Below are 113,682 nucleotides of genomic sequence, written 5' to 3'. Positions count from 1 at the left end.
AAGGCCAGTCATCCACGAAACGTACCAAAGAAGCGCGGGTACACGCCGAGGAGGAAATTGGTCCGGCGAACCGTGCAGGAAATTCACTGCTGTCAGCTGATATTGCTATTTATATCCTATTCTTATGTAGGAGGTGTACTTTACCCGTGTCGTTTGGCCTCTGCAGACGTCAGCTTGCGTCGTTCGAGAGGCGACCGGACGAAATAACAAACGCAAACGACACCGAACCTAACGTGGGATCAATATGGGTACGTGTAATCAGCGTACCTCGGCGTACTTCTCGGTGAATGGTTTATCTGTGACATCAGGGCGCCGTCAAAGATCTGAGGATGCTGAAGTTTGCGAGGACAGAAGTTAAAAGAGAGTTCGAAAGAGCAAAGTTCAAATCCTGGTGTGTATGAGCCGTAATATGTGAAGCCTTATCTGTTCGTGTACAATTTGTTTGCCAGTAGGCGATGTTTTGCAAATTTGCAAATTGCCATTCGTAGACTACTAACTTTCACATCGCTTCCTATACTCAAACGATATTGGACATACCCCGGAAGTATGCTGGGGGATGGAGAGGTTTCACGTCGGTACGTGAATTTAATATTTCGGGGCCATCCATTAATTAGTTACTGGTTTGATCCCGGCAACGACCACAGTATTTAGAACGCCTTTGTTCGTCCCCTTAACTCTGTTTTCTGGTTTACCGTATCCACTAAGCAGAAATTAATGAAACGTGATGCAACTTTGTATCATGAAACGAAAAGTTTTGGGCAACGAATAACTTTTTACACCTGAAATTCCGTTCTCTCGGGGCTAATAAACGATCCCCAAAGAACTTTCAACGCCGCAGGAGTTACTTGCTGTGCAAAGTTGCTGTGCGTCGGTCAATATTTAAGATATTCAAATTATCACGTTGGATATGCGTATATTCTGTAATATTTTAACAGGGTTGCGTAAACCAACGGCAAAGACGTTTATTCAACACTAGAGGAACCTTCATCGTCCGCAATAAAATAGCTGCACGGGAAATCAATAACGGAATGAGTAGAAGGTCCTTTCGAATTCTAAGACGTGTATAACCGACCCAATGACAGACTACGCGTGCCCGGAGGTATACAATTTGAATTCAGATTCAGCGAGTCATCCAATTTCAAATTGGTTCTATTGCCTGCTGAGTTTTCATAGGCAACTAGGTGATAAGGTGACGAAAAAATTTATATGGAAGACTCCTATCCGATAGCAAGTGAACATTGACAATGCACCATTACCTCGCACTCGTTTCTTCCAGAAAATTTCTCCAGCGTCTTAAGAAACGTCAGATTCCAACCGCTTGCATTGATATGGATCAAAGCGAACAATGCATTGTGTCAGTTCTTGGAATGAATGCCAGGTTTCAATACCCATTCAGGTTGCGAGGGACGTTCAACATACATTCGTCCATACAGGTGCTTAACAATGGGTCGTCGACTGCGAAGCGTTTACCAACTTGATTCTATGGAGCACGTAGATTGTCTGCGACCTGCTCCAAGAGGACAATGATACTTAAGAAAGTGATATTTTACCTCTTCGAGGTAAATAACAACACACTGGATACACCGAAGCCATACCAATTGATCGCGTTTTAAATGAAAAAAGTTTTTCGTCAGTCCGAGATATCAGGGAAGGCGGAAAAGTTTCGGCGTTTGCGCTCAACCTTCATTACCGTAAATCAGGATGGAAATAAATCTGAACACGCTTTTGAAGTTACACAAAGTCCGCAGAGGTTACATGAGTGTTTCCCCCAAAGCTATGAGCACATTTTGCTAAAACGATGCAATATTATTTGAATCTCGTCGGGATGTTGCCTCGAAGTCTGACTCGGTTGATTTAGGCATAGTACACCTTCTCAATTAACGGCCGAGCTTGACTTGTTGAATTCCGTTTTAGCTGGAATTCAACAAGTCAAGCTCGACCGTTAATTGAGAAGGTGTACTATGCCTAAATCTGTCAGGCACCATGAAATTAAGACATTTTACTTGGAGCGTAGTCGTAATTTCAAACGATAAATTCAGTCTGCTGATGAGAGATCCGCAGCGCTTTCTTCCTTCCGTGAGGTGACACGAAACTTGAATGTTCAACAGATTCATCGACTGAATTGCCAGCAGTGTATATAACAGGTTTTACTTACCGTGCATGGCATGTGTATTACTCCTCTAAAGAGTCAACATTTTTTCCAGCGAGGCGCCCTCGTGCGTGCTCGGAACAGCAAGAATTCTCAGGCAATGCGTTCGCCGGAAGCTTCATTCAATATTCATAACGCACGACTACTATTCGGATTTCTTCAGACGTGATCCAGAAAGATTCGAGTAGGATAGAGCCAGGCAAGCTTCCGCCAGAAGGGATCTTTCCAAGATTTTCTTCTCGTAACGGACCAACTTCCTCCAGGTCTAATTCATGCAGGGATGCTTAGGATGCTATGTGCAATCCGGCTTTCATCGATCTTCACAGTCGAATTTTTAGAATTGCTAGATTTAGTATGTCTTCAGAATTGTTCAGCGTACACGTGTACAGATTGAAAACCATTGTCTATACCTTTGCGAATAGGAGCACGAGAGAAATTTTTGAACCTTACTACGATGAGTGGCCGGAAATGGGTCCTGCTTTCATAAACCTAGAGCAAGATAATTATACTGAAAGTTTTTTTTGCTCACAATCAGTCGAGACAAATTGTGGGTATGTATTTCACAAACCACCATTCACTGATTAGTCGCAGCTAGGCGTAGCTTCAATTTTCCAAAAATTTTAATTGAGTGCCACTTGCCTTAGAATATACATTTTCATCGACAATCCTCATGCTATCTGAGTCGCCCGTCATTCTGTTGGTAGTTTTATTCGAGGTTTGAACGTGCACTCCAGGTCGCCTGGCTGCCCTCAGATTGACCAGGGCTTTGGAGTAAAAGCATTTCAGGAAAAGAGCCGGATATCATCGGCTAGCAACAAAACCACAATTTTCAAGGTTTACGGTACTTGCAGGGTGTCAATTGCATGTGTCATGAAGACGTTTGTCAAAACGTAAAGGTCAGAATACAACCGAAACTTAAGATTTCTATAAATTTTATTTACTTGCATTATTCACGACGGTGAAATCGAAAGAAGCTCAAATCACGTCGTCGTCATTGAGAGTCTACAGTACTGACTGCTGGTGAAAAATCATCCTTCGTCAAACGTGATAAGAGGAAATTTGGTTGGTTGCGAACACTTGGTTGTAGATTCCCATTCTCGCAAGATTTTGTCATCCGAATTAGTCTAAAATTCAATTTGTCTTAATGCAGGCGCAGCTTAACGTTTGGAAAATTGTTTCTGAAGAGCGAGTTATTGTCATTGGTAACCACACCTACTCTATTCACTGCACACCTACCAATTATTTCTAAGATTCGATTTGCATTACACGTTTAATTGAGTTTTGATCTAGTTTAGATTACTTGCTGAGCTCTAATTCTGGCCAGCTTTGATTTGTGACGTGAATCGAATTACCTGCTCAGACTACGGATTTTCAAAGCTTCGTCTGCATTGATTACATCAACTCTTTGTACAGCAGAATACCTGTGGCTTACTCGAGTAATGAGTTCAAGATGTATAGGTAAAAGTTCAGCTAACATACAAAAATCAACTTATGAAAGGTGAGAGTACTTACAATTAGTTATAAGGAATTGAATAATAGAAACGTCAAATTAGATCCTTCTATCATCGGTACTTTGTTAGATTCATTGGACTTGGTAAATAAAGAATGATTTCTTGTTCGATAAGTCTCTGAAACTGGCGTGAACTTAAAATCGAGATATTTGAAACAATACCAGCCGTCGCTGTGTGCAAACTTACATAAGTATGAGAAATACTTTCATAAAGTCTTTGATATCACGTCGATAAGAACGATGAATTAGAGGAAGTTCCTTTCATCATTTCGAACAAGTGCAGAGTACAAGTACCAAGTAGGATGAAAGCTTGGGATCCCCTTTTAGTCACGATCTGCTCAAGCGCATTTCACTCGAAGAAGACTTTTATGCGGGTTGTATAATTGACATGAACCACAGTAAAGTTAAAACTGGATCTTTACCTCGAAAGCTTTTAATCCTAATCCAACGTTTTCCAGGCCAGTTTCGTTCGTTCTTCGTTACAAGAAGATTACCCGGTAGGTTTATCTGGTATCCTCAAACTGTATCCAGTCGGCCAGCTACGTCGGCGTGAAAACCAAGAGGCAACCTTGACAGTAGGACATTTACTTTTATAACCCCCCAGTCACCGCCCTCTATAAAGATACACTCTCAGGGCCATCGGTGCTTCTGTGTTAACCGTTTGCCACCCTTTCCCCGATCTCACGAACACCATGGTGACCGGAGGTTCAACGTCAAGCCATATTTCTTATCTTTGAAGACGCGTGGAAGTGTGGCTGAGAGGCAAAAGCGTTGCCCATCACCATTACACGGGTTTTTCGGGATATGGTCATTCTTTGGCAATCTTAATTTAGTCTTTTTGTTTTCAACCTTACTTTCCATTTTTCATAACAGGTTGTGAAATCTACCCAATGCGCGAAGGTGTCGGAAAAAGATGCCGCTATTTTTACCTCGGCTTTTTGTATTCTTTTCGGGGTCACTTTAACGGCCTGTTGTATAATGTGATTTTACGAACACTCTACGTATGCATAATATCGACCGATTATTCAAATCACTGGAGCATTTTCCTGAGCCCCCCCTCATGAGATGGTTGGATTCCGAAACGCTCTGCCATCGTAAATCACGTTATTAGAATTTAAACATATTCCGGGGACGTGCGATCGAACTCAATACACCGCAGATTCAATAACTCTAATTCGCGGTGGCTCTCCATGCTAGAATCTCACCATTATTCCTTCGCCCATGAAATATCTGTTACAAATTACTTTGCAGCACAGTTTTTCACACTATTCACAAATACGTAAAAGAAATTCGAAATTGGGAGAACCACTTTAAAAGTTAAATAATATGTCCACTTGCATGTATCACACATGGAATTATACAATAAACTTCAAAACTAAGTGATCAATATGTGAGACTGGTTATTGCATTATCTACGACAGTAATTAGTTGCACAGTAATATTTATTAATGCCTTAACCTTCCGGTTAACTTGTTTTCTTTCGAAATAAAATTCGTATAGAATCAAAAGAACAGATAAGAAGTTAACGGGAAAGTTGAGGCATTAGTGAATATTACTTGTACACTGTAAAATTAATTCATAATCAATTAATCAATTAAGTCACAGACGCCGAGTGTACAGTCTTCAATGTCGCATTATTACGATGCCTGAATATTTCTTTGATGGAATGAGTTAAATGGCGAACATGACGAGATGTTTTTTTACTCTTCATTAGGACAGAATTTCACGTATCTTCAGGCAGACAGCGGCGAGACATCTTTTTGTTCTCGTTAGCTGTGAATTGACGTAAGAGTGTTATTGGCATTCCATAGAATACTGTCTCCTGTAGCGGTAAGATCAATTTGACTCAATGTCATAATCTAACGCACCAAGTGCCGATGATACCGAACTTGAACTATAAACTTAGTTTGGTCGTAATGAATAAACTTTTTTCTGTATAGTTGAAGTTTTAATTTACCACCAGTTTATGGAGAACTCTGGTATACTAATTTGTTATTGCGCACAAAAAAAACTGTTACCATTGACGAAGAATTATTTTTTTACACTGTGTAATAAAATAAAATATTTAATAAAATATTAGATTACACAATGGAATACCCGAATATTTTTTACTTTATATTTATTTGGTACTATGTAGTATTATTCAAGTTTAATTTGAAAGTGTAACTTTTTTATTTTGTCGGTTTCAAAAATTGAATGTACAACTGTTACGTACTGGTTTATTACAATATCGTTGGTTTGTTATTTCATTCTCCGCTCGGTTCTACACAGAATTCACTTGGTGCAAACTTGGGCAGTTGTGGGCTTAATTGAATTTGAAGGGCAGTACGTACCCTGGAATATAATTAGTTTGTCGGGTTATGCAACCTTTGACGCGTTATTTTAATTGGAAGCGTATTGCCGGCAAATGTTTTAATTGAATGATTACTTGGTTTTATTTATTTTTCTTCAAATTGTCCTATCCACCCCTGTTGTCAGATCGAGCTCTCGAATAATTTTTCCGGAGAGAGCGAAAAACTTGTCAATAAATTGGTAAGACACTTGGTTTCCTCTCAGGATCAGCTGAATTGGTCCTCTGATTTTGAGTAAATGTGATCCAAATTATTTTGGCCGGTCGGTTCAAACACTTCTCTTCTTATTGCTCTTCTGCCGTTAAGTTTAAGTAATTTCTAAAAGCCACAGAAAATTGTTCAGGCTGGCGAAAGAGCTTCGCGAAGAAGGCTTCTTAGTTCGACAAGCTCTTTTTGGATGGGCTCAACCGCCGCTTCTCCAATTTCAGTATCCTTCTTGCGGAAATAACGTTGAACCAGCTGACTCATGATGATGGAAAAATCCTCACTGGTATCTTCTAAGAGACTTTCCTGAAATATTACGAAAACCGGAGGTTAAAGTGGAAGTACAAGTTTTTATTGAGAATTTAATTCTGAGCACACAGCGCGCTTGAATTAGTGAGTGACCTATACGCGAAATTTCTAGAATAACAGGAGGTACGCTCTTTGAAATTCGTGGCAACTCATATCGCGAAGCTTGCAACATTATGTCATGTACATATATTGCTGGGAGGGTAAGTCAATCGTGCATGAAAATGGCCTGAGGAATATGGTACAGAGATATACGAACCACATAGCAGCAATGCTTCAAGTTCCATCGAGCTTTTTTTTCTGGCGTCGGTTTGATCCACGCCTTGATGAACTCCGCTATGCCGTTGAAGGCTGAAGCTGTTGGAATCAAGTTGAACGGTGCCGGCAATGACGTTTGCGTCATGAAGTCGATGTATACCTTGTTGTTCGTGGACAAAAGGGTTATTAAAGAGGATGGAAAGTGGCAGCGCGCCCTTGGAAATTGCGTATTCGAGAGTTCGTTTTCACGTTTCTGCTTATTTTACTTTGTTTGAAAAGAACTTTTCGCCCAGTATTTTTTTTATTCTGTGAAAAATTCTGAATATAAGTCAACTCCAACGAACACTGAAACAATTTTCCATCCGACTCCGTACGTCGATATGCTTATACAAAATTAATGATTCGTCTCATGTTTTTAATATTCTTCGGCCTTCCGCATGGAACTTTCTATTTTGTCTTCTTACCTCAGTTCGACCAAACATCCATTCAACCGAAACATTGTCTGTTATCTTGGTAAAGGTGTTCGACATGCAAGCGATGAGCATGTTCAACACGACGATTACAGAGATGAACTCGAACACTGAAAATACAAATTATCTACTGCATAAGAAAAAGGAATTCATTCGAACGCTAGCGATAGTTTCAGTTACATACGATCATTGCGTAAATGAATAAAGTGGATACTGAGTAACTCACAGGCGAATGCAACGTAACCGACAGCTTGGGTGAATTTGTGATCGTTGATGATAGTTTTCGATTCTGCTTCACCGGGTAGGTTTTCAATCACGATATCTGCACTCTCAATGGGACTCATGCAGAAGATTGCCCAAAAAAGCGTCTTCAAAGTTGCTGAGAAATTGACGAACGAATTGACCTGCTGAGTTTTCAATTTCGTAACGTCGTCCACCTGCACCATCCCTTCGTAGTACTGATACAAGCGGACCAGCCCTGCACTTGAAAATCAGAAAGCAACAACTGTATTGTTGGCTACATGTAGTATAGACTAGTTACCAGCGTAATTTGGGAAAAGAATTTAATGGCCTTACCAGCTGTGAACGAGAAGATAATAATGGTGAATATTGCGATGAATTTTGTAACGTCGTTTATCATTTTAACAAGTGACATCTGTAAAGGGCCGAGAACATGATCCAATTGGCAGACGAATAGCAACTTGAAGAAAGCCATGATGGTTGCAATGCAGTACGTGCCTTCTGCAATCAACGTCGGATCGTACTGGTTCCAATACTTTCGTTCAAGATCCCTTTGTCCGTTTTGCTGAACGTCAAGCATCGCAGCACCCCAGAATAAAAAGGTGAGCGCAAATAGCACGAGCATTATGACCTCGTACCTGAAACATGAATGCCATGGATTACGAGGAGTAGGCTCGTTGTCACTTGAGTGATGAAGTGAGGATATTAAGGAAAAATTACCAGTTCCACGGGGTTCTGAAATATCGCTTTGGACCGTGAATCATGCATAATCTTAGGGCGCCCCAAATATAAGCCATGACGTATATCACCAGGATAACCTCGAACCCTGGACAGGACGAGGTTTCCGCATGAAAAAGTATGAGCGTCAGTTTTTTGAGGAGAAGAAAACAATCCAATCACGTACCGCTGTCTGGTGGTCCTCGCAATTGATTAGTTTTATCGATATTGGACACTACGTAGACAAAGAACAAAAAAACTGTATAGCTTGCGGCGAATGATAGAAACTTATTGACCGGAATCGACCAGTGCATCGCCCTAGGAGAGTTCGGGGCCAGTAGTGTCCAAAAGACGATTACTGGCAGCATCACGATTCTCGGAGCTATCGACAGTACCTTCAATGGAATAGATCGTAGCCTCCACTCGTACCAATCATCCTGCCATCTTGTTTCCATTAGCTGTTAAAATACGAACGTTAGTTAATTAGAGGTATAGGGTTTCATGTTTTGTAATCACCTGCTGTACGTTCGGATGAGCGACAAAGGGTTTGATCTTGAAATCCATCGCCAGAACTAGACGAGGGTATACGAATTTTGTGGACAAACTCAACCCCGCCGACTGCTTCAGTATCATCTCGATTTCTTCAGTGGTACGGGCACACCCAATTAATTCCGTTGCGAAGGTAACTACCTCCTTCATAAATGTAATTGAATAACGTAGCAGAATGCTATAATATATCTATACAATATCATACTGCTCCCACTTACTCTCAAAAGAACATCATGTATATCGTCAACGTGAATTGAACTTGGACGGAAAAAGAACATACTGCATCGTTTGTATCGCGTTAGAACCCGACGAGGAAATAAATAGGTAAACTAATCGTAAGTCGAAGATACGTTTCTTAACCGATCGAAATTTCTAGGTAGGTATTCGGTTACTTGAAGATGTACTCGTACACTGCTTCCATAAACTCGCACGGTTTCGATCGGAAGACAGTGATTTATAAACGTGTAACTTACGTGCGAGAGTTGTTGGTAAGGTATGTAAAATACACGGTCGTATTCTGCGGCTTCCTTCAGTTCTACAGCTAGTTCAAAAGCTATGAGAATCGGATCCTCGGAAGTCAGACAAATATACGATGGATTCGCCACAGCCGTGTAAAGAAAAAGGCGCATCTTGTCCATGGTCAACGTGTCTTCGCTCGCTCGCTGAGGTCTGCATAACGAAACGATAAAAAATGCACAACTTAAAAGAAGGTAAAGTAAGTCGACAAGTTGAATTTTCTTCGTGAATGTATAAAAAGTAGAAGAAGCAAAGATCAAAGGTTTTGTAGTGTCTATACATACCGTAAATTTTCCGTCTATTAGTCAGAGCATGGGGAAAAGTAGGCAGTATTAATTACTTGCAAACTTCATCGCAGTAGCAGCTGGGTCGATGCGGCCTGTTAAGGAAATGTCCTCGGTCCAGGAGGAGTCTTATGATTTCGTAGTGCCCGTAATGAGCTGCTACCGCTAAGGGTGTCGTTTCATCGAGAAAGTCCGAGCTGTGGGTGGTTCCTGCGAATTCCAGACTCGAAGCTACCGTCTGCATACGATCCAGGATCATGACGACCATTCGTTCTTCGTTTATCCGTACCGCGTGTAAGGCTGTGTCGCCGATGTCTATGTTTGGCAATGAGAGCAGGTACTCCAGCATTGGCAAATTTTTCGAATGGATCGCTATGTGCAGAGCGGAAAAACCCTGAAAATAATACAAGAAGACGTCAATGTTACTGGCATACAAAATGAAATTTCAACAATCTGATATTTCGACCACATACCATAATATAAAATGATATATAGTCAAGAACCTTGGAAAAGTTAAAGGTTTTTTATTTCATCTGGCCTCGCGATGCGTGACTGTGTTTTTGCGTTAGATCTGATCATTCTTTTCTCCCCGGTGAGAAACGCGCAGGGCTGTTTGCGGGATACCAATAACACAGTGCTGAATAGCAACGGGGTTACGAGTAGAATACCCATTTTATTTTCATGGCCGACGATTTATAGCTGCGCGCGGGTAAAAAAAAGTGAAAAATCAACCCGGCGAACGCAGAAGACAATATAATCGAAATGTAGATCGAGTTTCTAATAATAATGTAATTAAAGCCGCACCAAAGTTTCACAAACAAACTCACTGTTTACTTCCAATTTGCCTAAATAACGTGATTATGCGAATGCTATAATTAGACAGCGGCGCGCATTTCGATCGTTGGATGTCGCACATGTTTGCATTGATTCTTATTATTATTCAAACATCTTACACGAAAATTTAGGAGTTATTCCGGGTTGGTTTACGCTCCATGAACGCAAATTGGAACGACGTATTGACATTACAAACGTTTCACTCTGGATTTACGATCAGTGAAAGACTCGTATATCTATTGATGAAGTGAACTGAACCATGGGGATTACAGATCTGTGTTTTCATTATATATTACATCAGTGCTTCAACTTCGGCAAAAGCGTCGTCGATGTTAAGTTTATTAGAGAATAATACGTTCTACTGCGGGATTAGACTACCGGGTTTACTAATAGAGCAACTGTAATACGAAGTTGAGGCTTAACGATTCAGAGGAAAGGTGTAACAGCAGCTTCTACTAGCCGAGAGTTAATCTTTGGGCAATGGTGGTTCGAACAATCTGCTAGGTTGGTACCTCGACTCTATAGATTATAGAATAACTGGTATAGCAAATATTAGGTCTCCGAGGGCGGAATTATCCCTTTGTTGATCCGCTCAGAGCCCTAGCTTACAATTAGGGGCTGCGTAACGTCAATTCACCGTGGAGAAAACGGGTTTCTAGCTTACGTGCGAATAGAGACAAATGTGGTTATGGTTCTTTTTACGGGTAGGTACGTACTTGCTATTTTTCCCCAGGCGTGATACGTGGAAACAACGTTGAGAGAGCACTTTATCTTTGTTATTTTTTATTTCTCAGGCAGATCCTGGATTTTGATTCGTCCGCGCGGTGAGGTAATCTTTTGTAAGTATTTTATTTCACGTTTCGTCTTCGGGAATATATAGGTATTCGGTTCCAATACGGGCTGTGATGTAACCGGAACAAGTGAGCCGCATGAATAAGTGATAAAGTGAATCCGAACCGGGGTCGAGTATAACTTTAAACAGAATCAACAGAGAGGTCAATGTGACGTAAGAATTTGTCACGAATACCTTACCGGACGTGAGGGTGAACCGGGAAACTTGGGGTGGCGGGGGCTCCGAGCGTTTGGGTGCCGGATTAGGAAATATCTGACAACTGACGTCGAAAAGATGAAAAATTCCGTATGTTTTTAGGGAACAAAAGTTATGGGCTAATGGATTACACCCATGCCGGACGATAACCGTTGTGAAGTACGCTCACCTTTACAACGGCTTTGTATACCTTCTATTAAGAGAACATAATGTACGTGATAGAAACGTCATTGATCCAAATACAAAGTGCTCATCGCGCAAAGTGGCAATTTCAACGATGGTACATGGCTCAATGTTATTTACGGAACCCGCAGCTCCGACAGTTTAACCATTGCTAATGCAAGTCTGTTAGTCCCCGGTAGAAGGGCCTATTTTAAGAGAATCGGCACCCTGACTTAAGCCTTGCGAAATAGCTCCATATCACAGTCGTAATGAGCCCTTCGATAAATAGTATCGTTAAGAACGTTTAATGTGACAACGGATTAGATCCAGGGACGGCAACGGGGCCCTCTAAGCGGTAAGGCCCACCTACATGGAGGACCGTAGGAACGCATGTAGCCATTTGTCGGCGCGGCGAGAGTCGTATGTTCACCGAAGAGACACAATGCCGTCGCACGCTGAGCTGGACCCACGGGGCCTTGCCAGGCCCAGAGGACCCGACTGGCCCACGACAATCACGACGGGAGAACGACGGACGGACGCACGGACCGGCCGGCAAACGGAGGACGCCCGTGGTGGTTTATAGGCCACTTAAAGCTCAACCACACAATCAGACGGGCCGACACACATCCGGAGGTGTCCATGGTAGGAATGGGTCACATTCTGAGCGACAACTTCGAGCTTCTCCCGATCCTTAAGTCGGCCTGAACAAACCATTTGTGAATACATTGACTTCCATCTTCGATACTATGCAAATTCGGGTGTTTAGTGACTCTTCATCTTACTTCTGTACTTACCGATTTTAACCTTCAACTACGGAAAGTGAAAATTTCGGGGTGAATCGGTTTTGGCTACATCTACTTGTAAATCTACTCGTTTCCCTTCCACTTTTGGAGTGCAGATTTCTCGAGGCTTGTTAGCGGTTTACTTGTTCGTGAGCGAACGGGGGTCGCAGTCCTCGCTCGTTGACCCGTCAGGAGGCATTTTACGCCATTCTTGCCCAACTCTTTCATCCATCCCGTCGGGCCGTTGGCGTTGGCGTCAGCCAATGGTGTGATTCCGTGACGCCGGGCGTCGGGATGCATCTGCGGCACGCAACACAAACGCATTGTTCGCTGTTCCGACAATAAGCGCTCCATTGAAGGCCCCAGTCACAATATTTCGATGGCCCACCTCAATATTGACGGACCCACAATGGCCGCCAGCTGCCTATCGGTTTCTGGTGGCTGTGGGTTTTCTACAGTAAACGAGGCTTATACTAGTTGACACTGCATCCCGTGGAGCGAATGACGCATACTGAGAATTTGAGGGTATTAAAATTTTGTTTCTTCTTCACAGTTACGGAAGTATTCCTGGGGGGACGACCGTTTCAAACACGTTTCGAAGTATTTTTTTTAAAAGAAAATCCACAAGTTGTCTAATCACCATTCAATAAGTAACACTGTTTTTCCGGTAGCATTAAAAGGCTTATTGTCAGCTTCAATGATTTGAATAACGTTTAAGGTAGTTGTAACGTCAATTACAACGGAACGCTTTTCTTACAAAAGTGTAAAAGACCTTACAGTCGGCTGCAGATTTATTTAAGGGCCAACAATACCAGTCATTACAACAAGTATTCAAAAGAGTTCTCGATTACCGTCACCATCTACAGACAAACGAGGGAAAAGAAAAAAAACACCCAAGGAAAAAATCGTGTAAACGGTCCAACCGAACAGCTGGAAGTACGAGTACGAACAATATCTCTCATACGAAAATGTTCTTGAACTAGTTTCAGAACCTGAGAATCCCCGTGGCGAAGGGACCGCGCCTTCGTAAATCCTTGAGTGACGTTAACTTATGTCATCTGGTCTGGAATAATTCACCAGACTTTCTCGTCTCGATAGAGACTCATCCGAGCGGCGGGAAAGTTCGTTTTACGTTTCACATGAAGTTGCACAGCTGACGCATCGATACATCCACGTGAAAATAGACAAGTGAATAAATGCATGGTAAGATGAATATAGTTGAAATAAACTCTCGTGCGCCATGGAACGGTAAGCCCGACTTGACTGTTGATATCGGAACATAGGTGTATACTTATGTATAATGTACACGCGGTACAGACTCTGGGTCCAGAAGGCCCGAAGACTCGAAATAGGAGCATCGGGCAGCAGTGGCCCGGATTCCTCGTGGAATTTACAACGCCGTCATTTGAATAATTTTTATCGCCGCTGGTTGAAACCATTGTCTTGTAAACCGCGGGCTGAAATATAGCCGGAGATACTTCGGTCGAGGACACGAACGAGGGCGGCCTCACCGGGTCTCATTGGGTCTCTTTGCCGCACGGCGTCGAGTCAAAGGGGGTTGGGGGAGGGGGACATTCCACGGGGGGTACGTGTAAGGCCCGAGACCAGGGTGAGATCTGAGATAAGGAAGACCCACTTGGTCGTACGCGAGAATTCACCGGTGTGCTGCTCCGCTGCACCTCCACGTCGGTCGATTGTCTTTGAACCTGATCGTCTGCAGGGTCTCGGGGTCCCGGGGTCTCGGGATCTTGGCCTCCGAGGGTATATACGCCTCGTTTCGTTATCCAATAGCGAATCGCTCTCCTTCTATCCGGCGTCTTACCTCTTCCCGATCGGAAATGACCCTTCGACGTGTGTCCGATTCCAGCTACACTCTGCAGGCAACTTTCTCCAATCTTGTTTTAGTTCCTTTTTTTTTTTTAATTCCTTTTAGTGGTGTTCGTTTTTCTCATATCTTTACACCGTATTTCTACAGATTTTACGTCGTTTACCGTTCTGTCGATCCCATTGTTACGTTTCAAAGTCACCGAGCATGAAAGTGGAGCTCTCGAAACAGAGGATATGTATATCCAAATTACGGTGGTCGTGGTTGGTTAATTAATGGTTATTTACATTCGAATGCTTATAACGCAGTATAACGCAAGTCAGCTGCAGTGAACTCTTAGTTTCAGTTACGATAAATGTTTAACGAAACACCTTGCAGGGTGGAATTAAATAATTATTTCACATTGAAAAAAGGGGCGTTACTGAGATATCAGTTTGTTCATGATCTCACCTTTGATAAATGCTCAGATATTGACAATTCAGCTGGTAAAGCTGGTGCCGTATTCTAGGTATGACTGACTCTTAAACCACGCGGTAAATCTTTTCGGCAATAAGTCAGAACCAATACCGTGACCTGTTCTTTGAATATTTTCCTCGAAACCGATATTGTATTTTCTTGTCTCGGAACCGCCTATCCGTTTCGACCATTCTTTCCCCGGCGCCATTATTTTCGGTTTTTTCAAAACAGCCCGTAACTTTTTGGCAGAAGTCGTCGAGATGAAAGTCGGCTTAAGAAGTTTCCTAACGCATTTTCGCCGGAACGAAGAAAAGAATGAAAGAGGGAAAACGTTGTATACTCTACGAACTTACCTGAAAGTTCACACAATTGATGTTGAAGCACTCGTTTCCGGCCAAGAAATTTCTCACCTCTGCAACGCTTCCGCTGTTAACAATATCGAAGAATTGTTTCTCGCTTTCCTGAAGTTGCGGCAGCAGCACGCTTGGCCTCTACAAATAGACACAGCTATATGAGTTCTGGTAATAATGAACCGTTATTTCGATCACGTTTCTAATTTATAAGTTTTATTCAATCGGCGCCAATTACCGACGTCCCGTGGCGGCACCTTCCCTTTCATGTTTAATTGTAAAATTTTCTACCCTTAATTAGTGGAAGAAAGTGAAAAGCAGCAATACCCATCCCAAAATTCCAAGTATAATTTGGAATTAGTCTTCCAAGAGAGGTAACACATTCCCCGTCGAACAACGTTTCGATCTACGGTATAGGTATAGGTATATTATATCTACGTATGTAACATCGCGTCAAAAAACCAGAATGAAGCGTGTAAAATACACTGACATGAAAAGTTTCACTCCTAGAACCAGTTCAACCTTCCAACCTCCGTTCAACCGTCGTTATACGTATACATCTATACATATGTATATATACCTATATGTATATATAACACCGATCGAAATCACCTCCGACGAAATTGTTTCAGGCAACCCATGAGGTCAAATTGCTTCTATCCAACGCCAGACCACCGAACCAGCGCAAAGCTTATTCCATCCTCAGACCTTAACCTATAGAACTCACCCTCTCAAGTTCGTTCTCATCCGGAAAATCAGACTCAGGCTCAGGCTCTTCCATAAGTCGTAAGTACTTTCGCCTAATCGAAGACTTCCGAGCGGTGGAAAAGCGACTGATGCCGTATCAAATGTTAGCGAATGTATATAATAATATAATAAAAAAAGGTTGTACATCCAATATTCCATTGGCAGTTCACCGTAATTGTTTGAAAGGTCGCTTGCGAACAGTCGGATTGAAAAAATCGCAATAACGATCGAATCGTGTAGAACTTCACGGTCCTGGGACAAACATATCTGCGCAGAGTCGCACGTATGTCCATACATTGGAAAACAATAAATCATCGTGAATGGTGGTGTACATACCTACGGTATCGCTGTTGCATTTCGTGCGACGTAACCGCAGGCCGGATTGTCTGATGCACAGGCGTGAGCAGGCATTCTTGCAGCCTCACTGGTTGAATAAAATATTACACACCCAGGCATCATCGTACACCATCTACGAACGTGAACACGTGGCAATACTTGGAAGCCAGCTGTACTGTAGTGCAGCGAGGAGGCTGCAATTACATTATAGTGATGATGCATGCGTTGCATTGAATTACACGAAGGAGTTAATTGAACATGATTGAAAATGAGGAGAGCGATTCATTCATGTTCAATGATACGATCAATTTATCAATAATATATACATAATTTATATAATTTGTTCTTCCTACATACAAATAATGATAATAATAATAATAATAATAATATTACATTATTAAAAATAATAATAATAGTACTATTGAATAATATATAATATTTCATGATAACTTACTTTTTTATAAAATAATAATATTATATGATTAAAGTGTTATTAATATACGTGATGCCTTACGCAATACTATACAGCGATAATCGATTAACGGCTATACATATTATAATATATATGTAATTATATATGGTTCGGAAAAATTACTAAAAAATAGATGTTTATTATTCGTGATAAAAATAATGATAAAAATCATAATCATACAAAGAGACTAACGGTGGTAGTAATAATAATAATAATAATGATAGTGACAATTATAAGGCTAGTTACAAACTGAGAATGATAAATATGATAAGTATAAAGTAAAGCAGACGCGTGGAGCTGCTGTGAGCTCGAGATGAAGGATGCGAAAGGGAATTACATTTACAGGTTGGGCGGGGGCAATAAGATGGTGTATTTACAATAATTGTTTTAATCGCGATGCCACGAGGAATACTCAACGAGCAATGAATGTTTTAAAATAGAACCGGATAGAGGGTGACGTGAGTTACGCTTCTTGAGACGACGCAAAATTTTTTGCCTTCTCGTATTCGTTCGTATTGTGCCAAAAAGGATTTACGATAGAGAAATATTGAAAAATATAGAACGGACGATAAACAATACGTATTCAAGTGTATTGCATACGAGAAATACTTGAATATTCGTGGTTAATATTCAACTTTGATGTAAAATTTCATTAGGTATTCTAGTGTTTCTAAATTTGGTGAAAATTGAACGATTCTATTCAGAATTTAGGTTAACCGTACGTAAAATATTACAATTACATACCAATGAACACATTCGTGACAGTGTGAAAAAAGGAAAGGAAGGAAAACACTGTGAAACTGTTTGCATGCTGGACCTAATGAGGGGTTGGAGAACGTATCATAAACGTCATGGAAGCATCACTCTGGAACGTTTTTAACAAATAAATTTCACGTTGGTCGTTCTAGATTACATTAATTACGTCCAAGATTCATACGCTCGTTAATTAACGTCCGTTCACGCCTCACGCGTTGGTTGCGGGCAATGGCCACTCAGCCGCCCCCTCTCCCTCAATTTATAAATAGTTACTTCTAACTCGGCGTTATTAATATACGTTCGAATTTGAATAAATTTTTTTTTTAAATAACAATAATAATAATAATAATAATAATAATAATAACAATATGCATGTACGACAGATAAAATGGTAAAGTACATTATAATGTCGATACGATACGTATACATATTGTATAGGTAGTTACGATACGATATATTATAGAATATACACCGTCACTTTTCGCTTACGGTCTTTTCAGCTCAACCTTGAGTCTCGTTTTGACGAACGTTACTCAAGGTGCACCGCAGCCCAACAATTGCCAATTGATTGCGATGCGATCCGTACAAGTGCCAAGGACAATCGTCAAGACAACTGGTCTAGTTATTTTCTTTCTGTATGCGAATCTACGACGCTAAACTGAACGGATAGTCACTCAGATATCACTGCAATTGAACGGATTGGCAACCGGGGATTTCGAACCCATTTAAATCGATGGGGGTAAACATGGTTCGTCAGATTTGCACATCACACAGGGTAACTGGGGATCTGCAAACGGGGTCAGAGAGTGCAGATCCTATATTGGGCGGTCGAGTGTGTCAACGTCGGAAGTACGTACAAAAGGGGGCAGGAGATAGGGGAGGGGGGATCTCGACGAACCGTTTTCGCGTTAGAAATTTTTCAAAAATCGTTGAAATAAATTAGTACAGCATATCCGTGGGAAGTACGTAGAACGAAACTGTGTACAGCATCGAAGCGTACCAGTGAATGCCTCTCGGTTGAAATCTCATCGCGTTGATCGACGGTGTGTTTTCGGGATACTTGACTTCGTGATCCTCGCCAATTCCCGGCCGGAATTCGCTCCAGGCCGAGAGCGGGGCGACGAATATTCGCGCGATCCTGGCGACTCCCGATTTAATGTTCGTCCAGATCCTCATCGGCAGGAAGGCGGAGTGGGCGACGAATTGGCTGTCGACGACGGCGTAGCAGGACGCCACCACGTCGTCGACGAGGACCGTGCCCTCGGTTGTCAGCGGGGCGAAAATCCCCTTCTCGATAACGAGCCGCGTGCTCGCCACCCTGTCCCACCTGAGCGTTTCGACCCCTCGATCACTCTCGCGGACCAGAATCTGGTCGCCGACGCGAACCTTCGCGGCGAATTCCGTTGTGCTGCCGGACTCCAGGGACACGGGGACCAGGTGAGACGGCGTCAGGGTCAGGGCACGACCGGAGGTAGTCGTGATCCGCACGAACTGTCGCCTCTCCTCCGGAGACCGATCGAGGAAGGCGATCACCTCGCTGTAGACGATCTTACCCGCGGAATCGAGGGCGGCTATTCGTTCCCCGATTTCGAGCTGATCCAGACTTTTGTTGAACCCGTCCTCCGTCCTGACGATGCTCCTGCCTGGGAAACATCCCCCGGATTTGCCGGCTAACGAAGATTCTGCAATCATAAATTGTACGGTTTTCTTTAAGGTCAGGTGCAGGACGCGACCGACGCCGAGTAATACGAGCGCTCTTTCGGGAGCGCCGATTGGCGATCGATCGGCGCCGACCTTAGCTGAATCGTTTTTCTGGACAGCGGGGATCCGGAAGTTTACTCTGGGTAATTGGACGCGACAGGCGTCATCGAAACCGAACGAGTAGTGACGTCGCGAAATCTGACGAGGGAAATCGTTGCCTCAATTTAGATTACGCTGATGTAATTCTAGTTCGAGGCAATCCTCAGGCAGCGTTCAATGATTTTTCAATTTCCCAGCTCCGCTCGCTCGCCGCGATGGTAATTAGAGATGGAGTTTAATTCGCCGCACCGACATCAGCGGCCGACTTTTGTATCGGACCAACACCCGACCGCCTCCGTTCGCTGGTATTTATTTTGAAATCCGACACCACCGAGATTGCGAATATCTGAAGCAAGCACGCGATTCGAGCAGCTCTCCGCAGATTATGTGTTGCGGTTGAGTCTAAAATTATAACCGCCCAGGGCCATCGACGTCGCCCCTCAATTCTTATCAACATTTTGACACGAATTTAATTAAACTTTTCACCTCCAGCCATCGCTCAATGAGTATTTCAAATCACGCTCAATGGGTGAACGCTAAACTCGTAAGTACCTATTGAAAGGAGAATGGTTCGGGTTTGTTGAAAAAAAATTTCAGAACGCGACGCTATACAAAAGTTTAAATCCGTATTCTTTTTACACTATTTTTACTGGTCTCATTCCTGTTCTGTTGAGTATCAAAGCCGAGGGAATTGTTTTCCTTCAGAAAAATAAAAAGCTCTTATCGATCATTTGATCGGTGCGAATCAAGATATTTTTTTTCGTTCACCTCATGCTGTAGTTCGTAAAATACGTATTTGAATTGGCAAAGGTAACGACTTTTTGTATGCATTTCATAAGATCAGTTGTCAAAACGACGAAGCGGGTAGAACGCTGACAGAAACTGCTAGGTGTGTAGGAAAGGCGTATTCCAAGCCTGATCGTGAAGTAAAAAGTGTCAAGTATTCCGGGAGAGTGAAACACTTTATCCGGTGTCGAGACGAGAGACGCTCATCCGGACTTTTGAGGCTTCAGTGATTTCCTTTGAATAAACAGCGCTGATGTATTTCTAGTGTTTACGTTCCAAAGTGGTTCTATTGAAGGTGTTTGCCCCCCATTTCTCGTAGGGCCTTTTTACGCTATTGTCACCCTATATTTCAGTCGCTCCACGGTCTAGGCACCGGTCAAATTTATAATATTTTTTCACAGCGGTTTACAGTCTCTTCTCTTCCAGTGTTACAATGCTCGCGATAAATACAACCGATTACCATCTACGGCATTTACACGCCACTGTAGTTGTTTTACCATTTTTCTAATTCAAAACTGCCGACAATATCTACGAAGTCTTGACCCCGGGCTAACGGTGATTACAGAGCGTTGGTAAGGCAGGAAATAGCGAACCGGAGTCAACTGGTGGTGCCACGGCCGTGGGGCAGCTGAACCAAAGCTCGGCAGCTTTCAATTTCGGAAGTTGTACCGTAGACGCATGCTGGTAGGTGATACGTTGCGTTGCGACGTTGCGCTTCCGTCTGCGGTACAAACGCGAGATTCGGTAAATAAATGGTAAAGCTCCTTGGCCGAGTTCAAAGCGTGTTCCATGATGTAACACGCAGGGATCAACAACTATAATCTATAACTTATGTCAATAAGATTCCCAGGCGCATCATCGGTTTTCCGTTTGGGTATAAGCTTGGGTCAAATAAAATTCAACTAAACATAGATCGATCAGCGGGAAGCACACGCGGCTTGAAAAACATATGTATCGATCAATTTACGTCATTTTAGAGGCTACGCTATCGATAACCTCCAGATCCCGATCTAATAATACTATCATATTGAAACTTGAGAAGCCTTATACTTATTTGAATGTCTATAAGAAATATGATTGATGCGGTAATTACGAACGATCACGCCTGACTCTGTTACTTATAAGTATCTTTTTTTTCTTTATTCGTCAGCTGTCCCCAATCAATTGGCAATAAATTTTATAAAGCTGAAGATAGTAAAAAGTCAAGACTTCGATGGAAAAAAAAAGTAACTAATTTTCTCAGATTTCCCAAATTTTTGATATTTCTTTTTTTGCCTCGTAAGAATTCACAGGCGTGTTTAAAACAATCATCGACCCGGCAAGTTATGCGGGACAATTAAGTAAGGGCTCTTCTCGTTCCCACCCAAAATTCATCGGCTGCGGTGAACTCGAAAGAGCCAAGAGAAGGTGTCGGAAGTCTCAAATCACAAGTCAGCGTGAAAGGAACCAACGATTACGCCGTGATCGATCAACTTTGTCGGATAATTGAAAGGTGCAGTTTGTTTGGAAAGAGTGAAAACCCGATACGAATATACGTATGCGAGGGGCAGGTATATGCCTGTATAAACTCTGTAATTTCCAGTGTCTTTGAGATTGGGGCTGGCGGGAAGCGCCTTATAGCTGACGTATGCATGCACCTCTGCATCGTTGCAGCGACCGGTCTCAGCTGGAATGAATGGGACTTTAGCCAAAGAAGGTACGCCGTAAGGCCAGGGTCTGTTAACTCTCTGATTTAGTGGGCGGAAAACACTTTGACGGAAACGGGACGTAAATAAAGCCCCAGGCGTCAACATCGGAGATCCTATCGACGGAATAAATTCTAATTACATTTTGTTAATTCGTTAATAATTTAGCGATATAAATCTTTCAAAGCATTGTAACGACGTCATAGAATTCAAACTGTCGGGTGTAACTTGTTCCTACCAGTGGTTCTCAGCTTGTCGCTTATTATACCCTTTCTCTCGGTTATCCAGCGGTGGTGAAAAAATAGCTCCGAAGCCCGATACACTCTATAACCACATTCTCAACGCGGTAAACGTAAAGTGTAATTTATTTACTGAGGTATCACGTAACGGCCCGGGGTTTACCACGGTTTAAATTCGTTTACTCTTTCATGCGTTGAACGGTGTAACCATCGACGGGCTTTTATGACAGAGAGCGTTTCATACTTGTTTAATCTAAAAATTATATGCTAATGCGGCCCTAAATTTTGTTTTAAAATTCATAACGTAATACTATACGGTAAAATAAACGTGTGGCCTAGTTTCTACCAAAGCGCGGTACGATATAGCCAAACCCTTGATACGTCTACGTGTCAAAATTACTCCCGCGTATCGGAATGTATCATATTAACATTCTTTGGCGGATTAGATTGCAATTCTTTGTCATGTTGTTGACCTAAAAAACATCGAACATCAGACAATACCTTTATCGATAAAAATTGTTCTGATTATCTGAAAGTTCAACGTATCGATACGTGTTATCTTTGCTGTTCTATTGTAAACAATGTAGCAACGGTATCGGATGCAACTACACTAAACTGTAAATGACAATAATCCATCGCTTTGTCAAAGCAGTGTAAATTGAATTTTCACCATCAAGTAACTATAAGTTTACAATTTCCGTCAGTGGTCAAGGTTAAAGGTAACGAGTAAACTTCGCGGGGAGCCGCAGAGAGACTTCAAGCTGCACATTCAGTTTCTGCGAAGAGTGAAGTAGATTTGCACAAGGAATCAGTCAAGCACGATTACAGAGATGGCGAAGCCGCGGAGATAAGTGACTGTACGCATACGTGTGTAAAAATAAGTCTGTGTACCGCCAATGCAAAGGTGAGGCAGGTTCGTGAGCGGACAAGGATACTGACCAGACTTTACAGAACAGTGAATGTGTGATCGAGACTCGTAGTAGACCCAGTCGAAGCCAGCCTCGACCGCAAGGCGTGCAAGCATCCCGTACTTGGAACGATCTCTGTCACTGGTTGTCACATCCACAGCTCTTCCCTCGTAGTGAAGGGAGTCCGTCGCGTGTTTTCCCTCCTCGTCCCAGCCCTCCGTAACTCTCAACTTTACCCCAGGCCACTGGTTCATTACGGATATCGCCAGGGTGTTGAGTTTCTCCTTGCACCTCTGAAACAAGAAACGGTTAAACGTTAAATGCGTGCAATGATGGAATGAAGGTGGAAAGAGATTTTTCTACCGTCTATTTTATAGGAGTAGGTGGTAGCGAGCACGGTTGCTGGTGAGTAATGACGAATGATGCGAAGATTGATAGTTGTTTTGAAACTTTTAAAGAATGTTATGCTTTCATATACATATATATAAATTCGTGTTTGGACTGGAGTGACGGACGGACTTGGGTTGCCGTAGCGAATCAGGGGGACAAACGGAGGCGAAGAAGCGGAGATGAGACAGAACGGAACAAGACCGTCACGCCAATCGGCCGAATATTATCCTCTTTAGACACTCGGACTTTTCATCTCTCCCAGACCGAGTTACCTGCCCTGCGAGTTAACCTGGTCATAGAGATCCCGGTACACCTACACCATGGTTCCTTGTTATACGAGCCTTCGCCTCGGTAGACTTGTACCCACATTATACAAGCGTACAGTTTGACGAGTATATGTGTGTAGGTACGCGGAGGAAAAGGCAACCAGAGCTAATCAGCTCGGCTACGGGCTCCTTTAAGCCGGGGATGACGAGTAATCCGTAACGCATATCCGCCACTCCTGGGATAGCCAAGGCAAAAAGGGAGATTTGGTTGTTCGGAGAGCCAAGGCGGCCAACGGGCGAAAGGCGCGGGTTATTCTTGACTTTGGCATTGTCCGTCGTCGCTCATATTCCAATTCTTCAACAATATTTATATTTCCAAACAGGCGTATATAATCGTTCTCCGGACGTGCAGCTTTTCACTACCTTTTCTTGTGTCCTTTGCAACTGCCACGGGATTTGCAACTTTTCAAAGAACAGCTCTTTTCCCCTGCAGTCCCGTGGAGCCTGCAGGACCCATGGTGCATATACGAAGCCATCCCGTCCAAACCGAATCTCGGTTAGATGATTTCACACACAAATAAACATAAAAAAAATATGTAAACCCTTCGCACCCGTAAGGGTATTTCATTTATGGAAGTAAAAGACGAGATGAGTACATATGCGCTGTACTATATGGAACTACGAAAACCATTCACCTAACAACATGTTATACCTACTCGTTGAAAGGCTTACAAGAAAGTCTACAACTCTCCCAAGTGATGTTGGAAGACGACTACAACCGGCGTCACGCCTGGTCGACTCCTTTTTTTCTTAACACACAATGTCGGTTTGTCCCTGACTGGCATCAATTAGCCTCCATTGACTCGGCGGCGTCCCAAGGGAGCTGCTCAATCCTTTGGCTATAAGGGTGACCTGGGGGAACTCGGCGGAGAGATAGCTGCTAGCGAAATCCCTACGTTTGCGCCAACTGTCCGCTAATAGCGTTCTCATTGTGCCTCATTCACCGCCCTCTACACATCGCGACTCTTTCCTGATTGGCCGATCCGTTGGCACATAAATAAGGGTCATTACCGTTGCAGACACGCTGGCCCGTCGCGTTTCAATGGGTATTGAATGGGTCGCGTCAGCCGACACGCAGTACGGTTCTACGTCCGTGACTACCCAAGCTGCATCAACACCGTTCAAAGAACAGTCTCCACCAATACTACCATGAATCACTCCTCCTCGATAATCTAACCGATCCACAACGTAAACTGGCTAGTCCCACGAGTGTAATTCATTTTACCCAATTTATAGTACGCTTTGTTGAGATCAAAGGCCAGCTATGCATCTCTGGGGAGATTCGGTGCATAAATCTCTCGAAATGTTGTAGATCAAGGATTTTCCTGGACAACCACGTGCAGCCGAAAATTTCTTTTTTATCCACACCCGCAGTATTTGATATACTAAAAAAGTGCAGGCGTGTCTTATGGACATACGTAAAGTGCAACGAGCCATGGTACCTGCATTTTTTCGAATCCTATGGAAAAAATGTCACCGATAACTTTGAGTATCCGTGTATTCGACGATTTCGTCTGTTGAGCAGCACAATACTTGACGTTCACGTTGAACCAGACGTTTTCAGTCATATAGATAGGTACCAACTGAGAGTCAAGTATCTATACACGGAGTCGGTGGTGTTCGGAAGCTAGTACGTCGTTCACGGATTGTGGGTATTGGTTACATAACGGAAAAAATCGAAGATTCACTTGAGAATGTTGGAAGAGTCAGCCGCCTCCAGGCTCAAGCTTTGAGCAGCACCGCGTGCATCCGCGTTGGTGGTGGATGAATGTCGGATGGTCGTCGGCGTTTGTTGGTTCCTGTTGTGGGAACAGCAATGGACGTGAGGGAATAAAAGATAAAGGCACGAGTATAAAGTGCATGTATATAGAGGGGAAAGAATGGGCAGAGCGTCCGAATGGTCGGGCCACTGCGGGGTGTCGTGTCCTCGCCGCAGGGATTCCCAGGCCCCTCCCAAAGTTTACATCTATTTACAAACATTTGGCAGAGGCGAAAAAAGTTGGCCAACTCGAGGAATGCGTGTCGGAGCCAAATGAAAATCCATTTCGAATGAGAAATGGCCCGCTGGTAATCCATTAGGGAAAATAGACAGGCAGCCGGCAACGGCCACTTGGTGGTGAGCCTTGCAACGAGGCAACGAAAACTTTACGGACTTGCATCACGCGGCCGTTTAAACTTGAAAGAGCTCGCCGCAAACCATGCGCCATTATACCAACGAGGCCCTTATACCCGCGAGCGAGCCAAGACTTTTAATCCTCCAAACGTGTGAAGGCGATAAGAAACGACTCTTCGTCTTTGGATCCTCGCTGCAGCCGAAGCCCGCCTGCCTCTGCTTTTAACTGTGAAAATAACGTAACAAAAAGCAATCTCTGAGCGACTCTTCTTCACGTTCCGAACCATATTGAACAATATTAACAATAGCAATAATAGTCAAATAAAGAATTAAAAAACGACCGATTCAGTTACCAGTTACAATATCTCGTTGCAGTCATGCACATCTGCAGTGCTTCGACAAAGAATTTCATTCCTCATTCTCAGAGCTGCTAGTCTAAACCAGTCGTTTCGGAGTAATACTGACAGGTAAGAATTGCACCAGGTAACTTCGGTACATGAATGACAGGAGTCGAAAAGATCATCGTCTACTCGGATATGGAAGGGATTTCGTTTAATCCTTGGCTCTAGAGTCTGATAGAAATAGCTGTGCAGACAAGTACTATTTATTCAACCGAAAACGATATTGCGTTATTATTGCCGTTTATTTGCGATAACGCATGTTTTAAATGCAAAGCAGTGATCTGGCAAAATATGTTCGTTTACCTAAACGCCTACTGACGTCAAACTTTTCCATTTTCGAATCTCAAGTTAATCTTCATAATAAAGTGATTCCACTCCGACATCTTAACAACAGTACTTCTTATTTGACTTGATATTCTGACGACAGGTCCACAGTGTACCCAGAATCGAATGTGAATGCGGTAAACATTACGATGTCCTGAATGTGATACGGATAATAAGACTCGATGGAGTTGCGATTGTTTCGTTTTCCCTGTCTCACTTTGCGTTCCCTGGATTTCGTTGGAAAATACAGTCCCCTCAGTTTTCATCTCTGAAACGCGATGGGTGTAGGGCGGACCCGAAGTACACCATGTAAAAGAAACAGTTTCGTCGCCTTCAAAACGTACTTTTTCCGAGCCTAGAAAGACCTTCCTATGTTAATTGTAACTCGAAAATACAGCGGCGCAATGAAAGTTCACGTACCATGTAACGGGGACGGGTATTTTTTGCTTCCCTATTAAATGGGGGAACTATTTCACGGTACTACAGATTCGATGGTGGAATGAAGAGTGTGAAACATGGGCTACGGCGCGAAGGGGTTGGCTCTTTGGGTCGACAAGATTGACCGGATTGAGGAGATGAAGAAGGACGGAAAGAGAGATATGCCCGTCGGGCCGGCAGGTCCGTTGCGGCATTCGGAGATGGGGCTCCGCCCCCGCCGCCTTTCCTCCATTCCTACTCTTCCTTTTCCTCCATATTATTCTCTCTTGTTTCTTTCTCTCCTTCCTTTATCCATCTGCTTCTCTCCTCCTCCTTCCTCTTCATCTTTTTCCTCTTGGTACTCCTCTCCTTTCGTTCTTATTCGTCCTCACACAAGACCCGTGGCGACTGGCCCAGTGTATCGAGCATCGGACCGATCCCGGGACTGCCATGCGTGCGTTCCATTCACTCCGACTCGTTTTGAGCTGCCGATCGCATGATCGGCTAATCCCTGGCCATTGGCGCCGCCATTATGAATTCCAGCTATGTTTGCGCGTGTCGAATTATGTCCGCGATACAATAGTCACATAGAACGCCTCTTCGCGTCCTTTGACAAGGAGTAGGTATGGCACGGCGTCGTCTAAGGGATATAATTTTTGGTGCTCGGTAACGAGTCGTATTCAAAATATTACCGTTCGTGGTAAGAGGAAAAAGGAATTTACTGCACTCACCATATATACAAGCTTCGGTACGAAAGCTCACCTGTGGTCGTGCACCATGCGGCAAATATTGGTTCTGTACTCGCGCCAACGGAAGTTCTGAATTTAGCAATTAGTTGATTTATTGTGTTCACAAACGGATGATCAACGAAATATACCAAAAGTATAAGTCTGCCTGCCGGTCAAATATTTGACTACCATTACGACAAGATATATATTATGCGCATTTTTATCTGCCTATGCAGTATATCGAGAGGTGCCGCTGGCGCACGCGCGCATATTCCCGTTCCGTAATGCACCTCTTGGCGATCGGCTGACTTATGGTCGAAAAACAAAAAGGGTCTACTGAATCTACAACTAATTAAGTCGGATATGCTAGGCTGGAAATAGACTGTAAGCCGTACATATGGAAAGGAATTGCCACTTTGCGAAGGTACGCCACGCGAGGTTCGAGGCGCGGTACACTCGACACGAGCATGATGTAGCAACAAAGAAAGGATATGAGATGAGATGAGATGAGAACGAGGCGGAGAACAGAAGACCGCAAGAAAGAAGTCGAGTGTTTGTGGAGCTCTCTAGCAAAGTCAGCGACAGGCGTGTAAGGATTCCCTCTTCCCTCTGTCCTCCCGTTTATAGCCATATAGCCAGGTGAGCTATCTCACGCCTGGATTTCCCACTATTCCCACTTGAGAATTGAGAATAACCACGTGGAAACAACAACAATAATAATCAGAATTCATAACAAGTACCATGGGTCGCCCCCTACGCTGCCAGTATATAACTCGACTGAATTATACCACCGAGAACCTTCCCGGTTCCAACCGCGATCGATGGCTAATCACGAACAAAGGACCTTTGTGTGTCCTGACACGAGCTCTGGAGGCGCAGGAACCTTGAGCCTCCAGACGATTTACTTTGCGAGAAATCACGCCCACCCCTGAATCCGATCGAGGTCCAAAAATTGCTTCGCTTCTCAAGATCACTCGAAGGTCATCGATTGCGACAATCCGAACATGAACGACATAGTTATGTCGAGAGGTGCTTCGTTATGCAATGAACCAATAGTGTCAGCCGGCATGAAGGTCGTCTTAACCTCGGTCCATGCTTGCTCCGGAGATGGACGTAAGGATTCGAAGGTAACAGGAGACCGCCTGGTAATGTGCTCTGCTCATCCACGGACGTAGTACACGAAGGTGACGATGAAGCGAAGGAGCGGAGAGAGGAGTATTGCGATGCGATAGAAATGAAGGAGTAAAAAGGCGAAATCCGCGGTTCCCCCGCGAAATACTTGACTCGACCGATGCCTTGCACCTCGCCTCGTCTTCCTGGGCTCCAAGGGGTTCCTGGAAGTTGCCAGGTTGATCACAACTCTCGTCAAACCCATGTCCTCGTGTCCCAGCATCTCAAGTTACATCCTTATTATCGTCGAAACAACTGGACCCTGACGAAGATCCGAGGTGACGGGCTCTGAATTTCTTTTTGTCTGGGGGTATGGATTATGGTCAATGTTGCCAAGGGCCCGTCACTCCCATCAACGAGATTGTCCGTCAGCCCGGGTGACGACGCCAAGTCGTCTTTGGTCAGCGCACGGATCGTCGCGTCCTGACTGACCCCGTCTGGCTGTGCGGCCCGAGACATCAGTCGGCGGACTTTCTTTCGAAAGTGAACTGTGCCCACAAAATCCAGTTGGCTGACTCCTCGGTGTATCGTCGCTTACGTAATTGAGGTATCCCACACCTTTCGGTTCTATACATATATCTTCCCCCTCGCTGCGTCGAAGATTATGATACCACGAAGAAGACGTATTGCATCGAAGAAAATTACTCTTGAGGTACCGACGAACCTCGCGGTTTCCTCGCTCTGGTATTACTTGTATTGATTTTTCACTGATCCGAAGATTCTGAAATGACCACATTGAAATTGCGAATGTCACATGTTCGTTGGCGCAGTTCAAACGTTCTTGAAATTATGACGAAAAAGACATCTGTAATTGACTGACAGACATTTTGAACGGACTGATTTGAACTTCTGAATCACCCGACTAATTGAATCAATTTTATCATTTATCTTGAAATGATACGTACTTCAAGAACTAACGGTTCAACTCACTTCACTATTATTGTATATACCTATTTTGCATATCTGACAACTGTCGGCGCATGGATTATGCCATCACACTGCTAATAACTTTGCGTAACTGCTTGGATGATTTTTAGAACCACTATTCGAGACACTGCATTACTGATCAATGAGTTGATAGAGAAATTTGTATCGTACCGGCGATGTAGAAAGTCAATCCAATAATGGGAAACAGCTTCTGGCAGGAACAGGCATTGAACAGGATTGAATTTGAATCTTCAGACAGATAGGCTGATATAGATGGAACGTTCGAATGTCGGAGGTCAGCTTGACTTTCGACTATAATATATCCAATAATGTAAACAGCGATGAGACGAATGAGAAATTGGTTGGTTGTAAGATGTACAGCCACTGCATCCGAGCATCACCGAACGATGACAATTATTGATACCTTCGTTTGAATAAATGTAATGCGTCGATTAAATTATCGTTTGTACGGCTCCGCAGCGGCTCGACACATTCCAAAACAGCCCGAGATTTAAGTTCAGTAGACAGATAGGATCGGCTCCGTATATCTAATCTGGCCACTTTGGGATTTGGGCTTTGGGTAGCCGTGTTTTGCTCGGGGATCGTGTTAAGGGGATTTACATTCATTTCGATCCTCATAACCCGATCCTTGATCCTGGGTGATTTGGAACACGATATATCGAGCCTTCGTACCTTTTCCGAAACGATCTTCACCCGATCTTACGGCAAATCTGATGCGAACCCTTTTACGGAGGATTTAAAAATGTCTCGTATTCTGCTCTACGATTACTAGAGCATCCGATTTTCAATCCTCACCGTTCACGTTTTTTTTTTTTTACGGAAATTCAAATGTTTCGTCCAATCATTGACTTGGAATTTGATCATTGCTCCGTCGAGTAATGTCGTCAGATAGAAACTTACGAAAAGTTGTTACAACGACTTTGAATGGCAAGAATCTGTGAAACTCCCATCCAACTGAAATAGAAATAAAACAAAAACTCCGAAAGGACAAAAACTATTCCTACTTTTCTCGCTGCTCGACCATTGCGTTACAAACCAATTATATGCATTAGCTTGAGTCCGTGTCAGTTATTTGGTAATGAGAAGGTGGGTGCAGCCAGAACCGATGTACTTTTATATCGTTTACCTAACCAATTAGTTGGTATAGTAAACATTCCCCCCGTGACGATCAGCACTTGGCGTGATGATGACACACGTGTTGCCTTGATTCTCGCGGTTAATTCTTGCAGGTATAAATTACACCGCTTAACAAGTCATCGGATCAGCACTAATGCCTAATTTTTATTTTTTGCAACCGTACAAAGTCAAACGTGGGTACCAATTTATCTAAGAATCAGTGTAAAACTCTATCAACCTTAGCATTTCTCTTAATCCAAATGGTCTTAATCACAATAGAAATTGTAAATATCAGTACTACTCGGGGCATGATTGTAAAAATCCACGAATTTCACAAAGTCTACGTGTAAGTGATAAGCGAAAGCAATACCGGTGACACGTGGGTAGAGAGATCGTTAATTCAACTGATGGTGCAGTATATACTTTATGTTATAGGCACGCGGCACAGTCACTGCCGCAGGTGTTTGTTTATTGTTTTATCTTTACGACGTGTGAGAGAACTAGTTGCGCTGTAAACTGTTGTTAATTGTTAGTAATTGCCGGGTTGATTTACGGTATTCTTATTTAAACGTTTTAGCGGCATCGCAGAAGCTCCGCGCATCAACCGTAATTGAAACGATCCATCTGTTCCCCCCGTATTTGTGGAATTCCGCAAATTGTCGAGTGTAATTATTCCGCAGTCTTCTCTTCCTCGCTGCAGCGCTCTACCGTTTTTGTCGTTTCTGTTTCTCTCTACGGCCTTTGCAGTTTCTCCGATTCGAGTCTGGACACTTGAGAATCAAGTAGCTGCCGCACTGCGCCGTCGCACTACTATCTCGTCATTATTTTATTAGCCGTTAATTTTAAATAACCGCTGAGCAATCGCTCGAGTGCAAGAAGCACGTGCACGTAAGGGAATACCTCTTGTGCTGCCGGGTTGAAACACCTGCCCGCCGGCAGAGATATCGTACAAACTCCGTACGCGAGTACTCCGAGTGTAAACATACGACTACGAGATAACAGTTAATGCTCTTAATAATAATTTCCTAGCGCTAGGCAGTGCGCAGATAAGCCGAGGGTCAGTTTCCTAGTAAGCTATGGGTAGTTATACACAAAATTCTGTTTTTACATGGAATCTGTGATCGGTCACTGGTTCAAAAAACTGATGTGAAGTCGGGCGACACGAAAACACACTGAGAGCAACTGGCAGTGGCTCCTTTGGTTACTTCTGGTGTTGCTCGAAACGGGAAGCTTTCACAGTCAGAAATTGAGCGTTGAATGAAAATTATTGCCAAGCTCTTGGTGTGCCAGGAATTCTCGTTACGGAGCGGCGTTTAAATAATCAACGCTCACTCATTTTGCGTTTAAATAAGCTCAGCGCTGTACATATCGAAACGCATGAATAGTAAAGTTTACCGGCCACCGCAGACCGAAGAACAGCCATAAGTTATTGATAATTATTTTCCGTTTATATTTTAGTGCCATTAATTTCAAAGATAAATAATTTTCTGTGGTCGAGAGTTACGTAGGGTTACCTTTTAACATAGTTCGATTCAACACCCGGGGAATAAGAAGAAAGAAAAATTGATGATGATGTTTTTTCTCAAATCGTAGATTGCATCGGCGTTACATAGGAATGCGTTCTGTTCATATGGATTATGTTGAATCGATTTCCTAGCGCGAAGGTTAAATAATTATCTCGCAAATATTTTTCACCGAATAGTTTGCCTGGTACGCTGTGTAATGTCAACAAATAGATTTCAATCCACGCCGAGATTTTTTTACTCTTAGCTTAAGTGAAGAGTACTTTTAGTGGACTGACAATTTTTCATTCGAACGTGCAATGGGTTTACACATAATTTCTTAATGCGCGTTTATAGATATCTACAGATGTCTGTCTCGTATCGAGTGTGGATATAGCTGTGCTTTGACAGACTTACGTCAATGTCAATGGGCGAGTTAGTATTCCGATTGGCAAACTTTCAATCGTATGTATAATATATGCATACCTATTCGGCGATTTCATGATGATGAGTACCAGTCGACGAGGTTATTTTACTTGAACAAAGTATACACGACAGAGTAATTTCTGTCACCAAGAACGGCGGACTTAATCGCTTCTTTCATAAAAATCACGCAATCGAACGGAATACGAAAGAGTAGGTCTATAGAACGTAAATAACTTGAACGACGTTACGCAAACATTTCAAACGACCGAAATGTACATAAACGATTATAAAAACACTTCGGCATCGATCTACGCGACGACGTATTATAAATGTGTAAATGATTGCAAGCTAACACGATCAGCCGTAAAAGTTCGATAAGCGTACCAGTGACGTAAAAATAAAAGTTCCTGTAGGTTGAGGATGTGTAATCTTTCGTGATGACTGATACGGGTCGGGATATCAACGCTCAGAGAAATATTTTGCTCTTTTAACAAAATCAAGTTGTAGACGCGTCTTGTATTATAGAAATTTTTGACACAGGGACGAAATTTCACGTTGCAAATATCACAATTAAAATAATTGTGCTGACATTACAAAGAACATTTGTTCATTAAAATATAGCTAGGTACCTGTAAGTACGAGATCTTGATATTGACTTGGCAAACTTTGAAATGATTCTTGTTTCATGATCACATCAAATTAATGAATCAGCCTCTGGTACATTCAATTACACTGATTCGTTATAAAGTTTACTCGAACTTACTCAAATCTATCAATATCACTTACTCGTGTAAAAAGTCTCTAAATCTTCGGTGTAAGAAAGCCTTTTTCGTTAAAAAATTACTTCTAGAGTTTGTGACAGACGTAAGTCATATTCCTGAAAAAGGTAATTCTTTCATTTCGTTTAAACAAATATGCTCCTGCCTGAATATATGATTTTCGGTTTTTCAAAGTTCACCAATATTACATTAGTTGCCTGAACTTAGAAAGTTAGGTGAGTCTGATTTGCTTAATTTCGTCATGGAGTCACAATACATAGGGTGCACAATAGGTTGGGTAATCGTAGCTTCGGTTACAATTAGCAGCAATAATTATTGTGGTTTTTGCTGTCAGACGGAGATTGATTTAGTTGACAGACGAATAGAACCGGCGTGGTATACGACTCGGGGCAAAACGTCAAAAGAAAACTAACTTCGCGTTGCATCCACACACCGCGGTGTTCGAGTAATTGCAGTAAGGAAAGATAAATATATGCGACCCACGCTTGACACGACTGGCATTACATAAACGTTTTCTACCTCCAGCCTACGAGGCTTGTGATTTACTGCTGGATTAATGGCCGATTAATCTAAGCAATTAATTAAAATCTGGCATCAATTACTGCGAGCGCACCGTTGCACTCGCATCGTGTTTGCCGCGGATAAAACTGACAGTAATTGCTTGACCAACGTCTTAATTGCCGTATGACTTCTGTCTCGATTTTAACCTCATTACGATTCCTTACTTTTTCCTTTTTCATCGCGTCGTTTCCCGGCGGTAAATGCAGGCGAAGTACATAGGTATATGATTCTCCTTCCATTCGGTATTTTGTTGTATTATTTGTACAGAATAAAGCTGGTAACAACGCCAGATGTGAGCGCTACGCGTAACGCGGTTCTCTGCAAAGTGACCGAAACGTAAATAAGAAGGTAATAAGGAACCGGGGGGGCGATAATTGTACGGCTTATCTAGAAAAAAGAAGCTGCGCAGGAGGGAATTTCGACCAATATACCCAGCCGTACGTGATGGAATGCAAAACTCACCAAGCCGCCGAGCACCGGCAACCAAAAACAACCGTATAATGAACAACGCACATGCATATTCAGATCCGTACGCACGCAGAGAATGGTTCATTGATAAAACGAGCAACCGCGATCTGAAGATCTCTACTTGCTCAACGCACGTGTATAATATCACGTGCTTAGCTGTTCGCAACAGTGTATACCGTGGCCAGACGCTTTATGAATAGACGTCTAAGTTTAGATCGAAAGTCGAAGTCACCCTGTTTCGCACATCGTTTAGCATATATTACTCAACGATTGTTCGTATAGTAATTTAAAGTGATGCCTACCTAATTCAAAACGTTTTTCAGTCCTTACTTGGGAGTAAAATATCCGTACCTGATTGCTTGTAGCTTCAATTATTATTGCACTATATTATACACTTTTTCACAGACACCAAATTGGCGCTTTAGTGATATTCAAGATCACGATAACTATAGACAACAAGGACAAACAACGAAAAGCAGAGTATGATCCGAATCTTGAACGATACCGCGACTTCGTTACGCAAACACCACGCATCTGTGAATAAGAAATCTGTATAAATCTGCGTTTCATTTTTTCTCTCCACCTTTCTTAACTCGTACGTGTGAACTTGGACGTGTAAGAAGTCTGGCAGTACGCGACGTGCGTGAATCGATTCTTTTTTTAAAGTTCCGAAAAAGAGGATCCCTCTCGCGGTCCCGCCCTCGAGATCCCCGCTCGGACGGATCGGATTGGGCGTTACGGCGGCTGAAGGGAGCCGACGCGGTTGCCCAACTTTCTAGTCCTGAATTAGTTAATCTATGATCGTGTCGGTCTTCGCGTCACCTTCCATTACGTAAACACAAACAGACACTGAACGTACCCGGGACTCGGAGTTCGGGGTGGATTATAAGAATTGCTGGGTGTCCGTCGTCCGGCCCTCGGTCTTAAGCCGAGAAGAAAGGCCGCCCGGCGACTCTCTCGGAGTCTGGTGTAACGCATCGCAGGTAGATATATAGATATCTACTTACGTACACCTCGTGTACATGAGTGCATACACGCGTATTCGCCTTATGCATCACACGTAGTATTCTCTTAATGCACATTCATACACATGCATACTTGTATATATATATATGTGTGTGTGCGTGTGTGTTTGAACGCGTAACGTGAACCCAGTCCGCCATAATTAAGGTCTTCAATCACCGTTATCTGGGTCATCAGGGACGTCAGTTTTCGTCACCCGGCAGCTTCCCACGGACCGCGGCCACTGTGCCGACCAGATTTTAGATCTCTCAAATCTCCCAAGTTCTCATTTCATGTAATAACGTTGAATGAGAATGATTCATTTTTCTCCGCCCGTACGCCTTTCGCCGCTTATATTGTCCGATACTCGATGAAGCGATTCATGTTGTGCATCCTTCTTCGGACGAACGAGTTATAAAATGTCGCAATGAAAACATTCTGCAGGTAAAGTCGATCGAATTTTCAATTAATTTCTCCTCTTCCGTGCGAAAGGGAAATCAAGCGGAATCTAAAGTTCGTTGATCACGTATAAGGCCAACCTTGGCGAATGAGACTACTAGTAAATAAATGTGTATAATAAATAAACATCGTCGATCTTAGACGATCAATCAACTCGGGTAATTAGTCTTTGCTCAGTGTCACTCAACGGTTTTTTCGTCAGTCTAGAGGCGTGCAGTGGAACATAGGTAACCGATCTATCCGTACACCGTCGGCGATACACCGGCGATACATACGCAAAGTGAGCGAGATACAGAGTTGGATAGAGAAAGACAGAGGCGGGAAAGCAAGGCCGATCAGTCGAGGGAGACGAACGAACCGGATTCTTGCTCCGGGGGTAGAGAAGAGATGCTGGACAGCGATACCCGGCTACTTAACCCTTACGCGGTGGTAACCCGCACCTCTCGGGCACGCAGTTTAGGACGGAACGTGAGGTCCTCGTGCAGGCTCGCCAGGACTGCAGCAGGTCCCAGCTTCCCGGGGCCACACACCAACGGAAGACTAATAGTCGGACAGATAACACTCTTAAACACTTTGCCGGGCCGATCTTTCTCTACAACCCGTCCCGTGTCCTGAGCCCGGCTTGCTACCTCACCCGCCGATAAGACAATCCCTCGCCTAATCCTTGTTGGGGGCGTTTCTTGTTACTTCTGTACCGCCGCCCGAACGCGTAAATCGCGCGAACCGTCGTTTTTCACCCCAGAATGGATTATCCCGCTCCCGCAGGACTTGCGCGTTTCGCGGGCGAACGATACGCGCATCGTGCATTCTCGAAGGCCGAAGTGTACGAGGAGAGAAAATTTCACCACGGAAGCAAATAAAAATAAGAATGTGTAAGGTATTGCTTTGCGTCGAAGCTCGCGTGATGTAGATGACATTGATAGTTTCAGCCGGGGTGCGCTGCAAGCTCTCTATGAGCACTGCAATGTTCGAAAGGTGCGCTGTAAAACGGTAATAGCTCGTAACTTTGCGCGTGCGAGGGTCATTTCGCGACGGTCATTGTTGCTGAAATTATCACAGTTTTCACTCGGTTCACCTCGGAGGCTCACCGCGGTTCGGACCGGCCCTCTATCGGACCTCGTACACCTTCCGCCGCGTAACGTCGTCCTCGCCCTTTCACGCGTGGACCATCGCATCGCGGCCGAAGCTCTTGAAGGTTCTGAAGGTCGATGGCAGACAGCCTTGGTGGAATTTGTGGGGGCGACACCACGGTCCCATCATGAATAAAAATGAATACCTAAATGGTACAAGAGTGCACACCACCTGTCGCCTTTGTATATCTAATGCTACGGAGTTGCACAAGATGCATATCTTATATACGTGTGTAAGTTTAACTTCGTATGAGAGAGAGAGAGATATGAAAAAGGGTAGGTATCGGTTTGAGGTGAAGAATAGGCGGAGGTAGAAAGCGAGCGAGATCATCGACAGTATAATATGCGTCTTCCCACTTCCACCGAGACGTCCTACTTATTCATCAATTTTTCGGATTTTATGCACCACAATTGACTGATGATGTACTATTCTGCATGCCGTGCTAAGTCGCTGTCACGGTTATTTTCGAGAAGGCAGGGTCAGGCAACTCGTGACAACGACTCGTGACAATTGTATTTTTACTCGTCTTGTATGGTTTTGCCTCCCCTACTTTTCCACACGCTACCTACGATTCAGCTGTGGAATCAATTCTTTTCAAACTAAATTATTTTCAAACGTTTTAAAACACTCAACGTTTCATAAATTTCAAAATATCTTCTTCCGCAAATTGTGCTACACATACTTTGAATAGATACAGATTAATTTGATTGTTGATTTCTCTACATAAAATCGATGAATTCCTTGAAACGATCGTTTCAATAAAAAATGTTGTACAGGTATTTCAGTTCCCGAGTTTGAAGAGATACCTGTTTCACCGCTTTGAGGAATTTTGGTCCTTATGCAAAAATTAATCGGTTCGTATATCCGAACACAGTACTTCGCAATGAAACAGGAGAAGGAATTTAAATATATTTCTTTTCTACTAGATCGTAAAACAGGTTAACGTTTTATTTATTCCTCGTTAAACTGCTCAACGAGATGCTGAGATAACAGAGAGGATAAAAGTAATATAAGAAAAGAAACTTGTCCGTAGCTTCTTCAACGGTCCAATGTATCACGCTGGTAAATATACGTTACATACCAACGTATATGATTTTATTTCCTCTTTCTCCCGGTAAAAGAAAGCCAGCATCATAGTAGGCGTATGACGTGAATGACCGAAAAAGCCGAGACATCGAGTAAGGACGGTGGCCGGTTCAATTAACACGGAAATCCTCATATTATACCGTCTCCGAATCTTCTTAACGCGCGGATCTGCGGTGTACAGAGCGTATATGCGCGGGCTACTAAATCTCAGAGCGGGTCTCCATTACTCAAGACAAAAACCACTCGGTGAGTAGAAAATATTGACAATAATTTGAGATAAAAAATCTCACCGTACGTAATGAATCTTCGGCAACGTCATGAAAAGGGATAGAAATTTTCTAATTCTGTCCATTTCAAATTTAGATTAATCGAATTAGGCAATTGCCGCTTATACGTATGAAGCCGCCTGATCATTTGGACCTAAAGTTTCGCAGAGTGACAATTATAATTCCACAGGTATTTATTTCTTTCAACCAAGACTAATCGACGTACTCCACTGATTTCACGTATGAAGTTTCATAATTATTGCCAGATTTTCCCTACTCCGCTTATTCCGCAGATTGTTTTTCTTGTCGAATCAGCCGCGCACCGAATTTCTGTACGCACAGCCCTGTACCGAGATTCCGGCCTTTCGACTTGCACCGGAAACGACGCAGACCCGACCCACGGGGTTAAACTGACCAAAACAATTGACACCCGACTCGCTAATTACTCGGCCATACTGTACGGTAGTTGAGCGATCACCGCGCTCACTTCACAATCGCCTGCCTGCACCGGGCATAGTGGTCGACGACGCTACAGGTGGGTTCGGTGGGCTGAACGCAGGACGTGTAAATCCATGCCAAGCATGAGAGAGAGAGAGAGAGAGAGAGAGAGGCTCCCCGGGTTCCAATCCCGACTCCCGAATGTCCCCCGATTAATATTAAATAATATTAAGTCGCTGCCACTTGGTCGAGCACGCCCCGTAACAGGTTGGTATTATTATTATTGTTGCTGGTGTCGTTGTTGTTGTTGTTGTTGTTGTTGTTGTTATTATTATTAGGACCGAGTCACAAGGCCTATCCCTCTAAGCGTGATAAATTCCAGTAATGCGGCGGCTATCAATCTGCCGGAATTATACCCAGGCAGCAGGTATATCCACGCGCGGTGGCACCGTGCGGCCGCTAACCACGATGGTCATCCTCGTGCCCACCGAGATGGAGAAGAGAGCCCGCTTTGAGCTTTCGATGAAAATGACACGTCGACGAAGACGGGGGAGAAAGAAAGGGCGAGTGAAAATTCAACAACAAATCTACGCCGTTTTAGGGCGAACGGTGAACGGATGGCGTGTCCACGATTTATCGAGGAATGAGGACTGCGTCAGCGCCGGGACGTCAGCGTCGTCATTTGTCGTTCACGCTTGTAAGGCTCCTAACTCGTATTCGTGCCTAGCTGCTGCACCCGACGTAGTCACGATCGGCTAAATATTTGACCGAACCTTACACGCCCGATGGATATATATGTTTTGGAGTTTAGTCGAAAGGACGGATGTTAACATACGCGATGCGGCTAAAGTGTGCGTCTACATGGGTATATGTACACAGGCGTACGCGGAGTTCGGTGCTAACGGTATAAAGCCTGAGCTTCGAGCGCAAGCACGACGTACGGCTTGTGGCATGTGACGCGTTTCGATATTAGATGCGGCGTTGCTTAGGGTTGCGCAATTCGACTTCGTTTCGAACCCCGGCGTGGACGGGGTTCTTCCTTCTTTGCTCGGAGCTTTCCTAACCAGGCTGGATTTACACCGTGGCGCTAGATCTCCGAGAAATCCTTAGGCTGTGAACGATGATGATGAGACGAGGGTTTTTGCAGGACAGGCGTCGCGAGCTACCCGGCCGCATCGCTATAAACCTGCGAGGACGGTTATGGCCGCAGTAAAACCTTACTGCAGCGATTATAACGTAATCATTACGGATATAACACCATTTTATTATCTACAGTGCACTCTCTCAATAGGGCCCCAACAGCAAAAGAGGGGAAGCGATTTTCCAGGAATCGGAGACACCCACCAGTTAGCTTCGGGCGAGCGTCGCGTCACGGGAAAGTCGCAAACTCTCTCAGCCAGGCCATTCATTTTACTTTAGTCTGGAAAAATACTCGTGTGTCTCTGTTTTATTAACACATCCTTTTCTTCTATACATAATTATTTGCGTAAGCGTTTTACATAAAAAATTGTGCGTTTAAACGGGAATAAGTTTGTTTACGTGGCAATGGAAATGACAGAACTATTGCTTTCGCTGCGCAGCCCTGTTGAGAGAGTGCACCGTATTCTCTTACCATCTTTGAGGGAAACAACGATGGCGACGACCCGTGCAGACTAAGCTGGAAGCATTAACATCTCTCGGTCTACAGTGACCGTCGTGCTGCCAAATGTACTGTATGCGTACAGTAAAAGAATAAATAAACAACCCAGGACTAGAGACGCGGAGCTTTTGTTACCCGCCGATATCACGTCCGGCGAAAAGTACCTGAACTGTGCCGAAGACGTCGTCGTTGTCGTGGGTATCGGGGAAACAAAGAAAACGGAAGACCTGTCGATACGTCTCGAAGCTGCCGAGGCTTTCGGACAACCTTACACAGGAAATCTTCTTGTCCACTGTATGCCAACCGCGCGTATACACGCCATTCGGATGCAGCCGGCTATTCTTGTCGTAAATTACAGCCCAATGGTGTCTGTTTGCAGACAGCTTCAGAGGCCATTGTCCGCCTCACGGGGGTGTCCAGCACCTCGACTTCGGTATCCTTTCAGCTTCCGTTCAACCGCGCTTCACTTTACATCCCCTGTTATTTTTTCATTTCTACCCTTGTTTACCCCTTTCTTTGTTCACCGTTGAACAGTTTTTGTAAAAAAAAATTGAAGAAAAAAAAACAACTCCAGTAAATCATTCGGTGGCGATTGGCCACGGTAAAAACAATGACGACACTTCCGAGCACGTAACCGCGCTGAAAGCTCTCCCAGCTGCGCGCTGCGCTGCAGGGATTTTGGCCGAAGTCCAACTTGGCCCGAAACCGAGTCGAACTGACCTGGCCCAACTCCACCTGACCTCCAAACTCGCGGCATTCAACCTGGCTTCGGGCCTAGCAATCCCCGCGTGACGATTCGGATCCTTCACGCCTCTTTCGCGTTCGACATGGCGCCCCTGGAGCTCGCATCCCCTACGAAACACCGAGAAGACTTTTAAGAATGTCTCCGCACGCCGGGGGCTCGACTGAATAGCTTCGTACCACGGGGTCCATGCACGACTAATCGGCCCTCGCTAATATTTGGGCTGCATCTGTGCTCCGTACGTCACGGGATGCAGGAATCTTTGTCCAACTTGTTTGTAGGCCGGTGGTCAAGTTTGTCAGTGGTCGAATTGCAGGACGCTTACAGCTCGGGAGTGGGGATCACTGTTCTAAAGGGTTTCAACGAAGCGTATGGGAGGGTAAAGAGGAGCAGAAGAGTAGAAGAGGAATTCCTATTCTAAGGAGGAATATAATATCGTACCTGTATGACAAAATGAGGAATAATGTACAAGAGAAGCGAGCCGGCACACGAGCGAACACTTCTTCGCATTGTGTCATTGTACTCCAATTTCCGCCATATAATGGAGTGAGTGGCTCTTTGAGGCCTCTTTGCATTATTCCTGTAAAAGAGGAACGCGAGGAGATCGTGTGAGTTCGCGTGAAGCGTTAACGAGACGGGCAAACACCAGGACCACGAAACGATGGTGCTTTTCAAGGCGCGAGGTGTGAATTCTCTCTCACCACCGGTTTATTCGACGTCTCGTTTCAGCCCGCTCCTGGCTCGGCTAGTCTCTGGCTACACCCTTTTTTCCCCTCGTTCACACCGATTGCCGCACGTCTCTCACGCTTCTCTCTTATGCAGGTCCGCTCTCAGCCTTCGGGCACAGAATTTCGAAAAACGATCACCAGAATCCCAAGTCTCGATCCGTCGCGCGATCTCCAATTTCTCAATTTACGGGGGCAAGCATGAACAACCGCAATGCAGGCAAGGGTATAAAAGTTTCGATCCAATTGCACGAGGAAACAATGGTAGCGAAGTAAGAGGAAGAAACAAACCTGAGAGGCTACCGCGTCGATTGTAGTCAAAATAAATCGTACTTTAAAATCTGATCCGCCTTTGTGCTTACCCAAGTAGTAATAATGGAAGAACAAGAGATGCAGACCTGTACGTAAAAAGAACTTCCGGAGTTCTGCAACCCTCGACGGAGAAATATTGCAGTTTTAATTCAACTTCCTCAAATTATACATCATTATTATTGTTTCGTCTTACCGTCAGCCTGTATATACTATTGCTAGGCTCGTACAATACGCACATGTATAATAATGATAATTGTCACGATTGCAGCTATTGTTAAGCAAATTGAAACATAATCCGTCGACGGCCCCACGCAACGTGTTTAATACACGGTGTAAGGTTGTAGGTATATCGATTCACTCCGCGTGTTTAACGGGAAACCATTAGCTAAGTTGTTTAAACAATGAGTCGCATCGGGACGGTATAAAAAAGATCGTTCTACGCGTATGCGAACCTGTGTGCATACCCGAGTATAGGTATACACCTATATCCACCTATATTCATGCGTGCATCCCGGTGAATGTACTGACGGTACTCCAGTCACCACGGAAATCGAGGAAGCGAAGAAAGAAGAAAAGAGAAAAATAAAATATCCACGCTGTCTATTCTGTTGGAAATAAGCCGGAGGGAAGGTGATGTTTATGGAAGATCGTTGCACCGAAGTCGACTCGGCGCGATCAGACCGACCATGCAGCTTACCTGTATAATGGGCGCGGATAGCACTTGTCGATTTGTCGAGGCCGATAAAATCGTTCTTATCAAATTAGTGCGCACCGCGGAGGCGACAGCGGACGTCAAAGATACAAGAAAACCATTAGCAGCCGCCATCGCCGAGGCAAGAAGTTAAATTAATTACCGCATAGCCGGTCCTCGGAGATGCGCGGGAATTAAATGGGAGTGCAGAGTGCGTGCCGGGCAAATGCCGGGGCATGCAGCCGGTGACGTTTCAAATTAGGCTGACAAATAAAACAATATTGAAGAATCGCGATGTTCGAGATGATGGTTTTTCTCCATTACTTCTTTCGCCGGACCTCGACAGAGGAATTCCAATTCTTTCCTCGTACATCTTGACGTTCGACGGTTACACGTGTGTATATATAATGTATACGAACATGTATGTATATCTACGCATCTCCTCCGAGCTCGTACCACGAAAAATACGTCCGGTTTTTAGAAACCTTCCCAAAATCCGGTTCACGTCCACTCGTGTTCTGCGGGCTTTTACGCCAATTAGAGAACCGGTCATTGCACGTTCCCATAGTTCACACACGTTTTATTCCCGCCCCCGTTCGTCCTGCTCAACCGAAAAGCCCGCCGCTGGTTTATAGGTCCGGGATTCTGATCTTTGGATCAGAGTTTCGTTACTTCTCGAATTGCAAAATTGAGTTGAGAATCTCTGACCGCTGCAGGCTCACTTGCGTGCATCCTGAGATTCAGCCATCCTATGTGGGTATCCCGTACCTACTCGGGCGGGTTGCGGCAGAAGTTGCGCTGCTCGACTCATCCCTGCACCGAAGGAGAGAAGGGAGAGAAACAGACGCGAGGTAGAGGAGAGTGAATGAGAAAACGCGGGTCACGGCTTTGGAGCCAAGGAATTGTACAAACTCACACTCGCACCGCAGTCGACTGTGTTAATTATACTTAACGTTCAACGGATAAATGAGCCTCGGACAAAGCAATGAGATTAGGATGAACTCGTTACACGAGGGTAACGTGTTTCCTCCCGATCTTGAGGAGCTTTTAGCACCGCAGTTTGCCAAAGGCTAGGAATTCCTTATTAGGAGCGCGCTCGTAACTTCAGCGAATGATTTCGCTGGAAAAAGATGACAAAACGTATAATCAAATCCAATGAAAGGTTCGGAGCGCGCAAATCTACGAAAGTAAAATCTTCGGCTTTCCAATCCGTAGCCTCATGTCAGACGGTTTGCGTATAGAAGTTGAAAAACTTTTTAACGCGATTCCTTAGGACTTGCAACTACGAAGGAAAAAATTTTAATTCTTACCACTTTTGACGAGTGATGAAGTTTTGCGAGAAAAGTAAGAAGGGAAGGAGCCATATGTTCGGAACGCGTACGTTATAATTTATTGTAAACAAATGTTCAAATATTCCTACGATCCTTACGTCAATAACCGACATGACCACGGAGATGATGCCTAAGGCTGCTCAAGAAAAGATTATTTTCGTCTATTTTAAGCAAAACTTATTTACAAAATCAGAATAACCGATGAGCACCGCAGCAGCTACTAGCCGGAAAGAGAAATAAGTATTTCAAACACTTTTAGTGTTCACGCGTGACTGGCAATATATTGAAAAATATACAATCGTCGTACATACTCGCTTTTAACATCAGTCCGTACGGGACTTACATGACTTCCGGTTATTTCATCGCCACCGTATAACTTCGGCTCACGTCAATTGGATTCTTTTGCCAAACCCTGACGTCAGTAAGATAGACCAAAAATTTGTGTGTAATCAGATATAACGCGTTCGACATACTATAATCGTCCAGCAAAATTGTTACGCCATGTTGGAAGTAAGCTGAATTTATACAAAAATAAATCTGTTCAATTTCTCGGCCACAAGATGTATACTATACAATATGTATACATATACTTATAGGTATAGTATACTATAATTCCGCAGGTTGAAGAAAAAAATCTTTAGGGCGGGTTATAAAGTTTACGTGATATGAAACGAACCTCGTTTACGTTTCTTCTCACCACGCGTTATTACACAGGTATATCTAATATATCTGGACACGAGTGGAAAAATATGTGACAAACTGGAATCGCCCTGAGCCGCGGGGCGGTGCAGCGCACGAGGTGCACATCCGAAGTTGACACCGCCATTAGGGCGTAATTGATGTAATAAGTAATTAAGCTCGAGTCTTAACTCGTCAGAAGTTGTAATTGCTCGTCAATTCGGGGAATCGTTGAACCGCAGACGTGTTCACGGTGCTCGAGGAACCGGCTTATAGCGGGCGATCGGTGCCGGTGGACCCGTGAATGGTTTGGCGGGTGAAGGAGGGAACTCTGTTCGTACAGTTGTACCTATCGGTGGTTCTGGCGGGAACGGCGGTGGGGTTTGAATAGAGCGAGAGGAGCCTGATCTGGAACCTCGGGAAGGACGAGGAACGATGAAAACGGGACGAGGCGAAGGGGGGGTGGAGGGAGGCAGGCACCTAATTAACAGGGCGGCAACCAACCGCTTCCCTTGCGAACGTATCCATTCCCCCACCCCCGCCCGCGGCTCATTTCGTCCCTGTCTCTCTCTCCCTCTTTCTCTCCTTCTCTCCGCCTTCCGCGCTTCCTCTCTCTCTCTCTCTCTCTCTCTCTCTCGCTCTATTCACCACCATCTTTAATCCTCACATGTGTTTCGCCTCGCTCATATTCCTCGAGCCTCGTCCCGTGTCTTCTCCAGCTACACCTCGACTTCTCTCCTTTATCATCCACTTTGTTAAAACTCCTTCGAGCCTGATTCCAGTCCCCTCGTTAACCTCCGCCGAGGTTCGCGATTCGTTCTGCGCCCCGGACTTCAACCTCCGACGTTTTCAAATTGACACTCGAAATTCTCCGCAATGTCGGCTTCGGCTCAAAATCAGTGATAGCCTGCATCCTCGCGTCCTCGACCATCGTCTCGGATCTAGAGAGGTCAAGGGTCGGTTTGAGAACGTCAATTTCTTGACAATATCTCCTAATCGAGATCCGGAGAGGTAACTTTGGCGCAACTTAATCCATTTCGAACAAAGTTATCCCTTTACCTCACAGTCGATAAAACTTCGAGCATCGTCGAAAGTAGGTATTTCCTTGTGGGGTGGTAAAAGCAGTTGTATAGCGCTGTGTATTTCGATTTTTTTTTTATTCTTCTTTCTTTTCTATTCTACCAAAAACTCACTCGAGCCGCATCTCGGCGGAGCTTAACGCTTCCACTCCAACGAACCATACAACGGCTACCTCCACCTGCTCGTAGGAAAGTGAGCCTGCAAGGTCTCGACTTCGATGCAGAGGCCGAACACCTCGAGTCTCTAGCACGTCTCTATACCTCTCGACGGACAATTAACGAGCCGTAAACTCGGCCTTGATCGTCGCACTGCCGTAAGGATAACAAGTCCTTGACTGTGTGCCTGCATGGCGGACTGCGCACACCAGAGGCGTGATATCGCACTTGTAAGAGCAGCGGCTTGAACAGGAGAGGAAGCTCACCTGCGGTGAGACAGATAAACGTCGGGGCGAGGATCGGCTCCGTTTAAGCCCGGGTCGAATCCCGGTGAACCTTAAGTCCGACCTTAAAGTATATTAGAGGCATTAAAAACTTGAGCCACATTTTATTAGGTACAGAGGTGAAGGAGGCAATGGCATGCACACGTCTGAGGGTCCGTTCGGGCCTTTTGGAAATACCCGTGGGAACCGCGGGTCGCTTGTTTCGTCATTTCGATGAACGACCGACCCTGGCTAACCTCAGATTCGAATGGCGCCGGTGCTCGGATCTTCACTTATAAAGTACACGCATGCCCCACTAATTATAATCATTACACTGAATCGAAGATTTTATAGGGCTGGTTCTCTTCTGCAGCGTAAAAAAAAAAGAAGGATATTGGCGCCTTGAGGAATTATTATTCACACTAGGCAGGTCCGATTCGCCGGTCTACCGAAGACTTTGTAGATGCAAATTTATGATCCGTGTATGGAAATGTGCTCCGTGAAATCGAAATGTGGCGATTCTTGAATGCACTTTTTTATCGATACCTACTCTGACACGATATCATTTCAACCTAAAGTTTAATCTGCATGAAATGTAATGTTATTTTAAAAAATAAAACGACTATGTGAAATGAAATGTAATATTTTACTATTATAAACTAAGTTCCTTAAAATTATTAAGCTACGATAGAAATACCGTCACGGAACATCATCTTTGATGAATTAACGTGCAATTGGTAGGACTTTGCAACGATCACGCTTGCTTCGACCGCATCTATAAAAACATTTAAGGCAATAACCTCATGAATGAACATTGCAAATTTTTTTGAACTCGTAACATACAACTTGAATGCGATCAGTGACGTGAGCTCAAAATCGCAGACCCGTAAATCTTCGACTGAAATCCGAGATCCAGCGCAGATGTTGGAATTAGGTGACCGATACAGCAACGACACGAATGAATAAAATTTATAACATAGAGATGCGAAATTATTAATAAATTTTAATCAAAATGAAAGCGGGCCAATTTTGGTTTTCCGCGAATGCGCGACGAAAGTGCGATCGTTGCAGGCTAGAGGAACTTACTTCGCTGGTAGGGCCGAGGTTCGACTTGGGCTATGAATAAATAAAGAAGCCGTCGGATAACTTCTGCCAGCTCAAGTGGAAGCCGCACCATTTCGCAGTCGTAATACGCAGTCCTCATGCCTTACAGCCGCCAACCTACCTTCTGCAGAGTGAAGCGAAGGTATATAATATACGGGTATATAATGCGTTACAGAGAAAAGACAAGATCCCATATGCAGCCGGAGAGTGGAGCGGTTCTGCCGGGTCGGGAAAGGCTACGCCGATGCCCCGAGAGGCGTAGGTGGGTAGTAGGAACAACCGGAGAACACTGTGCTTATTCAAATAAATTCAATTAATTTCCATATCACAAACAATGGGTGGCTGTGTGCGTCAAGACCGCGGTTTCAGGCATTGCTTTCTTCTTCCGTCCGCCACACAGATGCACGTGCGGCATCCTAGGCTTCGCCTCAAGCCTTGACTGTGAGGATGCGCGGGGGTATTTCCAAGCTTTGCAAGCTTCGCGTGCAGCAGCAGCTATCGCGACGTCACGGAACTAAGGCGCCTGTAATCTCTGAGCCGAGCGGTTCCGAAATTCCCTGTCTCGCTTAACACGTGTCAAATTTATCTACGTTCTCGGGAAATATTTACACGAGTTCGGGCTGATCGTCGTATGCTTTGAAAATCAGGCGCTTGCATGTTTTCTTACACGCGTATGCGGTGAAGAGATGGATCGTAGAAGAGGAGTCGACTTTTCGCGAATGCTTACTTTGTAATATATTTGGCTCAGCTGATGCGTCCGAGGCATTGGGAACAGGGTTCGGGGCTGGAATCTGGTAACCTGCAGGTTACACTTACGCGCATACAGTGTCTGAGCTCTGAACGGTTGAATTGCGGCGTTTAATTATCTTTTACTACCCAGCTCGTCTCGGGGTATCGCGCAGTGCAATGGTGCAGGTTATATATCTGCGGCAAGCGGCTGCATTAACATACAGAAGACTGAATTACTCGCTTATACCGTCAGTTTTATTCTTCGTAAAGTACAGGTAAGTGTCTACGTATCTCGTCTCTTTAACGCGCTGAACCGAATAGCCTCCCTCCTACAATTAAAGACTCACATCCCCCGGGCGGAATATTTTCGTCATATGACACGCATATGCATACCTGTATTTTTAACATGGCGCGAAGCACGTATAATATACGTTACAACATATTATGCCTTGTGTGCGTATAATCGGTTGACGATAATAACTGTCGCCAAGGGTTTCCATTATCTGTGTATATTTCAGCTTGGCAGGCCGCAGGGCGAGAGAAGCCCGCAGCTTCGGGATCGCGTTGGTAAGAAGAAAAAAGGAGTAAAAATAAGAGAAAAGAACGAAAGAAAGAAAAGGAGATAAAGAAGTAGAAGAAGAAAAAAAAATAAAAAAAAAAATAAAAAAAAATTGAGAAAGAACGTGAAGCAAAAATAAGCAGGTATTTGAAAGAAATTTTGAAAGTCTCGTTTTGTTACAAGTATTTTAAGACTAGACGCCGCGCGATGACATGTCCAAGGCGGGTTTTCCATATGCATAACTTTCGTATAATAACAACAATAGACCCTATACTCGGCCAGTATACACACATGCATGTATAGTATATACAAACGGGGTACTTGTGCCGTACGCGCACGCAACATTATACCCTGTACCTCGGCTATACGTGCAAGAGATATAGATATACCTATATAACGACATGTAACCGAAAGACCGGTACGTTACAATGCACAATGGAATCCATGCATTTATACAGTTATTTATTAACAAGTTATATGATGCTCGTATTTAAATCACTAACAACAGGCTTGGAATGGACTCCCCTCTAACCCCAGCCCACCTCACCCCCGCCCCTTTTGTAGTGAATGATCCGAGCTGATCCGAGAGAATTTTCATCTCGTGATTCGCATCGTCGAATAATTATTTCCCGTATCGTTGAATAAATAAAATACATATTATTTCAGTTATTTATCAAGCGTGTACCTGTGTGATATTTTGCGGAAAACAGAGGAGAAGGGGTAGAAAGAATTGCGATTTATTTACCGTTGAAATTAAACGGATGTACACCATTAAACGAACGAGATTGTTAAGAGGAGAGCAGCCTTAATTGCGCGAGACGCGTATAACGACGACGATCGACTCGTTAATCGTACGGGAGTATTATCGTAATGACTGCACGAAACTCCGGGTTATTGAAATTTACATGATAATCACTCTTATCATCTCTTGCAAGGTGTGCGGATAGAATTATAGCGAGTTATGCTGGCGATAAACGGTGGCGATTATCGCTGGGTGGCGCGCGATGCGTGCGGAACAAACATTGAAAAAAGATTATAATATAAAAATTATTTTAAAAGTTGAATTGATTTTTTCTCATAGTTTCGATTGTCTCACTGCGATCGAGTAGCTACATTGATCACGAACAATTCTGTTCACATCCATCGCTAGGAGAAAATATCGGTGTGGTACTACGCTCACTTCGCGTGGGTTCCGTCTGTCTCTTACTATTTGAGATGTTAATGCTTTGCGTAATACATGAATTTTAAATGTATAATACGAGCTTGAGCCGTGAAATCGGGGAATTAATAGACGAAAACAGAGAATGAATGAATGAATGAATGAATGAATGAATCCTATGTGTATTGTAGCGGCGAGCTACGCCTGCCTAGCCACCGTGGTTTAACCGGTATCATTACTTATACTTTTTATTTCCTTCAAATTTAGGCACCTCACTCTCTTCTTCATTATTCTACACCGTAATTCTCCGGAAAGATGTTCCGTTTTCGCTTTATTATGTGCTATTACGTACTCGTGCGCAGGTGAGCGTCGTAAAGTTTTGACTTATTGGAAAAATTTCATTACATGAAGCTTTAAAAGGAACTCAAATCCGAGAGCATATTGAAAAGCAGGAGAAACCGGAAAAGCTCTATTATATTTCTACACCCAACCTTCTTTGCAGCGACAAAATCAGAAATTAATTAGTGTTGTAAAGCGGCGTCGTAGTCGGATGATAAGTTGCGTGCGCCTGCGTAGCCGAAAGCTCGAGAAGTAATTCTGAGAGAAATTGAGCGTTAGTGACGTCATCCGGATGTCGGGGATCGGTAACACGCGCTGAGGTGGAAATCAAACCTGACGGAACGTAAACCACGAAAGGTTTCCGTTTCCCAGCTGCTTTTCGCGTCTGATTTAACTATAATTTCCTGTCTAACAATGGCTGCGGATCAGAGATGGAACGAAGCGATTACAGGGGATTTAAAAATACTTTCCAACTTCTGATTACAGATGTCGCGAATTTGTAAACGAATTTTGTCAACTTTCTCATCTTTTGCATTCGGAAAGTGAAATAAAATCTTGAGTAACCTCAGACCTCAATGTCAAACATTAAAATGCCAGAAAAATGTGGTATGTACGTACATGTGTCAGATACATATAATTTGATCGAAAATTATTATACACATACAGTAATTATTTATTAAACTAAAATTTCTTTTCGAACTGAAATATTCTTTTGAAAAATTGTTCCGAATTCTGGCTAGAATCATCGATACGTTTTCTGATTTCCACGATGCATCAAGGTTTTGCCTTATACGAATCGAAAGAGTTGAATAGATTAGTTCGCCACGATCGCGATCCTTTCATGATATCACACGTACGAGAAAACTCGTACAAAGAACACGATCAATTGCCGGGACCGCTGTGCTTGTAGTAATTATTGTGATTATCGGGGTGTGATCGAGCCCTGAAACGTTGTGCGAGCAAGAAGATCGAGCCTGAAAGCGAGCGAGCGAAGCGAGTTCCCACGTCGATCGTTGCTGACCTCAAACTGGACATCGGATCCGCCGCCTCCGTAGGAAGGAAGTGGTCACTAATATCATCTTACAACGACAGCTATCCCGTATATTTGCAAAACTTTATATCGTTACCGAATTCTTCGATCGGAGAGAATCGAAACGAAGATCCGCTGCTGCAATTCCAGGGATCGTTACAATCGGTGCAGGTTGAATCTTTGCGCCGTTTCGATCGTCGCGTTTTAAATCAAGGGAGAAAAAGAAAACTCGTTGACGGGCAAAGTGAGGCTCGGCGTAAGGACGAGCGGAGGTGTATACGGTACCTCCTCTCCTATGTACAGTGTATAACATGCACCAAGACGCGGAGGTTATGATACACGTGTAAAGAGGAATGGGCGCCCGTGCCGCCATCGCCGCATCATGATCTTTTGACCCGTTTGACCTCACGCACACTTCTCATGACCGTGCATGATGGCCGCGCGGTCTGCAGCTCATGCACCATGCCCGTCTCTGCATCGTACTGCGCCATATCAAGCCATCCGGCGACGTATATCCTGCACTCTGCAGCCAGGGATTGCAGGGAGGCTTTCCTTCCTTCCTTTAGCAGGAGGGCGGGCGGCGCAGCGCAGGATCAAGGCATCACAGAAATAAATATCGAAGGTTTCTCAGGATCAGCCGTGGCACCGATTTAGTCGCCGTCTATCGACTGAGGGTATCCAAATCCATGGTTGTAAGAGATTTGGCGCTTTTTCGTTGGTTTCGGGGATCCGGCGGGGGATGAAAGGGCGAGGGACGCGGAAATGAGGGGGTATTACAGGCGGGAGGAATGGAAGAGTAAAGTAAGAATGGTCTCCGAGTGTTTTGGAACCGCAATGCTCGTTCAGACACCGAAACAAAACGCCGGCTTCGAGGTTGCGAACAAGAGTACCGTGTTGTAAGAAAATTGATGCCGTTACAGTCTGAACGACGAGCTGTATCCGCTGACAAATTTTACAATTAGGTCGCTGACGCGTTGCACATATTTTTTTCTTAATATGTTGGAACACGGGCCAAACGATCTATTTCTGTAAGGGACAATAATTCCGATCGATTTACGAGCCTCAGGACCGATAAATTTGACTCGTAGCCTCTTCTATTCTGAGATAAGCCTTCGACGTCTCCAACAGCCGGGCGAGTTATACGTTCCTGTCTTCGGCGACTTTACCGTCGAAAAGATCGGCGCCTTTCTTACAAGCCTGCGGTTGTATAGTGAATATCGTGTTGCGGTGTTAGATACTGAACCCTTACGTAGGCGATTGGTGTCTACTGTATCAATTGGAGACCCAATTTTCTCAGGTATTTTTACACCGATTGATCAAATCCATCGCTGCTAACGCGGTGCAGTGATCCGGGAGGATTGCAGACCGAGGGAAGTTTCTTGTTTATCTTGTTTTTTGAGCGAAGAACAAAAAATAAGGAGGGAGATAGAGAGAGAGAAAGAGAAATAGAGGATGAAGGAGAACTGACGAGCTTACACACGTTAAGACAAAAGTTAACCGAGAGAACCCCCGATCTCAGGTAACAGGTCGCACCGGTTCGGCGTACATAAAACGATGTTCACCCTAAAAATGTAACTGACGAGCCATCGAGGTAATTAGCGAACCCGCGGCCCGAGACAAAGGAAGTGCGATTAACTATACGACCTTAACCCCCATTTAGTTAAGTAGAAATAAGACAGCCGTTGCATGGTTCATTCTTGAAACCGTATCGTCTATTTATAACCGGTGCGGATATTTCCCCATGCCGCGACGCACGGGTTATTTTATATATATATATATATATACCTATGCTGTTTATAGAGATGAACAGAAATGTCAGCGACGTGCGGTGGACGGGGAGAAAGGATTACACAGCGATACGGAGGAACAATGAAGTTTAATAATCGCTTGTCGCGTGGTTCGTCGACGACCTGCTGGATCGCATACACATATACGCAGGCACACACGCATCTTATATACTGTAAGGCGTAAACGAGACTCCGCGGACTGTCTGACCCTCACCGTCTTCGGAAATGCGACACCAAAGTTTATTCATATACCTACGCTCATAATACCGGCTGCAGCACGGCGCGATGACTGTCGGCGAGAGCTCGATTAACATGGCTCATCGAAATTCCTTCGGACATTAAATTTCGGAAATTAGAAATGAAGAGACAGATATGCGGAAAGGAATAAAAAAAAAAGAAAAGAAAAGACTCCAATTAGCGAAGAAAAGGCAGGGTACCATACGTCAAATCGTTTGTCTAATTGCACTTCTTGAATCTGCAACTTGTGATCGTAAACAAGTAGCCGCGATGACAAGAATAGAACTGATCAAAAGATTAAAAAACTTGAGAGTAACAACATTCAGGAAATGATTATACACACGACGATTATTGTGGATCTTTGAATTTTCTTTAACAATTATCATTACGAGAGTTGCTCAAGTTGTAAACTCAATCTACTCCATAACTGATTATTTCAACGGTCTTGAAAATTACATCAGCGGAAGAATGAAAATGGAAAATTGAAATTTTCGCACGTGTTATTGCATGTAATTGATTACATTGACCGAACCTCTCGATGCTATAAGTGAGACATTAGACACGTTTCATACCGCAGTTTAATACAACCATCGATAAACTCTAGCAGATGGGTGTAAAATTTATTTACGATACTGTGTAACGTGCGCGAGCCTGAAAATGTATAGGTATGCGTGTATTTAGAATACCTGCATCGTAATAAATACAAATTGAAACGTAACATCGAGTACATTGTGCACTGTGCGCGAAGAGTGTACATTCGAATAATACAGCGTACTTTTTACATAAATATTTTTTATATTGATCGATATTGTGATTATTTTCTTGGCAAATCCGCAACATGTCTTTTCGAATTCCATAGGTATATCTAACAAATGCACTTGAACGAAACGTCACTTTGGGCAAAAAGTCATTCGGCCAAAATTTGAGCGTTGAAAGTAAATCGATTGAAAAAATTGGGGGAATCGGTAAGACTTCGTAGGTCCGTCCTTGATTTGAAACTGTGCTGAATGCGTTTAAATCTCATCTCACGGGTGCGAAGGTTGCGTAGGTGTCGTTGGCGAAACGTCGAGTTGACGGGTAAAGTGCGGTGGCAAAGTCTGACATAGTCGTAACCGAGTGTCTCGAGTACAAGTGGCGTCTAGTAATTGTATCAAACCATGTGGCAACAAGAGTCAAGCGATAAGCGACACCCAACACCGTCCAAGCAACGATGACACATTCGATATCATCTCAGCATACGAAGCGGAGAGACTCGAGGACGGTCAGGGTGAAATGGTCGACTCGCTATTAAAGAACCATAACTTGCGCACCGTGACAAAGAATTTTCGAGAGGTTGCGTCATCCGGTTCACCTAACTGCAATTTTGCACGATAATGACGCACTCGCATCGAAATCGGAAGCTTATTGTTGGGCTCAAGTTCCGACTAAAAAGACACTGCGATCTTAAGTGATGTCACTTCTCACAAGCAAGTGACAACCACTTAACGACACTTTCTAGCATCGGTGCTCGTCGTGGGGTTCAATCCTTGCTACAACATCAGATCCATATCAATCCATACATTGATTGAAGCCCGAGGGGCAAGCGAGAAGGTTGCTTCGATGGAGTGAGAAGTGAGGATTGTTCATCGAGACCAAGCTGGAATGTTCGATTCATTGGAACCGAGTGCCGATCCTCAAAAGGTCGAGGGAAGAGGCTTGAAGTCAATTACGAGATACAAAACGCGGCGGTCTCGCCACGCTATTTGGACTAGGATAGGGTCTTCGTGACACGATCGAAATCGAGAAAAGTACGAGGTTGGTGAATTTATCTACCGTATAATTGGAGAAGCGTCTAGGCGTCAAATGAAACACTGGTTATGGCTACCATAAACCTTCCCACAATCACTTAGGGACTCGGTATATTTTTTCCCTCATTTATTCTTCGCTTAGCGTGCGATCTTCGCCGTTCTCTTAACTCGTATAAAAATTTAAGTTGGGCCTCAGGCTTACGTCGACCCAGCTAGACAACTTCGACTAGGTTAACTCAATCCACATTGCCCTAGGACTGTGCAGCGTCGCTTCTTATTAGCACATATGAAATCTAAGCATCCGTCTGCGCCGGTGAAAAAAAATTCATACGTCACCTATCGTGAGCATTATGTATACGCAGTGATATCTCTGCGATGTGCCAGACATCTCGCGACGCAGGTTGCAGTTTTCCGTGTTTGCGGATTCTTTTAACGTTGCGAAAATATGTCATATTCCGTAATATTTTTATCAATATACGACAGTGACGGATAGACCAAGAAATTACAAACTACGCAATTTCTTGGTAAGTACAGCCTCACCGTTTCGAAAGTTTTACAGCCTAAGCGCTTGATCATTTTTTGTATCAGGATAAATATTTAAAAGCAATAAATTTCCAAGTATAACCTTTAGCACGGAAACTAAGACTTCTCGCTGTACGGATAGCAAATTACTTTTAGCTGTATTAGCGAATGTTTTACAAGTACAGGTAATTCCTCCAACTGATCAAACAACTTTTAGCTGGAACTACATAATTCTTGCTAATAGAGGAAAAAACTTTTATCGCCATGATATTAACACCTTTCCTGTTGTTTCAGCGAATCCTTTCTGTCGTGTGTACAAGCGCAATTAGTGTTCGAGTGAATTTTAAACCATATATTTACAAGTACAAGTAAGGGGGTTTACCTCGAGTCAAGTGTGAATTTCTAAGTGCTATGTATTACGTGCAAGAATGGTTAATATTTGCGTAGTATCGTTGCATCGAAGATACGCGCCCGGCGCCGGTCAACGTTCACCCGCACTATGACGATAACCATGATGCCTTTTGCGGAAGAAAGAAAACATACGACGTTATAATATGCTCTACAGAACGCTGTTCCTAGTAACTACCGATGCTTACACACATATACATTAATATGAAATTATATCTTTGCAATGACGCGAGTACACCAAACAGCGGCCAGGAATTATCTATCTACCGGTTGACGCGACGGATTTGACGTCGTCGAGACCGACCACGTGTGCCCGGATGCCGTGGTTGCAACGACGATTACACGTTACAGCTGTAGGTCCAACCGTATATCGCACCGTTTACAATTCGACACGGATATGGGTAAATCGGTTTGAATATTCACCTGAGTCATGAGACGATCGGCACCAGTGCCTTCCTCGTCCTTGAAGATTATGTCCTGGTTGTAGTTGGGCACCAGGTCGCGAAATCTGGCGTCGTGTCTGGACACGCGACCCTCGCTAAGTCCACTGGCGGGCAAAGTGTTCTCACTGACGTTTGGCACATGTTGTTTAAATACAAGCGGCGTCAACTTCCGGGGACGTATCCGTCGGTTGCTACCCCTTCCGGGGCCGCAGCCCTCGGCGAGGCCGGTGCCCAAGGAAGGAAGCCAGAACGATAGCAGTACCAAGCACACCAATATCCACCGCAGCTCGAATCTTGTCCTCGCGATCTTAGCGTTCACCATAATATCTTCCCGACCCAGTGCGATAGGGTCAGTCCGTCGTTGGTGTGACCCAGCTTCGGTGCGATCCCGACCCAGTCCGCCTCTTTCGTCTCGCCTCACTGCGTAGTAGCCATAACCAGGGCATCACACCCTGCGCCTCGTGGACGTCGCGAATTGAGCAACCGGCAACCGGGTCACCGCGAACTGTCACCGCGTTCGCCGATTGGCACCAAGGGGTGGCGAACGACGGTGGATCCGGAAGCGGGAGGGCACACCGTTTACCAGAATAACACTGTGGTCACACCTGTCACTGTAACGATAAATCACGTCTGCTTCTCTGCACCGCGTTCGGTACCGACTACGTCGTCACGAACCGATCGCCTGCCATTTATCCAGTTCGCGGGTTGCTCCGCTGAAATTCGCACGCAAGATACGGAAATCGGGGCGGATACTACAAGGCCCGAGATCGATCAATCACACGGCACTTTTACCGACAATTAACTGCGGTCTTCTTAATTCTTTACTCTGCGTTTTCCCTTAAGCCGATGTGTCTCGGTATGTATACAGTAATTATCGATCCAGGCCGTAAGTGCCAGATTCGCGCCGTGAATCGGTACGTTATATCGGCTCGGATCGGTTATTACAAGCGGTATGTAAGGACAAGGAAAATTCGCGAATAATAATTATTTCCGAGCTTTAACCGGGTGGACGAACATCGTGCAATTTCGTTAACGTGTAACTGACGTTATGGATTCAACGGGTGTTCGCAAGTTGGCGGTTGGCGAACGTCGTGAATTTGTAATCGTGGTGCGTATCGAACAGCCCGACAACTGTCAAAACTGTGACAACGTGGATCTGGGGTCCTGGATTGACTGCCGCTTTCCCGACGAACCGTGGTGGGAAATGTCCCGTGGTGCGTTTGGTGTTCCCTGGGTGCCACGGACGGACCAAACCGGGTTCTCGCCTCCTCCCCCACCCTGCCGCCCGCCGGAGACCGGCGACGTCGCTGACTCCTGGTGGACTTCCCCCTTCCACCCGCCCTGAGCGATCGCCAGGTGTGACGTCACGCCCGCGGTTTGCTCCACGATTGGCCGGGGCGGGGCGAGCCAGGTAAACGAGGACAGGTGTACAACAGGAATACACACCGAGGAACGGTCCTCTCTCCTCTCCTGGTTCGCGCCGGCCGCACGGTCCCTCCGCTCATACAGAGATCGCTCTCCTCGGTCCGTCCGCCTCCAGAGTCCCGTGTGTCGTCCGGGTTATCGGCGTATCGCTCCCTCTTTCTCTCTCTCTCTCTCTCCTCTCCGCTTCTCTCCCTGACAATCCTCAACCCGGTCCAAACCGAACGCGGCTCGTTCCCGCTCAACGACTCGCCAAGTCTGAGTCTCAACCCCCCGAGAAACCGAACTGCGTCGGATACTTTCAACCTCTGAAAGGAAGCACTGGCTATCTTCGCCGAGGATGTCTTCTCCACCGACCGTTTGTTGCCGGAGTTATCTCTCGGGAACAGCTGAGTGAAGTCTTTCCGGACCCTTTGGCCCTTACCTTACCACCCTCACCTCCACCGCTCTCATCCTTCTGTCACCGACACTTTTCGATCGTTCCTTTTTACCTTCTTGTTTTCGGTTTTATTTCTCGTTCAACGTCAGTCGTTTTCGATGCAGCAATTAATTCGAATGTTCTATCATGTCGACTTCATCCTGCACATAGACTTGTTCTGAACACTGATTAGTTGGATTTGGTTTTTACTGTAAATTGTTTCACAGTTAACGATATTACGTCAGGCATACCTGTATCTCATACTTCATAAGCATTCTTTCTAAGCTTTGCACTCTCTCCGAAATGACGAAATGATACCATTAGCGAGAAACGATGCAGTTACGCAATATTTTACCGCTTATCATAACTCTGTGCATAGCAAGCAGGCTATCTTCTATGTAAACAAGAAGTGCTCGTCTGAAGTATTCCGAACTTGTCAAAAAATTGGACCGTCGATTGACTGACCTTAGGATGAAATCAAAAAAATGTACATAGTTTGAACGGTACAGGCATGAAGTCTGCAGTTCCATTCAAGAGTTGATCCGATTACCTGCCGCACAACGATGTGTATTTTTGGGTACAATTAATAACCTGTTACACCCTAAAATATATGCTCTGAACACGAGGAATTAACCGTAGGAATAACGAACGTTTCAGGTGGGTGATTTGCCTCGTATTGTAAATCGGCGGGCTTTTCAACTGGTCGTTTAAGCAGAGAAGTGCTGTGCGCCACCGATGGCAGCCGGAAAGCTACTGATGCCTCTGATAGCTCCTAGCCTTGCTAACCGCGCCGTGAGCGTTGCTAGTTTCGTGGGCTTACTGATAATAAACACCGTTCCATTACCCACGATTTATCCCTCTAACCGTGTCCAGTCATGTAGCGTATTTGGTGTGCAGGCACAGTGTGTACACAACACACCCACATGCCGCATTTCCTTGCAGCTCTATCACTTCTACGATAACTGGTATATTGCAAGTCCACTCCATCCTCACACGTGCCTCTACCCGAGGTGCGTTCAACGTGCGTATCTACCTGGGCATCGGGCATATGTTTCACCGAATGGATTGTTGGCTTCTCATGCTTCCTACATCCTTCGCGTCGCAATATCTTATCAGCAAAACGTTATGGCCAGGGTCTCCGTTTGGTGTGTCGTCGTCAGGGGCAGTGACGCCACTGTTACCTCATGATTCGAGATCAGGAAAAATGGACTTTCCCAGAACTGTGAGAAAGAGGACTTTCCTTTCTAGGTCACAACCGATTCTTAACCGATCTGCGGATGACAGTTGTGTAATGTATAACACTGTCGGCAATTTTGGTCACAGTTTCCGCGAATATATCCGTCTCGTAGTTCGGAGCGTAACTCTTTCAAGTTCGTTTTGGAATTTGCACAGCTTGTGCAGATGATATTCTATAACGTGCAAAACGGTATATTTATCAGACGTTGGACAGATTTTTACAGATGGAAAAATCCGTCTACCTACCGAGTTGATATTAAGTGCTATCCAGATGTCGGTGAATCTTTGACACGGGTACTCTGTTCTTTTTCCAGTGCCAGATTGGTTTTAAGTAAGTATTCTACATAAACCCAAACGGTGAAGATGTTATTGCGAAAGGCGTTTGATATTGAAAAATCGAAAGAGCGAGAGGAAAAAATTACGGAAATACGTTGGCGGTCAAGGCGGGTTTTTACACGATCCTCGCCTTGTTTGATCTAGTGATTTAGACCAGGCTTCTACATACAGGCGTTCTCTACCGCAGACCCTGCGCTTTAGTATACAGCTGTGCATATTCCGTGGGTGGAGAGAGGGGCAGATGCTTACACAGGCGATGATTTACGTGCGGAACTTCGGGGAAACTGGATAAACGGGGAATTCTTTAGTTGAACAGGTCAACGTCACCACGCGACCTGCCGAAAGCTCTCGACCTGTTCTAAGTTCTAATTGTACCTGCTGGTGCGAAACGACATTCCATTCTCAACCATAAGTGAGCCTGACAATTTGGACATTGACTGAAACAGAGATAAGATGTGAGAAGAAGAGGTGAAGCACGCCTGATTTCTTCGATTCAAATTCGCACGTTGTGCGCTCGCGTTGAACAACGAATAAAACAAGCCGAAAGGAGGCCCACGGGGTTTGTTCGGCAAGTTTAACGCGGGTTTTGGGGCCGGTGGGTGGAGAGGATCGGGCACCGGGAATTGGGCAGCGAGTATTCGGTATTGGGTAACCCGATACAGCGCGATGCGCGCGGGGCAAGGGCCCGACGCGTAATGGACGAAGTAAATATTTATCATTCAGGGCGTAATTTAAGGTGCGTTTAGCAAACGGAAGATGTAGGGGAAAACAAATAGAGCGAGAGAGGACCGGCAGGAGAGAGGCAGAGTGAGGCAGAAGGAGGTCTCTCAAAGGGGCCGCCACGGGGCCTGCTAAGGGGTCCAAAGGCCCTGTGAGAAGGCAGAAACCCCAATAATAGCACCAGAATTTATATACCTGCACGAACTTGGTGCAATGGGCCACGTTCGGACTGAGCAGTGCAGGGCCGAATCACGCGAGGGGTTCTTGGGGTGCAGACGCTGCATGTGCGCTACACTATCTCGATCCCCGTTGGGATTTGATTTTTCCAACTTCCGTTTGTGAAGAGAAATCACAGAAATTCAGCTGGGTAATTATTATTGTTATCGAGCTTGTCCGAACGTCGATTAACAAACTCTGATAACAGTGTTAAAATTAAGATTAGATGAACGAGCAAACAGCATCTCATTAGGACTTTTTCGTCTATAAGCCTACGAGCGTGTATGTAGTGAGTGTGAATGATCGTTTGAGAAATCGAAGGTGTGGGCCGCAGGTATCAAGCTCCTTTGTCAACCGCACGACCAAGTTTATTTAAAAGGCCATTAAAATCCCCGGAGAGTAGGTTTCAATCTGAAGTGCAATCAGATCCGTATCGGATTAACAGCTGGCGAGCATTTCGGAGTGATTAACAAATGAATGTGTATATCAGCTGGCTGATGCATCGCAGCGAATAACCCGCAAGAATACAAATACACGAAGTGTTGCAATGGACGATAATTAATGGCTTCAGATTCGCTGGATCATTACTTCAATAGCGAATATAGTTGCGGCGAAACGGCTGTCGGATGAAAATGCAAGTTAACGCTTATTTATAGGATTGATGTGACGCTATAATATAGAAGAATGCGTAATCTCAATCGCGAACGTGCGGTTAGAAAACATATCATGCTGTACGCAAGATCGAGTTGAGGATTTGGTACACCCGCGGAGATGGATATTTTGATTTGACATTGTGTTTTTTTTTCGCCGCCCATCCCGTGGCGTGTAACTGTCTGGAAATGAGTCACGGTGGACGCGATACAAATGGCCGGAAGTGAAATAGATAGTTGGGCGATGAAAATGGGGGCCCAAAAGAAAACTACTAAACTATCTTTTAAAATCTACACAGCCCTGGGACAGGGACAGAGAGACTAGAGGGGATACAGTAGGATAGCAAGCCATCCATCACTCGAGGCTCAAAACAATATCCACCGACTGAAGCCGCCGCAGTGCGTAGGCACCGCGAAACTGCACCCAAATATTGTGAAAGGTCCAGAAAAGGTAGAAATATAAAATAAATTTAGGTGGAGCTGAAGAGGTTTCGGCGCGTGTATTCGGCCCTCGTAGCTGGGACCAAGGATGGGTTGGTTCCCGGCTGTGTGAGGCACTCGGCCGGACTGCAGGCCGTGGCTTCGCTGCTCTTTAGCGTCCTCTGCCGCATGCGGGGCGGTTCTTTTGAACCCTGGTGCCGTTGAGCACGAACGCAAATCCATTTACATTTAACATGCGAAAATGCATTTTATAGTCAGGACAATTATTACGAGCGCCACATCGTCGCTGCGACGCCCACCGCACCTCTTAACCGCGAGCGGCTTACAGACGCGTCATCAACATTTACCACACCGGAACACTTAAACTCGACAGCGGGCGCAGAGGTACATACATACCTAACCACCTACCTACCTTATACTTGGCAAATTACATTTGCGCGAAAGCAACTTAACAACAGCCTCCGGGCAGGCAGGCCGGTATAATACGCTGTAACGTGTACGCTTACATTTCGAATTGCACTCAGCATCGGGCGATCATTTGTCGAGGGCCCGGCGGAACAATTATAAACGACGATGACGAACTGGAAAAGATAACTAGATACGGGTCAGGCTTCAAAAAAAGACCGAAAGCCGTAGGAAGGAGAGAAGGAAGAAGAGGATGACGGTGAAGCCAGACGAGACTCCTGGCCCCTGGGACGTAGGATTGTAAGTTAGCACGTGGTCGCCGGCAGACGCGGGCCCCTTTCACGGGACTCTATCACTGGCGGGGACGGGCCATCCTCGCGTAGGTAGTGACGCAAAAGCCGGGCTGCCGCAAGTCTTCGCTGCTCGTGCAAGCTACGGGCCAGAGAGTAAGAGAGCCGGGGCTACCAGGGAAGCAGGACGGCGCAAGAGCTGGAGCTCACTCAGAGGCCGGGAGTCGCTCGGCGAGATGCGGGACCCGGGATAGTCTCTTCGTGGACCACACAGGATGTGGCACGCGCGCTCTCTACCGGGTGGCCCGCAACGTCCGCTTCGGGCGGACTCGGAAGGCCTCGGCTCGACTCGGGCGCCATCGGCCCTTCTCGGTGGTCGAGGCCACACAGATCGCGCACGCGCGAACGCTTCCTGGGTGGCATTCGGCAAGGTAGCCTTATACCATCTCTACAACCTGTTAGGCCTCCTTACGCGCTCCTCGTTCGCTCGCCTCCGCCGCGCCCGGCACACCGCACGACCTTCTAATAAGATTCCAATTTGTCAATTAGGGGGAGGACGGGCCCCTTGACACCTAACGTGATCTCGACGAGGTGACACTTCACCCCTTTGCGGCCCATCCTTTCTCCGATTCACTTCACTCTTCACCGGTCATTATTTCAATGCCGGTCCTTTTGCCTACTTGCAACGGACCCCCGCAAATAATTTTTCTCTTATCCGCCACCTATGCTCATTATTTATACACCAATTTATATTCAGGTGAAAATTTACCCTACACCAGCGACTTACCCTGCATCGGTCGTTTTTTACTAGGTGACATGCGTTGACTGGTTCGAAAACGAAAGCGGTTTTCAGGAATTTCAGCGAAACCTGAGGAGTTGACCGATTGCTGGAACAGATTGAATCTTGTCACTGTTAATTATCTTCGTGATTCAAAAAGCTCGTTACCTCACTAGGTTCCCTTCTTTCAGCTGCAGACTATTCCTTACCTTAATTCAATCCCATCTTTTTGAATATTCATCGAGTTTGAATTTGCGATTTCAGGGACGATTAGAATTTCGTATTGCTCTTCTTTAAATAATTGCTTTTTTTGGGCCACCGCTACTACTTTCGAAAAACTCGATCGCAGCCATCGAGAATTCGCAGCAGGATAATGGAGGCCGAAGTTCATTTGGGTCGAGATGATCGGAAGCTGCAAAAATTTGAGGGGTCATATATATGCGACAACAAAAACTTGCAAGGCCCTCGAAAAGTCGAGCGCAATGCGGGACACCCCGTATATCAAGAGAATGGCGAAACACGTTGAGGATAGCCTCGACGCATTCGGTATTCGTAGGGATTCTTCGTTTTTTCTGCAAAAATTCGAATTCCATTGTCTGCTCCTATTAGCGTAGTTTTTGTCGACGTCCAGAACGTCGTATCGTTATTTATGTTCAAGATTTTTCGCATTCCAAAAATAGAGCACATATACGAGAGGCGGGCATGCTCGTTAGGCGCTGAAATTACGGCGCGAAAATGGTCCTTCTCGTCGAATTCAGCCGATCCTCGCGAGAGTTCAAGAGCAGTTTTGAGGCGTCTGCAGCGACCTTTCCACCTGGACAAGCGCACACCTATACCATCTCCACTCGTCAGCACGTGCTCGTTAAACGCGAAGACGTCTCGCCCGGCGATGCCGGAGCGGACGGAAGCTGGCCAAGGCGATCGAGCAGCCTAGGGAGCAGAGCGCGAAGAGAGTTCGATCGGTCCGCGATTTTGGGCCGGGTGCTTTGCAGGGTCCCGGAGGACGAGTCGGCGGCGGTAATCCCTGCAACCGGGCGGCTATCTCCTCCGCATGCGAGGCACTGCTGAGCCATAACCGCATGTGCAGAAGGCTATAAAGTTCGGTGGTGCCGGTGAACAGCGAGTGTCTCTAAATTAGCAATAAAGCAGCGATACAAGGCCCATATAATATCTGCTCGTTTTTTGTTTACTCATCCGAACAGGTTTACCTGCCCCGACGCATGGCCGCCGCGCCCGCGACCCCCAACTTTCAGCACGAGTTAGGTTAGGTTAGGCGATGCGAGGTTGTAGGTATGTACATACGCAAATATACCACGGTACCCGAATTTCGGGCCCCCGCTATCCCTACGGATTTCGCGATAGCTCCGCCAGTTCGGGACTAATCGGTCCGGATTCACGCCGGAAATAAAACACAAGTACCTGTTACCCTTGCATGCAGCCCGGAGGTGTGTACCTACTCCGCGTAGGTGAGCCTGCGGTGTGGATATTGGGACTCATGCGTGTGTACGTTATACCTGTATGATCTAGGTCCCCGCTCGGAGACAAAGGAATGCTTCCCCTCCCCCCTCCCCCCTCTGCCACCGCTCTCTCGGCGTACCACCACCACCACCACCATCAACACCATCACCATCACCATCACCAATACTACACCGAAGAAAGAAGAATAAGAAAAGTCGACCGGAGGAATAGCCCATTCCACTTATACGCTCCTCGGATTCAATTAACTCTCCTCCTGCGCTGCTTCTCATCTCGCAGAGAGCGCGCGGTTCTGCCTGCCTACCTATACTATACAAGGTGTCCCGGTTTTCTTCACTCTGCAGTATCCCGTTCCTCTTCCGCCCTCTCAATATCACACCTCGTCACTTTCCGATTCCTGCACATTGTACAATCCATGCTCGGCATGATCGTGGCGAGAAAATCTTTCCAAGAGATCGCGTCGAAGCTGTATAACCTACTTATTTGCATTGATCGCCACATGGATGCGAGAATGAATAATTTTCGCAATGAAGTAGTGCATATTTCTTCCAAGTTATATGTACGTACTAGTGAATTAATAATCACTGTTATTTGTTCAAAGCGTTCAGGTGAATTATTCATCACGTTAATACGGCGGATTCATGATTCGGCGAAGGCTGTACAACGAATTTGAATGTACTTCATTTGCAGCGTGAATTCAGACGCAGCTGATTTTGTTTTTGCGAAAAGTGTAAATTACGATCGCAGAACTTGGGAGGGTAATAAATCGCTTGTTTCAATCATGGGTTTTTGATTTACAACCTGTACGACACACCCGTCGTATATTTCTCTCGGGGCGTATTCGTCGGGCGGTATCCTTTCGCCGCGGCTAAGGATTTAGCGAACCCCGTTAGGAGGACATGATCCTTCGCGCTTGCCGGACGGCGCGGCGGTGCCGCGGGGCAATTGACGCCGAACGGGCTTTCGCGCCAGATACACGGCATGGCCGGCTCCATTTTCAGAGATTTATACATTGCGCTGGGCGCCGTTGGGAATAATAATTCAGTTTCATAATGGGGATATCTTGTTGTCTTCGCGAAGTCGTCGTACAAGGAATTTCACCACGTCAATACACGTTACGGGCCAAAAGCTGCTCACGCCTGAACGCCTTGGCGTGCCTGCAGGACTTGTGAGCATGCGGAGAGACCCGGGTCTTTGCACGGCGCATTCACCGACAAAGACTCTCTGACTGACGCGATCCGACAGGCGCGAGACTTTCTGTTGAATCTGTTGAAACTGTTCAGGATGCGCGCATGTCGGGATACAACTCGCGGCGCTGACGTCCTGCGGATGCAAAGTTTCGCGCTCAACGCTGCAAGGTCTTTATCGGTTGATACCAAATGTTTCCTGCAAAACGGCGTAGAATATTAACAGTGTCGATTGATTTCCCCGTTGATCGTCACAGACTGCGGTGGAAAATTTCAACGGGGAATCCTCGTTTTGAAATACGGATTCCAGTTTAGCTCCGGAGCCTGCAGGTACCAGATGCTCTACCGTTGACAATCCCTTCAGCATCTTCATGCGTGCAACAGTCTCTCGAGACACGTTGACAGTTCTGATTTCACGCTAGATGTTGATGCCATAACGATCTGAAGCCTGATGAAACCAGTCACTGCGGTCTGCTGGCGCAAACATTGCTTCATTCTCCTCAGAGCACCGCATGTTTTTACATTCTAATTCATCGGTTTTTTTTTTTGGGGGCTTTAGAGTAGAAGTTTCTGTAGAATTGTCAAGGTAATATTTATCGTATGCGCAGTATGAATTGAAGGCAGTTCAAAAGATGCGAATTATGTTCACAAGTCCGCAAATGGAGTGTATCGTAAATCTCAAGATACCAAAATATGCAATGAATCATAAAACCAAGTGGGCTTCACCCACGTCAGTACCTGAGTACTACAATCTATTTGTATCATGATAATGACGGATGGCTCATCCTTGTCTGCTTTCTAGAGCTTATCTTTGTGCAAATAACGGCAGCGTACACTTCAATGCTTGTTTGTTCCCCTTGATCAGTCACACCTAAGGAGCGTCGAGAGCATCGGGCGTTCAGAATCGTCGACGAAAAGCATGGGAATGGCACGATCATGCGTGCGCTTGCAAAAAAGAGGACAAGGAAGAAAGAAAGAGACAAAAAGAGAACGAAAAAAAAACAAGAATAAGAAAACGGCAAAGACTGGTTAAGCAAAAAATATTGGCTCGGGTGTCACTGATGCGATAAAAATCTGATAAAACCGATAGGTTAGCGAGGAGAAAATGTATAAAAGTTCGGTTACTCAGGCGGAGGAGCTGCTGAGGCAGGCTTTGTGGGTGAAGCTAAAGTTAGGCAGGATCACGGTGGTATAGTTATCCTCCGCAGAATATGCATATGGACTCCCGTGCGATCAACCGTAAAGCTAGATTCACAGCCTCTGACGACGCGTTGCGATGTGAGTAATTGGTGAAATCACTTGTCGGGCCGAGTGACTAACAGAGTATCCTGTGCTACTTCGTCGGATCAGTTATCGAGACGTGTTTCAGCGTGGATATGCACGGGCATATAGACGAAGGTTTTCGTCAAAATACCGCTATGGGAGTTGAAAAAAATTATTGTTTCAAAGCATCACAGGTTCGAAAAGACACGAGGATGAGACTGCTTTGTTGCAGACCAAAAAAATCCTCAAACGCGGGTCGAGAGATACCGACGATAAGATACTTCGTGCACATGCCGGTGGTATTCAGACCACAATTTGGTGTCAATTTTCAAGACCGTTGGTTTTGAATTCTTGATTCAACCGCAAGCACATAATTTCAGGTATGTGTTCTCGACCGGCGGTCGCGATGTGTAATGTAATAGAAAATTTCAACGTTTCATTGATCACGGCGATGCATGCAGATATAATTCGACGAAAGATCGTAATCTCGCGGATTACATGACTCGGTGAATTACGATGAGACACAAAATGTCCGCAAGAATTCGTTTTGGTCCCGATCGATGATCGTATCGATCGAAAGTAGTATCCGTTCCGCAACGAAGTTATCTCCGCGTATCCTGTGGGACCGCAGGACGATCCTGGGTGCGTCTCTTCCCTTACTACACACGTGCCAGCGGTGCACAGAGCAAACCTCTCGGTCCCAGAGACGGGCGTCAGGGGTTGTTGTAACCTGGATACATCGGCGGTGGAGCCACCCTCTCCTCGAGGCGGTGTCGCATGTTCGACGGGTGTATAATACGTATATCCATAGACGGCGCAACATGCCCTCGGCGAGATGTTGTGCACGAGCTCTGGGGACGACGCCTTAGAGTTTATACCTCAAGTCCATCTCTCTCGGCGAGGCGATCTCTCATCTCTTTCTCTTTGGTTTCCCACGAGAACCACCGCCGCCGCCGCCTTCTGGAATGTCGCTCCCCCTCGTCCCCCACTGCCGTCCCGATGGACCCCTCGGTTCCTCCCCCTCCGCCCCCGCCTCGCCACTTTCCCGTCGACCTCATCTTCCGTCTCGGTCGCGCCTCAACACTCCGCAACGAGGTTTCCGATGGCGTCCTCTCCCTCTCTCGCGGCACTCTTAAGACTTAACGGGGTGCACCCGGGGAGTATCATTGAATCTTGCAAGGGAGAGCTGCCGGTCAGGACGAAAATAGTATTATTGTATTATTACGGGAAGGAGAAGAAGGAGATTGAGGATGAGTCGGGAAAAGAAGAAGAAGGCGACGAAGAGCAAATCTCGAGTTATCGTCACACCTTTCGCACCTCTGCTGCACATTCCGCTGTCTAGCCCCCAATTTCACAGCCCTGTTTTCTTTCCCTTTATCCTCGTATGTGTGCACTGTTCGGAAAATATGTTAATTTTTACCTACACTTGACGTTTCTGTATTCTTCCGGTAAGTCTGCCTTATATTCCAAATCTGTGTTCATTCAATGAACCAGTATAATATATGGTCGTGTTGAGCTTTCATGAATTATAGAAAATGTTTTACAAACTCGAAAAAACTTGTATATATAAATATTCTACTCTCCTGAGAATCAGGTACACGTGCAAGTCGATTTGACATTTACACTTCATAAGTCAAAATATAAAATTTGTATTAATTGTTAGTTTGGTTAATAGCAAGTCAAAGTATTTGTATTTGCTTAAAATGTATACCGTGTTGTTATCACTGCTCGTGAGAATAAAATTAATGGTCATAAATATTATATACTATCCTTACCTATCACTGAATTGCAAATAGTTTCTAATTGAAATTACTAACCTTGTGAATTGAACACTGTGTTAATTTCAGCATCTGAATGTTGACATGGAAGAATTATAAGATTCTGGCGCACAAATTACTGCCAACGATGTGTTTTTTGCATTATGTAAGTACAGGTTGCAGTGCAATTTTCGTTGTCAGATTTGTCCTGGATGTACCACGTATACATGTATAGTCGATGCAACCGCAGCTGGAGTAGCATGGATGACTTCTGTATGGGAAAAGGATCCCGGGTTAGTTTGGGAATTTTCATTATTTTGCAAGATTTTTGAGTTGATAATTTGTGCAAGCGTAAAACACGAGCCGCTTGTTAGCACCCAGCTCTATTTAGCGAATCATCGCTATGTATTTTCTTAAATCATATGATACCTATTTATTTGCAAATTGACTTCTACAATTTCAACATTCCATGATCCTATACAATCAGACACTTGTTAACTTGTCACTGAAATTTGGTGTCAGTTACCTGTGAGCAGCACAGCTTTTCTGCCTCACTCATTCTGTCAAATAAAACACAATTTTCGCGTGACTTGACCTCAAAGTGTTACCTTCACCCGGAGAAAACGATATTACAAAAATCTTTGCACAGGCGTACACTATTTGATCGTGGATTCAATAATTCGTTACTTCTGCGCTTGAGTAAAATTGTTAAAATCTCTATTTGTAACGGTAGGTATACAATGAATCATTATACTTTGAAGAAACATTGGTTTTTTATCACAGGGTTTTCTACAGCTTGTAATAAAAAGGTTTCACTGTATGTTGGTAGTAGATATTTCGAAGAAATTAAGAGAGAAAGCTTACTTAATTATTTTGCAAGGACGTACGCATCAATCGTTCACTATTATAAGTTTGCACTATAAGCTCATCACCGTAACATTTACCTCTGTATACCAGATTTCGAAAGTTGGCAGGGAATTTTTATTTTTTTTTTGTTTCACCGTTTAAGATTCTCTTGATTTAATTAGGGGAATTCATCACACCATAATATGTCATGTCAACATTCTCGAAGTATTCACTTGAAAACATTAATACTTGCGACAGGTTTACAATTCATATCTATTCATTATCAAGTTATTATCGTGGGAAAAAGTTAACTCAATATTTGAAACTAACGATGAAATAAAACGTCTATCGTCTACAGTTTGGCACTGATAAGAATGTTCTAGAATGCAGTATCGAATTGAATTATGATCAGTTTGGAGGAAAAAAAATAAATTGTTCACCCTACTTGATGAAGGGGAATTTTGTATCGATTTGCGTAATAGGTACAGCGGAATTCCGTACTCGATCCGAGGTAGCAATTGTAGCCCATATACTGACCGAGCAAAAATGCAATTCCACTCAAGTTTGTTGGGCGTCTTCTTCTTTTTCTTCCTCAGTTTCTTTTTGCTTTTTCATGGGTCTGAATCCGAGACCCCGTAACGTGTCTAGCTAATAATAATGATGGTTTACACTTAGCTACCTATGTTGCACCGCACACCCGTAATAAGAGGAGGGTTTACAGGCGAAGGCGCGCGCGTGTGCGTTGATCGCCATACAACGGGTGTTCGGTAATTTTCAAATTCATTTCGACCATCCCGAAACGTCGTTTCCCTTCGGTTAGATCAATAAACTTCTACCCATAGTGCAGAGCGTCGGTTGCCCGGATTTGAAATTCAAACGTTAATTCCTAAAACTAAATTGCAGAAACGTGAAAATTCCCTTAAAAAATTGTCGAAGAATTACAGCAATTATTATCAACGCTGTGTTTAACGCTGCGGACAAACGGTCCCGAGAAATAAGATCGAAATCGACACTTGGGAATCTCGAAATTCGGACGCGTCACCCGATGTGCAAGACGCGCAGCTCTGCAGTGGCGAGGGCCAGACGTAACCCGAAGCCCGGAGAGCCTTAGGAGGCGGCCACGCGGCCGATCCGCACAGCCACTTATAACGCCGATGGAGCTTCTATCACACGAGCGAAGGTAATGCCACGGGTTAGCGAATCTGTCGTCGTATCCTCTGACTAACGATCACCGAGGAAGAAGCTGAGTTCGGCGATTTGGTGGAAGCGCAGCGCGGGCCTCTTGCGTGGCGAAAACTCTGCCCTCGGAGCGTCGATGTGGCACGTCTTTTTGACGCTTCTCACCCACTTACACCGGCAATTTTATGATAACGAGCCCGAAACGGGTTTCGGCTCATTATCGGGACTCCCAGGCCACCTTACCGGCTTTCATTGTAAGCTCGGCTCAGCGCCTTACCTTATCTAGCAAACTTACGGCGATTGGAGTGTTTCTTCTTACTACTATCGGTATAAATTTTGTAAAAATACCCGTTAGGGAATCTGACGATTTGAATAACGGTCGTAAAAATTCAAAACTTTCCAAATTCCGAACTTATATAGATCCTCGACTCAATCGGTGCTATGCCGCATTAGACTGGAATGGAACCCTTGAATACAAAACAGTTTTCTCCGTTAGTTTACCGTGAAACAAAACATTTCAAATAATTCAGTTTTTGTCGTGTGTTAGTAAAGTACCGATTTAACACCTTACCGGAAGAGCTTACAGTCTACAAACGAGACCGCGAAAAGCGTAAAAAGACTCGCTTACCAGCGTCCGTTGCCGTTGTGAAAAGTTACTGTCTAGGTTTCCTTTTTTATCGATGCGGTGAGAAGGAAAACATTCGTTTTTGTACCGACTACCGGCAAGTTATTATTCGTTGAGAAACTTCAATCGCGGCCGGTTCTGCGCTTCCAAGATTATTTTAGTAAAGAACATGACCATTTTTTGACTTGGTACATTTTTAGATTCTGCAATAGATGGAACCGTATTAAAAATCTGCAGACAAATATCTGAACATTAGTATTATAGCACTTTCCCACATGTGGCAAAATTTCTTGAGTTTTTTTCCCCAGGCTCTGCTTATCTAGGTATTAGCAAATTTGTATAGATGATTTATTTTTCGATACGGCATTACAACTAATACCGTAATGCAATGACTTCAATGACGATTTTATTTATAAATAAATTTTCATGGTACAATAAAAACAATGTAAATTACCTCACATGCCAAGTGATGCCCAATTAGGTACGATTCGTCGGCTTGGATGGGAATGAGAAACGGGTGTATACCCTATACGTAGACTGCCACATGAGCCGAATGGCGAATATGCGAGCGAGCAGGCGAATGTTTACACAAGAGATAAATGTATCTCTGTGCTTCGATCACGGCAGTTATATAAGTGCGCAATGTTTACTACAAAATTTTCAGATGATATTGTCAGTAGTAATCGTCCGTCTTCAACATGACATTTGAGAGCAAAGTATACGAGACTGATTTTACAAGTGTAAGAGAAAACATCTTTCAATGATAGTTCCACGCAATAACCAGATTATGACGGAACGAAAAATAAACACCATTTGTACTGCAATTCATTGAAATAATAAAATTGAAGGGGAAATTTGGTACGATTCACGGTTTGAAATTGGGAATTAGGCTTTCTTCTTGGTTTTCCTCGGCGATTTTGCGATCCTCCCACCCTTCGGACTCTTCGCTTTGGACGGTTTTCCGGCTTTGTTAGCGTACTTCTCGACGAGCGAATCGAAAAAGTTGTTGGCCTCTTTTGCCCTAGCTGTACCCCTATTTTGAATCGCTAAGGATAAGGCGTTAGACGCCGCGTTTTCTTCGTTTTCAATTTTCAGCATCTTTTCGAGCTTCTCAGCTTCCGCCGCTTCCTTGGCCCACTAAAACCGTAACATAATTCACTTTTATATATAAACATCTACGAAATTAGAATCGAAAAGGTATGCGAAAAACTCGCCAGTTCTATTTCCCATCGGCTGTTTTTTTTTCCTTTGATACAATTTTTAAAAACACACAACGTCAGACTGACTCAACAATGATCATTTTTGTTTGACAGAAAATTCAACACCGTTAATAATATTCATTGCCGTGTAACTCATCCTACATATGGCACGTTGGCTTGGGGAATCTGTCGGGGAAAGTCTGAAAATGTCAGGGATTTATCGGGAAGAGTATCAAAGACAGTTGCAATAGTTGCAACCATGATTCACGTACAAGTTGCGCTTAGTGAGAGTTTTGGCTACGAAAGCATGTGCGATAAGAAAAAATTAATCCAGACCAAATTCGTGTAAACTATAGATAGCAGAAAAAACCTAGAAAAGTCAAATGCGGAGAATTTTCAAGATGGATTAATCAGCCCACCCAGCAGATGTTGAGTCACGTAAAAAAATTCTTCAAGTGCGTACTACTCCGGTTTTACTATCGAAGTACTAGCCTCGATTTTTTTCTATAAATATATTTCAATACGTGAACTAAATTTGCCTACAGGCATTGGAAGTACGTCTACTTCAAGAAACGGGAAGCGAGGCGAGGCAGCGGCGATTATTTAACAGTATATTATAATCATCTATTTCAAAGTTATCAACAACGCGTGTCGTTGACTCAGGCCATTGCTCGCGGATACAGACCTATATGTATACTGTATATGCTTACAGGGTGTTTATATTGAACATCTTAAGTCGGCTACAGCCGCATAACGATTGTTACTAATCCATCCCTCTCTCGCCCCGTATAAACTAGTCGGTTATAGGGATATATCCGAAAGGGTATAGCGGGTTTGGCAGTTATTGTTGTTGTTATTGTTATTATTATGGTGTACAAAAAATGAAATATTCCCGGATTGCTTAACGCATGGTAATATCCAGTCGAGTAAGATTTAAGTTTGCGGTAAAAATTGGCAAACAAAATAAAGATTGGCTAACGCGCATAACGTTTAAATAAATGTTCTTGCCATTTGCCGGCGCAATGAAAGTACCTGTACTATTGTAACATTGAAACGTTCTATTTACAATGATTGTGACAGATATTTCGCTACAATATCACCGCTGAATTTAGTTTCAGGTCTTGCAACAAAACAGCAGCAGATAAATTACCAACTGCCAAGTTCGTAACATACAGTAATTTCATAAGACTTCCAAATTATGTAGAAGATGGTTTGTTTTGAAAATGAATCTGGCTATTTATAAGGATTGCGCGAGTAACAGATTTTCCTCGATTATAAGAATATTTGCAAACTGTCTTCCGTGGCGCATGCTTTTTACAGAGTTTCACTACGATAGACATAAAAACCAAGCAACGTGCAAGACTTTGTCATGGTTTATTGAATTTGCCACCGATCTGCAGCAATTATTACTAATGCCGCATCATCGATATCCCCAACGATTGATAATTAATCGTTTCAAAGAGGAAACTTCAAGTTTTAGAGTAATGTTATTTGTACGGGTGTACATAGGTATGTGTATTTACACCCGCCCAGGTAAAACAAAAATCGCACCTATTATCAGTGTTATTGAAATTAGAGAAACGCGTCGCGTCGATCCAGCCACCTGTTCGAACTCTTGCCAAAATCTTATAGATTTTACAGCATCGTCTCAACGGTAAAAACTGTAAAGTGGGTTGTAAAGTTGACCACAGATATTATTCGAAACACGTTCATCGACGGAAGTTTATTTTGCCGTTCGTAGTTATTCACGCCTTTTTTTCATTATAATTTTTTTACAATCAAAATGTGTCGAAGGGCGTGGAATTCGACCTTCGGAATACGTGCGTGACGTAATAGGGAACGTCACGGACCGATCTATTCCCTCGGTCTACTTCAAGATTCCGTTATTTGTGTTACCCTAAACGTTGCTGGTAGCCGAATTACGTCGTTCAAGTATTTATAAATCTGGCAGCTTTCCTAAAGCATCCTCTAATGTTAGCTGTTACATAACTCGACCCCTATCACGGGCTCACGTTGTGGGTGTAGGTACTTCTTTGATCCGTTAATTGATCGACCTCGCGTCATCGTATCGGCAAAACTTTTGGGAATTCGCCTGCTTCATCTCTGTTCGGTAATCATAATTACGTGTAAACGGTACGGCACAGCAGCCGATGTTGCATGGTACTAATTTCGCGATAATCCAGCGTGAAGACAGATATTGCACGAATCATTCCGTCGGAGACAAATTGAACAACGGGAAGTTAAATGTAGTAACTAAACGTATATTCGCAAAAACAACTTAGATTATACGACTGTCTATACGTTTGGAAGTCGTCCAGAAAAATTCATCAGACGTTCATTATGTTCAATTCACAGATGTTTTTTTAAAGCTAAAACGACTCCTTTTCACAAACTCGACGAAGATTACATGTATATACGTATATACTGCAGATAGTAATAATGAACCGTTGCCAATATTTTTAAGTTGCTTTTACACGGCTTGTTGTTACAAACCACGAAAAGAATGGTTTACAAATTACGTCATTGCTTCGGCCCGTTTATAAACCGTACCACACTTGCCACAGGAAACTTGAAAACCGTAAATTTCAAGATTATTTATGATTAGAAATTAAATCTTCTGCTCAATCACTACCTATCGATGCCCTGTATTAATTTTGTTTCAGCTTGCGAAAAAAATTAAACTCCACGTATTAGTATTCGTATAACGATGCAGTTACACTTACATGGACCTGATCGTATTTTCTTGTGATTAGAGATAAAATGCGAGATATATACGGAATGGCGTGATGTTAACAAATTCACAAATCATTTACCCGAATACGAAACAACAAGGAATGTACAAAACACAGAAAAATACTATAGCACCGTTTGAATGGTGAAACAAATGCCGCATTTACATTAAGGAACAATATGCGGTTTAATTGAACGATACTATATGTACAAAGATGCTCAATGTCTGAGTCATTCGCGATAAGAAAAATCTTATTCAGGTTCGTTCAGAGTTAAATTTTGGTATGTGAATACTTTATCTGCGTCTACAAGTATACAAAAATGGCTTATTTTATCCAGCTAGCCAAACCGGGTTAATATCAATGCACCGTGGGTACGACAAAGTGCCACCGAATTATCTCATCCCAGATTTCTTCTTGCGTTTTTCTAATCATGTCTTGACCTTTTTTTGCCCAAGAAAGTAGTATGCGTGCGTTGGGAATGTGATTAAAAATGTAGTAAGCTCGTACACTGCCATATGTGCAGTGAATTCGGTTGCAACGATTCGTCTGAAACGAATAACCGTGCAGCATCGTAAGTCGAGGAAAATTTTTCTCGTCAATTAACGGATGTACATATATCCATGACACCAACTGACCCGTGATCATCGCGTTGGAAATAATTGTTGGAACAATCGCAGAGTGACGATTGAGAGCGCGACATTTCACATTCCCTGTAAATTGTCAGCTCGCGTAATACCGGAGGCCACATTAGTATAACAAATTAATGGGAAATTCTTCTAAAACGGGTTCAAGGTTGTCACGTGCGTTGGCTAGAGAGTAAATAATTAAATTATCATTAATTTCGTAGTTATTTGATACGACATACGATACATGTCGTGTTTAATTGGTAGTTGGATCAGTGTGAATGATTGTAAACAAACTAGGAACGTCCCGCCGTTTTGTTGGATTTTTAAACCTCCGGCGGAAGCGTTGGAAGATAGACTTGGAAGATTGAGTGAGCTATGCAGAAGCAGTTTTTCCACCGTAGTGTAATACAGACGAATCACTGTTAAGCTAGACGCACGTGTGTACAAAATACGGGAACTGGATGTTACATCGTTGCTCAACGCGCACGTGGCATGTGAGCTTTGCAAGCTTTTGTACAAAATCAAGATAGTGAAGGAGGAAGGGAAGAGAGGAGTACTGGAAAAATGGCGTTTAACCACACAGCCGGGTATTTTTAACGCTTCGAAGATCTGATCCCATGTTTTAACTCTCACGCAACGAGCAGAAATGAGATTCCACCCGGTAGAAGCTGTATATTTAAACTGACATTGAAATTGACAGCGTGTTTTAGTTTAGTGTAAAGAAAAAGAAAAAAAACCCATTTGTCAATGGTTCTCATTTATTCGCTTATTCTTTAAAATCAGGTCGATCTGCACACGCGTGTGGGATAAGCGTTCAGAGCTTTTTATATGGATGCGGTCACGATTTCTGGTTTATCTGTAGGAATAGAAATTTGACGAAGAAAACGAGAGAACAAAATAGTTACGAAACAATTTTATCTGCAGAACGATTATTTATACCTATACCATATTGTTGTTTCGTAACAATCAATACGGCATTGTTCAGCAACATTTTTGCACTGATTTTATTGAATAAAAATAATTCCGTATGTATAATTATCCGCTTTTTATCAACTGTGTGGAGCACTGTATGAATAACGGCATGATAAACTTATAATCGCTATTTAAATGTTAAACTGTTCATTAAACGCCATTCGGCACTCAACACCTTACTTATTCAACTCTATAACTAGACATAAAGATAAAGTATATGTATATATAATAATGTAAATGCATGGTTCATATAGTCGACAAGGTACAGCTTAAAAACGATATTTCAAATTAATATTTTCTTATCATTCCGTCGAGTGTCGTTGCAATTACGTTATCCACTTGATTTTCTCAAGCATCCCAATCGAAGCTATTAATTTGAAAACGTGAGAGAAAAACAATTGTGGAAAGAAGACCACGCGTCATATATCGAAACAAGTCGATTATATTCAGTTGAAGTTGTAATTAAATTTAAGTCGCTGAAAACTGATAAGTAAGTGCAGTCGTATATTCGCCGCTCCGTATTCGGTACCATGAACCGTCAAACTTTAACCTCACAGTGAACCTAAGCAAAACACGACAACGAATATCCCGATCGCATATCTCCCGGCGTTCCTCAATCCTTGACCGGCATCGTTGCACAGCGGCAGCGGTTTGTCAGTTTCTTCTTCAGGGACCGTTTGTCTGACCGTTGTCGGACTGACGAGTTCGTGTTGTTCACCCGGTTGAGAATCGGCGACGTTGCCGTACGGGGGTGGAAACACAGAGGCGAACTGGAGACTTTCATCCCTTTCCGGTTCCCCGTTCGTCGCGTTTGGTGCCGGCATGATAACCGTGGGCACCGGTGACGGAGGAGGATAATGGACTACTGGAACACTCGCGGACGTGTAAACGGCGACCGGGATCACGGGGGTCGCCTTTTCTTTGCCGATTGGAGCCACCTTCGTAGTCGATTCCAAGCTGAAAGTGGTTGTCACTATGTCGGATGACTCCTGCTCGTAGCTCGTGGTGACGATACTTGACGCTTCGATTATCACGGACGACGACAGGGGCTGGGACGTTTCGGTGGTCGAGGGTACCGCCAGGATTTCGGGAACCGGCTTGGGAGTCGAGCTCTTCGGTTCTCTCCAGAGCGTGTTCGTCGTGAGAACTTCGCCGATGTCGATATCCACCGAGGTGAGAAGTTCCAGCGGCCTTTGCGTGACGGGAAAAAATCGGGGTGTCGTGACGATCGGAATTATCGGCGTCGATTCCGTCGAAACGATCCTGTCCAACTTTTCGGCGGCCTTGACTGCCTTTGCGTAAGAGTTCTTTTCATCTTGTTCGGAAACCTGAATTTCCTTCCAAGTTTTATCCGTTTCGGCGGTGATGCCGTGTTGCTTGACGAACTCGGCCATTAGCCGTGGGCATTTGAACGTGGGCACTTGGTCCAAGAGGAATATCCGCAGTGACTTTAAGTTCGACATAGCTTTCGTGTCGAGGCACTCGATCGGGTTTCCCGAGAGTCGGAGCTCCGCCAGGTTTTCAATTAGTTTGTAGACACCGGGTTCGATCCCGGTGATCTTGTTATGGGTCAGATCTAGATACGTGAGATACTCCGGACCCTGAATCCAATTCGCTTTCACGCTGGTCAGATGATTGTTGTTTAATGTCAGTTGTTCCAGGTTAAATTTGTTGTGAAAAACACCGGGCTCGATTTCTCGGATACTACAATTTGAACAACTGAATATTTGCAGTTGGGTAAAACGTTTCAGCGCGTCGACCGACAGTTTCGGAACTTTCATGTCTGATATTTGAAGTACTTCTACGTCAGCTTGTACTATCTTGAGGTCAGAAATGTCACCTCCATTGCAGGAATATTCCTTTAATTTTCCTTCACAATTTCCACTGATACGTGATATAGTTGACACCAGCAGCAAAAGCACTGATAACACAGCGTGTGAATTCACCATTTTCTTGGAGTTCTCAAATTTAGATGTTCAGTTGAATAATTATAGCGAGAATTTTCAATTAGCTAGCGTTTCATTTCACGAAATTGTAACAAACCGATGAACTTCTCGTACATCTCATGGACCGAGAACGACTAACGTTCGACGAAAGCGGGCGAAACGTGTTTCTTCAATACCGCGAAAATTCCACGAGCAACTTTCATGTGCAGAGTATATGGAAAAAAGTCTTCAATGTATAAAGACGATTGGCATCGAGCCAGCACGGTTGTTTACACATTCACGAATATACGGTACGATTCGGTCAGGGTTATTCTGAAATTAAAAAATTTTTAACTTTTCATTCCGGTAACTCGTAATAAGCGTCTGTCCAACGTCACCACCGGACCGATTGTTTGGAGCAACTAAAGAGAAGTCTTCTGTTAGCGGGATATTTATTTACCAGTGGTCGAGCCCTCCCTTCCACTCTACGTTTAATCGTCAAGTGGCTATCCATCGGTAAAAATAGGACAGCATGAAAATAGAACGGACGTATGGTCGTGCTATTCCAGTGGAAAACGGCGAACACATGCGTGATTTCAAATCGAATTGATAAAAATTGAACTGGGTCACATGCAAATGATAAGTTTTACCTCGATAACACGTCTTCGACATTTAAAACCATTTGCGATAAGCAAATGGATCACCAAATTTAGAGAAAACAATTTTCTATTGTTTCTTGACAACATTCTTTTCACATTGAGGTCGTTGAAAATAAAATTGTAGGATATATATTCATAACAGGTTGCATTGCATTTGGCATTGCGGAATATTCGGTGGACATGTGCCACAAAAATTGTTAAATATTCACTACATTCCTGTATACAAAACAATAAACACGTACATTTGACAACTTTCTTGCAGAATAATTTTACATTTTTCTTAGTACTCTTAAAGTTTTCGAGCTTGAAAAATTTTACGAATAGCATTTGAAATAGTGAAATATTTAAGATTTTTTCAAAATATTTCGGAGGGTTATATCAATGTATACGATTGTGAACCAAATAAGTTAATTTGATATTACAAAACACGAGTGATCTTGATTTGACAAATTATTAGTTCATCGAAACGAAAATAAAACAAGTACAGAAAAGAGCATGCAAGTGAAAAGGCATCATTAAATATCAAGTTAAAAATACTTGCGGTAAATGATTTGTCCTGACACAATGTCTGTTTGGTTGATTCCACATTGATCCTTTCTATGCTTACAATTAGAAGACCTTCGTCCATCCCCCTCTTTTATCACCGCAGGTTAATCATTACATCAGTAATTTCATTTAGTTTCACAACTGTTGTTCGAGCACGCAGTTTTGAATGTCTTAAAAATCACAGCTGTACATATATACCGTTTTTGCCAAATGATCGCGTGACGTCACTGCATGCCTGCTTTCCAGTGTGGTATGCCCCTCCCCCCTGCCCCTCCCTGAACATCTATTGAGTAATATTTAAACGCTGTCTCAGAATTTCGGTGCAATTGCACTTTTCGCATGGGTGAATCTTTACAGGAAATTCGTTCTCTACTATTTGTTAAAGTCTGTTCTTAATTGTGCACAGCAGTACGGTGCACCACCAGAGTTCGGAATTATCAGTACAGAGTAATCCATACTTGATGTATACTGGTTATGGAAGTGGTGAAACAGATATACAGATTGAACAATATTCATAGGCAAAGTCTTGAATGGAATCAAATTAAAATTCGATTGATTCAGAGAGACGGATATTATCGTTTATAAAGCTTTCTTAGCTATTGATCATGCGAAATGAAAGATAGGAATACACATTTGGGTGGGGAACATAACAGGCACCAAAAATGATGCGTAGACTTGGCTAGTAGAAATCGTGGGACAGGAAAGGAATGGGAACAGATTTCCAACGTATTAGCCTTTTCCTGATTATTTTAATTCAATACGGCTCACTTACCTTTCGTTTCCTGCGTATTTTCTTTTTGGGATCCTCCTCAGTGAAAGCTTTGAACTCTGGTACATCTCCGGTTTCAATCAATTCTTGAACTATATCGTGCAGACGCGGTTCTTCAGCACAGTTTGTAAATGGAACAGCTTCAAGAATATAGTCCATATCACCTTTGCCTGGAAAGTTATGATAGAAATATTCTTAATTCAACCATGACTGTGACGAAAGTACCACATTCCCACGTTTGCGCACAAATTGTATTGTGTAAGGGTCTCGCAGTAACGTTAGTGCGAATGTATGCTTACTGTCCATATAAGCCCGCTTCAAGTCTTTTATCTCAGTTTCAGATCCCTTGTAATTTTTTTCATAATTGTTGATATCTTCGACAGTTATTTCTTTGAATAAAGATCGCCAGTAATCAGCCCAATTTTTCATAACAACTTCCTCGCTCTCCTCGTCAAATTGGCCAGACTCGTCGTAGATCTTCCTCTTATCATTGTCGCTTAGAATTGAGTGGATCCTTCCGAGTACTTTGAACTTTTCCGTGGCTTCAGCCTTCACGTTTTCCTCCACTCGATCTGGGTGTACGAGTAGTGACAATTTGTGATACGCTTTCTTAACTGCAACAAAATGTTCCAAAATAATCATTATTCTCTATTTGCATTGGATTCATAAAGATCTCTTTGTTAGCAAAGCAAATATTCAAATAGTCATTGGAGCTTGTCGGAAATAACTCGGATGCATGTTTTTGTTACTCCGATTTCAAAAATCTCGGAACGTCATAGGATGAGAAAATACGACTTGATTTCGTCAAATATTTCTACCGAACACCGTTGACTTTACAGGTTAGGATATCAGCTGTAAACAGCAACGTTAAACGTACCTTGCTTCTCGTTTGCGTTTGTCGGAATCTTCAACACTTCGTAAAAGTCTCGGGCGCCGAAATACTTTTCGCACAAATCCAAGAGCCCCGCCATTGTCAATTATTTTATAAAAACGTTAAATTTACCATAGATTTATTCTACTCAATGCAAAATCACTTTCAGACGGCGCACATCTGTCGCTGTCCTGGAAGCGTGAAATGAACGCTGCTGCCCTTGCGCACGCAACGCCGAGTTGGGTAAACAAACGGCTCGTGTCTCCGACTGTATAGCGGTTAGCTTGCCATTAGGCGCAGAGTATACGTGGTTGCATGCTATTTGGCGTTTAACGCGGTCAACTAATTTTAATGACGTCGCGGTTTTGTTCGTTTGGCATTCAATCGGAAGAAATATGGACGTTGTTCAATGAGCGATTCTCCCTAAGATAAATTTCAGAAATTGGGACTGTTTTTACAACACATGGTTAACCCTATCTGATATTTGAGTTGGAGATGAGTTAGAAGTATACGTCGTAAAATTGAATAGGAATATGCTTCACAATTATATTTCATCGTATTATTAATGATCATCTTGTTCATTATCTCTTCTGTATTTGAAGGTTGGAAATTGGAATTGTTTTTACGGAAAATGTTTTTTTTATGCTTGAATTAATCAAGAAATAAAATGAAGAGAAATTCTCTGCATTGAATAAGAAAAAGATCTCTTTTGGACTTAAAAACTTATTTCCAATTTGGCTTACTTTCTACTGAACAGTTACCAGTTTTTTAGACTCGGCTGCAAAAAGTTATGATACGAAATTTGCTTGTAATGATGTATCTGTACAAGAGTCTATAATAATATTTATAACTGCTAGTGAACTTGAAACGTGCGACTCGATTATTAGTCCTACAAATAAATTCAATAAGAAAATTTGACTTGCCATTATTTTTATATTCGTGGATTTGAGAACCGGAGAAAATTGAAATTACTCGTTCCAAGCGACCAAAATATCGTTACCTGAGAATTTATTATGTGGTAGCCGAATGCACGAATGCGACTTTCGTTTTGGTTGGTGATTTTTACGCTACCGTGGTTTCAATAATGAACACTGATCATAAATTTTCATTTGATTCACTTAATATTCTTTTATATAGCTGTGTGTATTTGTTATTATGTTTTTAATCAGCAACTTCTGGTGTAAGAGGCGTCTGAGGAGTTATCAAGGTGACGTGAAATTCATAAGGCTGGTCGTAAAACAAGATTGAAAATGTATACCGTAGCAATTGCGTTAACGACGTCAGGAGACGATAAAGAGACGGTACCGAACTTTGCTCAATGTTTGTAGCTTACCCCGTGTAAAATTTAAGCGCAATGCTCAGAACGTCTTTGTTTTTTCGTACTATTCTCATAATATCTTTATTATTGTCACAGTCAACACAGAATTTTGTCTATGCATGAATATGATTCCACATTCCTGGTTACCATTTTAATTTCTAGCACTGTTCTCGTCCTGTACTTCTCTTTGCAGCCACTTCAAGGAAACCCAAAAGCTTGTCGCCACCGCCACGCCTAACCGTCTGATAAAAACACTTGATATTGGCCTAAATGTATTCTCTTGACACTATTAACCATCACAACAACAATAGGTACTATTTCACACTTTTACGTGTCGCATCGATCATTAAACTTCTATCCAACTAATTATCGGCGCAATATATCGCGGTTGTGGTTCTAGCGGTTATCCAGTCCAGGTAGTCGGTAGTCTTGACGTAAATACCCGGCATGCCACGTCTGGCACATCCTATACCCCAAGAGACAACCCCTGCGAAATCACAGATTCACAGGTTTCGAATTAACTGATTAAAGCAGGCAGTTTGACCCAATACGTAACAAGTGGCTATGCGGTGTCTTACCAACGATTTCATACTTGTCGTCCTGTCTTTTGAAGAGCAGCGGGCCGCCGCTGTCGCCCTATCGTTTTTAACAAAGCTACGTTCAGCTGATAAATAGTTGAAAAGGACAGCAACACAAGTCATAGGCTAGAGAGAAACGTACCTGACAGGCGTCCGTGTCGTCATTGTACGCACAGAGCATAGACTTGGTGAGATGGTTGCCGAACGACGTATTACGACAGTCGGACCAGGGCATAACTTTCAGATCAGCTTGACGGAGGAATCTGGAAGCATTACCAGAGGTGGTGACTCTGCCCCATCCGGTAGCACTGACCTTGTGATTGGTGTAGTCCGATTCTATCACAAGGGTGTAATTATCACCGAAGATAAATATTAGTAACTGGTTATTGTCGACCTAGAGAAAAAATTTTACTGATCCATTCGTCGCACCTCTGTGAGGCAGACAAACTGGTTTGATGTTCTCGTTGTACCGTATGGGGTACTTGAGTTTAATCAGAGCGATGTCGTTCGTGTCGTGCAGGAAATCGCTCCTGAACCCATCGTGAAGAATCACTTGTTCGATGGGCGACACGACGCCTCCATCGCGATTCTCGATGTCGTGGATTCCAAGCCATACGGATAGATCGTTCTGGTTTGTCCTGCGGGAGACAACGATACCGTTAGTTTAGCACCACGAAGCCGACGTAGCTGCACAGTAATCCATGAAAACACACCATTTCACGCAGTGCCCGGCAGTAAGGATGTATCGGTCGTTGATCAGGGTTCCGCCGCAGTGCAGAGAACCTCTGTTGAAGATCGCTGCGACCCAAGGGAAAGTGTGCGGCACCGATATTACTCCACCCACGATTCGGTTGCCGACTCCTTCGCCGGAAACTCCGCACTCTGGTACAAGCAACAAACACAAGAAGTTGGATCATATCGTTGATTCTGGCCTGCGTCATAGCGCTACGCAGCATAGATATGAAATGAAATTTACCACATTCCGGATCAATGACTTTAGGCTGCAAAGTTTTCCGGGACTCGACCACCTGGAACGACGACGTAATTTTATCGTGCGATTTCGGTGACGTTGTCATTATTTCATGACGTTATTCCAAAAGAGAAATTCAACTAACCTGATGTATCAGCAAAGACCATATCGCGAATAACGCTGCACTCCGTTTCATGGTGCTAATGTGGCGAATAACTGCGCCGAGTTGATGACTCCCTCTAATCTACAGAAGCTACTGAGCTCGGTGGCCGCATACTTCGATCTATATCCCGAGTGATATGCGGCTTACTTGGCAAACCCCCGTACAGCGACTCGGTTCGCATCTGTCGTTACCTGCATTGATTACTCCTCGTTTTCTTTGCCTCACCTTACATTTACCGAGATCCGTCCCCTCTCTGCATCTTCTTATTCCATTTGTCCTTACGGCAATACGGCAATAGCATAGCCAAGGCAAGGTTGCTGTAAAAAAATGCTAAAAGGGTATTGCATGTATTTTTTATGATTTCATTGGATGCAGGGCCTCTATTTACTGTAGCGTAGTTGAGTCTATAGCGTTCAACGTTTTGAATTAATTTCTATGATAGCTCGATTAGAGCTGCTAAATCGAGGATTTGAACGTGAATTATAAAAAACACCTTGTAGTCAGAATGTTACTGTTTATCTAATAAATGAACTTGCAATTATTGTATTACTCAATATTTCAGACTTTGTTCATAATCACCAATAACTCAATAACTGCTACCTACTGATTTGCATGATTGATACTTACCTGAAGTATAAGTAAATGGTTGTTGAGTACTATCCAGATATAACTGAGCAAGCTTAAAGCTGGTTAGACTTCAAATCAGTGGATGAATTCAACAACATGCTGTAATCTTTATTTATGTTTTCAAGATACATGGACACGCATGGCACATATGGACACGAGCTCGCAAATTTTATTTGTAATCCTGCACATACCAACATGTAATAAAATTTCAACATTCCAGTATATAGACATGAGAAAATATGTGTAAGCATTGCGCAATGCTAAATAAACTAGAATCAATCAATACCTGAAATTTATTCACTAAAGGTCGATTTTCGATCAACGCCAACAGTACATTGAATCTTCCGACGTAACTTTAAGGATCCACGGAAGAAGTCGAGGAACGTCCGTGTAAAGTCCGGGGAAATCCTGGTTGCCACATCCAATACCATTTGATACGATTCCTGAAAGGCACGCTTATGATCTATCGCAATACTTCTTTTGTTAACGCATATGTCTGTTTTGATTAAGATCAATGCTCTGTCGATAAGGAAACAGTGCATTGAAGCTTGCAGGCATGATTACATCGATGTGTCTGAAAATATGCACACTTTTCCTCGATATTAAGGACTTAGCGTTGATTCTCTCTATGAATATTTAAGTAACTTCATCGGTAGAGAAGACCGGTTTACCACATAGAACTTGTTGAAAGACAACGATAATTTACTCCAAACTACGGTACATTCCATAGTTCCAATTGATATCTGGAACTACAAATCGCGAATTTGGTGCAATCTAATTTAACGATGCTAATCTCTTCGGTCGAATTTTATTGTTCACCTGGGTGTACGAGGTTGAGCAGTTCAGCAACTTCAGTTATTAAATCGAATGGAGGCATGTTATACTCGGTGAATAGTGAGCGTTGGCATCAACGGCGCCATCGAGTTAAAGTAGAATCAAAAAGTACAACAATTTAATTTAATTTTTATGAAAATGGAACTTGTCGATATATTTCTATTTCCGCTACGTAACTCACCGATTAATTCAAATTTCCGATCTTTATTCCGGACTTGCAGAGGACCACCGCTGTCTCCCTGAAACCGAAATTTAAGACGTTGAAGCAAATTTGCCTGCTGTTTCATTTCACGCTTACACAAAACTCACTTGACAAGCGTCGCGACCCGCAGCTTGGCGGGATCCGGCACAGAGTAGCGTTGGTATTTTGGTAGGACAGGATTGTGTCTCATAAATTTCCAAAGCTACGACCCGCAGCGAGCAGACTGTTACACCATGGTCAGCGCGGCCCCAGCCCAGTGTGAAGGCCACCTTTCCGCCAAACCGTGAGGCCGTGCTTCGTTGCAGTACTGTAATTAAGTCGGTGTATTAAATTATACAAACGCTTGTCTCTCCCCGCCGCTGCCATCTCCGTTACTCTCTCAAAATGATATAAAAACCACAATTTATATTGTTGATGTTTGAACGATTTTCCACTTCGAATTTAAAGTTATACACTTTCAGACTTTGGTCGGAGCAGCGACAATGACAAAGTACCAAATCACAGTTTTTTTTTCCAATTTAACGCCCCCGGCAGGACTGAACTTTAGGTGAAAAGCTGACGGGTTCTACATGGCCAAGCTCTTTATCAACATACTCATTTTCGGCAAGCAAATCGGCCTGATGAACTCGTTGAATGTGACTCTCATGTTCAGCCGAATGAGCATTGCGTCAGCGTGGTTCGTGTCCTCTTGGAATTGTGGATGCGGATAAAACTTTTCAACGGAAAGTATCACTGTGCGAGAGTCAGCCGTGCATCGATCATGCTCACCAAGCGCCACCTTTGTCTCTGCTTTACTAAAACTTTGGCATCACGGCATCAGTCAGGTACAAATTCACTTACGGTATTACAAGAAATGCAATTACGGTGGTGATCAAATTTTCAACAGCCCTACACGTACCCTGAGGGGTGAAATTCAATCAGTTGAGAATTAGCGGTAAAAGTTTGAAGTAACTGCAGTTTTTGAGGTGGCAAAAGTTGATGAGAACGGGAGTAACGAGTTTTTGATAAAAGATACTGTGTTCCACAGACAGCAGGACAAACGACCCAAAGATCGGAATTAATTTTTGACAGTAATTTCAGGATTTTATCATTTCTCTGGAGTTCTATGCTGTATACGTTAGAACTGACAGAATATCCGTAGCGTCTCAGTATCCAAGAGGATATAAGAGGATCCTCGGTGATAGATTTTTATGAAATATGATACGAATTCCCCGTAGGGAAGTGACGGAACTTCCGCCTAATTACCGTAAGTAACATGATCCGGTAATTCAGGTATATAAGATTTGGGGTAACGAAATGATTTCTTACCCCAACGCCAAACAATGTGCTGCCGTAAGGACGTAGCGATCGTTTATCAGGGAACCGCCGCAGACAAGATTGGAACCATTAGCGACGACCATCGCCATCCAGGGAAATTCATTCGGCGATGCCTTGACGCCGCCAACCACTCTTGTGTAGCCCGCCTGCCCTCCGCGGGAATTTGATCTCCCGCATTCTGTGCGAGAGTGTAACAAATTTGCATATCAAGAGCAGGAAACTCGACTCCTCCCGCATCCTCAAGCTAATCTTACCGCAGTGCTTGTAGCTTGGACTTCCGTAGGAATTATCTAATTGCCTCGACGATCGATGAGCAGATTTTAATGCCGAATTCAAGCACTGTACAGGGCAGAGTAAGCAGAGTAACAGCATCGCCAAAAAACTCACAAGTATCATTGTTATAAAACGGCTTTTGGTAACTGGCACAACTGGGCTTATGCAGGTACGAAAACACACTCGGCGACTGCCCATGCAGTAGTTTCTAGTTGGATGAGTTATCTATCCCGCACGCTGCATCGCCGGTTTAATGAACAATTGTTTCATTACCTTTAGGGAATGGTATACTCGTATAGCGACCCGTATATTCGATCATCCAGGGATATCTCTCTTGCCTGTAAAATATTTATCGAGACTTTCGACACCGGCTTAAGCCAAAATCGTCGGAATTTTATGCTATCGAAAACATGGGAAAGTGAGAATATCGACGTTTTCACTACTCCCGCAACTACCGAGAGGACGTCTATCGCGTGTTATCCTAAATTTATGAACTACGTTTGGTACTTAATCTTCCCGCTGTCCGTTTCACTCCTTTATCTGAATAATGTGATTTTTGACTTGGGAATAAAGTGGATATTACGATAGTGAACAAAAAAAAAATACGGGATTAATCAAATAATTATTCACGTTTGTGTGTTTCAGCTGATATATGAGAATATATCAGTAGTACCCATTTGTCAAGATTCGATCCATTGAAATGTGGACACGGTAAAAATCGTACAACACATTTAACTTAAGATGCTTGAACAGATATTGCAAATTAAAACAACACGAAGTGCCAAGGTCATTGAAATTGACTGAAAAACGTAGTTTCGATGATTATTTTGTGCAGTAACAAGCGTCTTTGGTCTGCTGTAAAATCCAATCAAGATGAGGCCCAATTCGGGTGAACACAGCACCCGCTGGCTTGTCGTCGCATTTATTCACGTCCGACATAATACCTGAAAATGAAAATTACGAATGACAATCACGAGCAGTTCACTTTTTTTCGGGGCAATGATCAACTTCGATAACCGTCAAAACTTACCGACGAGATCGTAGACGTCAGCGTATGATCTGTAGAGAACGGATGAACCGACGTCGTTCTGTGAAAAAAATAATCGGATCGTTCGATTTCCCAGCTTTTAATTGTGTCGAAAGTTTTTAATCTGAGACCTACTTCGCACACGAGAGAATTTCCGCCGATAACTCCAATGCATCCGGAATCGTCGTGGAAGCTTGCTAGACTAACTCCGGACTTGATGCACTCGCTGTATCCCAGAACCGGAAGACCCAGCTTTCGGGGTCGACATGTTCTCGTCTCGGAAGCGTCCACGGCTTTACCTTCGATCCAGCCGGAGAGAGTTCCTACTTGCCCTAAATAAGTGGACCCTGCGGAATCGGAAATAAATTCCTATTATCGTTATTCTGGGTGAGATTTAGGGCCGGTCGATGAATATAAATGGGAGAACTGCACGGCAGGGTCCCGTAGGATAGTTTTACGTGTGTTAGAACAGATTGCGTCGTTGCGAAATCTAAGAAAGTGAGATTAGTCATGTAACGACTCGTACGTAGCAGTGAAATGAAACGAACAGACCGTCTCCAATTCTCAACGATTTCATATTGAAACAAACCCAGAAAAATTAATTTCCAGGCTGAATTATCTTTTCGAAATGATTTTGTTAGGAGTCAAAAATCGTTGACAGTCTTGGAAAATTTTTCGGCTAGATATGCATAATGCCTTGAACCAAATGCGGTGTATTATGGGTCGCACATAACTCTTTCGGGGATTTCGTTGACTGATGAATGGTCGTGAATCCAGGAAGATACTAACGAGGCTGAAAACAACATTATGCGGTATCGGAACGACCGCAGGTTCCGAGAGTTCCATGGGTTAGCAGAATGAATTAGCGACAAACTTATCTCGAGCAATGTACCTGGATTAGGCATGCAGACCGGTGAAATCCTCCTTTCAAACTTCGTAGGTTGACTGAGGCGAAGTAGAGCCAAGTCGTGGCTTCGAGATTCGGGGTTGAATTCCGGGAACGGTATCACCGTTTCCACACTCACGTTGCTCGAAGATATGTCCAAGTGGCAACGGTCGTATTCACCCAAAGACACTTTGATCTCCGGCGCTGTGGCTCTGGACATTGCGTGTGGTTAAAAGGCGATGAAAAAGTTATGAATAACCATTGACCGTATGATTTACGACGCGCTAACAGCGAGTTGATGGTACCTACTTTGCAACCGCGATTACTCATCTCTGTATTTCATCTAGGAATCGGAATACCCGGGATTCCGTTCAATCTCAAAGTAAACTAGTCGCGAGCTGAACCGTAGGTAATTGCATAACTGCTGACAAGGAAAATTGATTGGCTTACGCAATGAGCTGGCTGGCGGCGGTCATGACGTATCGATCGTTGATCAAAACCCCGCTAACGACTAGTTTTGATTTCACATGGACATTGGCCAGCCATGGAAACTCGTGGGTGTCGGTATACTCGCCGCCCAAAATTCTAGCCCCACCACGATTCGGTCGTCCGCATTCTGCGGTACATTCGTAATTTTGAGTGAAAAAACAGAGAATTGATTTGAATTACAGTATCGTTGAAATACCCACGACATCCGCCGCAAGACTTGAGACCTCCGAAAATGAAATCCAGGACTCCTCGAGTCACTCGAACTTTCTCGACGTCCTTCGAATTCTACGGAAATCAAAAGTCGTTAATCAAATGTGCCAAGAAGCACGTGGAGACGAGGCCGAAGGTAACAATACGTGTTGAATGTCGACGAAATTAATCTCCATAGCATTTATTATCCACAATACATGACAGTGGCTTCAGCAACCATCTGCAGGATCTGTAAAAAGCTACTACCGCAATTTTCTAACGTTTTTCAAAGTACATATTTGGTTTCCACGTTCAGATAAACATCCTCAATCATCAATTAATGCACATGACCTTATGCGCGGCGTTGATGTTGATCGTCACTTACAATTAGCTGCTTGGATCAACACTTGGTGAAATCTGTAGGACCAGTTCGTGGAGACACGTCCCAGATGACCATTAAATATAAGGATTTGTTCCTCTCTTCGATTCGGTAAATAATTTTCGTAAATCTTCGCATCACTTACTTCGATTCTGGGGCCGTCGGGACGTGCGGTGGTAACTGCCAACGCAACGACGAAGACGCAGAATAGGAACTTGACGTATTCCTGTAGGTTCATGATTACGCCTGTCGAATCGAGGCACAACTGCACAGTGGCCTGTACCCGGTATCCATACATAGCGGTACTAACAACCCGCATTTATGCCCCCTTCCATCTCTCCGTGCACAAACTGACTACTTTGCATCCCACCCGAAGGTTCAACAGATCTCCGACTCAGTCGCTGACCTATGGAAAACCTGTCCCGTTATTTGGCTGGGTTTCGACCATGTTGTTATCTCCCGATATGCTGTTCGCCAACTCAAACATCCGTAGATGCTGTAATTCCTGTTCGAGCTTGGACAGACATTAATTCATGGGATCGCGCGCCGGTGAGGAGAATCATTAAATTGCGATCTACGTCCAAGAGTTGTTTATCTCGTTGAATGTGACTCAACAGAGACGTATTCGCGTTGGCTGACTGATTCCATGGTAGATATGTGACTCGAAGACGGAATCGTTGACCTCATCGGTTTTCAAATGTTAATGACTTCGTTTTGTATCGATAATCAATGGTCATTTATTAACGATAAGTCTGATTTCACAAAAGAACATCGAAAGTAGGTACCTCTTACGATTCTATGAAGCCGTAAGGCATGTTTGGTCACTATGCAACTATATAATAAATACAAATAAGAATAATAGGTATAAATTATGGTCTGGAAGTTTATTAAAAAATATTCTGCGCGGTATACCGACTAATCGATTGAATTTGAATAAAACCAAATATACGTACATAAATTGAAAAATATAGCATATCCTATAAACATAGTCGCTAAATAAGTTTATATAGCCGCGAAATTAGTGGACGTATATGATATATATACAAATCCTTATAGACACCGTCCGTACTCCAACGGTATGTATTAGATGATTATAAAAAAAAAGAAACTAAAATTATTGAAAATATGTGTACAAAAAATACTAGAATATAGGAATAAGCGTTTTGGGACGAAACTAAAAAATTCGGCTGTCCGTGATCGATATGAATGACAAACCACTAACGAAAAAATTGTTGGCACATGGTTGTGACGTCACGCGGTTCTCAGTCTTCGCAAAAGCAACCGTCTTTTGTGTTTTCAAGTATCCAGTCTAGATAACGCGTGACACGGGTATAAACGCCTGGATAACCCGGACGCGCGCACCCATTCCCCCAGGAGACGACGCCGATCAGCTCGTATTTCTTGTCCTCCCTTTCAGCCACCAACGGACCACCGCTGTCTCCCTGAAATAAATCGGAAGAAAAAACTCCTTATCCATCGGCTGCAGTTTTACGTCGAACATTCAGATTCCGATTCGCTACGCTCCCAAACGTTGAGCTGTCGGTATCTCACCCTGCGCTTTACGATACGATTCGTAAATTGAAATTCCACTGAAATCAGTTCTAAACCAGTTCTGTAAAAATTGCAGCGTCACAGGCTGTCTCTATCGGACACCACGATCAGGAGATACGCGGGATTATTTTATCCTCTGGTTCTTGAGGGCGGATGAGACCCGGTCGTAGAGGCTGGGACCATTTTTTGTACGGAAAATCGTGACGTGGGACAGGAAGAGAAAACGTTTCAGAACATCTACTCCGTTACCTGGCAGGAGTCCTTTAGGCCTTCGCGGTAACCGGCGCAAAGCATGTTGTCGGATATCATCCGAGGATTGTAGCTCATGTTGCGACAGTCCGCCAAACTCATCACTGGAACTTCAACTTCCTGTAGTAAGCACGACGGCTTTCCATCTTCTTGCAGGGTTCCCCATCCAGCTGCAATCGCCTTCGTGCCCACGTACTGGTTGTCTGTCACGAGAATACCCGTATATTAGATTCGTTAAACAGGCAGAGTACACATCAAAAACCAGTTCGCTTTCACGTTCGTAAGATATTACCGGATAAATATTTACTCGACGGGAGATCATAAAATTGTAAAATAGATTATAGAATTTTCATGCGTAGTCTAATTGTAATTTGTTTCGGAATTTCTTCACGCGTAATTGTTGTAACCGCGTACCAAATCACGCGTATCGATGATTTCCGCATCTTGACATGTCGTTGCGCAAAACGATGCATGTACCCGTATTTCTACTTATCGAACATCACTCATCAACTTGCTGCAGTCAATGCAATAATGCAATTGATACGGTAAGTGGGTCGCTTCAGAGGTTGCGAAACGAACGTGGCGAATTCAAACGCGGCATGACCTATAGTTATATGCGCAAAAGCTCGAAGTTTTACCTTATTGCTAATATGATCTGCACGACTGTCTCTGGCGAATTCGTAATTTGAAAAAAATTACAACGTAGCATTGATACTAAGTAAAACATAAAATCATTCGATGTCATAAAGCGATCATAGCAATATGCCAGAGAAGCAGCCAAACCAGATTCGAGTGGTGATAATTACATTTGGAATTTTTTCGCCCGGTATCAACCTGATAAATATAGGCGTGTACGAGATTGAAACCTGTTTATCAAGGTGGTATAGGTGCGTGTCATTTTATTTCTTTGTATCGCCTACGCGACTTAATGCGTAATGTCGAAATGTAGGTAGCTGGATGCGTTCACGTATAAGAATACATTTGAAAAAAGCTTATCACAAGGTGGCACCGAGGCGTACAAAAACCCTTAGGCTGTAATTAATACTCGATCAGATTCCCTCACGATGCGTAGCACGTGAGTCAGATCAACTGGTGGAGAGATTAATTTGTTTTCGAATAATATCATTAGCAGTGTCACCAAATCAATGTAATAATGGCGTTTCAAGAAACTTTCGGCATTCCGTTACCTTTGACAGTGGGCATACAAATTGGTCGTACAGTATTCGAGAACGGTACTCTTTCGTTGAGACGTAGTAAGGCAACGTCGTTGTCGAAATTCAGGAAACTAAATTCGCCGGATAGAGCTCTGATTACAAACTTCGTCTCCGGCTTGTTCCCTTCGTCGCATCTGTCGTGCTCCCCGAAAGTTACTTTGATCATAAACCACATGAATCTGAAAATGAAACTGAAATATTTGGTAAACTCTCTCCGGCGGTGTGGCAATGCTACGAACACCCTCGAATCAGCATTCCGTTTGCCACTGTCATCGCTCTGACTGTCGGACGACTGCGTAATAACCAATCGGTTCGACTTTATGATTTGAGTCCGAAATAAAACATCAAAGTTCTAACCCTTTGACGCAGTGGGCAGCCGTCAGCACGTAGCGATCGTTGACAAGGGTGCCCCCGCAGTAGAATTTGCTAAGATACGAAAGTCTGGCGATCCATGGAAACTCGTTATTTTTCGTCGTCTGGCCTCCCACGATGCGACTCGCCTCGTTTCGCAGACCGCAACCTGGAACGTAAACATTTTTCAGCATTATTTTTGTGCGACAGTAATTTTCTTGACCGGTTCGACGAGACCGGCGTCATTATAAATTCTGATTTTGGGTCTACAAAAGACGTTCGGATCAACTTACTGCAGTGGCATTTTTCCGGAGCAGCCTCGGACTCTGGTGGCTTGTTACCGAAGAATCCGAAGAAGTTTTTGCCCCGGTTGACCGTTACCTGCTTTCCCTGTAATTTGCAGGCAAACGACTGTCACACAATGTACGTTTTATGGCAATCAGTCATTAGCATCGTATTCCAACTTCACACATACTTCCGTATACATCGGTAATCTTATAATCCGCGCACGTGAGGTGAAATGGGGAAAACAAATTACCGGGTACGTGCTGGATACTGAATTACGAATTACGTCGGAGAATAGGCAGCTAACGAGGCGAAGTAACAGTATGTTATCACAGGCCTGGAGTTCCTCCTTTGAAATTGTGCGTACCTATACTAATTGTAAATGCTCTGATCGCTTCGAAACGACTACCCTTCTAGGGATCACGACGGTCTCCGCGAGGTAGGGAAATATGCGCATAACCTGTTCCCTCGTCGGTAATCACTCTGGTGTAAAACTCGAATCGCTTATAAGATACAGCTTTGCAATACTGCAAATAATTATCATCGTTCGAACTTACTTGCGTTTGATGAACATGGCCCAATAACACCACCGTCGCTACAGCCAAGTAATATAATTTCAGCATGTTACTCATTCGAAGCGTTTAACGGTTCTTTTATAGAATGCAAATTTTGTTATGATTTTCAATGCGAAGGCCGAGTCGTTCTGGATATCGCGTACACTTTGCCAAATATTTCACGGACACCTTTCAGGGGTACAACAAAACCATATTGGCTCACAGGGCACCAGGTAGTTTACCGTAGTAGCGCTTTGCCCAGACTGACGACGTCCTAGACGTGTTTAATATTCCAGAAGAAAAGAGGACAGGGACTTGGCGCTCGACCGTTCGAGTGTCCGCGTCTTCGAGAAATGGCTGTTCGTCCACCGTTCACGTTCACGTTCACGATCACGATCACGGGCAAACCCGATTGCTGTCACTGACCGCGAACTGCACGAGTCAAGATTCGTCGGACGTTTTCGTCCTCCGAATCGCCAATTGCAGCGGAGAGGCGTGAATTTTTTACAATATTTTTACTTACTTATTTTTAGTAACATGTTAAATTCCCTGTGCCAAACTTACGGGAACATCAAACCCGGCGAATTCCGCGAATTGAAAGTTACTTACGAAAGAACACTTACGCTTCATGGGATTCACTCGTTTTGGATTCGTCAAGTTGCTTCAAAGTCCGAATAATTAAAACCGAATCTAGGTAAAAAGAAAAAAGGTTGAATAAACTGAGCGGTCAAAATCGCACCGATTTAGCTGAACTGTCTCAGGTTCCACGGCATATAATGATTTCCATACAATTGTTCATCACCAATCATGTTTCGGTATTGAGGTTGATTTTTAGATTAAACTTACAACTATTGCATACAATCGTTTTCAAATATCAACGTCAGACTCATTTAGTAACTCGAATATGAACAGTTTATAAGAGACTATGAGTAGTTTGATCTGTTCTACAGAATGGACATTTGCTGATTCATTTTTGTTCGCAGTTATGGAGGTACTCATTAAATATCATGGCAGTAATTGTATTCATTGTAGTACGGTTGGAATCACGTTTCGATTTAGATTCGTCTATTCAAATCTATCACCTGAATAAACCTATTTTTTCAATTTCAACGCGAATTAGCGCGGAGGAACAAATCAATTTGCGAAGTCGTTATTTTACTTCTTGAAAACTAAAAATCGAACAATTTCCTACACGAATCATTCCGATGAACATTTGCGCTAATGTTGATGTTCATTATGCACGGTCGAGCTGCAGTCACATACATCATATGCAGGTCGATTCTTCGCTTGGTGGGCACGTCGATGTGGATGTTCGTGTAAGGTGTACAGTGCATACATTTTTGTCTCCTCCGACGAAACCGGGGAGTGGCATAAGAAACACGTTGCCTTCGGTTTGACAGTGAACCGTTATTATACAAGTATAGTGTCATTGTTTCGTGTACATGTCATGTATTATGCGCATAACTTGTACTCATACATACATACATACATACACACCGAGTCTCCGCCAGGTAACCACATACCTTTTCTGAAATCCCCGTTTTCAGAGACGCAGGTATAAGTTATGTATCATACGACGTATTTCGTGGATAATGGCGTAAACGGTGTAAGGAATGCCGTTCGGTGAAGGGATATTTGCAGTACTTGATCATTATGTACGCTAATAAGCCAGTTCGCTGGGTAAAGTCCGAATTTTGCTTTTAAGAGGATCGAATCCTAGTCTGGATTTCAATGAACTGTGCATTTTGTTGCTGAAACGTTATTGCATAATGTTACAAAACTTGTGTATGAATATTCGTCATGAACCCGAATCGATTGGAGTATATTTTAGCCATGCAAGAGGTTTTGTCTCTATAACCTTCACCATCTTCTATTCGCGCGATATTTTTATGGCTTACGTAAATGGAATTTGATTTTTTAGAATACACATCACATACCTATTGCATATGCATTTTTTGTTTGCTTCCAATTGACAAGTTTGAAACGAAGATTTCAGCATACGGCTAGGAGAAATAATGTCACATAGGGAGTTTTTTAGTTTTAGTACCTCGAACTAAAGGTCAGCCTTTGTCGACACGTCATTTATATTTACAAATAATCATATGTAATTCGTGTCTTGTAATTTATTGGGAAGAAGTTGATATTGTAACTAATATTTTATAATATGCAGCTCGCAATAAAACTGCGTCATTCCAAAACATATCGAAATGTTCTTGACAACAAAAAAAAGAAAAGTTGTTTGATATAGTTACAAAACTTTGTAATGAGTTTTCGAATAAATAGGAATTTCCCGTATACTGGTGTGTATTTTCCATCAGATGAACACTGTTTATGAGCGAAAGGCTTACACTAATTATTGCAAGTACATTTTTACATCCAAGTTCCAATTCCATGCCCGGAAAATCTCATTTTAATGCAATATTTACGTATACACGGTGGGCAATAAAATTCTGCAACGACAATTCTACTTAAAATCAAATTTAACATTCGGGTTTAAAAGTAAATCATACAATGGAATTTATGAGTGATAGTATTCATTTTTGGTGCAAGTATGATCGAATGAAAATCTTCTACTAGAGGTTATAGAAAAAGAGAAGAAAAGAAAATTGAATTCGGAAATCACGGCAATGTGAGGTTATCGTTCTGTAAAGCGAGTGGACGATAGAATCGATTCTATTTCTTTGGTAAAAATGGTGTACGAGTGAAAAACTAAATAACTTAATCCTCCGCCCCCACTGTGTACTCTTTAGTACTAATTGAATATTGCAAAGCTCTTATTGTAGCAAACTTTGAGAATTTTTTTCAAAGACTCAGCAAAAGATTTCGATCCAAAATCTACTGGAGTATGAAACCCATATATTTTGCTGTGTTCAAGAATTTTTTCGAAATTTTTTGACGCAGGATTCCCTGTAAAATGCCATCCGAGCACTAAAGTGTCCACAGTGGGAACCGTGTACAAAAAATAACAATGGGAACGTAGGGTTAATGTAATATGGCTCATATAACTGAATCGTATTAACGAAATCGCTCAATGGTTTGTTTTTCCACTATTGTTTTCCGAAAACAAAGTAGCAACTTTTATTTATAAGGAAAAGTTTTAAAAATGTAATCAAATCTACAGCTGAGCAATAATATTCCTTGCATATAATAAATAACTTCTTGCGGACGAAGCATCGCCATTACTAATTATTTCTATACACATAATAGTTATAATATCACCTTAATATAGCGGCAGGCTTTCAGCAACTTATTTACACTTTCCTATGCTCGTTAAAGGGGAGGTTGTGTATTATATCGATTACTTGTACCATGAGCTCTGCACTGTTCCCTCGTTAATGGCGTCATTATTAATTCGAGGCGAGTTCTTTCGCGCATATACATTAGACCCACTCGAAAAAAATATCACATTATAGTAGCTAACAGTGGAGTGAAATGTCTCTAACACGAGCCATAAATTTGCTTCCGGCTCCGTTATCCACTTCTGGCGCACGTCAAGTTCACGCAAGTCTTTATTTCGGTTTATGAAACACGAAACGCTTCCTCCTCACTTCCCACAGATGCACGTGCCCTTCATATTGGTTTGAATCCAGTTCAGATATCGCGCCACCCTCGTGTAAACGCCGGGGTAACCCGGCCGGCCGCATCCCACGCCCCAGGAAACAATTCCTATAAACCAAAAACGCAGATCAAGTCAACATCGCGAATGAATAGTTACGCGTACAATGATCCACGATGTTCATGACATTGATCATCCACCAGACGCCGCAGGCGTTTGACCGCCAAAGAGCCAGTGATCGTGCACAACCTCATGATCAGATGAACGAGTACGCCCTGAGGTAACTCGCAAAGAGCAACTTACGATGCTTCCAGGCTCACTCAGTTCTGATACCACATTGATGCCCCGAGGCGAAGGCTCCGCATGATCATCAAGCTTTCGTAACGAGTTTATGACATAATTCGGGCTCAGTACTGTTGACCGCAAGTGAATAATGACTCACCGACTATCTCGTACTTGTCGCCATTGGGCACCAAGAGGGGACCTCCGCTGTCTCCTTGGCAAGAATCCTGTGACCCGCGTCCGGCGCAGATCATATTGCTAGTGATTCTTGTGGCCCTGTATTTCATCTGCCGACACTGAGTGAGGCTCAGTATTGGAACCTGGACTTCGTTCGCTTGGCCTGGCAGCATCCCGCCCTCCGTTGTTCTGCCCCATCCCACTACCGTTCCCAGCTTTCCAGCGGGGTCCGAACCTGTTTCAATAAATCATTTCAGCGTTCCTGCTCGACGCTTAGAGCTCAATTTTATTCGATGTACATTGCCAGGTGAATTATTGAGTACCTACTCTGTGCTCGAATAAAACCGTGAACTCATTCGGGGCATATTTTATACTCCATTAGCAAACTCGTTCGAGCAGGGTTTGATGAACCGCAATTAAATTAAGTAGCGAATCAACTTTTAGTTGAAACAAATACCCATCGAAAACTCGTCAGCAAAAATTCCACCTGTTATTCATTCCGTCAAGTTTTTTTTTTTTTTTGGTGGGAAAACTACCAAGTAACATACTCGATATTGAAATCAACACTTTCACGTTTCGATACTCCAGTTGGAACAGGGTCACTCAGTAAAATCACTTACCCAGATTAGGAAGGCATATTGGACGTACAGTCTTTGTGAATTTTACAGGACGACGCAACTTGAGCAGCGCTACGTCGTGGTTGTAGGAATTCGTGTCAAAGTTTCTGTGGCGAATAATGGCACTGACTGCTCGCATCACCGCAACTCCATCAGTTGTCACGTACTGGTCGTAGTCACCTAGTACAATCCGGATCTTCGATTTTTGCAGGCTGTTAAAACAGTTCAACGGTTAAGGGGAGTTTAATATTTTTTAAACAAATTACTTAATGTTACAAAATATTCCACGTTGTAATTTGTTCGCGGTTTGAAACGTACAATCAATTTCACTCGAACATTTGCATTTGAAAACTAATATTTCGGGGTCGGGGATAGTTCCAGTCATTACGAATACATGGTATTCGGGTCATTTAAGCAAATGTTCAGAAGTATCAGAAAGAAAAGAAAGAAGAGCTTTGCACAATCTTTTCGACGCAGAGTTTTTTTACTTGCGTGTAAGTATCCCCTTGAAGTTGAAGGTTTTTTACGCAGTTTTTTTTACCTAGCCCATTGAATTTTTCATCCCACGAAAAATGATGAAATCTGAGTCGGATGAAACCCAGCTTACGGAAATAGTGCCCTTATATGGAAGGGCCAGATTATACGACTTAATAAAAGCTGGATCGTCGCGATACTTTTATTGCCAGCTTTACGGAATTTTCTCGGCTGAGAATTGTTTTTCATCTGAACTAATTCATTCGTAACATTTCTGTTAAAATCGAGCTATCACCGTGGCGCGATACAGTTTGTGCTAGAATTGTAGTAAGCTTAAATTCTCTGAAAACATTGAAAAATATATTGTAGATAGAGCAGCGGTCTAATTCACTGCTCCCGTCACAGACACAGGAGTCCAAATCTGTGTATGACGCGGACTGATCCATCCCATTATTTCGATAAAATATTACCGTCGATTACGACATGTTATAACTCTGAACGGCGATTAGGTTAGATAACATTGTTGCACAGGGACTCAGAGGCAAGAACTGCACAGCCGTTTGGCCGATGAGTTTTTCTGGCTATATCTGGGACTATAAAGCACTAAATTTGCACACCCCTCACTCCAGCCTGATAATTCAGGACTCGTCGACGCTGACACCTCGACAATGAACTCGGGAATCACCTCCGTCGGTAAGATTTAATTAAAACGTGGGCGGGGTCGTGAAACGACTTTACGTTAATCGAATCTCTCGGATTAGCTCAAGTGCCTTGATATCCGGAATATTTAATTGTGGATGAAATAGCGAAAAGATATGTCATACAATATGCATTTATCTCTCAGCAAATAATCGAGAAATCAGTTTTCCGGTTAGAATTTGGCCAGAAAATAATACACAACAACAGTATGACGAAACTGTTGAAATCCTTATACTTGGCAAGCTGAAATTAACCTCTGGCATAATCGCTTTGTGTATATGATAATTCTTTGAAGAATCGAGTTACGAAGAACGGTTCAGAGGCTCGATATTTTTAGGGCACACGTGGGCGCCGTGTTATTGGACTAAAAATTTAACCGGCGGCGGCAATATAGATCGGTAGATTATATGCATGAAATATATTACTTGCGGACGCAATGGGCGGCAGTGAGAAGGTAGTCGTTCGTTAGAAGGCTTGCCCCGCAATGGAATAGCCCATCGTAGACAATACGTCCCACCCATGGATATTTGTTTGGTCCTGTAGGCCTGCCACCCACAATACGATCTTCCTGATTAGAGATGCCGCAATCTGAAAAGGACAGTAATTCACACTTGGTTCGTTATTCAGGTACTAGAACGTAGTAGAAAGTGCACACTGAGTAAATATTCACGGTAAGTTAACGGAACATAAATCGACGAGAACGAGAACCATTGAATCAGTGAATAACGTAATTTTAAGGGTCATGGAAGTGGCTACAACTCTGCATATCACAGGCTCCGCATGTAACTTGCACAATAAGAATTTCAAAGCCAAAAAAACTTTGCTTAAGAACAATTGAAATTTTGGCATTTAAATCCTCACATCGTTCTCACCCAGTAGTTTGAAAGGGAGAAATATCAGAAAATGATTATCAGTTAATTATAGTATCAAATTGAACTGTAGGTATTTAAAGAACTTTCTCCGAAAACACGTACTGTTATATCGTGGCTACGAGAACAGATTCACTGCATGGATTCCGGCTTACACCAAAGAGTTCGAATTTCAAGACTTTCACTTCAGAAAAAAATTGTTGGTCCAAATAACTCGCCGTAAAAATTGAGGTGTTAAAGGTTAACCTTTCGTTGAGTCATAGAGCCGGAAACGTGAAAAAATTCATATCGCGGTAAAGCAGTTCAAAACTTTTGACAACATTCGCTGGTCCTGCTATTTTTAACGTTATTACAGGCACTATTAATTCGGTTCAGAGAGACTCCAAAGAATGGCAAATTCAGAAAATAGAAGAACTGGGTACTAGAAGTTCGTATCAAAAATTCCGATCACTCTGAATCGGCAGATCGCTTCTGTCAGAATGTGAAATTCGCTTACCGCACGTGCAGTTCCTAATTCTTTCCTCATCGTCGCCACTGAGTCCAGACACGTCGATTCCAAATATTTCGTCAAACAGGAATCTCGCTGATCGGTCACCGTTTGTGATCTGAAAAAAATGCATCCGTTAGTGGAAAACTACTTTCTTACAGACGAGGTGCTGAACATATGATTTTAGTAGCTGTCAAGGTATCTCCACATCGACATTTCCGTCGATACATGTGAGAAGGTGCCTAACGCCACCCACGTCTCCAGCACGATGTTGCAGCCCATTGAAAAACACCGAGCGTGACCCCAAAAACCGAATGAATAGGCTCCGGCGAATGCGTAATTGAAAACGGCTGGTACAAGCGAATGTTCAATGTGCGCGTACCGATCACGAGGTGTACGGAGACATGACCATCGGAAAAGAAAGTGATCATCTTTCACAGTGTGCGTCAAGGTCGGGGAGTAACGAGAGTTGAAATTGGCAGAGTAATTACGTGAGAGACTGGGTACAAGATTTTGGCGCGAGGGTCTGACGAAAGACCGGGGGCTCGACTTACCTGAGAGTTGGCCGATCGCTGGCGAGGTTTCTCATTAAATCCCACCGATAGTCCTGCGGCACTTGTCAGGATGGCAAGATGTAACAGTAGCGCCCGAAATACCCACCCGGATGTTCTCATTTTCCGAATAAATGTCTCAGCTTATGCCTTCCTCCAGTGCAATTGTTAATAAGCCACTGGATCCGGCTCAATCGCGGCGCGATGAGCCTTCGAGATGCTGCCCCACTGACGCGCACTGAACACACTTAACGTCCCGAGAAGATAACCCCGGAGTAAGCACCACTTGCATTATAATTGCAGTTTCCCTTTCTGCCCAGTATATTCGCCAAGTTATGATTTATTCGAAAGCTCAGCACCGCTCAATGTCGTTGCTGTACGGTAAATTTCCCGCGATCGAGTTGGAGAACGGATCGCACGATAGTCCAAAGTCAAGATGCCCGGTCGCTGCTTTCACCGACTCCATAAACACGAGGAACTGACCGAAGCAGCGCTACGTCGAAGACGGCTGCTCGTCGCTGGCGCGGCTCCGTGCGGTTAAAGAAAGTTCTTTCTCTCCAACTGGGTATGTCCCACCGTCTATCCGGCCTCCTCCGACTTCTTCTCACTATTTTTGACACTCCCGCTGCGATATAACGAGGAGGCTTTATACGATGTGTCAGTTCCGATCACAACGACCCGTCACTCTTGAAACTGTCTATAAATTCTGAGTTTAACTTTTTTAGGTCCCGATAAAATGCCTCCCACGCATTCGGTCAATATTTGAATAGTTAACGTCTCGGTAATGATTTGCGTCAGTTTTACCTTTGTATATTTGCGGCTATAACCGTGGATAGAGCGGTGAATCAGAGTTGGTAAATATATTTGCCACTTCACCGAAAGTTCAGCCATTATTACATTGCAGAGGTTTCGTATCTGTCCATCGGATAAGGGTCAAGGTCAGACGTGCGAAGGCGACTGATAAGCTCTGGAAGATAGGAAGAGGTATGGGCGCCATGTATTATTCATGCAGTGCACGACGAAAATTCCTTTCAGTCGGTGAGTGACGAAGGTTTAGCCGTGAATAAGAAAATATTTATGAAAATTACGCAGTGATTCTTAGCGTAAGACATTACACAAGATTCTTTGGAAATTCCTTTCCGCCTGCTTGTATGCAGGTGCGTAATACACCATAATTGCTTTCGTGCCTTATCTCGGACAGTGCTTCCATTTTCATCCCCATGAGAACGGATTACGCATTAGTCGGATGAATCGGCGCCTTCGTATTTCAGACAATTCAAGAAGCAATTGAGGCGCCACTTGTTGCTGACTTATACAGTTGAACCTCGGTGATCGACTTTCTTTGGCGAAAGGCTGATTCTCGGAAAGAAATCCGTCTCTTGAAACTTATATTAATGGATCCACGCACGCTCGTGTGCATATAATGTGCAGCGACACGGAGAGCCAATGCAAGCGATTGTACCTTAACTACGACTTTCTTTCAAAATTACCTGGTCATGTGAAGTATTTTGAGGCAAGTGTACAATTACGGTTGTAATGCAAAGGTGCTGGGGACACACTGGGGGAAGGGAAGGCGGGAGAAGGGATGGAATGGTGTGGGGGAAAATTAGTATGGTTTATTTAATGAGATGCGCGCGCGCTGGGACGGAATCGGGGTCAGGAGGAGTCTGGCGTTTTGCTTTCAGCGGCCCAATGTGGGTTAGTGAAACCATCGGACCGTTGCAAACAATGCTACTCCCCTACCAATTTCGAGTAGAAGTGAATTACAAGGACAATGTTTTACGAGCTAAGGTAACGCGGTGCAGCACTTTCGTTCCATATTGTTGCACCAAGCCATAATAGCATACCGCTTGTTGCATCGAACGGGAAAGTATGAATCGGACGGTAAGCTCGTGAACGTTTGCTGTCTGAGCTTCGAGACTTTTTAGGTCAAACGTTGAACTTTTCGTGAATATTCTCGATTGAAGCATTTTAGCGTAGTTTTATAAACAAAAAAAATATGTTGTCACGAGAATCAATTAAATCAGTGAAATAACGGTAACATGGCAAAACACTTGCAAAGGCAAAGCAGCACCGGTACATCGTACCAAAGTATCGAGATGGACGATGATTGAGAACTCCCATCGCAATCCAGTCTGACCTTTTGCCTGGTACAGTCGAACATTGCTCGGATGTATCGATCGAACTCGATTTGGTTTCATCGTAGATCTTTGTTGACACTGCAGGTATTTTTTCCTGTAAAACACGTTTACGTTCAATTTTACAGGCAATGGAGTCATGTGCATGAGATATTGACAGCGGTAATGAGATTCGAGCGAGTCAACTAAAGAAAGCTCATCGTAAGTGGAATACCTCAGGGTACATTAATGCAGTAAAATTCCGATGAACTTGAATGCAGCGTGCCAAAGAGAAAAGTTTGGTACTTAATTCGCTTTCGCAGTTTTCAGGTTTTCAGCGCACAGAGAAATTAAGGCCCGTTTGTTCTCTACACCCAGTCGGACATTTATATTAGGTTGCGAAAAGAACAAGTCGCTCCTTGAGTTGGTTCCGATTAATCCACAACAATGATACTTTATTATGACTCAATAAATAATTGTATACCTATAAACATGAAGGATCTAACATCACATAACCTCGTCGAGGCTTACTTATATATACAACAGACTAGATTGAATTACTTATTGTTATATACATTTGGGAACCGAGAGTACTATGCCTTCTCGATCTTCTAGGCTTAATAAATAAGGTATGAGGTTAAAGGGGAACTTTATCTCTGCTGAGCTACGGCTTCTATCGCACTTGCGGTGGTGGACAGACGCATTCACCGTCAAGATGATTGCGCAGCCAATCAAGGTAATTCGTCAACTTTGTAAAGACCCCGGGGAACTGCGGCCTGGCGCATCCTCTTCCCCACGAAATGATACCTTGATGTTGTGAAAAACGAATTTACGTTAGGATTTATTTAGACACGACGTTTCACCAGCTTCGAATTTCATACCGTATGGTAATACAAACCTATAACTTCCAAGTTACCGTGCGCTCCGGTTACGTGAAGGGGCCCGCCACTGTCACCCTGAAAATTAGGTGAATTTAAAACACTTCGCCCATTAGATTTGAGGAAAATGTTAGTGATTTTGAAGAACCGGTTGCAAAATTATAGGCGTTTCGCGTAAATTGGACCGGAAAAGGATTCGAAAACGTGTACTTTGAAATAGAAGTGAAGCCTCGAATGAATTTGATCAGCTACATGAATACCGATAACAGCGGTAGCACGTAATGTTTGTCTAAAATACTGAAAAGTTATGTTGAGATTACGCCTCGTCCAGCCAGTGACCTGTAGTAGCTTCATACCAATTTATTTTGTAAACTTTACTTCTTGTGGAAGTATCAAGTGACGTATTTATACACGTTCAAAAATTTGAAGATATCCGATCACGTGGAAAAATAAAATGGACAGTAAGTGTTTCACGACGATAAGATCATAAAATGAATTGGTCTTGCGGTTTTACGGCGCAGTAATTCACTGAAAACTAACTACTTAAAATTCAATCAACGCCGTATATGTTGGTTTTTATCCTGCATTTTGAACGAAAATATCGGACCCGATACTGGATCTGGCATCGTTTATTTTATCTCAAAACGATTTCGCGGTAGGAATTTCCCGCAGAGGCTCTTAAAATTCAACAAATTTCAAGAAGAACTCAAAGTGGGCAAAGCTACTGACAATGCGAGTCTTTCTCCAGCACGAAACTGATGTTTACAACAGCAATTGATACCTGACAAGCGTCACGCTGCCCTTTAAGATACCCGGCGCAGAACATGTTCTCGGTCAGTTGCTTCTTGGCATAACCGGCCGTCTGACATTCTTCGTCGGACAGAATTGGAAGGTCAACCTTCCGGAGCACGTTGCTGAGAGATTCGCGCTCGCCGATACGCCCCCATCCAGCCGCCACCGCCATGGTTCCGGTATAGTCACTGACTTCTAATCACCAAAATTCAATACCAATTATCCAACCGGTCTCCCCAATTCTAATGTTAATCTTTTATTGGTGCTTTCAAATTTGGCACATTATGATTGTGATGGGCTCTGATTCCCCCCAGTGACATATAAACTGATTTCCTCTGTGAATAATACAACAGACCGTAATCATTTCTGACAGCAGAATCTTATCTATCCTGTTAAACTTTTTTTGGGGATAATGTTGAACTGTTATTTTTAATTATGTAAAAGATGGAACTTTCAGCACTTACGGTTTTGGGGAAGGCAAGCGGGACGAATTACGCTGTCAAATTCTACAGAGATGTCCATTTCTATGACAGCGATGTCGTTGTTGAAGGAGTAAGGATCAAAGTGTTCGTGTATGCGTGCAGATTTGATTCTACGACGAACCACCGTGTTTTCGTGGGAGACTCGGTTGTGATTCCCCAAAACGATTTGGATCTCTCTCATGTTTAATCTATAATTTGAATTCAGTGACTGGATTGGACGTATAAAAGTGGGTTCGCTTCTACTGAAACTCGCTCTTTTATTTACATACGTACACCAATAAGTGCAGTATCGAAAACAAGTTTGATTCAAGCATAAATTACGACTCGTTCGAGGTAATATAAACGAACAAATCGACTACATTCAATTTCCTGATGAAATTTTAATTAAAAAATGGTTTTATAAAATATTTACGTTGCATCGTAATAAGTACGAAAAACATCACGTGACTTTGTGTCTTCTACTGAAGTATTCGCGTCGGTATATTCCTTTCAAAAAAAAAAAAAAAAAAAGCCTCCGGCAACGTATCGATTCGCAGGAGGTGTTGCTCATACGACGAATGATGCAAGATTACCAAAATGTTTCAAATCCTAAGAGGACAAGGAGCCAGTGCGATTACTACGACTCACTTTCAGAATTAAGGAATTCAGAACTAACTCGATCAAAAGGTCAGTAGGTGGGAGTACAAGGTGTCGAATATTCGGGTTATTAGACCAGATGAATGGTTTTATTAGTATCATCTGTCTCGTACAGTATTATGTCAGTGTCTTTCACTCGCAATTGAGCAACGAATTTTATGCTGTAACCGCTGACTGTAGTGTCGCGTCGCAAAAAACTGTACGGTATCGCAGACTGACTATAGTAGTGCGATAAAGCCCTCTCACCATGCAGTCACCGACGTGTACCAGGCTCGAGTGCATTATTGTTCTAATCATTGCAAACGAGTTGACCGAGCACGGATCGCAGCACCTGTCAAACTCGAAAATTTCACGAAAATTTTATCATTGGCGTTGTAGCCGCCTTAAAGAGTATATCGCACAACATATCACGTCTTCGACCGCGTCCAAAGATTATACTTTGATCTTTCCGTTTAACAAACAGCTCAATTGACATACCCGTCCAAACAGTGGGCTGCGGTGAGAATGTGCTTTCTGGTGATGAGGCTGCCTGCGCAGTAGAACTTTCCGCGCGTACTGAAACCAGCGATCCACGGAAACTCGTGGACTTCGGTTATATTGCCACCGACGATCCGCATCTTCCGATTGCTGACGCCGCAAACTGAAGCAAAAAATGATCTCCAGGTGAGTTCCGGGTGTAGCCATATTCTTTCCAACTCTGACACGGACTGTATCGTCTGAGAGCCACTCGATAAAAATGCATCAACAGTTAGATCGTTTACCGTGCATCACGAAAAATAACTACATGACGAACTTTCTTTTCACTTCAGCAACTGTTTCAGTTTGAATTCGAATCACTCAAAAAACAATTCAAGTCGCACAAAGTCTAGGCCGATCGTTTCGTTCACTTTCTTTTCAAAAAAAAATTAAACGCGACGCACGTGCGAGGTGTCAAACAAGGCGTAAACAGCGCTAACTGTAAGCAGTTACCACATGTAGTACAGATGTTTGGTCGATCCTTTGATACAGTGACGGAATGAGGACTGTAATCGATGAAAGATTCCTCGGATATCGACGAGCTTCCTGTCCCGCCGAAATCGAGATACGATCGCAGAGTCGAGGCGAACGGGTTTCGGAAGCTATTCTGCGACGTCTGTAACAGGTCGACTTGTACATTAGGTGCATCCCGAGACGAGCGGATTACGACTGGACGTGAAAGACACTGGAGACAACTTGTCAAGAGAGATACTCACCACACGTGGTAGCGCGTAAACGTTACCGACCAGCCACACGATTATGGAATGCAGGATGATGTATTTGGTATCCATGGTTGGCACTGATTGTCAATTTGTCCCAGTATGTCGAGCATGGATGTAAGGTTTGCGAGCGTTTTGCGGTTTTATAGTAAATTATCACTATTAAAAGGTCGTGGTGGGGCGTCGTCACCTTGGGCAGTGCGTTTGCATTGGCAGATGTTGTGTCGACGGCTTGTAAATCACCTCCATGCTCCATGCTGCGAGGTATACGTTGTATTTATTTCGCAATCGACGATCACTTCGGACAACCAATGTCACGCGATTCCATTTAGTCTCAGCATCACACCGGCAGGACTTTGGGCCGCGGTTCTCACACCCGAACGGCGCTAGGCTGCCTTCATATTCAAGAATCGACGTACGTTCGGGGTGGAAAAGGAATAGCTGTGATGTCTGGTGGTCACTGTTGGACATCGATGACAGTTGGCGGGTCCAGAACTTCCCTTCCATCTTCCCAGCCTGTTTTCACTCCCACCAGTCCAGCTCAGGACCCGCCACCGCCCGTTGCTACAAGCCGAAACCATAATCATTTCCTGAAGATCAAAGTGGTTCGGTTCAGTTGCCTTCAAAAGTAATGCCGATGAAGCGGAGCAAAACTTAACTTTCCTACAGGTAAAAATTCTTTTCATTTATACTGCAGTCTCCACCATTGCAATCGAACGCATTATAATTATTCCGTTCCTCATCTTAGCCTACCTGATTCTGCGCAATGACTCGCGCTCGCTAACGGTGAACATGTAACTAAAATTTGCATGCTCGAATCATGGAAACATTTCACTTTAATAATGCTATTCTTTGGCAGTATTGATTGCTGTAACCAACTTGAAGTCCTGTCCGTATACATCCCTTGGAATCGAGAGATATGTACTCGCTACCTTGCTTGCAGAGACTAATACTTCCAGAAATTAAATGTAAAATTCGAGAGTAATACAGCAAATACATTCGCAATACAAAATTACTGAAACGAGAGGGCAGGACTAATCTAAGAAAAAATGTCGCTTATTGTTTGGTAGATCCTCACATCTTACCTCTGGCAATGGCGTATGTATTACTTTGAGCCTTGTTCCAAATTTTGCAATCGATAAGTGCTTCGGGCTTATTTGCTTTAAAACGGAATTTGTGGTTTTAGAATATATTACTTTGCGGTGATGGAATGTGATGAAATTAGGTCACTAGTACAGGGCCTACCCTCTGTAAAACAAAATTGCTGGAGCTATTCATAAGGTGAGCTTAAAGGGCTTGATGCTGATTTCATTACAGTTCCAAACAAAATTCAGATACCCCACGAAACCTCCATGAATAGGGTAAACAATGACTATTGCATATGCTTGTGTACTTGCGCCGTGGCAATGACACACCTTCTCGGACTTTTACAAAAAGTTTCAAGCACAGAGATAAACGTAGGCAGACATGTGTTCCACTTTAATTTCGATGTTGCAATTCCAAGATTTATTCAAGTACCATACAGACAGGCCTTGGTTTCAATTGTTACCTTGTCATCGATTTTTTTCCAATAACCCGACAGAGTAGTTGGAATTTGGATAATTTTTAGAAATTTCGATTTTTTGTACATTTGAAGAGTTCGTTGGTCAGCGACGTCAGTCTGACTGCAGATTTATGTTGTTCGGAATCTTTCACCCAACTTAACTGAAACGAAGTACGCGAAAAGTGATCACGCTAAAAATTAGTTTCAGCAGAAACTCAGCCGTTGTTCGAGCTCTCGATAACATCTAAGAGAATTACTTCAGCACTTCTCGGCTGCACTTAATCCCACCCAGAACATCGAACAGTTTCACGAGACGGATTCAACCTAACGGTTTCGATTGTATTCTGGTTTCGTTGACTGAGGGTATATTTGTTATTGAAGATAAAATCTGGTACAGGAATCAAAAATCGAATGCTTTCATCAAATATTTATATTCAGTTTTCGAATTTTTTTATGCAACGCTATAAATCAGGAAACATTCTACACGTAGTATTTTTTTTTTTTTCTGAGCCGACGTGCAGAAGCTGTAATGTGGGAGAAGCATTTAGAAATCGAGCTTATATAAATTTGCGAAGCGTAGTAATGTTTTCATATTGGGTTGATGAAATAACCAAGAATTTAGCGTAAATCTGACTTTCATAATGAAACTATCATACACACATTAACTGCCCAAGACCCGAATCGAAAATTGACAAGGTTTGATCTCGGCTTATAGTTTCACCCCGTACTCATCAATAATTGTGAGATACCGATCTGAAATTCCTCACGTCGGTAACCCGATCGCACTTTCTCTTTCAGATTGAAAACAATTCGTAAAAAAGTATCTTATCACAATATTGTCGCGCCAAATCGCGAAACAGTTGACGTAACTTCAGGTATAACAAAATTGAAAATGATGGTATGCGGGATATTATAGTTCCTCGGGCGCCGAAGTGGGAATTACGCAAGTCGTCTGTCCACTCAGTCTGTAAATAGTGAATTGAAGTGCAGCATGAGTTGAAGACTAGTTATATCTTGAGTCATCATTTCTGAGAAACTATAGCCAGAGTTTTTTCAAGGTTCGTCACATACTTCGATTGCCTTTGCACACCGTTGAGCGTCTATTCACCCACGTGGCTTCACACATGGTCGCCGAATGCGCTGTTCTCTGAAAAGCCAATATGCAAGTCCTCGCTGCGCCAAATACACGCCTCACTCGCCGGCCGGTATTTACATGCTTCTGCGAATATTGTAAATTTTTTCCATTATGCATTATTGAGCCGTTGGCCACGTACTCGTTGTAACTAAGGCAAGGTTCCTGATAAAACAAACAGCATCATCGAGCAACGAGAGAGAACCCGGCGCGAGTTGATGCGATGCGTATCTGAGTGTGCAGCGTGCGACGCACCCGCATGAGGGCAGCTTGGCACAGATACCTTGACCCACTGTCACGGGTGGAGTGTGTTCCTAGATCACAGCGCCTCGTTTACACGGTGATTAACTACGCCTAAACGAAGCGGGTCCAAACAAGAAGCGCGTGGGATGCCAAGACGGTAGATAAGCTGTTACGCAGCTGCCAAGTTCCATGCACTCCGTCGTAGTCTTGGCATTTTATCACAACACTCGAGAAATCCGAGGCTTGCAAACCGGTCCGCTTGCCGTCTTACACTCACGCTCATTGTCGGTGAGATTCTGCGATCGATAGTGATTTTAGGATTTACAGTGAATTCGATTCGCCTTGTGATCACCGAGTTTCAAGTCGATTTCATTTGACCTACTCGCAACGCTGCGTTTGTCACTATCTGGTTCAGAAGTACGTACGATTTTACTTGTACTCCATTATGGATTAGGCTTATACTCCTTTCCTAATTGACGCACAAATATCATCAAGCAATTGTTATGGATATTATTCGAATGCCTTCTGTTTCAGAATATTTCGAAATCAGAAAATTATAGACAGTTTGTTCGTGTGTAATCCGACGGGTGATTTCGCCAAAAAAAAGCCAGACGTTGTCAGATCACTGAGCATTGACAATCTCTGTCAATTTATTGAGGTTCAAATTGTAAATTGGTCGGGTTGTTACATAATCGTTACATCTGAATTATGTTCAAGCCTGCGCTGGTCACTCGTTTGCAGGTAACACAATCACGTGGCAAACGAGTCAAGCGGTGCGGACATTAATCGCAAGTTTGACGGAATAAAAATATTGAAGACTGAAACTACGGGGTAAACATTGATAGATAGTGATACAATAATTGCCAGATAGGTAAGTGCACGGTAAAGCTCAGATCGTCAAAATCACTAATTAAAAATGTCAGCCATATTACGGGTTTGGACTTTCTTCAACCGAGTTCACCTCTATAAATTTATTGCTGAATTTAAAGATCTTCATGACCTTGCAGTTTTACTATCTTCTCTGCAATAAGCTTGGTCATATACATTGTAATCATGATAACAGTTTCTAATGGTAACAGTTTTTTTAACAATTATGAACGACCACGAATCTAAGATCTCGCGGTGAGATAAATTAATTTGATTAATTTTCAACTCCCACCGCGAATGCGTTGTAGAAAATGTCTGAAACCCATAAATTGTTGTTAGATATCTATAAACGAATGCCAATTTTGAGGATGCAAATTATACAGGTTTTTTTGTATGTATGTGTGTGAAGTTATATCTATCATTGTCCTAGATTTTTGATTAACCAACTCTTGATTTCACGGAACTCTGTATTATGATATATTCCAAAGAGTCGGTCATATTTAATTGCTGGATTTTTATGTTTCAATTGGGCTC

General features: G+C 43.5%; 7 protein-coding genes across 8 annotated transcripts; all 7 read right to left on the bottom strand.

Moving 5' to 3' along the window:
• Positions 1 to 5,774: 5,774 nt before the first annotated feature.
• On the bottom strand, positions 5,775 to 16,316 carry LOC124178301 (short transient receptor potential channel 4-like). The gene is made up of 13 exons (XM_046561536.1): positions 16,254 to 16,316; positions 16,099 to 16,170; positions 15,015 to 15,152; positions 9,611 to 9,948; positions 9,105 to 9,423; positions 8,722 to 8,898; positions 8,393 to 8,663; positions 8,209 to 8,314; positions 7,825 to 8,126; positions 7,475 to 7,726; positions 7,243 to 7,358; positions 6,780 to 6,938; positions 5,775 to 6,520 (listed from the first exon to the last, which is right to left on the bottom strand). Exons 1-13 carry the CDS (start codon positions 16,314 to 16,316, stop codon positions 6,350 to 6,352), a joined length of 2,484 nt encoding a protein of 827 aa, XP_046417492.1. The 3' UTR covers positions 5,775 to 6,349.
• Positions 16,317 to 17,654: 1,338 nt separating this feature from the next.
• LOC124178956 (sonic hedgehog protein A) lies at positions 17,655 to 71,999 on the bottom strand. 2 transcript variants are annotated; one of them, XM_046562823.1, is made up of 6 exons: positions 70,490 to 71,999; positions 69,167 to 69,377; positions 63,633 to 63,835; positions 63,433 to 63,532; positions 22,772 to 23,033; positions 17,655 to 19,004 (listed from the first exon to the last, which is right to left on the bottom strand). In XM_046562823.1, exons 2-6 carry the CDS (start codon positions 69,197 to 69,199, stop codon positions 18,262 to 18,264), a joined length of 1,341 nt encoding a protein of 446 aa, XP_046418779.1. In that variant the 5' UTR covers positions 69,200 to 69,377; positions 70,490 to 71,999; the 3' UTR covers positions 17,655 to 18,261. The 2 variants fall into 2 exon arrangements, with proteins under 2 accessions (XP_046418779.1, XP_046418778.1); XM_046562822.1 differs by lacking the exons at positions 63,433 to 63,532; positions 63,633 to 63,835; positions 69,167 to 69,377; positions 70,490 to 71,999 and adding an exon at positions 56,492 to 57,809.
• Positions 72,000 to 72,142: 143 nt separating this feature from the next.
• LOC124178959 (dnaJ homolog subfamily C member 9) lies at positions 72,143 to 82,265 on the bottom strand. The gene is made up of 4 exons (XM_046562827.1): positions 82,062 to 82,265; positions 81,484 to 81,798; positions 81,188 to 81,354; positions 72,143 to 72,893 (listed from the first exon to the last, which is right to left on the bottom strand). Exons 1-4 carry the CDS (start codon positions 82,153 to 82,155, stop codon positions 72,642 to 72,644), a joined length of 828 nt encoding a protein of 275 aa, XP_046418783.1. The 5' UTR covers positions 82,156 to 82,265; the 3' UTR covers positions 72,143 to 72,641.
• LOC124178955 lies at positions 77,058 to 79,651 on the bottom strand. Its single transcript, XM_046562821.1, has one exon. The coding sequence runs from the start codon at positions 79,232 to 79,234 to the stop codon at positions 77,837 to 77,839; it is 1,398 nt and encodes a 465-aa protein (XP_046418777.1). The 5' UTR covers positions 79,235 to 79,651; the 3' UTR covers positions 77,058 to 77,836.
• A 456-nt stretch (positions 82,266 to 82,721) lies between the features above and the next one.
• LOC124178299 (transmembrane protease serine 9-like) lies at positions 82,722 to 88,460 on the bottom strand. Its single transcript, XM_046561535.1, has 14 exons — positions 88,319 to 88,460; positions 88,056 to 88,242; positions 87,342 to 87,547; positions 86,855 to 87,054; positions 86,727 to 86,784; positions 86,035 to 86,154; positions 85,321 to 85,414; positions 85,067 to 85,160; positions 84,928 to 84,979; positions 84,665 to 84,833; positions 84,381 to 84,589; positions 84,094 to 84,287; positions 83,952 to 84,009; positions 82,722 to 83,860 (listed from the first exon to the last, which is right to left on the bottom strand). Exons 1-14 carry the CDS (start codon positions 88,458 to 88,460, stop codon positions 83,736 to 83,738), a joined length of 1,908 nt encoding a protein of 635 aa, XP_046417491.1. The 3' UTR covers positions 82,722 to 83,735.
• A 508-nt stretch (positions 88,461 to 88,968) lies between these two features.
• LOC124178958 (vitamin K-dependent protein C-like) lies at positions 88,969 to 91,672 on the bottom strand. The gene is made up of 7 exons (XM_046562826.1): positions 91,453 to 91,672; positions 90,940 to 91,024; positions 90,701 to 90,866; positions 90,257 to 90,462; positions 89,500 to 89,711; positions 89,368 to 89,425; positions 88,969 to 89,281 (listed from the first exon to the last, which is right to left on the bottom strand). The coding sequence occupies exons 1-7, from the start codon at positions 91,624 to 91,626 to the stop codon at positions 89,160 to 89,162; spliced, it is 1,023 nt and encodes a 340-aa protein (XP_046418782.1). The 5' UTR covers positions 91,627 to 91,672; the 3' UTR covers positions 88,969 to 89,159.
• A 500-nt stretch (positions 91,673 to 92,172) lies between these two features.
• On the bottom strand, positions 92,173 to 109,826 carry LOC124178298 (transmembrane protease serine 9-like). The gene is made up of 19 exons (XM_046561533.1): positions 109,361 to 109,826; positions 109,098 to 109,260; positions 108,606 to 108,768; positions 107,475 to 107,680; positions 107,000 to 107,205; positions 106,239 to 106,296; positions 106,016 to 106,147; positions 105,311 to 105,546; positions 102,682 to 102,790; positions 101,742 to 101,904; positions 100,147 to 100,355; positions 99,510 to 99,761; positions 99,059 to 99,177; positions 95,515 to 95,598; positions 94,966 to 95,062; positions 94,679 to 94,841; positions 94,295 to 94,512; positions 93,108 to 93,310; positions 92,173 to 92,749 (listed from the first exon to the last, which is right to left on the bottom strand). The coding sequence occupies exons 1-19, from the start codon at positions 109,433 to 109,435 to the stop codon at positions 92,570 to 92,572; spliced, it is 3,036 nt and encodes a 1,011-aa protein (XP_046417489.1). The 5' UTR covers positions 109,436 to 109,826; the 3' UTR covers positions 92,173 to 92,569.
• Between the last annotated feature and the right edge of the window lie 3,856 nt (positions 109,827 to 113,682).

Source organism: Neodiprion fabricii, chromosome 3, assembly GCF_021155785.1.
Source record: "Neodiprion fabricii isolate iyNeoFabr1 chromosome 3, iyNeoFabr1.1, whole genome shotgun sequence".
Taxonomy (NCBI): Eukaryota; Metazoa; Arthropoda; class Insecta; order Hymenoptera; family Diprionidae; genus Neodiprion; species Neodiprion fabricii.
Note: the sequence above shows the minus strand (reverse complement) of the source record. Positions and strands in the feature narration are given on the sequence as shown.

Bases quoted from the DNA above. Each gene is read 5' to 3' on its own strand.
- LOC124178955 (XM_046562821.1), bottom strand. From the start codon at position 79,234: ATGGTGAATTCACACGCTGTGTTATCAGTGCTTTTGCTGCTGGTGTCA.
- LOC124178959 (XM_046562827.1), bottom strand. From the start codon at position 82,155: ATGGCGGGGCTCTTGGATTTGTGCGAAAAGTATTTCGGCGCCCGAGAC. The intron at 81,355-81,483 runs GTAAGCATACAT...ATAACTTTCCAG, and splicing joins GAAGCGGGCTTATATGGACA to GCAAAGGTGATATGGACTAT. The intron at 72,894-81,187 runs GTAAGTGAGCCG...TTACGGTTTTAG, and splicing joins AAATACGCAGGAAACGAAAG to TGGGCCAAGGAAGCGGCGGA.
- LOC124178298 (XM_046561533.1), bottom strand. From the start codon at position 109,435: ATGGATACCAAATACATCATCCTGCATTCCATAATCGTGTGGCTGGTC. The intron at 105,547-106,015 runs AGAAGCCGTAGC...AGCTTTCTTTAG, and splicing joins TCCACCACCGCAAGTGCGAT to TTGACTCGCTCGAATCTCAT. The intron at 95,063-95,514 runs GTAAGTTCGAAC...TGCAAATTACAG, and splicing joins GCCATGTTCATCAAACGCAA to GGAAAGCAGGTAACGGTCAA.
- LOC124178299 (XM_046561535.1), bottom strand. From the start codon at position 88,460: ATGATACTTGTGAGTTTTTTGGCGATGCTGTTACTCTGCTTACTCTGC. The intron at 85,415-86,034 runs GTTGATCGAAAA...ATACCCTTTTAG, and splicing joins AGATTCAATGTACTGTTGGC to CATTTTTTTACAGCAACCTT. The intron at 84,010-84,093 runs GTACGTTTCTCT...TAAAAACGATAG, and splicing joins ACGACACGGACGCCTGTCAG to GGCGACAGCGGCGGCCCGCT.
- LOC124178956 (XM_046562822.1), bottom strand. From the start codon at position 56,833: ATGGTGAACGCTAAGATCGCGAGGACAAGATTCGAGCTGCGGTGGATA. The intron at 23,034-56,491 runs GTGAATATTCAA...TTCTTGTTTCAG, and splicing joins CCGATCGTCTCATGACTCAG to AGGTGCAAGGAGAAACTCAA. The intron at 19,005-22,771 runs GTCAGTATCCTT...TTATGATTGCAG, and splicing joins TCACTGTTCTGTAAAGTCTG to AATCTTCGTTAGCCGGCAAA.
- LOC124178301 (XM_046561536.1), bottom strand. From the start codon at position 16,316: ATGCATCATCACTATAATGTAATTGCAGCCTCCTCGCTGCACTACAGT. The intron at 8,127-8,208 runs GTAATTTTTCCT...TTCATGTTTCAG, and splicing joins TTCAGAACCCCGTGGAACTG to GTACGAGGTCATAATGCTCG. The intron at 7,359-7,474 runs GTGAGTTACTCA...TTGTATTTTCAG, and splicing joins CGGTTACGTTGCATTCGCCT to TGTTCGAGTTCATCTCTGTA.
- LOC124178958 (XM_046562826.1), bottom strand. From the start codon at position 91,626: ATGCGGGTTGTTAGTACCGCTATGTATGGATACCGGGTACAGGCCACT. The intron at 90,867-90,939 runs GTGGGTATTTCA...AATGTACCGCAG, and splicing joins CAAGTCTTGCGGCGGATGTC to AATGCGGACGACCGAATCGT. The intron at 89,712-90,256 runs GTACATTGCTCG...CCGATTCCGCAG, and splicing joins GGTCTGCATGCCTAATCCAG to GGTCCACTTATTTAGGGCAA.